This window comes from Zophobas morio, unplaced genomic scaffold, assembly GCF_036711695.1.
Source record: "Zophobas morio isolate AGI-343-1 ecotype UQ-CSIRO unplaced genomic scaffold, CSIRO_AGI_Zmor_V1 ptg000030l, whole genome shotgun sequence".
In the NCBI taxonomy this organism is placed as follows: domain Eukaryota; kingdom Metazoa; phylum Arthropoda; class Insecta; order Coleoptera; family Tenebrionidae; genus Zophobas; species Zophobas morio.
The window spans coordinates 18,502,151-18,624,046 of NW_026972135.1; the positions used below are offsets into that span (position 1 = coordinate 18,502,151).

Below are 121,896 nucleotides of genomic sequence, written 5' to 3' on the forward strand. Positions count from 1 at the left end.
TTGGTTCTTTCTATATAAATCGAAGCAAAACGCTTACTGTACATTGCGGATCATCGTAGGAAGTATTTAACAGACGAATTCAGTTATTGCATTCAAATTTTTAAATCATCGATATGCCGAGGTCTGCCTTCGAATAATAATATACTCAGACTTAAAACAATCCCACAAAAAAGACGGGTTATATGTTATGTGGGTTTGCGCTACCTAGTTTGCTTGTACGGATTTACGGAAACATCGAAGTATGGTCGAACACCCAACAAAATAAAGACACCATCGTGTGGAATCAAGTTTGGGCGCGACGCTTCATCAATGGGGAGCATGACCGCCAGGTAAGTACTCTAGTTTTTCAGATATTCCAGATATCTATGCCATCTGGAGATTGTTATAAAAAAAAATCCAATATAAATATCGATTTAAACATCCGTATACAGCCGCATAAACTCTAGGTGCGAGGATTATCTAGAGCCAATAACATGACATAAACTAAACAAAAACATCTTATTTTGGTTCACAAGATGTACATCCGCTCCACCAGTTTTGTACGTGAGAGGTGGGAGTGCTGGAGGAGTGCTAGTTAGGGTATTAATATAAGCGGCTAGTTGTAATTTAACTGTAGTTTAGCTTTGTCTAGATGATGCCAACTTGGTTGGCGAAACGCTTCGACAAATGCTTTATGTGTTTTCGGTGTTGTAAGCACACTGTGTACTAGACTAACTGTTTAGTTGTGAAATTGTAGGTACATCGTGTAAGTGGTAAAAAAATTGATCTTCCCTACCAAAATTTCATCTTGAAATTTTGCTCATTAAATATCCTTCAAATTATGCTAATTAATATGTTACTGTAATAGTGATAATTCTACATCTCTGTTTTAAGCTTGTGCATGCAGATTTTTGGAAAAATAAAATAGAATTTTACAATTTAACTTAGACACTACAAAACCAATTGCTCTGAAATTTTGCCCGTGTTTTAAGATTATCGATAAGACAAAAAATTCTGAGCAGCATTTAAAAAAACTTCATAATGGTATCTCAAAATCTTATGAAGTAAATCTCTCTTAAAATTTATAGTATGAGATGCTTATTTATTAGTTCCTTAGCTTACGCTCGAGACAGAAGAAATTTAATTATTGTATCTAATTTTTGGTCAAATTAAGAACTAGCCACCCCATTTTTGCTTCCCGAGCGTAAGCAAAGGAAGTATTGTAATCGAGTGCGTCGGCCGAATCTCTCCTTTTATATTTTCTCGACCTTTCATGACCCCTAGAAGACGAAGAAGTAGGTCTCCCTTTTCCGTCTGTCTGCCGTCCCAGATTTTTATTAGATAGATACGTAATTTCCGAAAGTACCGGACCGATTATTGTGAAATTTTGTATTAATATTAGGAATATCATGTAGATGGTAAAACGCCGTTAGGAAAAATAACATAGTCCTATACATGTAATTTATGACTGCGAATTGAGTTTTTACCCGAAACGTCCAGATTTTTTGAAAAAAAATCAAAATTATGAAACAACATTTTGCAATTTAATTTGGAATCTGCAAAACCGAATGCTTTGAAATGTTGCAGATGATTTCCAGTTATAATAAGCATCATAAATTTTTATTCAAAATATATTTACTTGTCCCCTCCAAAAAATTGATGACGTCACCTCAAAATTTTGCCAAATAAATCCTATCTAAAATGTTCAAAATATACTTGTGGATTTATCATTCCATTCATATTTTTTGGATCTGCATATATAGGGTGACTCAAAAAAATTAATGAATGGGTGAATTGATTTAATTGATTTAATCAGGAACTGCAAAGCCGAATGCTTTGAAATCTTGGAGATGTTTTACAGTTATCATAGGCATGGTAAATTTGTAGTCAAAATATATTTCCTCATCCTCCTCTAAAAAATTGATGACGTCACCTCAAAATTTTACTGAATAAATCTTAAATGTGCAAAGTATGATGAGTCTATACTTGTGATTTATCACTACATTAATATTTTTTAGATCTACTTATACGGGGTGCCTCAAAAAAATTAATGACTGAGTTAATTTATTTTATTGATTAAATCAAGAATTGGAAAACCGAACTTTTAAATCTTGTAGACGTTTTGAAGTTATTGTAAGCATGACAACTTTTTAATCAGAATATATCTGTTTATCAATCCCAAAAAAATTGATAACGTCATCTCAAATTTTTACCGAATAAATCCTATCTAAAATTGCAAAATATTGTCAGTCTACATATTATACTTGTAATTTATTAGTCATCAGAATCTGACAACGGACTGTCAGTTAGAAGCGTAACATGCACACTTCAGAATGGAGTGGTTTTTAAATTTATTTTTATAAATCGCAAACATTAACATGCTGAAACATAAACTTACGTTCACTGATCACTGGAACACGCTAGCACGAATGCGGATGAATCCATTAGGCACTAATTTAATCAGGTACAGGTACCCATCCCAGAAAAACAATGACGGACGCCTCTGAGTGTGCACCCATTCGAAAATGCTGGATATGTTTCATTGAGCTTCAGGAGCGAGGGAAGTTCTGTAACTTCCCTCGCTCCTGAAGCTCAATGAAACAACTTTCGACCAATTTTTTTCAATTGGTTTTATGTCTCGATAAAAATATTCGACATGTGTTACTACGAGTAACTCACCTTTCTCACATTTTCTAGAGAACGAACCAAATAATACAGCAGAAAATACATTTGTATTACTCCGTAAAATTTAATTTTTTTTTCATGTTACCCACTATACTCGTAGCTGCTACATAATTAGGATCTTTATTGTTACTTGAAAAATTATTAACGTTTTTAAAACCGCTCCGAGCTTCTACTTAACTGTCTTTTCAAACTGTTTATCCAACATGCCTTTTCAAATGTAGAGCCTACAAAACGCCTGCTTTTATTTTTTACGTGTAAGGGCAAAAACTTTTGATTAAACGTATTTATTTAAAACAATTACATATTTTCATTTTTAAAAAGTGGACAAAGCCTTTCATCATTCCAAGTTTTCTTTTGATTTTTTTTTTTTATTTTACGAGACGCATTCGTGTTCCTGACACCCAAAACTCTGTCAGGGCTAAGTGAATATGTTAAAAAAAATTTGTAAATTCCTTTAAATATAAAATGAAAAAATATTTGTGTTAAAATCACTTTGTAAATGCCATCCTCTAAGGTTAAACGCTTAAAGCAAAATCTCGAAATGTCTGTTAATTTGTGTTACCGAACGCAATATACAATATGAGTAAGTTTTTTGAAGTCGCTCATCAATACTCATCATATGTTTGTCCATTTTTGTTTTTACGGATTTCAACGAATCCAAGGACGAAGGACACAGCAGTATGTCCTGTGCTAGGCACAGGCTGCTTCCTTTCCATTTTTTCGTAATCTTGAATCTTCCATATATATAGCACACTCAATGAAGTTTCTACAAATATATGCATGATTTACACAGCCACAAGATGCCGTCTTCATGAACATTTGCACGGATGTTACCTATTGATATATAAATAGTAATGCCAGTATATACATTTTGAGGTATAGTTAAGTAGAAGTATACAACTGAAACAAGTCTGCATTGTCGTAACCCACAGTATTCAGGAACTGATGACCAATCCAGAGTCCAAATGTGTTCCTACGGGTCTACTTAAATGCTCGCCATCAAGTAAGCTTCGAACATGTGATGATTCACTGCACTTATTCGAAATGATGTATGAATTATGCGCTTGTCCAAAACTCGTAAACTTGTAAATTTATCAATTCTACCTTGTCATCTAAGAGAACTTAACAAATTTTATTCCATTTGTTACAATTCTGCCCCAGTCTGTGCATTTTACGTCAGAATCGTTAACCTTTCACGGTTAAACAAAATTGACTAATTTCATACAACGGGTTTCAGTGTAGAACAAGATACTTCTGTTGTGACGACGTATTACCGCAATGGAATCTTTGAAGACGGAATTCAGTTCTTGTATGGTAAAATGAATTCTCAGCTAAGTTTCCTGATTTAAGACAACGATTTTTCTTTACAGAAGCGTATTGGAGATGTGCTAAGGCAAGAGCAGTACACAAGGGCAAATGATCTAGACGTTTTGCTGCGTCTAAGGAGATCATTGAAAACGTAAGAGAATAATGAAAGAGGAGAATCGAAGGTTGTCTATGCGGAGATTAGTTCTTTTCAAATGGACCTTTCAGCCAGCAATTGCCACAAAATTGTTAAAAGAAAGCTGACCTTGTATCACCACAAAATTACCACAGTCTAAGAGCTTCTTCCACCTGATTACGATTTGTTTACACAACACTGCAGTTGGTTTAAGAACATTTTAAACAATGATGCTTTACTGGACTTGACATTATTTATTGATGAAGCCTGGATCTACCTATGTGAATTCACAATAATTTCGAATATAAATTACCGAAAGTCCTCATTGTTTTGTGAAAACTCCTTTACATCATTTTAAAGTTAGAGTGTGGATCGTACTTTCTTCCAGGAGACCTTTAATCTCGTACGATATAGGAATAGTAATATACGTCATAAGTCCGTATAAAATTTTATTTCGTACTTGATCAAATTTTGAGTTTCAAAGACATTTAACTATTAGGTGTTACAAAACGTAAAAAGATCAAGTCATGTAATTTATAATTTCATACTAACGGTGCTAACAATTGTTTATTTATTGATATTTGAAAAAAAAATAGGTTGTGAACAATTTAAGATATTTATAGCCTGGAAACTGGCAGACAAAGTGACAACAGTGAATAAGGAGGTGATGATTGCCCATATACTAGATTTGGTAAGAATTTTTATTTATTTTAAAAACAAACGTTCACCGCATGAAATAACTTTCTGGTCTAAAAAAATGAGCAGCTCGTCATTGATTTATGTGCTTTGAAGAGACACGGCTCTTAAAAAAACCTCGATAACTAGCGGAGAAATACATTGAAGAATCAATAGAATGCTAAACAAAAATTCCTCCCATGATATAAAATGGAGAAAATTTTGATGAAGTGTTGCAACAGCAGAAGACCAAGTTTCAGGCGAAATTTCAACTGTCTACTGCCGTTTTTCAAAATGGCATTATTCCTCCAGTTAACGTTACGGGAAATACTAACTGTAGAATTAACATTAACATTTAGAATGTATTTGTATTTTTCTAAATAAACAATAAATTAAGTTGGCTTTGCTATTCGTCTGGTAAAGTTTTTAGTACCGCAAAGTTCATTTCCCGGACTGAAAGCAGTATCATGAAACATCAGAAATTAATCAAGTATGAAATAAACAGATTTTAATGGATGAATTTATACGGAAACTACACGGTAACGAACTATTACTTACAACAAGATAAAGCTATAGCCCATAACTGCACGTGCAACGTTAAATTATCTACAACTTTTTGATGACGGATAGTCAGAGGAAATACCATTGCCAGCTTGTTGATCAGACCTTCTTCATTTCGATTTTTCTATATTCAACGCCACTGAGGTTGAGACTGCACAGTCAGCCAGCCAAATTTATCGCCTGACGTCGCGCCGTCGTATTTGATATTTGTCTGATTGGTTCCCCATCACTTCGGCTATGCCTAACTCTGGATATTACATCCATTCCTGTCGAACTAGAGTTTACCGAGAGGCGTAGCCTCGTGGTGAGCTAGTTCTCGAAACACAAAAATGATACTTTTGACAAAGTTTGTATACTATTTTACTCATAATTGTTTAATAAAACAAGCAACATTATAATCATAAAAAACATACCTGCATAGTATTATAGTTCATTTCAGTTAAATATTAACACTTAGTGGGCGCTGCACGATTGAGATTTTAATAAATTAGTTAACAAAAGTCACACCAAATTTCCATTTTCTCAGTTTCTGACAAATAAAATGTCCAATAAAAATGTTGGTTGCATAGTCTAGCTACCTTAATTTGACGTTTATAATTTAAATCGACATTGGCGCCCGCATAGGTTGGAAATGGTTTTATACCCTTTACGTGTCATGACAGTTTTCAGGATTTTCCAACCCATTGAAAAGTATGTATATCTGTGGAAGCGCCCAGTTTCCAACCTAGAAGCTGTATGTTACCCACTGATTGTGAATTACAGTATATTATGTCATTAGGAGTGCTGCATGATAATTTTGCTGTGTTATAAGATTAAAAAAAAAGAAATTGTGTACAGGATGTCCCAACGGTCGTATCGATTTTAAAAATTAAAAAAAATTTTAAATGTCTATATGTACACACAGATTTAAAGGCATTATGAAACAAGTGACGAAACTTTAAAAACACACACACAAAGAACTAACCAGTAAAACGCCTAAAATTGATGAAGATTTGCTGCAACGGCCGACGCGCCATTTCCACTTTGGCGTTTACCGATTTATTTCATCAAACATAGCTAAAAATCATCCCGATTAAACCAACTTTCAAACAAAAAAAAAGGCACTGGAATCGGTTCATCGGTTTTTGAGAGTTAGGGTGCTATAGACAGACACACAAACAGACAAACGCTTCGAAGTTAACACCCCTCTTTTTTTCGTCGGAAATTAAAAAAGAAAAAAAGTAATAGATGCAAGGATTTTTTCGATGAACAATTTGCAAGGGATTTCTATGAAAAAAAAGGTTATATTTAAAAATTTAAAGATGCACAATTTTTTAAGTATAGTGTATTGTATACATTGAACTAGGTTTGATTGTGCATGCAGAATGACTAAATCAGATTGTCGGTTTTCTCATGTTTTTCGGATCAGATCGCCTGTATTTTATAACGTTTTTTAACGTGGCTTTACATAGTGTTTTTTAATAAGAAACTATTTGGTTTTATCTTTTTTAAACTTTAAAAAAACGAGTACACGAAAAAATCGTGTGTTCCACGCGTAAGAAAAGTGGTTTTTCATGCTCGCTGCGCTCGTGAATTAACTTTTTGACTCGCTAGAAAACGACCACTTTTGTTTACTTGTAAAACAATCTACTATTGGTGGCATTTACCAGCGATTTAGATTGTTTCTTCTTTATTTTATTCTTTATAGTATGACCGTAAATGGATGGTATAAATCTTGTGAGGCTTTTGTTATCTGGAGATAAAAATTATAGTTTTTATTCGCAGCAGAGCAGTTAATAACTGTCATGGAAAATGCTAAGAAAAATAAATATAGTAAAAAATAGTAATCGTTTTCGGAATATAAATCTAACCATGTCTGAAAATATAACATATTGAAATTGTTTGTATCGTTTCTATTGTTCGTGGCTTTTATTTTTAGGATTTTTTCGAAGTCTGTTGTCATCGGAAAAATATATCATCGTAATTGATGGTCAAATATATAGGGAAGATTACGCATTTTTATCGCAAATTATTAAAAAGTGTTTGTTCAGTTTAACTTATTTTAGGCTACAAATTTACAAATATTACATTTAAAGGTTTCATACCAAAGTTGTATCGTCTCTGATACTACCCATACATTTTTACAGATTTAGATTCTTTGCAGAAAAAAGGAAAATCAGACGGTTTTTTATGAACAGTTTTTAAAGATTTTCATAAGGAAAAATGGTCATAGTTAAAAATTCACAGCTGCACAATTTTAAAACATGGAGATTTGGAATTTTGTGGAAACTTTTTGTGATCTTACCTTAACATATGTATAAAAAATTGAGCAACGGTTAAATTCATGTATACAAGGTGATTAAATCGACAAGTTGTTAATTTACCCAACACGTGTATTTTAATTTTTTTTAAGTTACTCCTAGTCCTAAGTATATCCGCTGATTTCCACAATAACTGCATATTGAAATAAACTTCAATACATTTCGGGTCGAAAGAAAGTAAGTATACTTAGAGATAACTTCGAAAACGTTATATATATCTACTTGAATAAGATGGGACAACTGGCAATTTTCCCCATTCGATAACTGTGTATAAATACGTTAAGTCGTCTTTATTTTTTATACGTTTATCAGTCAAGCCCAGATAAGTAGAAAGTATCTTGCAAAATATAAATATGACCATTTTTTTTACATAAAAATAAAAGTATGTTGAAAATGTTTGATCAAAAAACTATTGTGTTTGGTATAATTTTTCTCTTTTTGCAAAATTTCGAAGAACGAAGAATAAACATAAAATGATATTTTTATATAATACACTAGAAAGTTCAGAACACAACTCTAGAAGGAAAATCAAATTGTTATGTATTCATTGCAACACCGACACTTTTAGCAGCAGTTTTGAAAATTTCTAAAGACATAATTAAATCTTAATATCAGTAATAACGTCCTGAAAGACAAAGAGTCAGACCAATTTTATTAAAATAACTATATTGCATTTTGTACATGCATCACACAGCTGCATGGTTTAATCTTGATGGTTGTCGCTGCAAACGCATTGTTAACAAAGTGCATTAATATTCATCAAATCAGATTCGCCCACTATATTGACTCTAAAAAATTAGTTATACTTTTATTTGTTATTTTTGCTCAAAATTTATCCTTTGGCGTGAAAGCTGACTAGTAAATCAATATGGAATATACTGTATTGACTGGCATGCATTAATGAAAGTACCTAACTTCGAACAAAAGGTTTCAACACGATTTGTATTTCGTTTATTATTTTTTAAAACACTTAAAGAGCAATTATACTATTTTATATTTGAAAAAAAAAAAAATAGAATTGCCGATAATTACTATACAATTCTGTTTTTGTAAAAATCTGTCCATTTTTTGTTAATGTTCCGTAAATTGTCCCCCTTTAACCATGTTTTAAATTTAATCAACCAAGTACCAATACAAACTCTAACCAAACGACTTGATTCTGGTAGTTTATTTTTAGTCGATACTGGCCTTTTTCTCGTTGCACATTTGATTTCTGCGAGTTTTACGCGGCTTCGAACCATATCACGCTTGAAATAAGAAGGAATCTCGGCCTAAAGCTCGGTCGAATAAGTGCACAAGGACCACTAAAAAGCTAAGAAAACCCACTTAGAATCATTCAAAAATCAGATTTATTATTTATTCCAAAATGGTTTCGACGCAGATGGCTGTGAAAATTCTAAATAAAGTTGAAAAAAATGTATGCTTCTTGAGCGTAAGCAGACAGACAGACAGACCAACGGAGGGACGGATGGACAGACGGACAGATAGATAGACAAACGGACAGATGGACAGACAGACAGACGCACAAGCAGACAGGGAGTCAGACAGGCGGACACGGGAGACTAGTTTTTCATACTGCAGGGGTCTTGAAAATCGAGAAAACATAAAAGTGGTCATTCGTCCGATGGATTAGATTACTATGCTTCCTTGGCTTACGCCTGGGAAGTAATAAGTAGAGAGCGGATTTCTAGGTTTAATGCTTTTTGTGAAAAATGTAAGCACTTCAAAACTTTTTTATATCTGTAACTATGATATAATTTGGAGTCATTTGACACATTTTTTTTTATGCTTATTTGTTTTTTTTTCAATTTTATGCATATTAAAACTTATATGCTTATTTAATGCTTTTTTTGAGGAATATGAGTTTTAATGCATATTTTGTTCAAATGCCGGCCTTGTCGGGATGACAAATACTTGTTAGTTAGCCGCATCGTATCGTATGCATTTTACCTGGACTTGACCATTGAAGTACAGTTACTCAAGACCCTTTCTGTAAATAGGTTCTGGTCGTTTGGGTAATAAAATTTTATTACAGGATTGGAAAAATATTCCATAGATTTTATGATTGTAAATCCTTACTTCCGTTGATAATGAATTAAAGCTTTTAACCAGATGTTCTTTTTCGGCATTTTGCGGCAAGACCGTTGAAGATTTTCTAGAAAAAAGGATTATTGTATCCAAGTACCTACCTTAAAATTTTTCCAATGGAAACTTTTAAGTGAATGAACCGTTTATTTCACAACCATCAGTCTATCGCATCTGTCGTAGTACAGTGTTATACGTGGTTCTCCCTTGTTACATGTTGAGTTCTTTTTGGTAATATTACTAATATTTTAAAAGAATGCCGAAAGTAAAATCGACGCCGGATGAGTGGATAAGGGATTTTCCAGAATTAGAATTGGAAAACAACAAAATATTCTGCAGAGCTTGTGTGAAAACCGTAAGCCACTAATTTTTTTGTATCTATTTTCCTTTGTTAATCCTGTATATGTACGTTGTTTTAGATTCAAAGTGATAAAAAATATAACGTGACGCAACATGTCAGAACGACTCTTCATGTAGAAAGGAAGAAAATGTTTGAAGTTTCTAAAATTAAACAGCAGACCATACATGGAATCTGTTGCATCTACTTCCACAAAAGATGAGCAGTTTCAGTTTAATTTCGATTTATGTAAAATCCAGTCCAATATACCTTTAAAAAAATTGGAGAAAGGCCCTCTTCAAGAATTCCTTGAAAAACACTGCAATCGACATATTCCGGTTGAAAGTACTATCCGAAAAAATTATGTAGGCCCAGTGTTTCAGCAAGTTTACAACGAAATTAAACATCGCATTGGAGATAATTATGGTTCGCTGTCGATGAAACAACCGATAGTTGTGGAAGATACGTGGCAAGTGTAATTGTTGGAATCTTAAATGAAAATTTCCCTAGTCGAGGGTATGTAGTAAGTTTGAAAATGTTAGATACAACAAATGGCAATACGATTACCAAATTTGTAAATGACAGTCTTACGTCACTATTTTTGCCAAATGCCGTACCGGCGAATAAAAGTTTATTGATGATCTCGGATGCAGCTCATTATATGTTGAAAGCAGGGAATAATCTAAAAATATTGTACCCCAATTTAATTCTCTCTACTTGCATTGCCCACGGTTTAAACAGAGTGGCTGAAGGAATACGTTTGCAGTTTCCTATTGTTAATAAATTAAGTGGCAAATGGTAAAAAGATTTTTGTTAAAGCCCCACTAAGAGTGCAACATTTTAAGGAAAAATTTCCAGACATACCATTGCCCCCAGAGCCGATTATAACGAGGTGGGGAACATGGTTACAGGCCACATTTTATTATGACAAATATATCAAAGAATTTGAGGAAGTAGTTACGGAGTTTAGCGAAGATTCTTCTCAATCGATTAAAGATTGCATAAATATTTTGGAAAACAAAGATTTGCGACAAGATGTAGCTTTTCTAAGAAGCAATTATCAATTCGTATGTGAGGTAATAGAAAAGTTAGAAAAACCCAACATGTTGTTGGTAGATGCCATAAACTTAGTGAAAGAATTTAAACAACAAGCAAACGCAGTAAGGGGTGATATTGGTACTAGAGTATCTCAAAAACTTGACGAAGTGTTAAATAAAAATGCAGGTTTCGGTATTCTTTCCGACGTTACTCGTGTTTTACAAGGCCAGAAGGTGGGAAATTTGGAGTTAGATTCAACATTAGTTGCAAAATTCAAATTTGAGCCAACAACGAGTGTGGATGTTGAACGCACATTCTCCAATTTTAAACACATTTTAAATGATCGGCGAAAAAATTTTACAGTGGACAACTTGGAACATATTACAATCATAAATTGTTTAAAAGAAAACTGAACTACGTGTGTAAAATATAAAGTCTAGGATTATTGTAATAATATTTTATCCAAAGTTCTAAGAAGTGTTCTTTGATTTGTAATATGATTATGTTTTTAATGCTTTTTTTCTTAAAATAAAACTTTTTTAATGAAAGTGTTATGCTTATTTAATGATTTTTTGCTTAAAATAAAACTTTTTTATTGAAAATGTTGTGCTTATTTAAGCGCTTATTCTTAATTTTTTTGTGCTTATAAATCCGCTCTCTAGTAATAAGTATATGTATGTACAGTGCATCTTTTTTAAACGTGGCCATAGGGATTCCCATGTTAAATTTTAGACCCCATGTTAACTTTTGTTAGGGTGAGAACGCAGAGATGATTTTTGCGGAGAAAATAACCTTAGGGTTCTACTTTAATTTTCACTACCACATTTTGCAGTAATTTGCTAATTTGTGCTTTAAAAAATAAAAATTATTTTGATTAAAAAAGTTTGGTGCATCATAGGCGGTTTTGACTTATCATTTTAACTTGTCATTTTTGACAGCATAATTTTTATTTAATCATTAAATACCTTAATTGCACTTTTTAGAAAAGAAACAAAATGATGGAATTCAAACATAAATGAAGATAATAAAACATAATTTCACTGAAATTGCGTTTTTAATGACTAAGAACTAGGGATGTACCGACTAGTGGCCGACCGGTCGGATAAGCCGACTATTCGGCCGTTTTTCATCGTCGGCTGCAGTCGGCGACTAGTCGGCTAAACAGCCGATCGGTCGGCTTTTTTTATTAAAATTAAAGTAGTATATAAAACAATTAAATCCGGTTACAGAACCTCAATTAAATATTTAATTGCGATTTAATTTTTAACCCCGCGTTAAAGCACCATGTGACCGACTCTACGCCAATCAGACGTCGCTAATGGCCTTGTTAAATGCGCGATCAAATATAGTCTCAGTTAAAATATTGTATAAACTGGCCTTAAATAGTGTTATTCTTTATTTTTGTACTGAGTTACTAAAAAAATTAAATGTTAAAATTATCCAAACAAATTTAACACATTTTTCAGAAAACAAAGGAACTTTAGTTATTCCTTTTATTAAAATAGAACAAATTTTTAAGGTAGTCAGAGAAATAGAAAAAAAAACACACTGTTTGTCGCATTTATAAACTGGTTTTAGCAAAGCCGAACATTCGGCCGACTAGTCGGTTTTTACTGGCCGAACAATCGGCTAGTCGGTTAGTCGGCCAGACCCTACAGTCGGTACATCTCTACTAAGAACGAAAAAACCTGTGTTTGTAAATTTGCCACAAAATTTTCAAAATGTGCTCTTGCCGGGTATGGAACGATGTGGGAATGCTACAGCAAAATTTTGCGGAGTTATTCTGTTGTCGATAAGGCTTTAATGTATCCATCAGTGACCATTTCTACTTTTTCTTTAATTGTGTACTGCGGCATGTTGACGAATTTCGGTCACTAAAAACCAGTAATTGAACGAGTAATCAAAGTTTAGAAACGTCAGGTAAATGTCTGTTTTTACATGGCTGCCTACAATATTAGCGACAAAAATATCCAAATATTTAAAATTTTTAAAGAAATATCCTTTAATTTAAAAGATGATTTTTAATAAAATCAACAAAAGATAACCCAAGTTACATCCAGCAAAAATTTCAGCTCTGAATCTTCACTCAAACATAAGTTAACATGGGGTGTAAAATTTAACATGGGAATCCCTATGGCCACTTTTAAAAAAGATGCACTGTATACTAGTAATGCCGACAAATGGGAAATTTTACACAAAGATAATTCCAGATATTTAGGCACCCGTATGTTATAGTTACAATCGCTTTTCATAGCCCATCATAGTTTTTTTAACATGTATTTTTTTACTACCATTTGATATCTGTAACGTGTAAATATGAATATTTCAATATAAAAAAAGGTCGTAATAAATTAAATAAAGTTATTAATTAACCTTATTCATTGTGTTATTAAAATTCCATGTGATCAAAAAAAAATAAATTCAATATTAAAAAAATTATGTTAAGAGTACCTTGGCCCTGCTAATCAGTTTGACATTTACAATTTGTTGCTGTATTTCAATTATAAATATTTTCATACATTTTATTTGACAAAACACAATTAAAAAGTGCTACTTTATATTGTTAAAAGTGTTACGAATTGCTGAGGTGTTATCTCTCACATTACAGTCATTTCGCATTGCTTCTGTATAAAATTTGTCGATTGTGTGCAGGGCGTTTTTGAATATGTGAAAAAACAAAATATTCCAAGATGCTCAGGTCAGGGGATTGAAAAATCTACGGTGCGATTGTCAAAGAATTTTCGTAACAATTACATTGTTTCATGTGTCTTATGAGCCGTTGAATCATCTTGTTGGAAATAACCATCGGCCAGTTCATCGTCACGTGGTTTACAAAAGGTCCTAATAAATGATTTCTATGTCTTGCTACAATTACAGTTTCATTAAAAAATATTGAAGCAACAGTCCGCATCCTAGAAACACCAATTTTTGAGCATGCAGAGGTCCTACAGTGAATTCATGGAGATTTTCGCTTGACCAAATACGCATGGTTTGCTTGTTCACGTATCCAGTAAGGTGGAACAAAGCCTCATCCGTGAAGAAAAATTTGTCGAAAACATCACAATTATTCATGTGATTTTAAAACCATAGACAGCTGCTAACACTTGTCTGGTAATCCGGTGGTTTGAGCTTTTGGATACAACGCATTGTAAAGTATTGAAGGTCATTTTTAAGACTTCATGGACAAGTTCCATATAATAGCTCTGTTTATCATCAAAGCTTACGGACAGAGGTGTTTTGGTTAAACTGCATGCGTAGTTTCAAATTGTCAATGCCTTCAGCTGTTCTTTCCCTCATTATAAACCATCATATTTATTTACTAGCCTCACTATTTATTACTTAACTGTTGTAGTGTCTAATACATCATCTTTCTGTCGATTCCATTATAGGCTTGTTTGAAGCCTATAAAGCAGGCAGACACTAGCTTTGAATTGAGAACAAGTGGTCTATAATTCTTTCAGCAAAAAGATCCGATCTATGACCGATCTATTGGTTCTAAAGCCTGCTTAATACTCTTCCAAAGATTTTTCAGCACATTCAGTTTTTTTCTTATACGTGTTCTTAACACTTTATAGAACACATCTAGCATAGCAATTCCTCGATAATTCTCAGACAGCAATCTATCTCCATTTTTGTGAAAATTATTTTGGAGCAGCTTCCAGCATTTTTCCTTCTTCGCATACTTTCTCGATCAGCTCTGATATTAATCTGTCTGAAGTTCCTAATCGTTATTTAAATGAGAATAGAACAATTAGTTTAAGTTTTATTTTAATATTTATGTCAATTTGACGTTCATCATCGTTCGTGAAATTTAAAAATATCGTAGTAGTAAAGTAGGAATTGTTTTTAAAGCAAATCCACAAACTTCTAATTTTCGTTCTTTGCGGCTGTAAAACAAGAATATAATGTCATATAAGCATGGATGAGTAGGTGAGAAACATTATAGTGAAGATCACTGGTAAATGTATGGGAAAAAATTAGGAAAAAGGTAATATCATCAATTTTTCACTGTAACACTAAAGTAACGACACAAATAATGAATCACCCGAAGTTTCCACCAAACAACCTAGTTATTTGAAAATGCAAAAAAGAATCAAATGTTAAAAAACGAATTAACATGTTAAAAATGAACAACTGAAAATTGAGGGAATAGTTATATTTGGAAAAACTTAAAAAGAATTTAAACATACTGTCAGGCGATCAGATCCAGGCTTTGTTCGGATACAGCAATAGTTAATTATTTGAAATTGAAATTTGCAGGTAGAACTAACGGATATATTATCCATTCACGATCTTTATATAGTAAAGTAGGCTTTGATATTTTTTCTTTAAGTTGAATAAATTGATTTGATGGTTTAGTTTTTTGTCTGTCAGTAGTCTGATTGACATTTGCTTTGAGCTGGATTGCCACTTTTCTACTTCATTTATTAGATCAGAATTATTGAGACGCAATTTTTTAATCAAGCAAAATGTTTTAATTTTGTCAGCATAGATAATTTGTCATTGTGACAGATTCACAGATCATTGCGACATTATTTAAAAAGAAAATGCCTAAAATAGTTTTACTGCAATACAAAATTGCAATAAAAAGATGTTTTTTGCAGTTTCGAAAAGACAGGCCCCATCTTTCTTTCGTAGAAGTAACTATGAGGGTCTCGAACATATTTTTTGTAATGTAAAAATACGCTCTAAAATGTTTTTTATTTTTTTTTTCTCATAGGTGGGAACATCAACTGTGGCGAAAATTTTATCAACAGGGGACCAAAATTTAAAAACATCACTATTTGGCAAGCGAAAACCAACATTATATGTTTCGGAAAGACCTGCAACGACAAATTTGGCAACTTAATGAAAAAAACGAATATTTCACTGTAGATACTCTTTTGGCATATTCTAGGGAACAGTTAAAATTTAAAGGGAGGTGAACCACATTATACAAAATTCTTAAGTCAATGGGTTATAAACACAGGGAAGTAAATGGTCGCAAAATTCTATGTGAACAAAAACAATTCGTTGCAGCCAAAATTACTTTTTTGAGAACATATTTACAGTTTCTAAATTCTTGTGAAAATTTGACTTTCGTGTATTTGGATGAAACATGGATCTATCAAAATGGTTCGTCCATTCGTCGCTGGGTGCACGATACTGATCTAAAAAGCAATCCCACCAAAATTAAAAGTGAAGGATCAAGGTTTACTATTCCCCACGCCGGTTGTTCAACGGGGTTCTTGGATGGTAGTAACAATTTTTTAAATTCAAAAAATAACGATAGAGACTATCATAAAACGATGAACGGGAGAATTTTTCAAAAGTGGGTGGTTCATCAGCTCATTCCTGCTTTGGCAAAGTTGAACCAAAAATGTGTGGTGATTTTAGACAATGCACCGTATCATTCGGTTCAGTTGGATAAACCATCCATTTTCTCCAGTAAAAAATGTGAACTGCAGGAATGGCTGTTTAAACATAGTGTTGAATTTTACAAAAAAATTTCGAAGAAACGGTTGCGGGATTTAATTAAACCCTTCAGAAACAATAGAAAAAAAAGATATTTGTTAGACGAGATATTAAAAGTGAAAGTGGCCATGTAGTTCCTAGATTACCTTCGTAGCATTGCCAATATAATCCAATTGAAATGGCGTGGGTATTTTGTAAGAACTATTACAACAAGCTTATAAATTCTCAATCTTCATTAAAACATAGGGTGGAGAATTTGTGGCTTGAGACGCTTTCTAAATGTACTCCAAGCATGTGGCAACATTTTTGTAAACATTGTGAAAAACATTTTGGCAGATTGGGAAAAAAATATGGGAAATCTTTCGTACGAATCTATACCTCCTTTCATTATTTTGCTAGGTGAATCTGATTCAGAATCTGAATTTGAAAATGACGGTGATGATACAGATTTTCATAGCGAAATAATGGAAATGGAGTGAATTGTAGCTTGTCGGGGGGTGATATTTTTACACATCTTTCGTTCTAAATTTACGAAGGTATAGTAACGTTGTTATTAATAAGCGTTTGGAACTACTTAGTAAAAGCAAATAAAGAGCACTTACGTAAGCATTAGCAATAGTTATACAGATACATCATTCAATTTAACGCCGGAAAAATGTTTCAGAAGAGCTAAACCCATCGAAGCACTAGAGCGAGGTTGTTATCTTTTACCAACCCTTTTAATAACCTTAGAAAAGTGAAAAAAGAAGTTGGAAGATATGGAAATAGGCTGTTCACAAAGGTCGAAATTTCCATTTCTAAGAAGAGTGGGCGAGTAGAACGAACTGATGATTGAGAATTAAAGATGAGATGCTAAATGTGGCATGCGACAATAGTCGTATGTAGAACCCCCATTCATATAAAAACAATGTTTAAGTGAAATTTTAGTGTTTGTTCCTTACACATGAAATAAACACTTACAAAAAGCCGAATAACTTTTTTAAACAGCGTAAAGTTTTATGATTTCTAAGAAATGGATACCGTTACCTTGGTCATTGCTACTGAAAACTGAAAGTATCGGGAACAATGTTTATATTTCTGGCATATTTTTTAAACTTTAATTTAATAAAACATAACACAACGAAAAAAGTCCAGGGAATTTTTATTCTTCTGCATCTAATACCAACAAACTCACTAGATTTTCATGGCCAACCCTACTATATAAAGATCGTGAACGGATAATATCTTAAGGAAAATGAAACTACCGTTGTCAGGAAAACCGTAGGCTAAATTTTTAGTTACAAAATTTAGAGTGGAATTTTTTTGTGATAGTTTTTTTGAAAATAAAAAGTGAATCACGGTTTTGCCACGTGCTTGTTTGGAGGAAATAGGGATTAGAGTTGAAATAGATTACTGTGTAAGCACTGGAACATATATCGGCGGTATTACTTTATCTCAACAAGAAAGAATAGCAACCAAAGCATTATTAATTTTATTTGACTTTGACAATTTAAATTGACTTTATTAATTCCATGGTGACCTTCATAAGGACTTCATGATTCACTAGTGAAATCAAAGTGTTTTTAGTGAATTAAAAAATTTCAATTATTTCCTCTACAAAAATATTAAGATAGAATTAGTTTTTCTCTTTGTAGTGTGAAATATAAAAGTTACGATTATTCAAATTACTAAAATTTATATCAAATTGCCGATGAATGGACAAAATAATGTCGTGATGATTAGCAAAGTCAACTTTCAGTTGAAAATCGGTCACCCTTATTTATTTGTACACACTAATTATAAAAAAAAGTGACAAAAGGGACAATATGAATTAAACACTTCGAATAAAATGAAAACTAAACACACTGTACAAAATTAAAATGTAAAAGCAAATTTCGCGTCGAGAAGGAACGAGTTGCGCACTACAAAATCCCGACCAGAGAACTGACAAAAATTGACCAAAACTAAGCTTTTATTGCTTCGCCAAAAAGTGGAGTCTCCACCCTGCATCAGGGGGACTAACAAAGAAAAACCAATGGGATGCAACCCCTGTGTTGAAATGAAGTGCCTTTTCGTTCTCTCTCGAACCATACCAGCAAACTACAAAAATGAGCTACTAGCTCGCGACTTAATTAGGATAGCCAGCCATAGACCTCAAACCCATCAAACTTTCTGTTTCCTGCGACTTAGTTTCCCTTAGGTGGAATCGCAAACTTCATTCCACCTGTGATAGGCTAGATCTATGCCTGTCAGCCATCCGAATTTCCAACCTTTTCCTTTATCAAAACATATTCACAGATTTACAAAGCGAGGAAATCGCATCACTTCATTTTGATAACGGAATTTCTCGAACAAAACGCTTCTCCGCCGTTGATCATGGTCGTTCTAAAACTGTGGCGTTTCCTTGAAATTCGACAAAAAGAGCTAAGTACGCTTAAAACGCAATTTACTTTCTAACGACTCCCTCGGAATGGATGGACATGTGTTACCATAAAATTTAACCCAAGGGCTCGGTACTACATGGGGCGAGAATGGGACTAAAGGAGATATATGGATCTGTTTGTTGGGATTTTCTAGGAAGTAGACGATATTGAAGATAATGGATCTTTTGTTATGGTCCCCCAATACTTAAACTAATGTATTTCAAATTACACGATTACAAAAAAAATATGGAGCTGTGGGAACTGTGGGTATCGTTGGTGATTTGAGAAATAGCGATGGTTATGCTTTTCAGATTTTTATTAGATCCTTACTGTTTGAGAGCTCGAGGAAGAAGAAGGAAGGATGCTTGAATTTGTCGATAGGTAAGTTCGGTTTTGGAGAGGTGGAAGCAGGTGAAGAAAAATTAACCTCACGGCAGTCTCAAAATTGTTTGGAGAATATATTTTTTCTACTCATACTGAGAAAATGTTGAATTTTTACTGAATTGTGGATTGAGAAAATTGACCATTTTTCAATCTATTGAAGAATGAGCACTTTCTCCACAGCTTTTGTCCAATCAGAACGCGACATTTCCTTTTCTCCACAACTTGAGCACTTTTCTCCACAGCTTTTGTCCAATCAGAACGCGACACTTTCTTTTCTCCACAGTTCCCCACTATCACCTCTAATAAAAATTGAACTCGTCATGCGTTACCCTGGTTATGTTTTGTTTACACGTCATCATTAATGTTAATAAAAATAATTCTTGATTTTTTTTGTCTTTATTTTCTTGATTATATGAGCAGAAAAAGTATAGTGTTAAACTCGTGAGAAATTGGTCATTCCACTCGGATGAGTTCCTCCACTCGCCTTTGGCTCGTTCCAACTTTCTCACTCGTTGAACAATATACTATTGATAAATTAGATTTAGATATCCCACCCCGTCAGCAAGTCAGTTTAAATGTGACTTGAAACTGTTGTGTATTTCACAGAATCTGGATGTTCCGAACAACAGTAGCTGTGAAGTAAATGAAAGAACACCTTCAGATGGTTTTTAAAATTTGTTAGAAGTACGCAATAAAAAAGCAGAGAATGTTACCAAAGAGAAGGAAGCTTTGATTGTACCTATTGACGGGGATTTCAAAAGAAACGAACTTCCTTTAAGAGAAAAGAATATTCTTTTTACTTTGTTGTACTGGTTATGTAGCTAGAAGTTTGAAAACTCTAAAAATTTGTAAAAATTGTTTAATTGCTTAAGCTTCTCAAAAAAATATAATTAGTCCTTACTCAAAGTTTGTGACTTTAAAAGAATATAAAAATGGTTCACTACAGTACTTTTCTGAGAATATAATTCATGGATCACATGACCCCATTTCTTCCAATAGAATTTGTTCATGCCCTTAGTTACATGTCTATCACAGCGATAATAATAATTTTATTGCCTTATTGTGATCTGTTGCTACCTAAATTTAAAAACTGTCAAATTGACAAATTTTAGAATTTCATAAATTTTTTTGTCTTTTACGGCTTGCCAACGTTGGAGGCAAGCTCAAAACGACCAAATCAACTCTATTATCAAAAAATGCGTTCATTTATTATATTCTCATGTTGAATATAACTCGTGATATGATTAATAATCGAAGATATGGCTCGTGAAACCGAAGCAGCACATTCAACTCGTGCTTCGCACTCGTTGAATCTGCAGCTCGGTTTCACTCGAAATATTATCGATAATAATCATATCACTTGTTATATTATAATTGATAATATTTTTCAGATAACAATTTTAGTAGAACAAATCTTCATTAATCTGAAGCAACATTTGATTAATAGAAATTTTTGCGCTGGTCATGTTTCACAAATTATGAACAAAGCAGTTAGGACTGATGCAATTTTATCAAAGGATAAAATTTCCCCCGTGTTGTAGTGTAAAAATTAAGTTTGCCGAAATAATGGTTCTGTACCGCTTAAACATTACAATAAAAGATTAAAAAATCAAATAGGGAAAGAGCAAAAACTAAAAATTTAAATAAAATTATACTGTAAAATTGAAAACATCGCTACGACTCCAATTTTTATATCGGTGTAATGTACGAGAGTTTCGAAGCCGATCGGACTTTAGAGGAAGACAGTGATTTATTAAAAAAGAATGTGTAAGGGATGCCCTGAACTCTATGGACACTTTTTACAAAAATTAAAGGAACACCATCAGGACTTTGACTTGCTGAAGAATTCAAGGCTTTCATTTTATTTAAAATGCTGTCAAACGAAATACTAAACATATTGTCACGAAGTAAACCCGTGGTGCGCCCGGGTATGACGTCTATGGGTTTTCTATTACATTGCCGCGATGGCTCCAAAACAACCTCGAAACTGCGATCGCGAAATCTCGAGAAGTGGGCAGTTTAGTCAAACCCATTCCAGTCGATTAATAAACCAGGGCTGAAACGTCAGCAATCGACGCCGATGATGACTTTATTTTGGGAATGGATTTGATTAGCCGCCATGGATTGACAGTGGATCCGGTGAAGGAAGTCCTACGTCTTGGTAATGCACAGTTCATGCTGAATCAGCGTTGTATTAAAGCGAAGCCTGTCAACAAAATATGTTCACTCAGGATCGTATAGTTAAGGTGACAAAGCTGAATACTAACTACTCTATAACTGTTAGTCACAATTTTGTTATCTTCCTGAAAAACTGGTTTAATATAGTTTCGTCTTGATTACAAAGGAAAAAGTCAGTGGTTAATGATAAATTAAAAATGGATAAAAGTTGCAGTCATTTATGTTTGTAGGTATATTATCGAAGAAAAAGTGCTGCATAAAGCTTTAGTAATTTTTAAATAGTCAAAAACGTTATTAATTCGACTGTGAGATCCAGAGCGGCGGGATATTCGTCGTTTACGCATTTCATTACACTACACTTTGACTGTCATAATCTTGTTGAGTCTTTGTAATTCAGTTGAAAATTATTGTTTTAAGGCAAATGTAAAAACAAAAATGAGAAGATGTGCTCAATTAAGTTATTTTGAGTAACCTAACCACTGCATAAAAATTATATAAACTTAACACTTTCTATGCCTTTTTTAAGAAGCATACAAGAAATAAAGAAAACTCATACTTCAAAAGAAGTTGGAAGAGTTGTTATAACAATCAAACAACACAAAATACCGACGTGTTTCGCTAACAAGGTTAACATCAACACCTTATTAGCTAAGCGCGCCGGCATTTTGAGTAAATTCGGTGATTTCAGGGTGTTATTTCACTGCTATTACAAGCACACTAAAATTAGGTAAATTCTGGGAGTTTCTGTAGTTAATTTTACGAGCTGACGAAATGTGTTAAGTATTTTTTATTTTCGGATATTGCTTTATATATGTATCAATCATCATCTAAGGACAAAGTGTTAACTGATTTTTTTCATTTACTATTGAAGAGATTAGGCCCCATTGAATGTATTACATAATACCGTGTATACGCTTTATTTGTTCTAAATTACATATACGTGTGCTTCGTTTGTTTTAGTTTTATAGTAATAGAGTAAAACAGTTAAGTAATGTTTGTTGTTAATTAACGAAAAAAATCGCAATAGTTTACAAAACGTTACAAATTTCTTTTTATACGGTAATAGGTGAATTTGTATTTGTAACCTAACTATTTACGTTTAACATCACATAACTTCTTGCAAATTTTAGTAAAGACAAGAAATTATATTAAGTCAAACATCACCTGTTGTAATGAAAACAACATTTTTTGAGCTGTTTGTCCTGTTCTAAAAGAACTGCATTTGCAAAATACACAAAGTCTTCCAATGAAACCAAAAAGGTAATGATCTACTAATGAAATCAAAGCGTTTAGTGAATTAAAATAATTTCAATGAAGTATAAATTTTTGTTTCTTCTACAAAAATATTAACATAGAATTATGTAGTTTTTTGGCTTTGCAGTTTAAAATATAAAAGTTACAATTATTCAAATGACTAAAATTTATATCAAATTGCCGATAAATGGACAAAACAATGTCTTGATTAGTTTCTTGTTTTGACACGGAGTAGAGTTGCACTCGAACGTCTAAAATTATGACCTCTGTATTCTTCTGGATTTTAAAGACCTAAAAATTGTGCAAATTTTCTGGGAATTGTTGAAAAAGTGTTCACTCCAAAATTTGTATTCTTGTAATCGATGAAATCCTTTCAGTCCGTAATTTTTCTGTACTTCCGAAAAACGTTAATAGCAGGAACAGAGTTACTTCCATTGATGATGGTAAATGTTCTGGGTTCATGAGTCTTCCTGTCCGGAATTTGGACTACGAGTACGCTACCCCTGTCTTCAACATCATCGACTGACATGGCCACCAAATCACCAATTCTACATCCTCCAAAAACTCCCACGATAAAACTTACTGTTCGCAGTAAATATTCATCATCACAAGCATTATCTAAGAACCTCTCCATTTCTTCGGGTGTGAACACCTTGGTTTTTTTGCTCTGTGCCCTATAGACTGTTGTTTAAGGAAAGCTGACACTGGATGAAATCTATAACAGTGAGTAGTTTAAACCTCATAAATAATAATAGTCATTGCGATGTCACAAACCTGCTTATATCAATATTTTCCTTCACAGTTAACATTTTCTTCAGTTGGGAATAATCCGACCATAATAACGAAATTTAGCATTTTTAGACCGTTTCGAAATATAAGCCAAAATTATTCTTTCGTCTACTCATTTTACATGCTTTCGCTTCCTCCATTCACAAAAATTCGTATACTCTTTTCATATGAATGCTTGAATTTTGCTGGCACCACTTTATTGATAGCTTCCAAAGCTTCGTCCAGGACCTCGTTTTCGTCTTTATCTACCTAAATTGCAGACGTTTTTGTCTGGCAAAAACACACCGTAAGATCTTCAACAAAAGTTGGTTAAAACGATTTACTTCCACCGAGAATTTAGATATAAATATCAATTCCACTGAAATAAGTAATAGAAGATGTCATATTTTAAGCAAGTAGGCAATAAATTGCTACTTTCGAAAGATGATAAAATTAAATCAAGTTTGTTTTACGAATTAAACACAAAAATCATGGTCTCATAAATTAAAACGACATTTACTAAAACTGCAAACGAACTCATCGGAATTTAATCACTATAAAAACGATTATTATGAATTGCCCAATTAGTTTTCAAATCGATCTACTCGTTTGATAATGTTTTATTCATTTTTAAATCATCTCTATTGTAATAACCATCTCCATTAGTAATATTTGTTCGAACCCAAGGACCAAACTGACGTTCACACTCCCATTATCACATCAACATCATCATGTTAGCTTAAGATAAAACTAAGATAAAAATAATAATATACATATATTGCATATAATCTTTGGATGTATGGAAGAACGCTATAAATTTTATTACTATTGTTTTGTCTCTTTTCGTTATAGAGAATAAAAGTAATAAAAACCAAACCAGGGTTTATTGGAAAAACTTAACGCAAGATATGTTGACAATATCATTGGCATTAAAAAAAAAACTTCACTTGAAGTTAAAATAATAATGAAAATGAAGAATCCGAAGAACTCGAGCAAAACGAGGGAAATGTCGAAATATTTCACAAAGGATATACTGAAAATATTTTAATAACAATAGTAATCTTCATTCGTACAAGATAACCACAACTACAGGAATGATAATTTATATTGGACAATAAAATAAATAAAGGTAGCAAATTATGAACGTACTCGTATGAACTACATATATTATTTAAATATGTTTTACAACTTACCCTAGCTCACATTAGTGATACAGGAGATCTAAAATTATGACGTTAGTGTAGTCAGTATTGCAATAATAGTTATTTATGTATTAAGGGCATAATCAGGGAGATTGTGGCACGAGGGAATGTTTAAAGCCCGACGAAGGAGGGCTTTTAATTTCCCGAGTGCCACAATCGACAATTATGCACGTGGTACATACAACGTTTTATTCTATTTTAGTTTCTAACTACTTGTAACGAAATATTGAGTATTTTCGGCAAGACTGTGTGAATTGTGCCGATGCGAATTTTAATACATAGCTGGCTATTATTTTGATGTTGTTATGGATACCACGTTGATTATTTGATAATTCGTTTTTCAAAATGTAAATTAAAGAAGTGGAAAACCTTTATTCAAACGAAAGTTTAGAAGAATTTGAAGTCGGTCAGGTAATGATTTGATAAAATATTATTTTTCCAACTTAAGAAAAACGTTGAATATCGAAGCGTGTTTGAATAATTAATTGATTAGTGTAAATGAACAATCAATTGTTGCTTAGCAATTTTTGACAGATTTGTGCTAAAAAGGCCAATTTAAGCCCGCATTTGGGTGCTTATAAATAAGATTATGGTTCTAAAATAGAATAAAAGTAATGAAACAAACTAGAAGCTGCATTTATGGAGAGGCCCTTAAGTGTTTAACGTGAATTTCATAGAGATACCATATATTCCAAAAGAAGAACACTTTCAATACATCACAAATTTTTGACTCTACCATTATTGTAAATAAAATCTTAGATTTTAAATGCTTTACTTGCATGATTGATATGTTCCACAACATTAAATTTATTTTTTAAGGTAGTGAACTCTTAGATCGCTGTAAGTCAGCTCTTTGAATTATTGTTTTGATTGCATCATTTCGTTTCTTGAATATATCATAAAATTTGTTTGGTATACCCCTTACCGTTGTGGGAAAATTTTAATGTTAGGGGTGTTTTAAGTTTTGAAAATTAATAATGAAGTGTTTTGTCAACAAGCCAACACAGAAGCAATTGCTAATAAGTATAATTGATAATACTTTAAGTTATGAAACTTAGATAAATTATAATGCGATATGTTATTATTAGTTATTATTTTTGTATTTTCTTTTTAAAATTGCAAAAGATTTAAGTAAATTAATGTTGTTGAATTTTCCGGGCAAAAGCCTATGCAGTTCGGTTGGGATAACTTGGTGGTCTAACAGAAACTTACACATCTCATCATAAATTATAGACTCCTTCACTTTAACCACAATCGACGTTAGACTGACGCGCCTGTAATTTACAGCGTCAAATTTGTCACCCTTTTGGAGTTTCTTTATTTAATTAGGTGATAAATAATATACTCTATAATCATTCATCGTCTTTGACTGTGGATTGACTCTGCCAGTCATTTAAGTATTGAATTAAAAACTCTATTTCATTTCCAAGTAAATTTCTTTATCTAGAATATTCGTATTTGAAATTCTTTGAGATTGAACTACAGCCTATGTACAGGGTTATAATAAAGTAATGCACAAAATTGATAAAAAGCGCAATTTGCTTTTGAAAAAATGCAAAAACATGTCAAGCCTTTCATTTTACCCTTTATGTTTTGACATGTCTCAAAAAAATTTTACGTCAAATTTGTAAAAGTTATGACGTCATCAATGATTATTTTAAATGAGACGCTATAATTTTGATCGAATTATTTGATGAAGGTTATTTTTCTACATATAAAAATGTACCTTGATGTTGGGGTTGCATTAGAAAAAAAATTGGTCTAAAGAGTTTAGACAGTACTTCCCTCGCTGTCGGAAACGGAGTCATGCCTATTATGTTCTTTTTTCGCAGTGGATTTCGAAGAATTCGGTTTTGTAGTTCCTGAATAAATCAATAAAATAAATTTACGTATTCATTAATTTTTTTTAGTCACCCTGTATATGCAAATCCAAAAAATATGAATGGAGTGATAGATCACAAGTACAAACTCATCATATTATGTACATTTTAGATATGATTTATTCGGCAAATTTTCGAGCTGACGTCATCAAGTTTTTGGAGGGGATAAGCAAATATATTTTGACTAAACATTTATTATGCTCTTTATAACCTTAAAACGTCTGCAAGATGTCAGAGCATTCCGTTTTGTAGTTCCTGATTAAATCAATAAAATATATTTACGCATTCATTAATTTTTTTGAGTCACTCTGTATATGCAAATCCAAAAAATATGAATGGAGTGATAAATGACAAGTACAGGCTCATCATATTTTGTACATTTTAGATATGATTTATTCGGCAAACTTTCGAGCTGACGTCATCAAGTTTTTGGAGGGGATAAGCAAATATATTTTGACTAAACATTTATTATGCTCTTTATGACCTTAAAACATCTGCAAGATTTCAGAGCATTCGGTTTTGTAGTTCCTGATTAAATCAATAAAATATATTTACGCATTCATTAATTTTTTTGAGTCACCCTGTATATGCAAATCCAAAAAATATGAATGGAGTGATAAATTACAAGTACAGACTCATCATATTTTGTACATTTTAGATATGATTTATTCCACAAACTTTTGAGCTGACGTCATCAAGTTTTTGGAGGGGATAAGCAAATATTTTTTGACTAAAGATTTATGATGCTCTTTATAGCCTTAAAACATCTGCAACATTTCAAAGCATTCTGGTTAGCAGATTAAAAATTAAATTTCAAAATGTTGTTTTATAATTTTGATTTTTTTTCCAAAAATCTGGACGTTTCGGGTGAAAAGTCGATTCAGAGTTGTAAACTACATGTGTAGGACTATGTTATTTTATACAATTGAAAACCCATTTACTATGTACAATTTTGAAGTGACGTCATCGCTTTAGTGGTGGGGATGATTCGACAAATTTTGGTTAGCGTTTTACCATCTACATGATATTCTTAATATAAGTACAAAATTTCACAACAATCGGTCGAGTACTTTCGGAGATTATCTGTCTAATAAAAATCCGTGACAACAGACGGACAGACGGACAGACGGACCGACGGACGGACAGACGGACAGACGGACAGACAGACGGAAATGGGAGACCTATTTCTTCGTCTTCTAGGGGTCATGAAAGATCGAGAAAACGTAAAAGTAGAGAGTCGGCCGACGGACTCGATTACAATACTTCCTTTGCTTACGCTCGGGAAGTAAAAAATGGAGAACATTAATAACAAACAAAATAAACATGACATGAATATGAAACAAAATGAAATCGAAATAAGTAAAAATTAATACAAAAATCTGTCAAAGAGAATCGCTTTTGTCGGTTTCTTAATTTGGTTTAATAAAATAAAGAATACTTTTTGGCTGTATAGGTTGTGACTGCGAAGCCACGAAAAAGTGTGTGCTTTGTTCAACGAAGTATATTTTGAATGACTTGCAATCGCTAAAAGCACAGTTGCAAAATTTAATCAAACAGGAAACGTGAGAGATGTTCGAAAATGTTGAAGACCACAAATAAAGGATAACACCAATTTGAATCTCTTGTTATCATTGGAAGACAACCTCCATGTAACAACGACGGAAATGGCTTTACAAAAACATATTAGGCAGTCGTTTGTGGTAAAGTTTTTGAAGAAGGAGAAACTGCATGCATAGAAAATTCAGCTCATCCATGAACTATCAAAAAATTATCCTAACAGACCGTTGGAATTTTGTGAAAGCTTCGTGAGACATTGTGACGACAATCCCAATTTTTTAAATAGTGTCGTATTTTCTAATGAAGCAACATTTTACTTAAATGGTACCGTAAATCGACACAATTGTAGTTGCTAGATTTGAGAACAACCTCATTTACATTTCCTGATCCAGATAATCCACAAAATTTAGATCGCAGGATTTGGTTCCAACAGGATGAGGCACCAACACATTGTGGCGTAAATGTAAGGGTTTTTTGGATAATCAATTTGATGGTAGGTGGGTTGGAAGGCTGGGGCAATAGAAAGGCCACCTAGGTCTCCGGATCTGACATCCCCCGATTTTTTTTATGGGGACATTTAAGAAGTCGTGTTTACATGAACAGACCCGATAATTTAGCACGAATTCGTCATAAAATGACTCGTATAAGTCCCCAGAGTATAGAAAATTCCGTCAATCAGGTCTACCATCGTCTAGGTTTATGTCAGATAATGAATGGGGAACAGTTTGAACAATTTCTATAGCATACATTTTTACTTAATTATTTATAGTTATCGTTAATATCAAGTTTATTTTGTTTGTTATTAATTGTCTCAATTGTTTTGTTATGCAATCCCTACATCCAACTACATTTTCATATGAAGAAAAATAAGCTTTATCAAATAAAGCGATCAAAATTATAACTTCCTATTTAAAAAAAAAATCATTAATGTCGTCATAACTTTTACAAATGTGACGTAAAAAGTTTTTGACATGTCAAAAAAATGGAGAGTAAAATAAAAAACCTTGGCATGTTTTTGCATTTTTTTACTTCCCGAGCGTAAGCAAAGGAAGTATTGTAATCGAGTCCGTCGGCCGACTCTCTACTTTTACGTTTTCTCGATCTTTCATGACCCCTAGAATACGAAGAAATAGGTCTCCCATTTCCGTCTGTCTGTCCGTCCGTCTGTCCGTCTGTCTGCCGTCCCGGATTTTTATTAGACAGATAATCTCCGAAAGTACTGGACCGATTGTTGTGAAATTTTGTACTTATATTAGGAATATCATGTAGATGGTAAAACGCTAACCAAAATTTGTCTAATCATCCCCACCACTAATGCGATGACGTCACTTCAAAATTGTACATAGTAAATGGGTCTTAAATTGTATAAAATGACATAGTCCTACACATGTAGTTTACGACTCCGAATTAAGTTTTTACCCGAAACGTCCAGATTTTTGGAAAAAAAATCAAAATTATAAAAACATTTTGCAATTTAATTTTGAATCTGCTAACCCGAATGTTTTGAAATGTTGCAGATGTTTTAAGGCTATAAAGAGCATCATAAATCTTTAGTCAAAATATATTTGGTTATCCCCTCCAAAAACTTGATGACGTCAGCTCAAAAGTTTGCCGAATAAATCCTATCTGAAATGTACAAAATATGATGCGTCTGTGCTTGTGATATATCACTCCATTCATATTTTTTGGATTTGCATATACAGGGTGACTCAAAAAAATTAATGAATGCGCAAAATTTATTTTACTGATTTACTCAGGAACTACAAAACCGATTGCTTTGAAATCTTGAAGATGTTTTAAAATTATCATAAGCATGGTAAATTTTTGATCAAAATGTATTTGGTCGTCCCTCCTAAAAAATTTATGACGTCACCACAAAATTTTGCTGAATAAATCAATAAATGTACAAAATATGGTGAGTCTCTTCTTGTGATTTATCATTCCATTCAAATTTTTTCGATTTGCATATACAGGGTGACTGAAAAAAATTAATAAATGCGTCAATTTATTTGATTGATTTAATCAGGAATTACAGAACCGAATGCTTTGAAATCTTGAAGATGTTTTAAAGTTATCATAAGCATGGTAAATTTTTTGTCAAAATGTATTTGCTCTTCCCCCCTAAAAAATTGATGACGTCACTCCAAAATTTTGCTGAATAAATCCTATCTAAAATGTACAAAATATGATGAGTCTGTACTTGTGATTTATCATTCCAATAATATTTTTTGGATTTGCATATACAGGGTGACTCAAAAAAATTAATGAATGCATGAATTTATTTTATTGCTTTAATCAGGATTTACAGAACCGAATGCTTTGAAATCTTGGAGATATTTTAAAGTTATTATAAGCATGGTAAACTTTTGTTCAAAATGTATTTGTTCATCCCTCCTAAAAAAATTAATGACGTCACCCTTAAATTTTGCTGAATAAATCCTATCTAAAATCAAAAAATATGATGAGTTTGTACTTGTGATTTATCTATCATTCCATTCATATTTTTTAGATTTTCTTAAGAGGTGGCTCAAAAAAATTAATGAAGTCAATTTATTTTATTGATTAAATTAAAGGCAACACTTATTATTAGTATTACATTGGACCAACCCAATTTGGTAGACACTAAATTTTTTAAAGTAAAAACTCGGTTGAAACATAAGGGTAGCACGCTTATTTACATCGACTTTAACATTACAGACGTGCATTTGTTTTGTGCGCTGTCTAGGTTCCGCGAATGTGTAATAGACATGTTTATAATCAACCAGTTGTGAATTCCACCGTCAAAAATTAAAATAAAACCCAATGTTTTATATAATAAGCGGAAGTCGAAGCAATAAAACCGATGGTCGTTTTGTTTACAGTTTCTCTGTTTGACTCTCACGTATGCTGTTACGCTTGTCATCTTAAATTAAGAATGCTTATACATAAAGGATATGTGAGTAAATTGTTTCGTTATTTAATTGATTATAACAAATCAATATTCAAAACGACCCATTTCACTTTCCCGAAAATTTGGGAATACAATAATTTTATTCTTAGTATTACACTATATCTATCCCAACTGATATACGTGTCCTTGCAAAAATGTTGATGACGTCATCGCAATTTTTTTTTAAATTCCACACTACAAAAATGTAATGAGAAAAAAAAACACAATAGCCATGCAGTCGTCAAGTTTCCGACAGCGAGGGAAGTACTGTCTAAACTCTTTAGACCAATTTTTTTTTTAACAAATGCTGCGCTTTTTATGAATTTTGTGCCATACTTTATTATAACTCTGTATATAGTAAAATAATTAATATTTTGATAATCTCTTAATGTTTAATTAACTTCTAGTTCAGAAGATTTTGTTTTACTAAATACATTTTCATCATTGTTTTGGTTACATCTAAAGCAACAACTAAATAAAGGTTACAAAAATCTTTATCAATAAAAGGCGTGCTTTCGTCCAAATCTTTTTTATAATTACATGAAAGGAATTATGCATACAAATGTTGTAGATCCTCATTATTCACCTGATATTTGTTCGGTACTACTGATTCTAATATTTATTCTTCCCAAATTGATATTATCAAAAATCATCATTGTTTTAGTAAAGTTATCATGTTGTTCAGCTTTAGAAAAAAAATTATAAAAACTCTTAGTTATTTTATTTTGACTATTTACAACGTGTCAGTTTTCACAAGACCACATATTACTATGGTAACAGCGAAGTGCATTCCAACCACAAACAAAGTTAAATTTGCTAACTAATAATGAAGATATGTAATATTTTTTCAGTTTCTAGTGAAGGTTTTGCTATTGTTATCCACAAACTAGTATCAGATGTTTCATAATCATAGTTAGTTACCATCGACTTTCGCATGTAGTATATATTTCAGATTTCGAACATATGGACGTCGCCCGAAGAAACTGTCGAAGATCTTCGTGAGGAAGAACCCGACCACGACGAACTTGTCCATCCATCCAAAGCCTTAAGCCGAGGAAATGTCCCGATCAGATTCTGAACAAATCACTGAAGAACCTCTCTTACAAAGCCATCATCGCCTTGGTGAGTATTATCAATGCTGTGTTCAAATTTCGTTTCTTTCCAGGTAGATGGAGCCAGGCCAACATCATCTTCATTCCGAAACCCGGAAAAAATCAATCCTTTCCCCAAAATCATCGTCCCATCAGTCTTCCATCGTCAGTAGGGAAGATCACTGAAAGGGTCATACGGAAACGGCTTGCCGAAATTATGAACGTTCTACTTTCGACCAACTTCTTCGGATCGAAGAATTCTCAGCAAAGTCAATTGAATGGAATCAATTCGAAGGCGCAGTGTTTCTCAAAGTGGCCAAAGCTACCGACATTGTTTGGCATTTGGCATTTATAAGCTTCACCTTGCAGTACAACTCGTCGACTCATTTCAGACTCATAGGCCACCCTCTATCCGTAGAACATCAAATAAGCGCCGAAGTCCCTCAGAGATCAACACTCTCTGCCTTGCTGTATGCGATCTTCACCACAGATATTTCCAAACCCCCTCGAGCCAGTCTCGCGATCCACACAAACGATACCGCCATCTCTGTCCGCTCCATGTTGGCTCACAGTGTGACCACCTACTTACAGGAGGCCGTTGATGCTTTGGAGGAGTGGTGCAGACGCTGCTTCATCACAGTCAATCCCGATAAAAGTTCTGCGCTCTTCATCACGGAACGTCGTCAAGGCCCAGGAGTGCATGTTTCGATGTTCAGCCAGATCATCCCCTGGCGGGACAAAACAAAATATGTAGGTGTCTTCGTTCACAAAAAGCTGATCAAGAAGAAACCTCTTCCCTATGGAAAAATAATTCGCTCCACCATATCTTATACCTCAGTATCCTGGAGCTACGAGCCTTCCAAGACCGCGTCCTGGGTGAAAGAAACAAAGTTCTGGATTCCAATTCTTCAGAGTTTCAAACACTTTTAATTGGTAGTTATCCTTGGTCTAATCGAACCTTGAGTCGAACTCTCCTACGCCCAGGCTGGTAGTCATTCTTGAATGAATCGGGCCTAGGGTTATCTCTTGCACTTACAATAAATAGAATTTCGTTCTTCCGTCAATGCACCTTTGTGTTACCGAGGTTGACGTAAAGAGTACGACCGAGGGATCAACGCATCACGCCCCCCGAGCTTCGCTGGTGGACGACTCCAGTCCGTAAATCCGGAACCCCGACTCAGGTATACAAATTAATGTTTTATACAAAGACAGTGACTGTAACAGATATACACATTATCCATTTATGTACTTGAAATAAATAAATCGTACCAAACTCGTTACAAACTGTTTTTTCAAAGGTGAATTTTTTTTTGCCGAAACCGAGTTTCCGTTTAAAATTTTGAGTGTTGTACCGAACATACAGTAGTTTATCGTGATAATATTGGCGCATATGTATTCAATTCGTGTCACATTACTTACCTACATTACATTTAATGCACAATGTAACAGTAAACTTGGTTATAGATTGATCCTGTTGTTCGATAGGATAATTGTTGGATATCAAAGGTAATGAGAAATATTCAGATATGATTGAGTTAGGATAAACATCGCACGAACAAGTGATTGCCAATATCACGTTAAACACGTTTGAATTGAACCAATGCTCAGCCAAGTAATTCTGAAGTAGAATGTTCGGGCAAATAGCCATAGAAGTCCAGAAGGGCTACAATCCCCAATTGCAGAACTTGGGAAACGTGGAATAAGAAAAAAAAAAGTTCTAGTTAATTCCTACTCTCACTATACACAGGCGGTCTGGTTTTACGACCAAATGCCACCAGACTATATTACCTCAGAAAGTGAATTGTTCGAGATTGGAATCATATTCACTATATACATATCTAAATTTTGTTACAAAGTAAAAGCAATAAAAATTGAACTGATCATCACTTGCATTAAATTGGGCATAATTCCCACTTTCAAAAGTAGGGATTATCCCCACTCCAAAATAAAGACATTTACGACAAAACAATAAAATTCACGACCAATGCTTTGAACACATATCCTTAGGATTTCTTTAGGTGCTTCAATAATCTCTTATTATAATTTTATTTCAAGATTTTAGAAATTGCCAAAATTTGTTTATTCGTCCCCGACAACAATCTGATGACGACGCCATCTCAAACTTGCGCTACGTAAATTTTATTTAAATTTTGTGTTTGCTTTTGTTGTTGCTTTTTATTGAAACTGGTTACTTACAACCAACCAAATATTTTGTTAATCGAATACTTAATTTTACTAAAGTTAATTCATTAGCAAATTAAAGTTTAGTTTTAATATGTGATCTACATATTTTTCATGATTGTAGTATCACTTTCAACAGTTTTCTGGGTTTTAATTACACTAAACTGCAGTGGCGGCTCATGACCTTTTGAAATGGGGGGACACAATTTGATTGATGAGTTAAATATGAAGATATAAAACAGGTTGTTATTACCAATTAACAGACGAAATTGTGTGACGGAAATAAATACAAAAATACATTTCATAAAAGTAAAAAAGTATTTGTCCACTTACCTTCGTCTCGTATTAATTAACCTCATTACTGAGGAGACCCACAAAACAAAACAATTTATTAATTTTTTCACATCCGTATTTCCACAAAAATTTACCATGTTCTATTAAAATATCCATGACAGTCGTTTTGTCATGAACACTTTTTTTTATTAAAAAGTCTCAGGGTGGCTCTCCCTGAATTTTTCAGTAAAATTTTACCGTCGTGACACAGAGGACAATTGTTTATTAAATAATCAACCGAATTCATTATTTTTATCTAAAATCAAACAATTTCATTCGCGTAGAATGAAAATTAAAACCCGCAATTCAGTTACTGCTGGTGGGCTCTGTCGGAACAGGACCCACCAGCAGTCCAATACTGCGATTAGACGCACGGTTTCCGTGGCAACGGTGTAAACAAAACGTCTAAATCAGCCACGATTTGGTCTCCGTCTGCGCTTTTATCAGCACTTCATCAGCAATAACATATATATCCAAGGCGCAACATCTTTAGATGTAAGTGAGGGTAAGTTTTGATACGTTTTATACAAGTGGAGCGAGCTAAAATAATTAGTTTTGATAATTATGACACAAATTTCCGGATAATTTTTTAAATATTGAAAATTACTATTTTTGTGTCCAGTGTGTTTGTAGACGTTGTAATTTGGGGGGCACCTGCCCTTGTGCCCCCTGGCACTAGCCGCCCCTGCTAAACTGTAAATAATTTCGAAGGATCGTTTTAGTCTTCTCTCATTAGATTGCTGTTGTCCAGAAACCGAATTACTTATATGTTTATAGCATCGGATCTCACTGAGAATATCTGGCAGCCCGAGGTCACGATCAATATCTTCATTTCAACAATACTTTTAATAATAAATAAATAGTTTATTTCTAAACAAGTTGCAAACCCAATTATAGGAACGCTATTAAAACAACAGTAATGTATACAGGGTGCCGCATCCAACTTTGGACATAGGGAATTAACATGGGACATTGGTTTTTATTTTATAATATCTCTTCAGATCACTTTAAAGCTATTATAAAGTGATGCATTTGTGGAGGTCAAGGAGGGCTATAGGCCAGTATTTTTTTCAAATCGTTGCATAGCGCTCATTCTTTTGTCTAGAAACGTTTCGTCCCAGTTCGACGATCGCGTCTTTAAATTAGCCATGGAAAATCGAAATGTCGAAGTGAATTTTCGATGTTCACTTAGCAATCATTAAATAACTCAAACTGAGTTATTTTATCCAGTGTGTTGATTATTGTAGGACAAATTAAACGGAATTAATGCACAAATTGATCCATTCATTGGTCATTGTGCGCGACCCCGTTAAACGAGCCATCTCCGAATACACCCAGGCCGTATCCAAAAAGCCCGAGATGAATCGGCAGCATTGTGACACGTCCTGGGAGCCCGTCAAGCTAGAGATGTACTCGCACTGCCTTACTCAATAATCACTGAATGACTCAAATTGAATTATTTATATGACAATTATTGTAGGGTATCAGTTTAAACGGAATAAATGCACAAACTATACAAAACATTTTATGAGGTCATTTTAGAGAGTTTTCATTACTAAAAATGCGATTGAGGTTCTACTGCGATACCATCAAAACAGCTGGCGCTTTTGTAAGTAAGCTGATCTTCAAAACTCCTACTCGTGTTTATCAGTATTTGAGGTGAAATCTGAAGACAATATTATTGGATTGCTTGTTTCAGCGCGTCTCTGTTTGTATAGCTGGTATTGTTCGAATACAGACGGTCGTGAAGAAATCTCCAAAAAAAATTCATACAACAAAGCATTCATCGCTGTTAAGTGATGGACGATTCAGTTTACATCAATCGAGTAGACGATTAACATTGTATTGAAGACAATGACAGTCCTAAAGGGACTTAAATTGGACCCCTGTAGGATACCAGAAGTGGGAAAGATGGGTTTAGGCGAAAACTACGATTTGTAACAACTTGATTCCTGTTCATCAGATATGAATAATGAATAATGTGATCAAGGGATCTGAAAAACCAAATTGCTGCAACTTGTCGAGTCAGTTTTATCAAATGCTTTACAAAAATCCGTATAAATTGTATCCACTTGAACACGAGTATCAATAGATTCAGGAACATTTGCACAATCCAATAATAAAAAGTTAGAAGTGCCATCAGGGCCGGCTGTAAAAGAATTTCTAGATGATTTTAAAGCTATCGTTATCTGAAAAGGTACGAGTACCACATGTAACAAAAAGCTAGGAAGCTAAGTTCAACTTTCATTTGTGGGCAGCTGCTGAGATCAGGGTTAAACCTTTTGAAATAATGTAGCATTGACGATCATATCAGGAGAAGATCGTTCCATAGTATTTTAACGCAACATACCCGGAATTCTGGTACCATTTTTTTTTGCTTTGAATAAAGGACCGAAACTTTTTTGGATCATGTGTAATCTTTGTCTCAATCTCAGCATTATTATTAAAATTAGGTAGGTAGATGAGATTTGACCAAATTGTAGAAATAGTTCGATTTGTATTTTTTATATACCTAACCCATGAATCTTATTTTTAGTTTTTAAAGCTGTTATTATTATTTTATTAAACCATGGTGGGTATTTATAACGACAGACACAATTATATTTCTTTTTTGGTACCGTTAAATCAAATATTTGAAATAACTCATTGTAAAACAACGAACAAATTTGATCAACATTAGAGAAAGAATCGAGAATGTTCCAATCACAGGACGTTAGTTTTTCGACTTCAAAAGCTTTTTTGAAGTTGTATTGTTCAATGATATTAGAGGTTGGATTGTTAAGGTTAACTTTTATTAAAAGGGGTGGACGGTGAGCATCAATTTTATTGACAAGAGAAAAGTCAGCGGGTTCAACAAGGGAATTAAGATTAGAAAAGACTAAATGCAGGATTTTTGGTGAGCATTTTGTACAGAATTGAGTTGAGAAAGATTATTCAATGCTTGAAAATTGGTAAGGAAGATATTTTGATGATCGGAGTTATTAACATTAGCGCTAAATTCAGCAACATGAAATTCACCCAAAAATTAGGATCTTACCACTTTTCATGAATCGTTGATATTGATTATATCGAGAAATATATAACTCAAAGTCATGCATAGATGAAGGTGAGGTTACATTAATATTCGGAACAATATTATTAACGTTGGAAAGATTCAGACCAATAGAATGAATTGTCACGAACACCAATCAAAACTCTTCCACCACGGGAAATATCCAAAATTTGAACGTCTCTGTACTGCCTATAAACTACAAAGTCATTGGGAAAAAGTTCACTATCCATTATATCACGGTCTAGCCAAATTTCAGTAATTGCTACAACTTCAATATTCGTATTTAAAAAGATATAGAAATCCTTAACTTTAGTACACAATTTTCAGACATTTTGATAAAAGCAACAAAGAGGAGATTTATTGTTTTGTGTTCGTTAATTTAGAATACTTTACGAGCAAACGACCATCTTTGAATATTTTAACTTTGCCGATATTAATGTTGTCTTTCAGAGGGTTTACATTTTTGATTAGGTAGATCAGATTTAGTTTTGGAAACAGCCTGCTTGTCGTTTTTGGGTTTAATAATAATTGTCGATTTTGAATTTTTAGTAACCAAGCTAGCATAAGTAATTTTACCCGATCTATCTTCTAAGTCCACATGAGTAGAATGATCCGCAGTAGTCCCAGGCAAGACATTTAGTTATCTCAGCACGTAAATAACTATTTTCTTTGACTAAATTTTACATATTGCCTTTAAATTCGGAAATTATATCAACACGAAGTTTTAACTGTTGTTGTACAATGCTGCAAATATTTTTTAGAGCATCCGTTAACAGGTTAACAGAATAAACCGCAGAAGCTTCATCAGCTTCCGGAAGAATGGAGCAGAAGCTGCATTTCCAGGACGACAGCCTGGCCCGAGTAGCCAGTTTGAATTGGTCACCTTCTTTACTAACATTAGCACACTCTAAATGAAAATAAGATCTACATGCCTTACAAGACAAGTAATTATGAGTACGTCCAATTGTATTATTGCATTTAGAGCACTTGATCACCATCTTTTAAAATAACAGTGCTATTCAGTGACACTGAACCCTTATCGGGTCAGATAACGTTCAAGAATAAAAACCCAACAACCATAACACGTTATCAGGGGAAGCGAAAATCTAAAAATTAGAACAATTCACGAACAATTCCAAGAAATGCTCCAAAAAACACTCTTACACACGTTGCTGCGCTTTTAGGAATGCATTTTCGACAATACCCCAGAGCTATATACCTACCATACAGGCAAACTAGTTCCAGCATCTGGTTGTTCCATGGAGGTAGAATGAAAGGAGGGAAGATAATTTGAAAACGTGACTGGTACCACGCTTTCGAATAGGCTCATCAATGGCTCTTCCAACTTCTTCGAGACACCGACTGTTTCAGTGCCGTGCTGGAAAGCGTTTTCCCGGTACTCATCAAACTCAACAACTTTTTTTAATAGAGTTTCGTCAGAAACGTTTTAATTCGCAAGTTAAAAATTGTTAAAATTTTATCCCAATTAAAGTTACCCGCCCATGGATCCTCAGTCACCCATGGACACTAATAATTATTATAATTAATAATTTATGGTTAAAAAAAGTTACAAGTATACGTATTTTCCTAATCTTGTCATCATGACAAACATTTAGAGAGAAATTGAAAATGCTGCTCCCTAATGGCGTACGGAATTTCATCGGCCCAAATGTGGGTGTTGATTACACCCCTTCCCTCGTGTATCCGGCCTCATCAGTAAATGGTATAAGAGACACAAAATTTCCTTGTTTGTTTATTTTTCTATTAACCAACTCACAAAAGTTTTGCGTACGTGGTAAGCCTGTTGGTTTCAATAACTGAACTTTCTGGTCCTGAAAAGGGTACAGTTGTTCTCTGAGTATCCTCCAAATGATTGTCAGTGTCAAAACGGTTGCTAACCCTAGTAAGTTTTTCTTTCTTTATTGTTGTAGTGATGTTATTATTAAGTTTCACGAGTTCTGTTACTGGTTAAAATTAATGTACTTATTTCTGAGACACCCTATATAATTGAATAATACAGAATACAAAAGCGGTATCAATAAAAACATTTTTCCACTAGTAGCATTACAATGGCTAATTGTCGATTTGTCTAGAGGTCTGTAATTTGGAAAATTGTGAACCTTGGTCAATAATGTAAACGTGAAGTTGGCCACCTAATGTGACAACTGTCCACAACTGTCAGAAAAACTGAGACATAACCTGAAAACGATCATTTTGGAAAATTTGCTTTTAAATTATGCCCTGGAATGATTTCCAAACCCTGAATTGATTATAAATTGAGGATAAATTGGTGAAACAACGTTGATGAAGTTGATGGGAGTGAAAATGAAGTTTACGGTACTGAAACTGAATCATGGTTCCGATTTGGTTTGACTTGATTTGCCGTAGATGAGCTTTGGACGATTTCGGCGATTTTTTTTTAATTGAAGATCGAGCCGTCGTTGTATCCTTCTGCTATGCTGGAGGATTTCCATTCCCCGTGTCGCTTTAACGATAAAAGGTCCATACCTTTTTCAGCCAAATTTGTCGCGGTCGCGTAAATACGACGGAATGAGGAGGGGTACATGATGGTTCACTTTACAACATTTTTCACACAAAAATTTATTAAAAACGGGAAATATGGAGGAAATTAAAACAAAAGTTCTGGACCATTTCTGGATTGTCAAAAAATAATAAAATTCCAAAGCTTACTAAAATGACGTGAGTACACGTTTTTATTGATGCACTTCAGAAAAAACATTTTGAAAATTCGCAAACCTCAAATGGGCTACTAGTGGAAAAAATAGTATATTAACCACGTTTGTGAAGCCAATTCTAGACCTCGCGCTTTAGAGCCCTCGACGCTGCGCGTCTCAGGTTCTAATTTGCGCTCGGTCTAGAATGTCTGTCTTCACAACCTTAGTTAATAATATACTATTTTACTCCATATGAGCTTATTTTAAACCAAATGGCACCGCCTCTCATCCCCTGCTAGTTAATAACCAACCGGTCCCGATGTGGTACGGCAGGAATCATAAATGGCTCTTGCGTAGAGCTGTTTTGCCGGTGTTTCTTTAACATCGGTCAGATGAGACATGCTCCCTTCTGTCATCCAACTTCCATGGGTTGTACACAAGCACTTTGTTGTTAATTGAGAATTCCGTCCCAATACCTGGTTTAGTTTTATGTATTTTATGCCATGTTCTAGCGTTTTCTCCTTAACCTGGATAGACGAAAACAAAGCGAAACTGATTTATTAATCCATACTGTTAGTCGAGAATTAACATTTGACAGAATGTTAAAAAAGCCGTAATTTTATTGTACCAGAAAGTAAGGTTATTGTAAACATACTTCACAATGTTTGCAAAAATCGTGGCCAACTGTATGACTTTTTCAATTGGATACCCGATATGTAGAATTTTGGGAAAACATTCAAAATTGTATAAGAAAATTTTACAACTTTTTGTTAGAAACTAGTAAATCATATGATCTGAAACTTCGTACGCGCTTTGAGGTTATCGTCAGCACATCAACCTGCTAGATTCCTAACCAGTTTGTCTATTCATCCCTTAGCAAAATTTTGAGGGGTCACACCTCAGTCACCATTCTCCTAAAAATGCACTGCGCTACGAATGCTTATATCCCAATAATGTAGGCAATACAACGTAATTATACCTTGCGAAAATTTGAAATTTTAACGAAAAAACTGAAAGCGGATTCGTACACTACAAGTATAGGAGGAGTACATTGTTGTATAAATATAAACATTAAAATCGTTTTAAAATACAATTCATTGAGATCGTTTAACCATCTACATGATATCCCTAACACGACTACAAAAACAATTGGTCCAGTAGTTTCGGAAATTACGTGTCTAATAAAAAATAATACAGAGCCAGACAGACAGTCTTAAACCGGGGATTACTTTTTTTGTACTGCAGGGGTCATGAAACGTCGAGAAAACATAAAAGTGGTCATTCGTCCGATGGACTCGATTACTATACTTCCTTAGCTTACTCTCGAGAAGTAAAAATTGTTTTGGTTTGCTTTAGCGGCGAGTGAATTTTTGTGTAAACTTTAGACTATTTTCTTTTCTATTCAGATAAAATAGGAACGATATCTGATGCTAAGTTTACTCAAATTAGAACTACAGTTTGACCCATAAACTATATCTAACCTTTCAAATGGAAATTTATGTAAAATTCGAGCACTCTTACTAGCAACAAAACTCTTCCAAACCTGAATTGGGTTCCCGTTACTTTTAGCATTAACATAGTTGCAACATGAATCAAGATTAAGTTCTACAAAATCCTAAAAATATTTAACCAAAAATATCTAAAAATTCTTTCCCCACAATTAAATAAACACTTCTCTTTTTAATTATTTATTTTTCGAATTGCGACCGCAAGCAAGATAAAATTAAACTTTGTCTTGCCTTGGTCCCTTGGTCTAATTGCAACGCCTAGAGAATTGATTCTGACAAGAAGCTTCAAAATGTTGGAGGTAGCTATGAGACTTGTTGCTGAGGCACTCCACACGGATCTTCGTACCAGCAACACTGGAAATCTTGGTGTATTAGTAGAGTTGGTAGAATTTATGTTTATTCTTCAAACAGCGTCAGTGGTCAACGAAATAAACGACTCCCTTACTCTAAATATTTACGTTTATTCTTGTTATCACAGTAAAAATATAGGTACACAAATTTACACAAACAAGGACAAGAACCATAATCACACGTTCATGTAAATGAGTTGATATGAGAAAGAATCTCGTAACTAAACCTCGGCGCTACAGGAAGAGGCAGGACCCGATTGGGACGCACCGGGCTCGAACGCGGTCCGTCCCGACCAGCTCCATACAAATCAGGTACATCCAAACGAAAAATAAAAGCCTTTAGGCCCCTAGATTGGTCATATGTACACAATTTACCAAACTTCACATTTGTTCTTCGGATTCATTTTAGTTCCCACGGCACACTTGAATACTTCACTGAACTCCTTGAGGTTGCTGAGGGCGCCGATGACGCGGAATTTGGCCGGCGAGTGAGAGTCTTTCTCGATCTGAAGGGCCGTTGCCTCTTTGGTTACGGAAGAGCACCACACTTGCGCGAAGGCGATGAAGAAGAGCTGTTTGTGGTTGTAGGGCAAGCCGGGAAGGTACGGCGGCTCAGGTTTGTCCATCATGAGGTTGAGATACGCGTGGTAGGCGGCCTTGAGACCACCGTTGTCGGCGATGTTCTCGCCAAGGGTCTGGTTACCGTTGATGGATTTGCCGTTGATCTTGTATTTGTCTGAAAAATGAAGGTATTTTAAGCGAATGAAATGCAAATGCACAAACATACAAAATCAGAATACTCACTGTACTGATTGACGACACACTTCGTCCTATTCTTAAACGCAGCAATCGTGTTATTCTCCCACCAGTGATTCAGATTTCCATCTTTATCAAACTCGCGCCCTTGGTCATCGAAACCGTGAGTGAGTTCGTGTCCCATGACTACGCCCATTCCTCCATAATTAAGGCTCGGCGGGAAAGTGGGGTCGTAGAATGGGCTTTGTAGTATGCCGGCGGGGAAGACCATCTGATTTTTGGTTGGAGTATAGTACGCGTTCACCGTCGAAGGCGCCATACCTGGAACACAATGCACACCTTTCGAACCTGTTCTGTTTCAACGGAAAAGAAGATACACTTACTCCAGGTTGTTTTGTTCACCGGCTCGTTAATCTTTTCTAGGTTCTTCTTCAAATTGTACAAGTTGATGTTTAGATTGTTGACGAAGTATGCGTCACTGCGCACTTCCAGTTGTTCGTAGCGCTCGTCTAGTTGTTTGATGTCACGGACGAATTCGGGATAACCTGGTACGTTTGGATATTTTAGTAACGTGTGCGAGTAGTTGTTTTTGTGTATAATACAACTAAAATGTAAGACATACTGCATCCCTAACATTTTTATTTGTAAATACGAGGGCTACTCTGTAATATTTGAGATACTTAAAACCAGTGGGTTTTAGGAAATTAATATTATGATACCTTAGTGTCACATAAGTACGCAAGTGTCAGGTCATCACTTATCACATCAACTTATTAGAAACTGTAGAGCAACTGAAAGTGGCAGAAACGCGGAGTTAAAAAGAGAACCCTATCGTTCCATGATTTACTGTGACTTTAACTCAGGCAGAATCTTCATAATGTTTAAAACTCGGATTTGGCTCCTAAGACCCGGAGTCTCACATACCACCATTTCTAGAGTGGTTCAAAGACATTAAGAAGACGTCGGGAGCAAGGTAGACATCGTAAAACTACAAGAATTTAACATCGTTTTCTACGAGGTACAGCCTTAAGAGAGATTTACTACCCCCAGGTATCTTCAAATGGAACTTGCACAGGCAGATAACGTGCAAGTAAGCCTGGAAACAATTGTAAGACGCCTAAATGAAGTTAATGTGTACCCCCGCCGACCAACGACTGGACCTCTGTTAAAGGCAGCCTATCGTAGAGCCCGTATGGAGTTTGCTAGGACACAAACATGTAGCTTGGAACCTCCATGACTGGGAACGCGTAATGTTTTCAAATGAGTCTTGCTGTTGTCTACATTCGTCAGATCGACGTGTTCGTCTGTTTAATCGACCAAATCAGCGATATGCTCAATGCAACATCCTCTAAAAAGCTCCTTTTGGAGGACTTCATATTCCAGCAAGATATTCATGAGGACTTCAAGTTATGCAATGGCCTGCACGAAGTCCAGATCTTAATCCCATGGAACACGTATGGGACGTGGTAGCGAGACGATTTGGAGCTCATGAACCGCCACCCGCTGCTCTTGAGGATGTTGGTAACCAGTTGGTGCAAATTTGGAATGCCTTTGATCAAGAGGATATTCGGCGTATAATTGTAAGTATCCCTGAGAGATACAAAGCTGTGATCAGATGTAGAGGGGGAAACACTCGTTTTTAAGTTTTTAATTTGCATTTATTCAATGTTGTGGTTTATGTTTTCATTGATATTTCAAGTTGTATTGTTTTTGGTGTTTTATTTAACCTTTTTTAAATTTTTCTAGTGGTGCGTTAATTTTGTGGAGCAATAACACTACTGTACACAAATGCAATGTTTTCAAAGCGAGAAAGTTATCATTTTTCTAGGAAATAATTTATTCAAGCGAAGCACATTCTTGTAATTTAGATGATGTTTCACGGACGATTTTAAGGAATATACGTACATATATTAGTGTCAGGAAATTCTTTGTTTTAAAATTATTGTCACCACAACGTGACTTTGGAATTTATTATCGTTGGGAAATAACAAGTTATGCAACAACTAAAAGTACATATCATTTTTGAAAATATAAAATGTGACTAGATTTCAGAATTTTTTAAACGCCATCCAAAACTTACTAACGAGAATAACAATTCACTTGAAGGAATTACGCTCCATTCGTCATTAAAGTTAGTAATGGAGCATAATTAAGTGTTTGTACAGATATTGTAGTTTATTAGAAATTCGTAATTTTCAGCTTTTTCTTCTGTTTCTTCTATTTTTTAGATCAGCCAAAATTTCAACGATTTATTTTATAACGAAATTTCACGTATATTTTATACTTTAATATGCGTATTTTTAAGTCAATCGTGTTTAAATCAACATAAAGCGATTTGCTAAACATAAGCCGACTGCGAGAGGGATTTACGGTATTAAAGATAGTCATAAAAAGATTTACGACAGTTCCAAAGGGTCGTATTCGCGTTATATGAATCGGTCTAAACCACGTTCTAGAAAATCGAGTTTCGTTTTTCCTCTTTCTCCATTTTTTTCCATACTTCACTAAATTTAACAAAATAATGAGGATCACCATTTACATGAATACATAATTTTTTGCGTTACCCTAAAGAAGAATATCAATTTTCATGAAAGTATATGTAACTTGGAGTCCAATATTTCGATTTTACAATTTTCGCTTTTTCGAGTTTGCACTTTTTCGATTTTTAAGTTTCTCAATTTTTAATTTTTCGATTTTTCAATTTTTCGTTTCCTTAATTTTTCAAGTTCTTAATTTTAATTTTTCATTTTCCCGAATTTGTTTATTTTCATTTTCTCGAGTTTATATCACAATTCCTTTGATTTTACAATATTTCGGTTTTTCGATTTTGCACTTTTTCGATTTTGAAATTTCCCAATTTTTCATTTTTCATTTTCCCGATTTTTTTATTTTCATTTTCTCGATTTCATATCACAATTCTTTCGATTTTTCAATTTTTCATTTTCCCGATTTTTTATTTTCATTTTCTCTATTTTATCGACAATTATTTTTTTTCATGTTTCTTTTGACTTCCTAATTTTTGGTTTATTCGATTCTTCAAATTTTCGATTTTTGCTTTTTCAATTCCTCAATTTTTTATCTTTCGCTTTTTCAATTTTTTGTGTCAGTATTTCAAGTTTTTGATTTCCAGTTTTTAGATTTTTCCAAGTTTTCATTTGGTATTTTTTCGTTTTTCAATTTTGATTTTTCAATTTTGCACTTTTACAATTTTTTAAACCAAAAAAGTGGAAAATCGAAAAACTGCAAATGGAAGAACTAAAGAAATGAAAATTCAGAACACTGAAAAAAATAAAAATTGATAAACTTAAAAATCGGAAAATTAATGAATCGAAAAACTGGAAAGAAGAAAAGGCAAATCAAATTGAAATATTGAAAAATGCGGAAATTATAAAAACGAAATATTCTGAAATCGTTAAATTGAAAAGTGGAGAATTTCAAAAATTATAATTATCAATACATAAAAGTTAAAATGAAAACTAGAAACATCGCAAATCAAAAATTGAAAAATGGAGGAATTGAAAAATCCAAAAGTTGAAAATTTTCACATTAAGAAAAAGGAGAGTTATATCCGGGCATTGAAAAATCGAAAAATGAAAAAGTAAATAAAACAAAAACCCGAAATTAAAATTTGCAAATCGAAAAACTGAAGAAATGAAAAATTGAAAAATCGAAAAATTAAAAACTGAAAACCCGTGAAATTTCAAATCGAAAAATCGCAAAATTTAAAAATTGAAACATTAAAAGTTGTAAAACTCAAAGAGAAATTGAAGAAACAAAAAAATATGAAAAACTGAAAAATTGCCAATCGAAAAATTGCCAATCGAAAAATTGAAAAAATGTGAAATTGAAGTAACAAAAAATTATAAAATCAGTCATTGAAAGATCAAAATATAGTAAATATAATGAAACTAAAAAACCGAAACGGAAAACTGCAAATTAAAGAAATGAAAAATGAAAAATTGGAAACTTGGGAAATTTCATTTAAATTGAAAAATCGTAAGGCGAAAAATTGAAGGAACGGGAAATTTAAAACATTAAAAAACAAGAAATTATAAAATTGGAACATTAAAAAATCAAGTAATTGAAAAAATAAAGAAAATAAAAAACTGAAACGAAAAATTGCAAATCGAAAACCTGGAAAATTAAAAATTGAAATAACTTCTATCAAAGTGCCGCTAGATTTTAATCTAGATTGTCATTTTATCTGATAATTTGAAGTTTTTGGATTAAGTAAACCAGGCAATTGTTTATTAATTTTAGTTACAATAAAAAATAAACGTAATTAGGTTTTTAATTGTGTATGTCCTGTCTACATTAAAACAAAACACTGAAGATGTTTCCAAATTTTCCGCCATCAAGCTTTCATACTAGACGAAAAAACAACTTTTTATAGGCTTTTTTATGACCGCAGGAGCTTAGATTGGATGGCGAGCCGTAGACGAGTTTTGTAAGGCAAAAGTGTAATAATGTAAGTACCTACTTCTTTTTTTTTCATCAAGGTATGTATTTTATTCTTGTTATTTTTAACATTGTTTTTGTTTAGTATGTCTAGCACAATTTTGATTTTTTTCCCAAAAAAGCTACACGCTAAAGTTTAAAATAAGGATGACTTAATAAATCACAAATATTGGAGTATATTATTTTGCACATTATAAATAGCATCAAATTTTTGCTGAGAATAATTAGATAGATGATATTTTTAAAGTACGTCTAAAATTTCAAAATAATTGGTTTTTGAGATCATCTGACTAATAAAATCGCCAACAGACGATAGGCAAATGGAAACCAGAAACCTGCTTTTTCATATTCTGGAAGCTATGAAACTTCGAAAAACGTGAAATCAGCCATTTGTCAAATGGAAATTTTTACTATATTTTCCTTGCACTTGTTCGGGAAGCAAGAAAGAGAAAAAATTTATGAAATATTATTTTAAATTCGTTGCTGTCGGGCAAAGCCATGATTAATTTTCGACATAAAATAGTGTATAAAAAGTAGGTATCTTTCGTGATTTCATACTACATATATAAAATCTTAACAACTGCGACATTAAACCCTTAGGATATAAAATAGAATAAAATGTAGACCGTGCTTGGCAATAAAACTTGATAGGTTGGTTTATGTGTCACTAGATCGCATAAGTACGAGTGTGCAGTAAAAGTTCCTTTCAACAGTTTTATTGTGCAACTCTTTAACAGGCGTTAAGAGTATGCTTAAGTATCCCTTGAAAGAGTTGAATTCTTCTTTAAATGGAAAATTTCGTTAAACCAGAATTGCAACAGTAATCTTTTTGACACCTACTAATACACTTATTGACTTATTCCATGGCGACCTGCCATGCTGAACAATAACTGCACCTTTATAGAACTTCCGATTTGTACCAACAATCAATAGTACTCTTGTTAATTGAATGAAAAAACCTTCCTACTCACCAATCATATCCGAAATGGCATCCGCTTTCACAATGGCTGCCTTCCGTGTATCTTCATCCATCCATCTAAGTTTAGCAAAGTTGGCCTTGAATGCGTTCCGCACATTATTTATCATATCTTCAGCTTGTGTTTTCGAATCAAGGTGGAAAACCTCACGCACAAAAATAGCACCAATGGCGAATCCTGAAAATCGGACTGAGCAAGTGCGTAGAATGTATTTGAAAATACCTAAGACGTTGTTGGTGTCTTGGACGCAATATCGCCATTGAGGTTCCTCTCCGCCTTCAGAACCCATGAGGACTTTGCGAAGACCTTTATAGGCGTCCCGGAAAGCTTTGGAGAGGCATCCGCTAAAGACACGGACTGTTTGCCAGACGAGGTAGTTGTTCAAGGTGCTAAAAATGAGACAGGTTTTTAAAAATAGCCTTTTAGAATATTAGAGTATTTACATGTTGCCCTCCACTGTGCTTTGATACTCTTGGATTAGGCTTGAAAGGTTGCCCAAATACTCAGCGGCATAAACAACGATTTTTTCTTTTGAGGTAACTTTACGACCGACAATCCTCATGGCATCTTCGAAGAAAGCCCTCCAATCTAGCTGAAAGTAGACAAGACGTGTCTGTGGTGAATTTTTTATTCACTGAGTAGGTTTTAGAGTGTTTTCAAAGATTTTTTACTTTCCTATAGTTTTCTCAGAATTTAGCAATTAAGTTTTCAAATGTACTTACAAACTTGGCCCTAGCTTTCAAATCGGCAATCGTCATCAAGTTGTACAGTGCCTCTTCGTCCCTCCTCATCTCACTCGGTGTCGTAATATTCGCTAACCTAGTTTCGAACTCTATCACAGCCTGCATTTGTTCCTTAGTCGAATTTGGCTCGCCCCCCAGTAGCACCCCCACTTTCGTCATATAATCCAGATACGCCTCCAGCACCTTTGCATGTTCACTCTCATTCAAATAGTACTCCCTCGTGGGTAACGTCAATCCACTCTGATCGATTTGCAGAATGTACTTCGAGGAGTTCTTGTCGTCCTCTCCCACCATGTACGCAAAAAGGGCTCCTATGTTATATTTGTTTTGTACCATCTGGACTGTGTTCTGGAACGACCAGTTGTTGGCGTTGAAATCACTGTCGGTGATACTCCAGCCACCCAGTTTCTTGAGGAGGTCCAGCATAGGTTTGGCCCCCAACTCCTCCACGGTGTCGTTGGCGTCCAAACAAGACTCATAGTATAACTTGGCCTTCTTCTCCGCCTTGGACTTGAGGTTCTCGAGAGGTTGTTCTAACACGTGCTTAATGACGAGCTGGTTCTGTTGTTCGAGCTTCATAAAGGTGCCCCAAGTGCTCTTGCCATCTGGGATCGGGTTGGTTTTGACCCAGCCATTGCACGAGAACGAGTAGAAGTCGTCGCACGGCTCGTAAGAGAGGTCCATGGCGTCCAGGATATTGCTGGCTATATGGACGCAGGATTTATTCAGGCAGGGGAGGGCATCCTCTGACTGTACGTGAATTATCTGGAAATGAGGTGGTTAGCATTTCAAGGGCTGCTGTGTCCTAAACTAAAGACTGTTTACTTTATAATGTGTAAAATAGTTTTGTTTGCGACCGCTCCTTGGACCTACTTTATACTTTCCATAGAATGCACTAGTTTTTCAGTTTATTCCTACTATGCAGATTTTAGTATGTTTGAAAAATTTGCAAAACTTTGATTTTGTACAAAATAACTAATACAAGGTGTTTCATCTCAGTTAACTGACTAAATATAAGGTGGCTAGTATTACTTAAATCACCTTCAATCGTAGGAAGTATTTCCAATTTTCCGGAAAGAAGACAAGAAAAAGCAGAATATTAATTTAATCATCTTTCACAACCAAAATTCGTAACAGAAAGACATTTTCCGGGTCTGAGCTAGAAGACAAACTTCTGGAGTCATTGTTAAAAGGTATTTATGGTATTCCCTATTCATGTGGTGCAGTACATATATGAATAGATAAACATGTAATTCTTTCAAAAGAAGAATATTCAAACAACAACGTTGCATTCGATCTAGAAACTCATCATCACCTGTAGCAAAATCTCAACAGGGGGCAGGATATCAAATCCTAATTCTTTCAAAAATTTCATATTACTTCACTAGGAAAGTCAAGAGACAGCATAAATTCACAAACATCCCAATAATTTTAACAGAGATAATGGTTTCCAGGTGCTCTCTGTTTGAAAAATTGTCATCCCACGTGTCTGGAACAGGATTTCACCTCATCTCCTTACCACTAATCGTTCTCGGCCTTGCCACTAAATAGAAATTCATCCTCGATATTATTTTCTTTTCCCTGAAACTTTTTGTTCTTTTGTCTAAATTTCTAAAAATGTCATTTGTGAAAGTGAGCGATACCATGAAACTCTTTCCACAATCGACCATCAAGGAAATAAGATGTGTTATGGAAGGATAAGAAGAACAAGAAGAAAAATATGGAGGTAAAAAAAATGGTGTCAAATCATAAGACAGCATGTTTAGTCCCTAAAATACAATCAAAATCCAGTTAAAAAAAACATATAGTATCACTCACAGTGTAAGAAAAAAAGTGAGTCACTAAACATGAAGTAAAAGAAGATTTGTTTACAATTTTTATTTAGTGTTGTGGTGACAGAATTTGAACTAAAATTTCGCGCTGAAAAAAATTAATGGCGGCGCGAAATTGCATTAGAATAATTTGAATTTGAAAAAAAACTCAATCAAGAAAATCGTTAAAGATAGGCAACCATGTGTACGTTTAGTTCTTTTTTTGGTAGTTCGTAGTTCTGTTAGGAAATTTTAGTTAGAGGGTTGGTAGTGAGACGTTGGCTTTGCTTGGTAGAGGGTCGCGACCCTTCACTTTTTGTGTTTGTTCTGAGTGTAACCACGTGGTGAGTTAGCTAGGTTAAGTTTAGTTGGTTTTGTAGTTAATAAAAAAGGAGAAATCCTTTATTTAACGACAATTAATCGTAACAACGACAACGCCACAGTTTTCCCAACACGCGTAGCTAATTCTTGCGATTTCTCCAAGTGAAAATTAGTGAATTTTCGACCGACGCTAACCCCTGGCGTAAATTTGTTTTATTGTTTGTAAATTCACAGTTCATGTTAGGATTTTAATCGTTAACTAGTTCTAACACAATTTAACAGTCAGGAATTTGTTTAGATCAAGTACTTGCTAGGAGATTTCATGAAATTCACTTAGTCAGGGCTCATCCTTTGTTTATCTAATTATGCTGGATGCTTATACTTGAGTGTTACATTATAATACTTCTCAATTCCTCACACTAGATTGCTAATAATCCGCTAACGCCAGTTAAATCAACCTAACGTTGCTCCGCTCTGGGAAAAGACCGTGAAGGCACGGTAGAATTCATAATATCGTGGACTGAGGTACGGGCGGATTAAAATTGTCTCCCCTTATTATCATCATATCATCATCACATCACCGAGAATCTTTCCTCACAACGACTGATACATTTTGTGTTGTTTAGTTATCATGCGTTTTGTTTGGGTTAGGCTGGGAACAATCCACGATATAAACTCTCAAAGCTAATGGTTTTAAGTAACCAGTCACTTGGATCAAGGCTTCATTTAACATAATGTAAATTCTTTGTTTGAATCATTGATAAAGTGTGGCATAATTTAACATCAGGTAAATTCTTTGTTTTGACAACGGCCATGTTGAAAGAGTATTTTCAAACCGAGCACATGTTTGAACTGTAAAATCTCGTTGAATAAATTAACAACGTTGTGAGTCATGTGGGACGTCGTGCATTTTATTCCTTTGATTTAGACCATTATTTGCACAGCGCCACAGGATTGATCACAATTCTGGGAGACATATTTTCGACGTATTTTTTTGAACTACGCATTCGTTCGACACCATTTTGTACCTCCAGATTGCTTGTTATGTTTTTTGTGTTTGTTTGGGGGAATGTATAATAATGGCCCGCAATGCAGCTGAATAACTTCACTTTTTCAATAACTCCAATGGACATAAAATGTGTGTCCTCATGTGATTTTGTTAGCTTTGCAATTTTTCACTATCTTATAATTTTAACGTCAGTAATTTTCTTTGTTGTATAACTTAAATTGAACGTTAATTTTCATACTCTGCTGTCTGCACATCACGCCAGACCTTTTTTTTTTGTTTTTATAAACCTTAGTTAGCTTTTTTGTTTCCGTCATATAAATTATCTGATGTCCAATCTTAATCTCAAATAGGAATTCTTTGCTGTTTAAAAATTTCACGAGAGCGTATGACAAATTTAAATGTTGTTATTGCTCTTTTTGAAACTTTAACACTTGTTTAATTGTAGTTTAATATCAGAGTCATAGAAATTGAACATTTAAATGGAATTGAGGTTAAATAACACCGAAACACGTGACAGAAGCGGAGGGTGCGGTTCCTAGTCGAGGCCCACAAAAGACGCAGATTTGAATAGAAGTCAGGAGATGACGTGACGCTGCTCGGACGGCATGTTCGTAATGGAGAGGTGCTGTGCGGCAATGCTTGAGATAGATAGAATCACCGTCGTGGGTAGGAGAACAGCCACGACCAGGAGCCCCAAACTCCGCTCGTGCTACAACGGCCCATATGGGTAATTTTACTGTGCTTTAGATTGAACTTGAGATAGTTCGATAATTTTATTAAAATTTTGTTCTCTTGTTGACACAATTCAAATTTGCCGCCACACGTCCGTAATAACTTGTGTATTTGCATCTAGTTACTTTACTTCAGATTTTTTTTTGTTTTTATCAAATTTGTGATATTCAAACAGTTGCATTGATTCAGAATGTTTAATTTGATTTCATTCAAAGTTTGGAGAGTTTTTTTTTTTTGTAGCTGAGCACTAAGGTCTTCAATCTGCGCAACTTAGTCGCAGTTTTTTTTTCCTTATTTTTTGTCAGTAGAGGAATAAATAATTTCCTCCATATATTTGGTGTTTTATTTAGCGGTACTTTTCCAACCTTGGGATCCACCACTTGCATCTGAACGCATTCCGCCACAAAAAAACAAACACAACGTAGGGTTCCATTTTGTTGGACGATCACAGCCAAGGCCAAATTTTTTCATTTTTCGCGGGCTTTCGAATTTTTTTCACATGTGAATTGATGTTTGGGTTATCAGTGTTAACAATAACAATAGCTGAAATTAATGTTACGGTTTATATATGTTCAGTAAATTAAAAATACCTACGCAGTGTTTAACACGACACAATTTCATGTAACCTGGGTCAAAATTCAATTTTGGACCTAAAGCGAAAATTTTGGGTTTGCTATGAAGATTCAAAGGAGCTTCTATCAACAAATTTTTAAATGTTGTTCGGCAAACAATGTAAATAAATACACTTAACCTGCCTATTAAAAACAAAACCAGGACCAAGGAGCTTTGAGTCAGGCTGGCTACGAAAATAAACGAACCTCTGTCGCAATGTTCAAACACAAAATTAAACTGAACTGCCAAAAACTAACAAATTTTGTTCGTGATTTCTCTTAGCTCGAATACCCCGCCCCACCTTCTGCTAAGATTAATTCCTTAATTTTCAAAATTGTTCCTAAAACTGCATTTCTTTTTAAGTGGCCGAAATCATCGTTACTTTGTAGTACAAGAAAATGTCATTTCAAGCTGGTTTTTCTCACGAAATAATAACTTTACTTAACTTCAACTTTACACGGATGGAGCCTGTTGACGAAAAGAATTAGACAAAGTAACGATTAGTGATATAAGCTGTAAATATGCCAGCGGTGCAAATTCTGTACTCATAAACCCATTCCGAGCAAACTTTTCCCGTTTCACATTCAGAAGAATTCAAGTTGTCGATTATTCTTCAAATATAGCCATATCGAAATTAAAAAAATAGGGTGAAAAGAAAAATTTCAGAAATACACTGACCATTGTTTTAGAGGAAGCTTGGCCACTATTTTGGCTGATCCTGAAGGAAATATGATTTATGTTAAATACCACGAAGGGTAGAAATCTAGAAATGTAGCAGGGACAACTCAAAGTAAAATATTAGCTACTTTGAAATGTAACTACTTGACGACTGAACAAAAAATATTAACGATTTAAAATATTTCTCAGGAGTTTTTGGTTTAGAATTGCAGATCCTACTATACAGTCTCTGAATTTATCACAAAGAATAAAAAAGCATAACATTTTTCCTTAAAGAACAGACGGATGTTCCAAATTTCGGTGACTCATCGTGCACATATTTTATACAGTACATATTTTTACTCGCAGACATCAGTCAATAAATTCGTTACAGTCAGCTATTAATTTTTACCCTATTAACATATTTATGTTAATTTAATTTTTTTTCGTTTGACACTTTCGTGGAGTGTGACAACTTTGATGAATTTTTATGTTAACGAACTTATTCTAAGCAAAACTTTTTTAAAAGTCTTATGGTACTTAATATATATGTATTTAATATGCATTTGTATTTATTAAATTGTATGCATATTTATTGCAACTAGACTATATATTTTCTTGTTATTGTTCTTAACATAACGTCAATGTTTTAAATCATATGTTGGGTGATTTGGATTTTTCATTTGTAAAATTTTTGACGATTATTTTTCTGACAAGTAGAATTTTTAATCTTTTGATGATACGTATATATTTTTTTAATTTAACTGTTTGTTTTTGTTTTAACTACATTTTGTCGGTCACTTACTCTGGACTCACGTATCCTGTGTTCCGCCGAATGTAGAATAATCGTAAGAACGACAATCACGAAAAAGAGGGTGGCTACAAGTACTAAAAGGGCCTTCTCCAGCATGGTCCTCTGCTTCCAGATGCTAGTACCAGCATGGTAGCGTATGTGGGTGGCACTGCTACTGATGCCTTCCGTTAACTGTACACTATTTACACTGTCGTCATCTGTGAAATCGGCGTGTGTATATCTGGTCATCTGGAAAAAGAAAAACGTTGTGCGTACTTACTTGATCGTGACGCAAACAGGGAAGCCACTCTGTGCATACTAATTAAAGATAATTAAACTGGACGGGCGGAAAAATCGACCTTCAGGGTTGCCACCCTTAATTACGATAATAATTTCGATGAGAACTGCGCATTCGGGAGAGAAATTTAGTTTGTTACGACCAAACGGATCTACAAAAAAATAGTGATGAGAGTCAAAATTGGTGTTTATGTAAAACGCAAAAAGAGGATTTTTACTTTTATGAATATAGTGCATTTAAAATTGATTTTTTACTGCAAAACTTTCATTATCGCCCATAATTTTAAGGATTTTGATTGTCCTAGATGCAGATGAAAAGAAGAAGCTCGTTGCGAGGAAAGATTTATTTCAAATTACGTCATTCAAACTCAGATTGTTTATTATTTTATTGACGAGGAGTACTGTTACTGTTACATTCAATTGATTACTAAAATTATTTATTACAAGTGTTACACGTACAGGTGCATAAACCGAGTTTTGCGTTTTAATTTCTCCGTAATATTGAATTAAGTAACCAGTATTTATATGAATAATTAATTGAAATGCGTTGTTACTTCACACACGTCAGAATACATAATTGTAACTATACAGCCGTAAATGGTGACATTTATGCATATTCAAATTATTATGGTATACATTATTCAGTAAATGGTTGGAACTGAAAAAAAAACTATAATTGTATTATGCACTCTTTATAATTACTTACAAGAATTTCGTGATCGGGTTTAATGTCATGGCAATTGGAAACATGGTTTACGAACTAGTTATTCTGAAATTGGATTAATATAATACATAAATTTACGATTCGATGTTCCTTTAGGTAAACACATCGTGTCGATAACAAAGGTCACTTCATTTATAGTAGTCCCAGAGTAACTTCGTTAAGTTCCTCTACAATAGGCCAATTTTGTCCACACCCATTTTGAAATTCTTGAGATGGTTTATGGCACTGCTATTTACATTTTCAGTAGAACTCCTAATGCTTGTGGTACTTGAGTTTGCAGGCCATAAAAACGAACTCACTCTAGGACTACTATACATACTTTTTGGGCAGGGACGTTAAAATTCATCTAATGTTTCAATAGTGGATTTGCACACGTGCAAAAGGTAGGTTTAATTTTTGAAAGGTACAATAATTATTACATGTACAAGTAAGGATACTTTTGCGTTCTAACTCTGTTCTTTTCATTTTTTACTGTTAACAGGAGTCAAACTATTTATTTCCATATCGGTTTTGCGAAAGCTACTGGAGTGGGAATGCATTTTTACCTTCCACTGTTTACGTTATCATGCAAAAATTTGCATAAATACATATCCAGAAATTATTTGATTTTTCATCATTTTTACGTAAATTACGTTAATCTTTTAATGTTATTGGAGCAGATCGATAAATATATGACTTTTTTTTTAAGAAATAATCTACAAAATATCTTCGCATATGCCTACTCCAGAAAATTAAAACTGTGGACAATTTGACATACGCTCAGGATATTACTATTGATAATTTATTCCATATGCAAATCTACAATGAATATTCATCAGATGGTCAGCACTAAAAACTGCCTACAATTACGCTCTTTGTAAAAACAACAATTTGAAAATAATTAATATTGGGGTGTACTGTATTAAGAAAGTAAAGCATCATCACGTTCGTAACACGAATATAATATATTTTCCCAAATTCTCAGGTATATAATTAAAAACAACAAATACAGATAATTTCTCTACTCTGCAAATATACACGAAAGATCAGTAACCAATAATATTAATATTTTACAAGAGCAAGTATGTTCTAAAAATTGTAGTCGCAGAGCTTCCAGACTAGAGGGCCTAGTAAAAAATTAATTCAAACGTTCGTAGTGGTATTAATCTAAGAACTAGTGATCGATTTATGGACACTAAGGTATTGTTACGATGATCGGTGAATAAAATCGGCGTGGATAAAATTCAACAATTTATTTCTTACTAACTCAAATTTACACGGCTAACTACACACCGATTATATACAAAATAATTCCGGCGCCCTGACTGGACCCCGTCTTGACTGAACTAACGTTCCTGAAGGTGGCTATTTTAAACCCATACTTCTTTTCTAGATGTTCCGTGGTCGAGGTTTTTCTAAAGTGCCCATCGCGACTTCCGCTTCCAGGCTTTTCTTTAGCGAACGCCGTCCGACCGCCGTCACCGATGATGAGTCATCGTCGCGCATGAAAATCACCGGAAAAAACAACTCCTAGGAGGTCAAAAACTAGCAGGTCCGGCATTGGACGATGAGTATTTGTTATGAAGGAAAACTACTCCTTTTGGTTTTACAATTTCAAAGTTAAATTGTAATTTTTTTCCAAAAAATTTGCTTGTCTAGGATAATACCTTAATTACCCTAATAATATCCCTTATTGAATTAACTATTTACTATACCTAACATCACGTTAAAAGATTTCGGTTTTGCAATTCCAAAATTAAATTGTAAAATGTTGTTATTGAATTATGATTTTTTTTTCAAAAATTTGGATGTCTAGGTAAAATTTGACATTAATCGATCCAGTAGTTTCGGAAATTATCTGTCTCATAAAAATTGACATAGACGGAAACGGGAGACCGGCTTTTTCGTAGGTACCTCTTTGGCTTACGCTCGGGAAGTAAAAACTGAATATGTTGACACTTTACTTTAGTGACACCTGTTGCACATATGTCTGTATTTAATCTAGTGCTTTATCGCTACAAATATTTACTGTTCCATATCACATCGCTCTAATAGCAAGAATCTGTTTTATTGGTTCTATAACACAGCGCATACCTTTGTTTATCTATCCCTAAAATATTAAATAACCCTATTACGATTTTTTGTGGGCCTTTCCACCATAAAAAACTGAAATACTTTGGCAACGTCGCATTTCATTTCAAAAATACCTTAAAATTTACTTGTAAAATTTAGGAAGATGAGTGCCAGTCAGAATAGTAGGTTAAAAAAAAATTTTATGTTGCGCCTCAAAAACAAAGCCTCTGTATATTGAAACTCTCAAAATAACTTACTTACATTATCAAATTGCATCCCATGCTGAAAATATCACTTAAAACCAAAAAAGTCAGAATACATCTACATATTGTAATCAAAAATACTAAATTTTAACAGATTTATGCTGTATTATATTGCAATTTCGGTAACCGCTTTTTCTAATTCTCGATAGGATTTTCTATGTATCCTTCCGCAATGTGCTAACAAGGAAGCCCTACACCTCCTATTATAATGACGAGTATATTACTCCTGATCAGCAAGTTTCAAAAAGTCGTGATAATTTTTGGAATATTTTGATTTTGGTTTTAATCTTTTACAACAAATTTTTAACTTGTTATTTTACTGTTTCAAGCAATTTTTTTATTATGTAATTCTAACCACAATGTTGGCTTTTCGAAAAAATTACTTAACGAATTAATAAAAGATATGCATAGTAATACTAATAGGTACTACTACACTATTGAATTACAATCAGAATAGTTTTCTTTTTTCAAAACAAAAAAAAAACAAAGTCTTAATGAAACAATTCTCTTTTATGTTTGTAGCTTTAATCCTAGTATTTTTGTTTAAACTTTTGATAAACTGAAATCTCAAACTAGGTCTTTAAAAGCAAAGATATTAGAAGTAAGCTAACTAATAAAAGTATGGACAATAGACTTGTAATTAGTTGTAATAGAGTTTTTGAATTAAATTTTCGTTTTTACACTCAAACTGAATTCGATGTTTATTTATGAATTTTAGTTCAACGTAAGTATAGTTAAAATATTAAAATATTCTAGACCGCAGTATTCAATGTTGATTAAAACAAATGAGTTACTGTAAAATATTCTTGACCACAGTATTCAATGTTGATTAAAACAAATGAGTTAGTGCATTATGGTTAAATATGTCTAGCTTTATATAAAGCGTTAAACTTTAAATACAATATGTGTATGTTTCAACATTTAACTAGTAAATTAAGTACCTATTTTATCAAAATCATCACCTAAGACGAATGCCTTCCATTTCAAATTGTCATCTTCAATGGCACACACACTAACATTTGAAAATGTCTTCTTCCATTTTGCACCAAACAGATTATTATTTTTCTGTTACTATTTTCATATATATTCTGGAACATTTTTTGATTTATGTTAATGCAATAGTTCATAATCTTTTCAATTCTGTGCACATTATTCTGTTATTAAAGGGTTGTAGCAGATAATTTCCTACTGCATTTGCAGCATGGGCTGTAGCTCTATCTTGTGGAAAGTAGCACCAGTTAAGTCATCATCGTGCAGTGGCTATAGAAATAATTTAAATCTAATGTAATAATGTAGGGAATTATGCAGAATTAAGGGTATCGTGGAAAAAACTGGACAAATGAAACGTCTGTGAGAAACCGCGACCGAGACGCATCAGGTCATGGCACTGTGCACTGTTCTTGCCTTAGCAGATCGTTATTGATACGCTTCTATAAAGAAGAGTGATCGCCTTCACACCCGGAAAACTTGGCTAAAAATTTATTCCTTCAGGCAGGATCTGATATCCATTTTCAGAGATGCTACTGGGATAATACACAATCGCATCGAAAATATCTTGTTCTACACTGAAATCCATTGTTTGAAATTTTTTTATTTTAAGCTTGTCATTCCGTTCTATAAATCAGAATTACATAAATAAATAAGCTTTGTTAAACCCGCATCATATCTAAATTACAACAACAATTTTGACTAGCATAAAGAATGAAGTAAACGAGGAAAAAGAAAAAATAGCTTAACTATTCTGTGCATAAAATCTTGTTGTACTGCTAACTCTTTAAATATGGATGTTGTGAAGCATCTCTGTGACACTAAGGATTTTAATAGACTCTTTATAATTATACATTCACAACTCGGGACATTCCCGCCACTGAAATGATGATAAAAATCCATAACTGGTCCTGCGGAGCTTGGAGCTGAAAACCGGGCTGCTTCGTACTATTTTTGAGGGACAGTTGATAGAAAACAAACTCAAAAACTGGAAACAGTCGCCATTACTTAATAGTTATGTATGTATTAAAGGCATAATTAGGGAGATTATGGCACGAGGGAATGTTTAAAGCCCGACGAAGGAGGGCTTTTAATTTCCCGAGGGCCACAATCGACAATTATGCCCTTGGTACATACAACGTTTTATTTTATTTTAGGTTCTAAAATATGTTTAAGGAAATTTTGAGTATTTCCGTCAAAATTGTATGAATTGTGTCGATGCGAGCTTTAATACATAGCTGGCTATTATTTTGATATTGTTGTGGATACCACGTTGTTTATGCAAACTGAAGAAGCGGAAAACTTTTATTCAAAAGAAATTTTAGAAGAATTTGAAGTCGGCCAGGGAATGATTTGATGAAATATTATTTTTCCAACTTTAATAAAAATGTTATCATATCCAAGCTTGTTTGAATAATTAATTAATGTAAATGAATAATCAATCAATTAGCAATTTTTGACTGATTTGGGCCATAAAGACCAATTTATGCCCGCATTTGGGTGCTTATAAACATGATTATGGTTCTAAAATATGTAGAATAAAAATATTATATGTAAAACTTAAGTATGTCTTTGTTCTACTTATTTCACGGGAATCTAAATGTAAAATATTACTAATTAAGTGGTAAGAGTAATCCTAGGGCTAAAACCCATTTTTCAAACAAAACGACGTTGGAAATTATCTTGAACTTTTTCAGTCATCCTAACATTACTGATATACAAGTACTGTGGTAATCATATCAAGCTAGCAAATTCCAGAATAGAGCGTACTAAAGAACAATATATTTTTAATATATTTGAACATCAAATTCATTTAATACCCGAGTACAACACCCAACCTTCTTAGTAATTTATTAACAATCAATTGTATATGAAAGACAAACCTAACTTTTCGGTCGAATAAGACGCCTAGGTCACGTATTTTCGAAACTTTTACGATATATTTTGGATTATCTATGTTATAAATATAACTCAACAAATGAATTCAATTTATCAAACGAAATTTTGTAAGATTTAGCAAAGTTAACACCCACATCACTAGAAAAACACGGCGGAAAAATGGCTGCCAAATTTCTTTGCAATAACATGCAATTATTTAAATTCTTAATTATTTTATACGCATTTTAGTCATCTACCAAAAGAAATAAGTCTGAAAATTATTAAAATAAATAAAAGAATTATAGTACACCACCACGAATCTTGTGGCGCACCCGAACCAACAACCGTGTGATTTTTTAATTTTCTGCAATAGTTACTCATGAGTCATGACGCTGACGCTGACGTTAGTGTTTGAAAATATGAAACGAAGAATCAATTCCAAGTAAAGTAAATGTGGTATTTATAATTTAAATTGTCATAAATAAAAGATTTTGTTATGATTTCTAAAACATTTGAAATATTGGTGGCATCAACTTTGAATAACCTAGCTTTATTGAAATGAGGCTGGATATTCAGGCAATCCAAAATACACCCTTCAAGTTGAAGTGATGCAACACGTTTCACTGCTGACATAAGCGTCATGGGCAGTTAAAGCAGAAATTTACAAAATCACCCAGTGCAACAGGATATTTTTAATTGTAAGATATAAGTTTGTCTAAAAGCTTGGGAATAACCGACTGAATGAATACACACTCCCCTATTGATTGTGACGAGTTCTCTGTTTCCAGATTTAAAAATAAGAACTAATAACTTTTTTCCAGATGTTCGAAACCAAGCCCCGAGAAATGGATAAATTGAACAAAAAAGTAGGTATGGGTTTAGAAAGATTGAATACACAAACAACCAAAAATCTTGTTAAAATTTCGAAAAGTCCCACACTGTTAGCAGACCTTAAACTAAGAATAGCGTTCAATATTTCACTTAACAAAAACAAACTCAAATTGAAGTATGTTGTGCAGTTCACTTTTATTTTAGAATAATCAACACTGGTTTGCGAATTTCTATAAAACTGTTTTAAAATAATCAGTAAATAAATTGGATGCTCAACTGATGTTTCATTGTTATATTTCATTATACATATTTGGAAGACCTTTCATATTATTTTTATCTTTCCAGAATTTCTAAAAAGAGCTAGATTTAGAACAGATTTCATCATCATTCATCAGACATCACATTGTTTGCAAATAAATCGCATCCCCGTGTCTGCAGTTACTTCCATTACCCTTAAAACCATTTTGCATTTTAAAATCTTCCTGGACGTTTTGAAGTCACTGCAAATTGTTAATCAAAATAAACCTGTTTATATCCCCCCCCCCCCCCCAATTGATGACGTTATCCCAAAATTTTGCCGAATAAATTCGACCTAAAATGTGCAAAGTATGAAGAGTTTATAAGATATGCAGAATATTTTGTCGATTATAGCTTACTACTTAATAGTTTTGATCCTCTGTTTTGAGGGGACAAACTTATTCAAATCAAACTAATTTCAACATGACATTCTTCCAATGTATAAACATAAACACTTTCATATTTTCTAGATATTTCATAACACCTAGACAAGGCCATAGCTAAGGGGAGGCTAGGGGATGCTGAGCCTCCCCTAGATCTACACAAGTTATAATTAACCAAATGTGAATTACAACTTCGAAAATCAAAATAAAATGTAGTGTTTCATTCAATAAGCCGAAGTCAGAGCAATAAAAAAATCTGAACCGTCGGCATTGTGATCCGGTTGTACCAATTCGTAGAAAACATTTAGTTTAGTTTCTGTTTTACTCTCACGTCTACAGATTGATAAGTGTTATCGCGAGTTTTCTTAAATTACAAATGCAATAAATGATTTTCAGTTCAGTCTTCAGTCGCACCTCTGTTATTATTACATCAGGCAGACGTGATTAAATTATTTCGTTATTTTATTGATTATAAATCACTATTCAATAATAACAATAATACAATAGGAGAATATTATTAGTTTTACAATGCATCTATCCAAACTGATAGATGCATGTCCTTGCAAAAATATGGATGACACCAACACAAAATTTTGTAATAGAAAACTTCACTTGTAACAAACGGTTAACACGTTTCTTTACCTTTACTCCAACATTAGATACATATTTTTATTTTAGCTTATAATGGTTGCCATAAAAAACAATAAAACTCGCAAAATCAACATAAAACTTCAAACAAGTTTAAACAATAATTTTATGTATATATTTTTTCGGCAACAAAAAAATTAAATATCACGTTGACCGGCAAAGAACACCTTAATTCAATTCGTTATAAATTTACTCCAAAATTGTACTCAGGCAACACCCAATTTCCTTTACTATTAACGTGGTCAAATGCAAAATATTGTCACGTACCGAATTTTACAGAATTATTCTGACTGAGCCTTATTACTAGAGAGCGGATTTCTAGGTTTAATGCTTTTTGTGAAAAATGTAAGCACTTCAAAACTTTTTTATATCTGTAACTATGATACTATTTGGAGTCATTTGACACATTTTTTTTTTAATGCTTATTTGCTTTTTTTTCAATTTTATGCATATTAAAACTTATATGCTTATTTAATGCTTTTTTCGACGAATATGAGTTTTAATGCATATTTTGTTCAAATGCCGGCCTTGTCGGGATGACAAATACTTGTTAGTTAGCCGTATCGTATCGTATGCATTTTACCTGGACTTGACCATTGAAGTACACTTACTCAAGACCCTTTCTGTGAATAGGTTCCGGTCGTTTGGGTAATAAAATTTTATTATAGGATTGGAAAAATACTCCATAGATTTTATGACTTTAAATCCTTACTTCCGTTGATAATGAATTAAAGCTTTTAACCAGATGTTCTTTTTCGGCATTTTGCGGCAAGACCGTTGAAGATTTTCTAGAAAAAAGGATTATTGTACCCAACTATCTACCTTAAAATTTTTCTAATGGAAACTTTTAAGTAAATGAACCGTTTATTTCACAACCATCAGTCTATCGCATCTGTCGTAGTACAGTGTTATACTTGGTTTTCCCTTGTTTCATGTTGAGTTCTTTTTGGTAATATTACTAATATTTTAAAAGAATGCCGAAAGTAAAATCGACGCCGGATGAGTGGATAAGGGATTTTCCAGAATTAAAATTAGAAAACAACAAAATATTCTGCAGAGCATGTGTGAAAACCGTAAGCCCACTAATTTTTTTTTATCTATTTTCCTTTGTTAATCCTGCATATGTACGTTGTTTTAGATTCAAAGTGATAAAAAATATAACGTGACGCAACATGTCAGAACGACTCTTCATGTAGAAAGGAAGAAAATGTTTGAAGTTTCTAAAATTAAACAGCAGACCATACATGAATCTGTTGCATCTACTTCCACAAAAGATGAGCAGTTTCAGTTTAATTTCGATTTATGTAAAATGATGATCCAGTCCAATATACCTTTAAAAAAATTGGAGAAAGGCCCTCTTCAAGAATTCCTTGAAAAACTCTGCAATCGACATATTCCGGTTGAAAGTACTCTCCGAAAAAATTATGTAGGCCCAGTGTTTCAGCAAGTTTACAACGAAGTTAAACATCGCATTGGAGATAATTATTTATGGTTCGCTGTCGATGAAACAACCGATAGTTGTGGAAGATACGTGGCAAGTTTAATTGTTGGAATTTTAAATGAAAATTTCCCTAGTCGAGGGTATGTTGTAAGTTTGAAAATGTTAGATAAAACAAATGGCAATACGATTACCAGATTTGTAAATGACAGTCTTACGTCACTATTTTTGCCAAATACCGTACCGGCAAATAAAATTTTATTGATGATCTCGGATGCAGCTCGTTATATGTTGAAAGCAGGGAATAATCAAAAAATATTGTACCCCAATTTAATTCACTCTACTTGCATTGCCCACGGTTTAAACAGAGTGGCTGAAGGAATACGTTTGGAGTTTCCTACTGTTTATAAATTAGTGGCAAATGGTAAAAAGATTTTTGTTAAAGCCCCACTAAGAGTGCAACATTTTAAGGAAAAAATTCCAAACATACCATTGCCCCCAGAGCCGATTATAACGAGGTATGGAACATGGTTACAGGCCACATTTTATATTGACAAATATATCAAAGAATTTGAGGAAGTAGTTACGGAGTTTAGCGAAGATTCTTCTCAATCGATTAAATATTGCATAAATATTTTGGAAAACAAATATTTGCGACAAGATCTAGCTTTTCTAAGAAGCAATTATCAATTCGTATGTGAGGTAATAGAAAAGTTAGAAAAACCCAACATGTTGTTGGTAGATGCCATAAACTTAGTAAAAGAATTTAAACAACAAGCAAACGCAGTAAGGGGTGATATTGGTACTAGAGTATTTCAAAAACTTGACGAAGTGTTAAATAAAAATGCAGGTTTCGGTGTTCTTTCCGACGTTGCTCGTGTTTTACAAGGCCAGAAGGTGGAAAATTTGGAGTTAGATTCAACATTAGTTGCAAAATTCAAATTTGCGCCAACAACGAGTGTGGATGTAGAACGCACATTCTCCAATTTTAAACACATTTTAAATGATCGGCGAAAAAATTTTACAGTGGACAACTTGGAACATATTACAATCATAAATTGTTTTAAAGAAAACTGAAATACGTGTGTAAAATATAAAGTCTAGGATTATTGTAATTATATTTTATCCAAAGTTCTAAGAAGTGTTCTTTGATTTGTAATATGATTATGTTTTTAATGCTTTTTTGCTTAAAATAAAACTTTTTTAATGAAAATGTTATGCTTATTTAATGCTTTTTTGCTTAAAATAAAACTTTTTTATTGAAAATGTTGTGCTTATTTAAGCGCTTATTCTTAATTTTTTTGTGCTTATAAATCCGCTCTCTACTTATTACTTAGTCAAATGTCGCAATGCCGGTACCGATTGTACGATTTACGGAAACAGTTTCAACTATGTGTCGTTGAGAAGGGTTAGCTTTATTACCCAATCGACCGACGATTGCACACGACGCTTCTTCATGACAGAGTAAAATTTTCGAAATAGTTTCCTTTACGGATTGATGACCAGATAGCTCACGCTGTTTGACTTCACCCACAGACTCAGGAATACGTAGAACAATTAAGCAATTTCCCCAACGGATGCATTCTGTAGCTTCCAGCACGGCTTCTTCAAACTTTAAGCTGGGTTGTTGAACCACAATGTGTCTTTTCACCTTTTCCGCCATCAGATCCTTGGTTTCTTTTCGTAGTTTTTGTTTTCTGATATCCGTTCATTGATGCACTTTTTTATGGAAGGTGGAGGTCAAGGAACTGATTGTGGCAATTCTGGATCCGGTGGTAGAACAGGAGTTGTGGGCGCATGGCACGTCTTTTTATCCGCGCAAATGATATACCGACGGTAAAATTGCCTGTTCACCATAAAGCATCCACTTAAATTCTTTTAAATATTTCAAAACTGCCACCACCGCTAGCTGGAAAAATGGGGGGAGTGTCGAAAATCTACTCGTAAATGATCTATATTTATCATGGCTGCGGTATGTAATAAATTAGGGAGATTTAGAAAATTTTTCATTTTTCATGAAAATGTGTGACGGTATTGCGTCTAAATGGTTTTATCAACAGCACAGTTTTCATTTATTATTAAATATCAACCTTTCTACAAAAAACTTTTCACTTAGCAAATGTATAGTAACAGCAAATACTAAATAAACTCCGTCCATATCCTTCTAAATTACAAAATACCTACGCACTACAGGGTATATGGAAACTTTCAATAAAATAGGCAATAACTTTATATATATATATATGATTAGGTTTCCCTACAGGCCGGTGGCCCATTTACAGGGGAACGGGGGACATGCACAACACCCAGAGCCAGGCGGGAATCGAACCCACGACCCAAGGTGTAGCGGGAAAGCAGGAAGCTACCTAACCCACCCGGGACCTCTTCAGTAGATTCGTTTATATTTGTTAAACCTGTTTAGATACTTTTGATTATTCTGTATTTTATGTAAAAAAAGCGAGTCTGCTTAGGACCACACGAACTTCGATGGGTCATTCGATACATTTAAATTCAATGTGGTTTAAAAACAGCAGTTAAGACTGATTTTTCTTTTGAGTAATCCACATCGACATCCCCACGCAAAATCATCAGTAACTGATGTAAGTCCCCATTGAACCGTGTAGACGTTGTTGTTGCATAAATGAGCAAATTTTCATGGGTGAATTCGATAACATTATTTAAACTTTGATTAGGTGAGTGCAGCGATTGCCTTCCCCTGGCTCGCTCGACTCTCAACCCGAGTTTACTCGAATGAGCGTTTCATCCCTTAGCCTGAGGGATCACACTCATTTTTCACAAAAATTGTCTGCGAGGTGCGCCTACGAAGCTTTGATTTTAAAAATATTGGTCTAAAAAAAGGTCTTGTTAATTTAACTCTGCAAGGCCCGTTCTATGACGTTAATGTCATAAACTCATGAGTTTCACGTCTGTTATGTAAAACTGAACAGACGTATGTATTTCACGAAAGCTGCGAAGCAATATTTTGACCATTTTTTTTATATAACTCGTATCACATGTAGATATTTTTGTAGTATTATAGCTGCCTCGTGCCCCGATAGGCCTAATACCAGAAATGTTATTTGTTTACGTCTTTTACGAAAATACCAAAAATATACTTTACTGTGAGAGTTGTACTAAATGACATTTTGAAATCCGTACTTAGCGTCGAAATTGTTCTGGTGGCAATCTTACTGTCGACCCCTTTTTCTCACTTGAAGTAAAATTTATAGAATCAATTTATTTCCCATTTGTTGAATGTCATATAAATATTTTTAGTTTCTTTTTTCCAAACTTCTTCAGAGCCAAACTAACCAAAATGGGTTTTCTGGTTAGAAACTAACCAATTATGTAACACACTGAAGTTAATTAATCCTGAAGAAGATTGAATTAAAAAAACGAAACGTAGACTTAAAAATTAACACATTTGTTCCCATCAATTTGGGTAAATTTATTATGTATATGCTACTAATTAAATTTAGATCATATTTAAATTTTAAATAAAAATTGTTACCTGTGCTTGGGATTTTAACCTAAAACCGCCTATTGGGTTTTTTTAATTTAAAGTATCACCTACTTTTGACGACTTTCTTCCCAATTTGTTTAATGACCACCACCTTGAAAGTTTATTTAAAATATATAATTTTATAATTAACTAATTTAACTTTCATTGCATAAAGATCACACTGAGAAAATTTAAATATTGCTGTATATCGGTTCATATAATATATCTATTCATATCTAACATGAAACTGTAGGTGGTTCCAGACCTCTGTTAAATGAATTTACAAAATTAGTCAAACGTTATTTCGACTTTCCCTCGACCCTAAAGTACAAAATACAGCTTCGAAAAATTATCAAATTTAACTTTGAGTATTTTTTTATGATGACTCCTATTAGGTAAAATTAATATATGTGTGGATTGTTAAAGCACATACAACGAATATGCATATGTTTCTAGTGAGTTTTTCCATATAAACATCTTTTGATGACGTCGTCAACATTTTAGCAAGGACACATATATCAATCACAGCAGATGAAGTGTAGTAAGTTAGTATAATATACTAACAGCACAACAGTACTGTATTCTCAAATTTTCAGGGGTAATTCTTGATTTAATGAATAAAATATATTGCCCCATTCATTAATTTTTTGAGACACCCTGTAAGTATAAATAATTCTAAAAGCTATGAGTGTTTTGATACCACAAGTATAAAGTCATAGTATGTTGCATATTTCAAGGAGGAATTATCAGACAAAACTTTAAGATGACTGAGAGAACAAATGAATAGATTTTGATTAACCATTTACCATTTACCATAATTACGACCTTAAAACGTTTGCTAGTTTTTAGAGCATTGGGTTTTGCAGTTTCAAAGTTAGATTGCAGAATGTTGTTATACAATATTCATTTTTTTTTTTTCAGAAATCTGGATGTCTAGTCTAGAACTCGAGAGTAAAAACTCAACACGGATTCGTACATCACAAGTACATGAATAATGAATATCTTATTTTATGATAATTTACAAAAGTCTATTGTTGTAAATTTTGGAGATGACATCTTCCCATTAATGGTGGGGATGATTAGTCAAACTTTAGTTTGCGTTTTAAAATCGGCACAGACAAAAGGACAGACGGACAGACGACAGGCAGACTTTTTCTTACTGGGTCATGAAACATCTAGAAATCATGAAAGTGGCAAGTCGCCCGATGGACCCGATTACTATACTTCCTAGGCCTACGCTCACGAAGTAAAAATGTGAATATATTGATAAACCACAAGTATAGGCTCTTGAGTCTATGCATTTTTAGATTTATTCGGTAAAAATTTGAGACAAAGTTATCAACTTTCTTTGGGAGGATATATAAACGAGTAAATTTTGATCAAACATTTACTATACTTGCAACAACAGTACAACGTTTGCAAGATTTCATAGCTTTAGGTTTTGCCCTTTCAAAGTTAAACTGCAAAATGTTGTTACAAGATTTTGATCTTTTTGCAAAAATTTGCATGTCTAGGGTTGAAAATCAAGATGGATTCATAAACATATAGGTATGTCATTTTATAAAATTTAACTAACATTTATTCGACAAAATTGTAAGATGACGTCGTCAATTTTTAGGAAGATCGTAAATGGAAAAATTTTGATTAACGATCTTCCATTCTTTTGATAATTTTAAAATATTTGCAAGATTTTCAAACTTAAATTTTTTACACAGATATGGATGCCTTTAGTAAAAACTCAATACGAATTCATAAACCACAAATAGGGTTAATATACATATAAACTTTGACAACAATTGATCCGGTAGCTTAGAAAATTACCTGTGTAATAAAAATTGACGCGGACAGACAGCAAACAGACAGACGAAAAGGACAAACTTATTCGTATTTTGAGAGTCATGAAACGTCGAGAAAACATAAAAGTAGTCAGTCGCCCGATGGACTCGATTACAATACTTCCTTGCCTTACGCAAGAGAAATAAAAATTACATAAAGTTATTTAGACAGAATTTCCATTGCCTCCGAAGCAAAGTCAAACAATTTTTTTAAATGTCCCTCATAAATAATTATAAAAAAATAAAAATTGGCCCAAAGTTATTTCGACAGAACTTCCCTCGCCCCTAAAGTACAATAAACCTCAAGCTTTTTCGAAATATTATAAAATTGGACTTTGCGAATTTTATTTTTTTTTTATGAGAATCCTTATAAGTTAAAAGAAAAATATGTATGTAGCGGTAAAGTAAAGGTAAAGAAGCGTGCTGTGTTCCAAATGAAAAAGATCTTGTGATGACGTCATCAACATTTTTCCAAAGACACGTATATCACTTTGGATAGGTGCAGTGTAATACGAATTATAACAATTTTGTATTCCCAAATTTTCGGGAAAACGGAGTTCCCGAATTTAATCAATAGAATAAATTGACTCATTCAGTAATTTTTTTTAATCACCCTGTATAAGAGATTTAAAAACTTTTAATACAATGATAAATCCCAAGTATGGATTCATCATATGTTGCACATTTTAGATTCGGCAAAATTAGTTTTTTGGGAGGTTAAAAGAATAAATTTTGCTTAACGATTTACCAAGATACGATCACCTTAAAATATTTACAACATTTCTGAGCAACTGGTTTTGCAGTTTCACAATTATATTGCAAAATATTGTTCAATTTTAAATTTTTTCAAAAATTCTGGATGTACAGGGTGAACATTCGACATGAATTCACACACCACAAGTACGGAGGATCTTATTTTATAAAATTAAAACAACTTTTTATTATAAATTTGCGAGATGACGTCATCAAATTGTTGGTGGGGATGATTAGCCAAATTTTGGTTAGCATTTAACCATCTACATGATATTTCTAACATACATACAAAATTTGACAACAAACGGTCCAGCAGTTTCGGAGATTACGTGTCTAATAAAAATGGATACAGATAGATAGACAGACAGACAGACGGAAACGAGAGACCCCTTTTTTCGTACTACAGAGGTCATGACACGTCGAGAAAATATGAAAGTGGCAATTCAGCCGATGGACTCGATTACTATACTTCCTTAGCTTACGCTGGGGAAGTAAAAATGTATTACTAAAGCCCAAAATGTTAGCGATGACGTCATTAATTGCCTCGAAGGGAGGAACATATAGATATGTTTAAATCGTTGTTCTGTAAATTCTGTAATCATTAAATCAATGTTAATATCTTGTCAAAATTAACAAAAAAAAAAAAAACGTTTCGTATAATGTAAGACAATAAATTTTAAAATTTTGTGTTATGGTTTCTAAGTGAATCTGTAAAATTTGGCTAATCATTCCATTTTTTCGTTAGAATGATCAGACAAATTTTGGTTGGTAAGTATTTTACAATCACACAGAAGGAAATTAAAGACCTACTTTTTCATATTCTAGAAGGGGTTGAAATTTTGGCAAAACATGAAAACAGCGAGTTAATTTTTGTTAAATTGCAACGTAATGAAGTTATTAATTAGCATGACACTGTTTCATCGCCCCTCGAATAACTAAATGCGTAATTTGTGCGATTTCTTTCAGTATTGTGAATTAAATGTTTGGAGAAAACTACATGCGTTTGGAGAAATTAAAAGCAGATTCGTAAACAGCATAGAAAGTAAATTAGAAACGTATGTTTTCATTTATAAATAATTTCAAAAATGTTGGCCTTTGCAGAGCAGTATTATTAACAGATTTCAGTATAAAAAATTCCAATTTTTCAGCAACTTTTTTATTCCCCAAGCTCATATAATTAATTGTATATCATTTTAATAAGTTTCGTTCCGACTTCATAATTCTGCTAACAAGTCAAACTTTTTTTCTACTCCAGACTCTTCAAAGCGTACTTTCCTTCATATAATAAGCTTTAATGACCATTACAGGAACCGCTGGACTTTGTTTAAACGTTGTTTTAACTTGTTATTTTAGTGTAACAAAATTATATAAGATTACGAGCACCTAGACCTAGAAGGAGATGTCTGTGTAATCTAAAAGATACTGTCATAATCGTCACATCGTCTTATTTAATCTTGACACTATCAAAAGTGTTTTCACTAAAACTAATTAAATGGGAAGGTCTTTTGATAACTTCACATAACTAGAAGTTTCAGAGATTTGTTCCCTAAAGTAAAGTGCAATAAAAAACAAGCATGCAAAGTTCAGCAAATATTTTAAGCTAGATGTAGTAACCACTTTTGCTTAGTTAAATATCGCAACTACATTATAAAAAGCATCAATGGCACGAATGATTTTTCCAAAACAATTTTTAACATTAAAAAAGAAATTTAATCATTAAACTAAGCAACTGTAGAAAATAATAACAAATTTAATAATAATTATTATTATTATTAATCAGGAAGCCAGATCTCGCAAGCTTTATTTCTAGCATTTCAGCCACCACTCTTAGGGCTATATTTTGAATTTTCAGAATTATTTATGACTTGTTTATTATATTGAAGCCAAATACACAAATTAATAAATCGCACCGTTTCTTTCATTTGTGCTGAAACCGGCGCTGACACCTCATTAAATTTCTCGGGAGCTGTATTCGTTCAGCTATACTCGTTCAGTTTCAAGGATTTTTAAAGATAATTCCATTTATTAATAAAAATAATAATTATTTCCGTTAAAATTAGTAACCCGAATTCATTTTGAACGCAGAGATAAATATTTGTTTTCAATTTATCCGTTCAATTTTGCTGTGAACGCCATCGACTGCGTTAAATTTGGTGAACATTGCGGCCTCTGTTGTTCTATTTCTGTGGATTCCTCCATCTCGTAGACAACTGTTAACGTCTGTTATCGGAATTGTCAGAGAATTAAACGATCTCTTTCCGCGTGTTTCTTTATCGAGATGGCATCTAAAGGGTACGAAATGACGGTACATGTATGTTGGAACATTGGGTGTGAGGGAAAGATCATTGTGGATTTCGAACTAAAGATTTCCGAGGCCGTGAATTCCAGGTTCCAGGTCCGTTTCCTGTGTGCCAATAACACAAAACAACCGACCCTCGTTTCTCCCTTTCTCGTGTGGTTTTACAACTTGTATCAACGAAGAGAGATAGAATGAGACTAAATTTAAGGTTTACACAAATAAAATTGCTAAGTAGAGTTTTTAAGGTGACAATTAAAGCGTAGCGTAATTTTGAAATGAATAGAATGAAAATGTTTCTGTACTTCTTGGTTAAGAATGAATTTTTCAGAAACTCGAGTTAAAAGTGTTGCTGATATGAAGCGGACAATATAATTAACAATCCCCACTTAAACTCTATACTAACTAGTATGTCAAAAATTGATTGGTCCACAAGTTTATGAGTACTGGTAACTGCAACACAATGTCATTAACATCGTCAGAAAGCAACATGATGGGATGTAATTACGGAATCAATGAATAAGTATAAGCACTCCTTTATGATTATGTGATTGAAGCCTATTATTTCATAACAGATTTACAGACATTTCAACTTACCAAATTATAGGGTATCTATATTAATTATAATTAGTATCACCATAAGTTAAATATTGATATTGTGTACCCATTTACTTCCATAAACTGATGTTCATAAATTTAAAAATCATTTCACGTAAGTGTTTTTTTATCGGCATTGTACCGCATTTCACAAAAGGCACTAAAAGCTTAAATTAGACCAATAGACCAGAATTGTAAATTTATTATCGTGTTTTTAATTAATGAAAAAAAGATAATTTCCGAAAAGCGGATGTTTTCACGTTGTTTTTGTTTTCTACTTTTTTAATTATACTCTTCGAGATATATCTGCAGATAAGAGCCGTTGTTATTACGGTAATAATTATGAAAACTAATTCTAAACGAAAAACAAAAGTCCCACATTGTTTATTAAAGCCTAGTTATCACATATTTAATAATATAGCAAGATTTCCAAATGTGAGAAAATTTTGCAATTCACATTTTAACTCTGGTATTCGTCGATTTTCAGGAAGGTTTAATTTTCATGACAAACTTAGGCCCCAACATTCCAGGGCAAAATAAACATATCTTAAAAGATCAGTCGAACATTTATTTTGTTTTGATCGAAGTGAATTGCGGGCCCTCTTCATTTCTCTAAAAATAAACAATCAAAACGGTGCTTTTAAGATTCTACGCATAAAAATAAGACTTCAAGAAAACGCCGACGTCGGTATACTTATTTACATTAGAACATTGTCGATTGATTTTTCATCTGTTTGAGTTTCTTCTAGAGCTTCCAACTAATGAAATGTAATCAAACTCTCTGTTTCTATTTGGAAAACGCAATAAAATTTATCAGTGTGGTAAAGGCAATATTTATCTGTTGCGTTAGATAAGAACATTACCGACTGTGGCTGTTAAATTATGTGCACGAAATAATAATAAACCATTTATCATCAGACGGCTAATCCTTGATGAAGAGCAGAGATAAAAATTGGAGGCAATTATGTAATGAAAGCCGAGTTATCGACTCGCCGGATTAATAACCGTGGATGAGAAATAAATAACAATGGTCTACAGTTATTTAGACAAAACCTCCCTTGCCCCTAAACAAACTGAAGGTCTGAAACAATTCTACAAAACAACGTCTCAAAGTACACTTTTCAATAAACATTTAAGTAACTTTTGTGATGACGTAATTAACCCTGTTCTTGTTATTCTATAATTAAATCAGTCTTTAATAAATATGTTGTTAAGATTTCATAGAAATGAAATTATCATCATTTGAGATGGAAAAACCAAGACAGATCTAATTACGACTGTCCAAACTTTAACGAGGGAATATTCCGCCATAAGACACTTATTTATTTAAACTCGACACTCAACAGCGAACACGAACTCATCTTTTCAAGTTGCGGAAAAGAAGTTTCGAATAACACTAAGGCGGCATTTTATCGTTAATCAAGTTTTTGAATCGTAAAATTCTCTTCTTGTTGATGTAGTACATAAAGGGCGTTCAGTGATTGAGTATATACTTAATTTATAATTTCCCATAGTTCGGCCTCTGTGCAATTGCGTTTTTTAACAATCGCAATGAAATTGGGGAATCAAGAGCCATATTTCTGTCGAAGTTGTTCAAAGCTGTCTCGCTGCTTTCATTTCGGTAACTAGATTTAATTTAATTATTTAAATTCTCGATTATTTATGACTATAATCGCTCCATTTTTCATATTCAGAAAAAAAAACTATGAAATCGAATAAAAAAATATATACAGTGCCAATTAAAAAATTCAGCTGACCGTCATCTGTCGTTCCTCAAAAAAAAGTCAGCTGGCCTCCTATTATAGTGTTTTCACAACGATTTTATTTGGTTTATCGTTTATTTAAATCAGGTAAAAAAATAAGCAACACCCGGTATATACATGGTGGCCAAAAATCGTGCACTAATTGTATGACACGTTGTTATAGACTGTTTATTAAACAGAGAAAAAATAATTTCAACAATCCTTGGGCCTAGATAATGAAAACACAGCTTTTCAAAGTTTAAATTTATTTCACTACTTATTCGTATTATGGGTACATCTAATCGATGGGACTTTCATTATTCAAAATAATTTATTTTGAAGGTACCTTGCCTTTATCCATCGTTTTCGTAACTTTATATCACAAACAAAAACTTTTTTGATCTACATATTTAACTAATTTGATATTTTGTTTTTGAAAGTGAATGCCAAACTGACCAAAGGGTTTTTTTACTTTTCTCCAACTTACACTTGTAAAATTAATCATTTACCGCTAAATTAGTCGCCATTTTTTGAGCACCCTGTGTGTGCGTGTAAAAATCTAAGCTATTATAATTTTTAAATTTTCATATTTGATATATTTCATTTTCAAATTGAACACTCTGTATTTATTTGTTGCATCGTACTGTTTTCGATCCCTTTCTTTAGATACACCCATATGTTGGTGTTCGTTAAAAAAAATCTTTTAATTGTAATGTATTAGACAATGCTTATCATCAATGAAAGAAAATAATATTACATATTTTTTTATAAACAGACTGTATGCAGACTCAATTTTATATTTATATTTTGTTTACGTATCTATAAAATAACGCTGTACAAGTGACAAAAATCACTTTATTACGATTTTTTGTGAACCTTATAGGTGTCAACAAATTGTTATAGAAGTCGAATAATTTGGCAAATAATGTCTGCAGAGAGAAATATAACATAGTGCTCTATTTAAAAAAAACTAAGTTGTTATGTGCCTTCTCAAAAGAAGATATTGTCTAGAGCTGAAAATATGTTACTTTATAGAGCTCAAAAAAAGTAGTACAACTGTTGTCACTGATTATTTTTTACCTCTAATATTCTTCGTACCTTATTTTTAAGATGTGTTTTTTCACAGGTAATATTGTTGATCATTTTTTGTAAAAAAAAATGTTTGTGTGTGCTAAAAACGAGTAACAGCTTCCGAGATTCAGTCTTTTTGTTGTCACTTTGTACCGTTGTTCAAATTGTTAGTACAAATAACTTTAAAAAGAGAAAAAATAGATAGAATTTTTGCGGTTTCATGATAATATAGTTCAACATTTTTTTGCCTCACTGGTTTTTTATTTAACTTACGTATTTTATGTTAATGATCTCGATCTAGGCGTTTATTTAAATTTTTCATGAAACTTTGTAACCTATTAAAACATTGCTTCAATAGTACACTTCGAATAGTGTAATTTTACACGTTTAGCAAGTAAACAGTTGACTAATATGGTGTTAATTTGGGTTTCTTGTTGGAATTTTTTTAATTTTATTAGTTCTCGAAATTTTATTTTAAAAAACTAAATTTAGTTTGTTTTTGACATTTTATTGTTTTATGACTTCTGTTTTCTTAATTTTTGGATGTTACATAATTTGATCCAGTTTGAAACTGTTTTTCTGTATACTATTTAAAAATTGAAAAGTTGCCAGGGTTACGTGCTTTCGTCCTTCCATTTAATGATTTTCACAAAAGTGGCTATAATGTGACCAATAGTGGCCACTTCGTCTAGGAAATTTTCACCGTTCCATACGATTTAGAAAATTTAATTTTACTACCTAATAACAGTAAAAATGTTTTTCAAGCTTCTATTACAATAACAGGTCTATTACTTCGAGCTAGAAGACAGTAATAAAAATATTTCCTCGACATATGGACGCGTTTGGTAATAAAAATCCTCCATTCGCGCACCAATAATTCCGCCTTTTAACCACACCGTGTTTTACCCGTGTTACTGTTCCCCGCCACAGATAAAAGCATCCGTTTATTTTCCTCGTATACTTAAGTGTGCAGTCAAAATAAATAATCTGTAATGTTTGAACATTCAAGCGTTAATTTTAGAGCATCCTGTACGTTAGATTTTTTCTCCAACAATCATTTGACCCCTTGTCAACGCGGTTGTATTCAATCAAATATTTATGAATTGCAATTATGTGTTTGCTATTTAGTCGAGGCCAACTGCGAATAAATAAATTGAATGACCACACCGGAAACCTCCGTCTCTATTATTACGCATCCGATAAAAAAAAGATCAAACAGAAAAACAATCGACGTCTCATTAAATCCCCCACCACTCGTGACGCACATAAAAAACACAAAATCAATCAAAAAAACAAAAAACTTACGGTCGCACTATCACTCCTGAATCAAACAAAACACTTCATCCAATTGTAGCAAATGAAAAAGTAAATAACACAGCGTCGCAGTCGCCTTAGACAACATTAACAAAACACTGCCGAGAAAATGTGATAAACGCGCGGGTTTAAATTTAACACATGTGTTGTGACGTCAAAAATGGCGCCCGGCTAGAGGTTATGTCGAAAAGTGACGTTTTCTTGTCGCAGCCGCCCTAGTTCCGCGTTTAAGCGAATAGATAACGCGATAAGATAAGATGCGCTTTTCCCGAGATTCGAATTTCGCGCTATCGCGGACAAAAGTACGTGATTTTTAAATTAATGGTTTTGTACACACGGAATGGTAATACAGTGAAACTTCCACATAACGAACTGGCATTTTACGAAAATTTATGGTAATTTTGTTTCTGTTTTTCACAGATTAGCTATAACACTTTAAGTAATATGCTAAAACCCATATGCACTAAGTAAATGACGCAGAATATCTAAATTTTTTGCATATAATTGAATTAAATTTTACTGAATAATTGTTCTGGAATACCCAATAGTTTTTTATTTGCAAATCCATAAAAATGGTGATCGTGATGTGTATTGATTATACTTGTTATTAGTTATTACTGCACTAACTTTGACTATTTTATTGGATAAGTTATTGTATGCTATATAATTTTAATTTTTTTTTATCTGTTTTATGCTACTTATACAAAGAGATAAAATTAAATCACATATTTTTTTTAATGGGGGAAATATCAAAAAGTAGTTTTATTAAGCAAATTAGAAGGTTTATTTTTCGCTGTACAAAGTCTATACACATTTAAATAATTAGAATAAATAATTTCCGTGACATTTGACCAGTTCCATAGTTTTCCCGTACCTTGTATATGTCTAAATAAAGTAAAAACATTTACTAAAAATTTTTCATATGACCCAGCGAGTTACCAAGGTTTGTAAAATTTTATTTTATAATCCTGAATTTTTAGAATATACGTAACGATAAAAATAAGGATGGATTATGAAATCACAGATATAAGATCATATCATTGTTCACATTTCAAGTGAGATTTACTCATCAACATTTTGACTGACATAAAAAATAACATAGCAAAATATTTTTTTATAGGTTCAAGGTCGAGATCAAGGTTATACTACTTCTCCCCACTGTTATTTAGATTTGCGTTTTGGGCTTCTAGTTTTGGATGTAATCCACGAATAAAAGCGTACATAATAAATAACTAATAAATAAGTCAGTGAGTGGACCCTGAATTCATAACAATAGCAAATCTTAACCAAACGTATATCCAGGATAATCGTTGAAAAAATAAACATTTTTAGGACATTTACACATCTAAAATGCTACTTATTCAATAATATTTTGGTATGACGTCATTAATTTTTAGAAGAGAATGACTAGACTAATGTTAGCGTTTTCCCGTCCACACATTAATCTTGAAAAAACAAGTACATAATTGGTAATTTCCAAGGTTATTTGTCAAATAAAATAAAAAACAAGTACACGACCAGTACACACACACCCGGAAATGGCAAACTTGTGTTTTCGTAAACTCCGAAAAATGATTTTTCAGTTAATATTAGAATCGATTATTGAAAACACTCTTTATTTTAAATGAAATGAAATATTTTTTTCTGCGCACTGTAGCTTCTGATAGTAATATCGGAGTACAAGTAATTTATAAATTGTGTCAATGACACTTTGTTATTTGGAACAATTGCATCAGTCATAACATCATACAAAAACATGAATAATTTCCTTATTAGACAAAAAATTGTAATGTTGTTTGTGTTCTTTGTTGTTGGTGAAATTTCCATTTTTAGGTACAATTTTTGAGGTACATGTACCTGCCTGGAAATTTTTTCACTTGACTCGAAATAACGAAAGAAGAATTGTTCGTAATATCTGTGTCACGCCATGATACATATATTGAATTAGTTGCTATGGACAAGTTGGATTTAAGTTACTATGGATTTTATGTTCTTGCATTTGTTTGTTAATAGAGAAACAAACAATATTAACAACACCACTCTCATCATGTTTTTGCATATTTACACAGTTAACATGTTTAAAAAAGCATTGCCACCTCAAAGTTAACAATTACAATGAGGTAGGGAAAAAAAATTTACAGAATAAAAAAATTGGTCGAAAGTTATTTCGACAGGACTTCCCTCGTCCCCGAAGTGCACTGCCACAAATCCCGCTTCTTTGAAAAATTAAAAAAATTGATTTTGCGAATTTATATATTCGTGATAACCTCTATACATTAAAATAAATATAGATAAGTAACACCAGTAACCGCGTAAGAAGGTAAATGACATCATATAAATTAATTTTGATAACCTATTTTTTTTTGTTTGTCTACCATATATCACTTATTTTTTAATGACACACGACATATTTTTTAGAGATCTTGTAGAGCCTAGACGGTACATAGAGTGAACCAGGAGACCTAATTTTTTTGTACTGTACGGCCATTCACTGCAAGAGGTATAAAATTAGCAAAAAAATAAGACAAATAAAGGGAGAATTAAATTTAATTTAACGAAATAACAGAAATTGAGCGATAATTTGAGAGACGTCTGTAAGAGTTAACGGCATTGTTTTTATGTGAAAACGTTTATTAACTGCCAAACTTATAATCAAATGATGAAAAACACTGTTTACAACAGCCTCCTTTATTGTTTTAATTAAGAAAATATCGTACTTCGTCTGTTTGTTATTTTGTTAAATTAAATTTAATTCTGCGTTTATTTGTACATCATGTGTCAATAGTGAATGGTTTTTTAATAAAATAACTATCACTAGTTAAATTAATAATAATTTTTAAAGTGGTTTTGCGAAATTTTTCAGGATGGCCGGTTTTTTGCCGATCAGTGTATATTACTTGCGGAGATTATTTGTCTAATAAAAATCCGTTACGGCAGACAGACAGACAGACAGACGAACAGACAAACAGACGGAAAATGGAGACCTATTTCTTCATACTCTAGGGGTCATGAAAGGTCGAGAAAACGTAAAAGTAGAGAGTCGACCGACGGACTCGATTGCAATACTTCCTTCGCTTACACTCGGTAAGTAATATTTTATTTGCATTATTCGCAGTAAGTGGAAAAGTAAATTTAAGGATTACTAGCATATTTTCTTACCATCCAGAAAAAATTTTAGCTTGCAGAACACTCATGAAAAAAAGCATGATTCTTGTGAAAAAACCTTAGAACAATTTGCCAATTCCTGTAAATTTTAGACAACAAAAGTAACCAAATTTTCCTTTATTTAAAATTTAAATTGTGTTTTCTTGTTGGGACCATCAATAGAATTTAGCACTTAGCATTAATTTTCCAGCAGTAATAATATAAAAAAAAATAATTTCTAAGTTTTGTATACTTAAATATTCAATACAATTACCAAGTTCTGAATGTTTAATTAATTAGTTTCATGATAATATTTAAAGCTGGCAACAGTGATCGGGTTTCCAACACATTTCATAACCTTAAAAATGTGACCACCTAAATCGACATAAAGAATGACAATCCTTCACTTTTGATTACCACCCAAGTTCCTACATTTACATCGCTTGCTATGGTCTAAAGACTCGTCAATGATTTTTCCAAGCCTTCTGATACCTTTGCCATCTACTTTTATCCTGTATTATGATAACACTACAGTGAGGTAAAACTCAAAAATACTAAAAAATTATTTTTTTTTGCCAAAAATTCAAAATCAGTAAAAATTTTAATTTGTTCCTCATTTTGTCAGTAATACCCAAAAAGTTCTTTTGAATCACTGATCTATTGCCTGCACATAAGTGTAAAATCACAACTAACATTTGGAGCGGTAGTTTATTTTATGAGGATGAAACCTTTGACGAGCCGTTAGTCGAGTTCCTAGTCATTTGAGAGTCCCAGAAACTTTGTTTAATTGAAAGATTATTTATATTGTCCGTTTAGATTTTAACATTTAGATAAAATTGATTAATAGATTTGCATCAATGTACTAATGAAGTTGTATTTGATCATGTTATTTTTCAACTTTTGTATTTCGTTTTTTAAGTATGTACACATATAATTGCTATAAAAAATGCCCTCATTTTACTCCCTTTGGGTTCAATTTATACAATACCTCTAAAAATACCTTTCCTTATACAGTTCATCAACTTTTTAATGAAGCTTCCGCTAATTTTGTTATTCGTGACATAACACTAATTAAGACGTTACTGTGCTTTAGACTTTAAAACACCCAAAAAACTTATTTATTCAGCGTCTTCATTATTTATTTTAATCAATTTAAAGCACAATTGACCTTTTCTTTATTCATAAGATCAAATTTATCAGCTTAGGTCCGGATTTCAAGTCGACTTCACGTCGTTCCAAACTGAATACAATAACCAGATTTTATTGGAATTTGAGGTATCTTTAATAATAAGAAAATATGTAATTTTTGTGCATTACTTAGCGCCTCTGTAGAATGTTTATTTGTTGTTAATTTAAATTACAGAACATTCAATCAATCAAAAGATAAAATAAAAAAATTGTTCAAAGAACATATCCAGGCTTTTCGAAAAACTATAAAATTTGATTCTGAAATTTTTTTTAGTAGTCCTCTAAATTAAAATAAAGATATGTATGTAATGTTAAAGTAATTATAAAGAAGTGCGCTACGCGTATGTTTCAAATCTAGTTTTTGTTTACAAAATTTTGTGATGACGCCATTAACATTTTTACAATGACACCTATATCAGTAGAGACAAGTGCAGGGAAATACCAATAATAAGAGTATTGTACTCCCACATTTTCGAGAAAATGGAGTGAGCTGTTCTTGAATTAATCAATAAAATAAATTGACTCATTCATTTTTTTTTTAGTCACACTGTATAAGCAATTCTAAAAAATATGAATGCAATGATAAATTACAGGTATAGGTAGACTCATATATTTTGCACATTTTCGATAGAATTTATTCAGCAAAATTTATGACGTCATCGATTTTTTGAGGAGATAAATAGATATATTTTGATTAAAAATTTACCATGCTTACGATAACCTTAAAACGTCTGCAATATTTCAGAGCATTTGGTCTTGCAGTTTCAAAATTAAATTGCAAAATGTTATACAATGTCGATTTTTTACAAAAATATGGTGTCTAGGCTCAAAACTCAACACGGATTCATAAACTACACGTGTAGGACCGGTGGTTGGAAGTAATTCAATGACAAGTAATTCTTACTGTAATTCAATTCCTTTCCAAGTAATCAGTAATTGTAATGCATTACTTTTCAAAAAATGTAATGAGTAATTGTAACGAATTTTTTTTTTTAAGTCACTTTTTTTTAGTCACTTTTTGCAATTACTTTTAACCCAAATAGTCAAAAATATTGTTTTGGTTCTCTACGAATCATTGACCTGACGTGTTGGGATTATTATACCTGGTTCGTCTCCACAAAGAGAAGATTATGAGATTATCTGGTTTTCGCTATTTATCAATTTTAAATTTTCAAAAAGGTACATTAATAGAAATTGTATTAAAAAATCCATTGCGCTTTACAGAAATAAAATATCTTAATAAATAATTGAGTAAACAGGGGCAGAATATTTAAAAATTGTGGTCAAACAAACTTTAGCCATTTTTCTGGTTCACTCAAATCTATAACAGGTAACCGATAGAGCGCGTCCTTTTAAACCCCTCATAATCCGCCAATAAAATTTGATGAGAGTGTCCACCCTCTCAGGTTTTGTAAATTTAATCTGTAAGTCACAACGCTAAGTATGAGGCAATTAAATAAGTTTACATTATCTTGTAGCCCCCTTCTAAGTATTTAGGAAGATCCTTTTTATTAAAGAGTAAAAGTTTTGCGTTGGCAGGTAATTATCGGTGGACTAATATTTACAATACATTTACACGCAGCCAATAAAATATTTTGAAATTTCCCACCAATGCAAATTTTTGTTTAAAAGTTGTTGCAGTTGGCATCGAACTTTTACTTGTAGCTAGAGTGGAATGAAATTAAGCGCAAAAGAATCGGCTCTTCAATTTTTTGTAAAATATGTAACATGTTGCCGCACAACAATTCCATCTAGGGCCACAGTGGAACTGGTAATTGTAATGAATTCCTAAAAAAAAAGTACTCCTAATTTGTAATTGTTGTGAATTACTATTTTTACTAAATAATAAGTAATTGTAATGCATTACTTTTTAAAAGAAATTATTTCAATCAGTGTGTAGGACTATTAATATTGCTACTTTTTCCTATAGTAGTTACGTTAATAAAAAAAAAACATTTTGTATTGAAAATGGAATAAATATTAAACCAGAAGCACAAGCTCAACTAATCCATAGACACTACCCCGCTAAAAATTTCGTCGAGTAGAAAAACTAATAACAATATATGGAAGTTTCACTGTACATTAGCGACAACATACGAAATAACATAAATAAGGTTGCTATAAAACCCATCGAGTGTTTAGCTCAGAAACACAAAATCTATTCCAGTCACATTTATCACTCGTCAACCAAACAAAACATTAACCAATCGATCCCATCATTATATCTGATCAAAAAGTAAACAATACAGCGTCGCGGCGGGTTTAAATTTAACACATGGTACCTATGACGTCAAAAATGGCGCCGGCCGAGAGGTTATGTCAAAAATGACACTTTCTCATCACAGCCCCCCTTGATTATCTAAAAACGACCAAGTATCGCGGCAAAGCAATATTGCCTCTGTCGCCCGCTTCGAATTTCGCGCGCTCGCGGCCTGCTCGATCAGGGCGAAAATTATCTTAATATATTGTGTACACACAGAATGTAAATAATACATACCTTGACACTCATCCTTTTTTCCGCGATGTCTTGCCGTGGAAAAACACAGACGAGGTGACGTTTTGGCACTGCGATGTCTCTTTGTTTGGGTCGTGTCGACGCCCTGCGTTCAAAATTTGCGACGCCAGACGTCCTCAGAGCTGATTATTGATTGGTCGGTTTATACACGGTGAGGCTTTGCGGAAAATGACTTTGGTTGTTGAGAGTGACAGCGCGCGACGATTATCGATTGGGAGGCTGATAGCGCGCAATTGTTTTTTTTTTTTAATGTTGCAAGTGGGAAAAATTGGTGGCTGGTTTTTGGTTGATACTGTTTTCGAAGTGATAATAATCATTGTGTCTGTTTCTTTAATGGCAGGTTTCAAGTAAGGTGGTAGCACTGGTAGACGGGTTGGACACTTTTTCAAAAGTATCAGATGTAAGGAAACAGATTTAAATTTCATTGGTGGGGGGAAATATAAAAAAAAAAACTATTATTGTGGTGGCCAGTATATGGAAAGCAAAAAAATTGGTCTAAAAAGTTTAGATACTTTTCTTAAATAATTCACTAACTTTTTCATGAAGATTAAATGATTTTGAATATCTCGAATATAACGCTGATCAAAACGTTGCTACGTTTTACAGTGTGAGATGCCCAAGAAACTGGTTGAAGCAAATGGTTTTTGACATATTCGGCCGATTCCAATCTTTTGGTCTACGCTGTATGCTTCGATTTATTCATACGATCTCATGAAAGCTCTTTGTTAAATAATTTCTGAGATAGACTATTGTAAAATTGTATTTTGCAATATCCTATAGATGCGTAAAGATAAAAATAAGGATGAATTATTATAAACCCCAGATAAAGTAAGATGTCATTCTGTACATTTCAAGTAAGATTTACTTTACAAAATTTTCAGATTAATTTTTTTAAAACAATAAATAAATAAAAAATGTTTGATAATTTCAAATTTTACAAGATAAGATAGTTACTTAAGTAAATCGTATTTTTTGTGCTGAATGTTTACTTTCCGAACGTAAACAAAGCAAGTATTGTAACCGGGTCCGTCGGCTGATTCTCTACTTGTACGTTTTCTCGACATTTCATGACCCCTAGAGTACGAAAAAATAGGTCTCCCGTTTCTGTCTATCTGTTTGTGCGTCTGTCTGCCGTCTGTCCGGGTGTTCATTAGACAGATAACCTCGGAAACTATTGGAACAATTGTCAAATTTTGTATAAATCCTATTTAAATTTTATAAAATATCATACTTCTTACACCTGTTGTTTATCAATCCGCTTTTATTTTTTTTAATTTAACTTAGAAACTGCAAAACCGACTACTTTGAAATACCTGTTGTAAACATTTTAAGGTTATCGTAAGCATGGTAAATTCTTAATTACTTTTTTCTTTGTTTATCCCCTCTAAAAACTTGATGACGTTATCCCAAAATTATGCTGGATAAATCCTGTCTAAAATTTGCAGTTATACAGGGTGTCTCAAATGAGGCAATTGCATTGGCAACAAGATCGTAATTATATGTAGAATTAGGACGTACTTCTAGTCGATTGCATATTAATCTGGGACAACTACTGGGAGCAATTTTTGGATACTTTAAGCGGTGTAAAACTGACTTTTGATAGAGCAAAACTAATCTCCCTTCTTGTTCCTATGCTTTTTTAAACGGGAAAACTAATTCTTATCAAACTATAACGTACAACTGATTGTGTGGTTGGTTACAGTTTGAGCTTTTGGGGTTCCTAATAATTGGGTAGCCATAGCAATAACCACAGAAAAAAGGGTCGAAAATTATTTCGACAGAACTTCCCTCGCTCCTGAAGTATAATAAAACACTTCCAGCTTTTTCGAAAAATTATAAAATTTGATTATACGAATTTTATTTTTTTTTATGAGAATCCTTATAAGTTATAATAAAGATATGTATGTAACGTTAAAGTAAGTATAAATAAACGTGCTGCGCGTACGTTTCAAATGAGTTTTCCTTAAGAAAATTTTGTGATGACGTCATCAACATTTTTTGTAAAGACACATATATCACTTTGGATATGTGCAGTGTAATACTAATGATAATAGTATTTTATTGCCAGATTTTTGGGAAAACGAATTAAGCCGTTACTGATTTAACCAATAAAATAAATTGACTCATTTATTAATTTCTACGAGTCAGGCTGTATAAGCAATTAAAAAACTTTTAATGCAGTGTTAAATTACAAGTATTGAGTCATCGTATTTTGCACATAAAGAAGCGCCTAGAAGCGGAAATCTCGGTAGCGGGCTCCAGAACAACCTCGAAGCCGTGATCGCGAGCTCTCTGGAAGAATACGCTTAACTGTTTAAATACGGACCACTGTCAGAAGCAGGGAGTAAGTTAATGAAAGAATTAACCAATTAACTTAAATCCATTCCAATCGATAAATGTGTACAAGACAAATTGATTCTGAATTATTCTGTACGTAATCGCTGTACAGTCAGCCGTGTAGTTTTGTCTTACTAGGAAATAAATTGTTGAGTTTTACCCACGCCGATTTTAATTACCGATCATCGTAACAATACTTAGAATTCGTCAAAGCATTGCTCACATACAAAAATTTCGCAAGAGAATGGAAAATTCTGATATTTTTCGTTCATAATTTTCGTCTCAAAAGAACTAACTCTTTATCAGTTTAACAAAAAAACACTATCGACTCAAATGATAACTGGTGTTTTACTTCCCGAGCGTAAGCGAAGTAATCGAGTCCATCGGACGAATGGCCACTTTTATATTTTCTCGACCCCTACAGTACGAAAAAAAGTAGCTTCCCGTTTCCGTCTGATACGTATTCCCCGAAACTGTATTTTTGTATGTATATTAAAACTATCATGTAGAATTGTAGATGGTCAAACGCTAACCAAAATCTTGCTAATCGTCCCCACCAACAATTTGATGACGTCATTTCAAAGATTTCCATGTTTATATGATTTAAATGTTATACAAACATATACCCCTATACGTGTAGTGTTCGAATCCGGATCGGGTTTTTTCCCTAATTATCCAAATTTAAATTTTCGCAAAAACATTTGCACAATATAATAAGAGTCTGCCATTAGCGTATGATGTCCAGATCGTGTTTCAGTAAGTAAGAGCTCGGAACCCGGTCGGCGGCCCCGCGTTCGATGCCAAACTTGGTCTTTCGTTTTTTTTTTTTATAAAATTAAGAACGAATCACCCCATTTTCTCGAAAAGATGAGAATACACCCGTCTTTATTTAATAAAAATTATGATAATAATAATAATAATATTCAGAACATTCTGTTCGACTGTGGCTTGATTAATAGTTTTAGTCCCCCGTTTTGAAGCAACAAACTCATTCAAATCAAACAAATTTCCACGTGACATTCTTCCGATGTATAAACAAGCAATTTCAAGTGCTTGTTTATGCATCGGATAAAAGCTTGTTATTGCTGCTGAGAGTCCATTTATTTTTTTCTCGTTGATTATCTGCTTTAAATATACAGGGTTAGTCACGAGAAAATTACTCCTGAAAATTATTTTTACCCAACCGAAAATACTAATATCCTATACTACTTGATATTAACAGAATTTAAAATGAAATGGTTAATCCACGATTAGTTTGACTTTGGTAGTGTCATTTTGCCAACTGTGGACAAGGAGGTTACGTGAGTGTCCATGGTCGTACCGTAGCCACTCGGACATAATCCCCGCTGGCGCCGCTAATAAAGTTGTCAGGACTTGCTTCGAGCTCCTCTTGATCTTTTGCAATGGTACGGATTAGTCACGAAAGAATTATTTCTAAAAATTACTTTTGCAACATTGGGTTCTGAATTGTTCAAATTTTCCACATTCATTTGGGTTTGTAAAAGTGAAATTTTGCTAACAAAATTAGAATAATTTCTAATTAACTTACATAACAGGTGAATTATTGTTCGCATCGAAGACATTTCCATCATGTTCTTGTATTAATACTTCTGATACCTTCTTAAATGTGGCTAACTCTTCAACATCAAAAGATACTGATCCAACATTTTTACCGCAAGAAACACCCACAACACTTCAAACGTTGAAAAATTGCAAAATGTTGCGTTGTTTGTTTATATTTTTCATGCTAACAAATTTATTGCATTGAAAGGAACTTGATACTCTGTTATTCAATAAAAGTTATAATGAAGTTTTTTACCTAATTTTATAAAATCTTGTGTGTAATTTGACAGGAAAAGTGTTTTTCCACATTCACGACATGTTTTTGATCTCGGCTTCGTCTCGATCAAAAATCTCATGTCTAGAATGTGGAAAAAAGTAACTTTTCCTATCTTATTGCACAAATAGTTATTACGACATTTTATTCAAAGGGTACAACGTAAACTTAAAAAAGTAATTAAATAATTTAATTACTATAACAACTGTTGAAAATGTTGGGCATGTTGGGGTGATGCTACGGCGTTTTTGTAAATGGATGTTCGAAGAGACCCAGAGACTGCAGACTTGCATTTCGAAGAGGCTCTAGGTGAAGCAGAGGTGGCGAACTAACACATGTACAATGTACATTAGTGGGGAAAAATATTGACAGAGCACTTACCATTCAGTATAGCGTAGATTGATAGAGGTACGTCGATCCAATGAGGCTGTAAAGCGGAGTAAACGATGAAAAAAAAATGTTAAAAATTAACTAACGTCAAAGTGACACATAAATCAAAGTAATCGTGGATTAAGCATTTCATTCTGTTAGTATCAAGTAGTACAAGGTATTAGTATTTTGGGTTCCGTAAAAATAATTCTCAGAAGTAATTCTCTCGTGACTAACCCTGTATATATTTATTATTTCTCAAAGAAGCGAGGGGAGTTCTAGGAAGTTCTGTCGAAATAAACTTGAACGATTTTTTTTTTAATTAATAAAATCGTGTTTTTTTTTTTTGAAAGCGTACACTTATTTTGACTCAAAGATTATTTTGAAATCGGACACTTAATTTGAGACGGAGGGAGTATTATTTAAACAATGTTTATTTTTTGTCATTAGAAGAATTTTTATGTACCGCGTGATCAGAAATGTCTGTTGGCAGTAGTTTTTAAACAAAAATGTAAACTTTTCTTGCGTTTATGTTGGCATAACAGAAGTAATTTTGTGTCAGATACCTATGTCAATCGTGACATGCGATAATGTTTTGGATACATTTTGCAAATTAAAAATGACAACAATCTGTCAATCTGTTGACAGCAGACAAGTGAAAATTATAGAAAACATCATGATACCAATTTCAACTAAAGACCCAGGATTGTCAACAAACATCAGTCATATCTAGAGAGCGGATTTATAAGCACAAAAAAATTAAGAATAAGCGCTTAAATAAGCACAACATTTTCAATAAAAAAGTTTTATTTTAAGCAAGAAAGCATTAAAAACATAATCATATTACAAATCAAAGAACACTTCTTAGAACTTGGGATAAAATATTATTACAATAATCCTAGACTTTATATTTTACACACGTATTTCAGTTTTCTTTAAAACAATTTATGATTGTAATATGTTCCAAGTTGTCCACTGTAAAATTTTTTCGACGATCATTTAAAATGTGTTTAAAATTGGAGAATGTGCGTTCAACATCCACACTCGTTGTTGGCGCAAATTTGAATTTTGCAACTAATGTTGAATCTAACTCCAAATTTTCCACCTTCTGGCCTTGTAAAACACGAGCAACGTCGGAAAGAACACCAAAACCTGCATTCTTATTTAACACTTCGTCAAGTTTTTGAGATAATCTAGTACCAATATCACCCCTTACTGCGTTTGCTTGTTGTTTAAATTCTTTCACTAAGTTTATGGCATCTACCAACAACATGTTGGGTTTTTCTAACTTTTCTATTACCTCACATAGATCTTGTCGCAAATCTTTATTTTCCAAAATATTTATGCAATCTTTAATCGATTGAGAAGAATCTTCGCTAAACTCCGTAACTACTTCCTCAAATTCTTTGATATATTTGTCATAATAAAATGTGGCCTGTAACCATGTTCCCCACCTCGTTATAATCGGCTCTGGGGGCAATGGTATGTTTGGAAATTTTTCCTTCAAATGTTGCATTCTTAGTAAGGCTTTAACAAAAATCTTTTAACCATTTATTAACAGTAGGAAACTGCAAACGTATTCCTTTAGCCACTCTGTTTAAACCGTGGGCAATGTAAGTAGAGTGAATTAAATTGGGGTAAAATATTTTTAGATTATTTCCTGCTTTCAACATATAACGGGCTGCATCCGAGATCATGAATAAAATTTTATTCGCCGGTAGGGCATTTGGCAAAAATAGTGACGTAAGACTGTCATTTACAAATCTGGTAATCGTATTGCTATTTGTTTTATCTAACATTTTCAAACTTACTACATACCCTCGACTAGGGAAATTTTCATTTAAGATTCCAACAATTAAACTTGCCACGTATCTTCCACAACTATCGGTTGTTTCATCGACAGCGAACCATAAATAATTATCTCCAATGCGATGTTTAATTTCGTTGTAAACTTGCTGAAACACTGGACCTACATAATTTTTTGGGAGAGTACTTTCAACCGGAATATGTCGATTGCAGTGTTTTTCAAGCAATTCTTGAAGAGGGTCTTTCTCCAATTTTTTTAAAGGTATATTGGACTGGATCATCATTTTACATAAATCGAAATTAAACTGAAACTGCTCATCTTTTGTGGAAGTAGATGCAACAGATTCATGTATGGTCTGCTGTTTAATTTTAGAAACTTCAAACATTTTCTTCCTTTCTACATGAAGAGTCGTTCTGACATGTTGCGTCACGTTATATTTTTTATCACTTTGAATCTAAAACAACGTACATATACAGGATTAACAAAGGAAAATAGATAAAAAAAATTAGTGGGCTTACGGTTTTCACACAAGCTCTGCAGAATATTTTGTTGTTTTCTAATTTTAATTCTGGAAAATCCCGTATTCACTCATCCGGCGTCGATTTTACTTTCGGCATTCTTTTAAAATATTAGTAATATTACCAAAAATAACTCAACATGTAACAAGGGAGAACCACGTATAACACTGTACTACGACAGATGCGATAAACTGATGGTTGTGAAATAAACGGTTCATTTACTTAAAAGTTTCCATTAGAAAATTTTTAAGGTAGGTAGTTGGGTACAATAATCCTTTTTTCTAGAAAATCTTAACGGTTTTGTCGCAAAATGCCGAAAAAGAACATTTGGTTAAAAGCTTTAATTCATTATCAACGGAAGTAAGGATTTAAAGTCATAAAATCTATGGAGTATTTTTCCAATCCTATAATAAAATTTTATACCCAAACGACCGGAACCTATTCACAGAAAGGGTCTTGAATAAGTGTACTTCAATGGTCAAGTCCAGGTAAAATGCATACGATACGATACGGCTAACCAACAAGTATTTGTCATCCCGACAAGACCGGCATTTGAACAAAATATGCATTAAAACTTTTATTCGTCGAAAAAAGCATTAAATAAGCATATAAGTTTTAATATGCATAAAATTGAAAAAAAAGCAAATAAGCATAAAAAAAATGTGTCAAATGACTCCAAATTGTATCATAGTTACAGATATAAAAAAGTTTTGAAGTGCTTAGATTTTTCACAAAAAGCATTAAACCTAGAAATCCGCTCTCGAGTCATATCTGATCAGACGGTAGTTAGATATTTATTTATTGAATTTCAGAAAGAAATTACAAAAAAGAAGTGCTAAAGCTGATCCGTACTTGCTTTCACTGTTAATGTTTTCTCACTGACACTGATAAATTAATGTTTGTCGTATTATTAATACGTGTATATGTATTTAATATACCATGTGTTTCTTTTATTTAATACAACCCCTGAAATTTTTTTATTTTTAAAGATAAACATATAGTTCTTTGAGCAAATTTGTGTCATTTCAAAAGATCACTTATGTGAGTAAATAACATGAGTGTCAATTTTTCAAACTACTATAGATTGTCATCAATAAATATAAATAATTTTTCGTCTATTTTATTGAGTATTGATTTTAGAATATTGGTTGCTTTTGATTTTTAGAAAAAATCTGACTGGTCCATTAAAATGGTACAAATTTGCTCAAAGAACTACAGATTTATCTTTAAGAATAAAAAATTACAGGAGTTTTAATAAAAGAAACACCCTGTATATCTGTGTATAATATGTGGTACCTACATAAATATATTATTACGATTTACGGGTATTTAAAGTCGGTGTGGGTGCAACTGAACAATTTATTCCTCAGTAATACAAATTATGCGACTACAGAACGATTATTATAATTCCGTCTTAACTTAGACTCTAATATTCTCTCGTTGACTGGACCAACACTGACTGCTCCCGACGGTGCTCCCTATTTAAACCCATACGTTCCTTTCTGGATGGTTCGTCGTCATCGCTTCAAGCTCGTTCTGGAGCCGTCCGCAAAACAGCTTCTAGCCGCTTCTTTAGTTGAACGCAGCCCGGTCACCGCCGCCACCGATGATGAGGCCCCTATCGTCGCCGTACATACTAGAAACCCCTCGAGAAAACCCATAGGCGTCGAACCGAGCGGTGCATGAGTTTATTTCGTAACAATGTGTATACATTGTCTAACCCATACTCAGATACTGTGCTCAGATGTACATTTAAAGTAAAAATAGGTAAAATACATACCTACCTATTAATTTATCAGTGAAACATCCGTGGCGTGACGCCTACAAATATGTTTTATAGATAAGTATAACTAAAACAAGTTATTTCAAAAATGTTTCACGTAAAGTGTTTCAAATTAAACTAAATTTAAGTAGGGAGGATTTTTGTATATTTGGTTGCCATATTGCCGCCAGCCATGTGTTCTTTGTGTGAAATGTTTCATATTTCGAGATGATGGTTTACAGCACATTTTAGAAACACAAAAATGTACTGAGACACGACGTTTAATGTAGAAAATTGATTCTTAACACAATACTGTTGTTCCGCAAAACGTCCAGCTAGAGTCATTAATATAAATGCATTTTCTTGGTTATAAATAAAATTTTTAACTATTCTTGACCCTGAAATGACTTTAAAAAACAGATGTTACAACTATAAGGTGCAGTTTAAAAATAGGAAACTTACGAAAAATAGAATCTACAATTAATGCGATGTTTTTCTCGTTAATTTGCTGTTTATTAACAAATAAAAGAAGTCAGACCCTAATGAGCAGGTGTATTGTCGGCTACCCATTTTGCGGCCCACATTAACGAGAGCAGGACTGTAATAAACGATAAAATTTTGAGGTACAAATGAGAGCGATAGAGTATACGTAGACAATTACTTCGCTGGTCCATATTCCCTTGGTCTCCTTTGCGAGGCCGCCATATATTTCATGTTTAAAAAATAAAATGCTAAAAAGCACATTTGAGAGAATAAAAAGATTCTCCGGTTTTACAAAATCTTATTATTAATTCGTAGTGTTTCTGTCGTTCATATTATCTACGTTTTGATGGGAATAAAGTTTTCTTTTAAATGCAAATGTTTTAATCGCTTAACGTCCTAGTTAAGTAACAGTGTGTAACGATAGTAAAGTTTGTCCAGAATTATAAGAATTTTATGGACTCCCAACGTTAATTCGTTTTACAGCCCAGGCGTCAATTCTATTGTCAGGGGAAAGCCGATGTTTTCTGCACCTGAGTGCGCCCCGTTCTTCAGCTGTACAATAAAATTGACAACAGGGCTGTAAAACGAATTAACTTTGGGAGTCCATAAAATTCTTATAATTCTAGACAAACTTTAAGAATATGTTATTATGGCAATAGCGCCATTGACATTTCGGTATTTTGCTATCACTTATTGAAAAAAAAAAAACTACTAGGCAAAAGACTAAACGCCAGGGGACGCATTTGTAAACATCGGTTAATAATTTGTAAAAAAAAAAAAATAAAAATAACTAGTGAAAAAATAAAAATAGCGATACTTTCTATAAGATTTTTTTAACAAAAAAAGTACGGTAAATTGCTCATTATACAAAAAAATACTTAGATTACTAATATAGTGACGGACAACTTACGAGATACAAAGTAGGCGCAAAAGTGTAACTTTCTTGACCGTTTCAGATAAATTGTACAAAAATTGCCCACCGCTTAAAAACCTAGTAACGAAAATTCCTGTCAGTTCGTCAAAATGTCAACATCTCCGGTAACGTTCTCGCCTTAGAAAATCCAATGACAGCCCCCTTTCTAGGCCCCCCTCTTACGCCTATGCCATTTCGAAAGCCCCTTCCTCCCCTTACAACCATATTTCTGCTACCATCACGAAGTATGCTGCAAAGAGGGCTGCTGCAGCCGTTACGAATACAAATATTTTCAGTCATGGCATTTCTGGTACAAAATTTACGTAGTGTACTGAAATCTCAGGTAAATACGACTAACTTTTCACAATTTTCGTTGTACAGGCTAGGAATTCTCGTTTTTCTGTTGTTGTATCGCTACATTTGTTGGTACTGCAAGAGAAAAGAAAGGAACAATGCCAGACAGAACGAAGATGATGGGAATTCGCATGTAGTGAACCTAATGGTGTCGTATAATAATCGTAGCGGTAAGTAACGTCACGTCCGGCAGTTAAACCGTACTAGTCGTGGCGAATTTTTATTGGTTGCGATTTTTAGAGTGTACGCCCAAAGACGACGATGAGAGTTCTGACCCCCCTCCACTGTACAATGTTGCTATTCATTTACCCAAACCGTCGAATACTGATGAGGTCCCAACGTACGAACAAGCACTCGCACACCAATGAACTACAGTTTAGTTTTTTGTTTTTATTTTTTTACACCATAACCAACAATTTCGTGTAAATTTGTGTTTTTAAAACCTAAAATGATGTCTCCTTTTATTAAGTGTTTATAGGATGTTTTTGCTCTTGATGTGTTCCTGTTGATAAACACTGGTACTCTACCGAAATTTGCATTTTTGAATTTCAGTTTGGTTCCTTCTGGTAACTTCTCGTTTTCGCCATCAGGACTGCCAACCTCACCTATGAATTTATTGACTTTGGCTTCGTTGATGTCGTTTTCGACCTCTGCTTGAAAACCGTCGATTTTTTTGGATATTTCATCTAGATCTAGGTTTGTACTTGTGTCGTTTAAACCATCAGATATTACTCTGGAATTTATATCAAAAAGTTCATTTCTATTTTCTATATCTTCGTTATTTGAAATTATGCGTTCTTCGTTGACGTGACTAAATCTTACGTTCTTTCTTTTTTTTGTTGAGGACTGCTTTGAAGACTCTGCCTTTGGCAAACTTGGAGTTGAGGTGATGTTCAAAACTAGATCTAAACAAGGTTCTTCCTGAGTTTTGTCTTCACTTTCTTCCCTTTTGCTAATTTGACTATCGTCGCTGCATGCTGTAAAACTGGGGTTATCAACTGCCACGTCTTTCTTCTTTTTCTTCTTTCTCTTAACTTCAAAAGTGCTGTCATTGTAGCTATTTTGACTAGCGTCCATTATGTCAAAATTTGGGTTTTCTACGCCTGAACTCTCGCTACCTTTGTTCTTTTTTCTTTTGACTTCATATTCATTGTTTTGACAGCTGTTTTGGCTACTTTCTAAAACGTTAAAATCGGGATTTTCTATTCCAGAGTTGTCATTTTTCTTCTTTCTTTTTTTAACTTCATACCCATGACTGTTATTTTGACATTCTTCCACTTCATTAAAATTTGTATTTTCAGAGTTCAAGTTTTTCTTCTTTTTTTTTCTTTTAACTTCATAATCATTGTTGTGACTGTTAACTGGACTTTCTTCCATGTAATCAAAATTCGGATTTTCTATTCCAGAATTTTCGTTTTTCTTTTGACTTCTTTTAACTTCATAATCACTATTGTGACTGTTGGTTTCAACATTTTCCAGATTGTCAAAGTTTGGATTGTCTATTCCAGGAGAAACAGCACTTTTTTTCTTTTTATTGACTTTTACTTCAGTATGAATAGAACCATTCTGACTACTATGTTCATTTTCTGTTTCTACCAAATTAGTCTTGGTTTTCCTCTTTTTCTTTCTCTTTACTTCAAACGTGTCATTTGTTTGAATATCCATATTCTTATCGTCGTTTTCCTCAAAAGATGGATTATCCATTGGTGCTGATCGTTTCTTCTTCTTCTTTTTTTGACATTCTTCTGAATCATTTTTCCCTATTTCTTGTTCAGCAATCTCAAACATATTTTCCGTTATTCCTTCTGCTTGACCAGTTTTTTTCTTTTTCTTTTTCTCTTGTTTTGTATTAGAATTGTCACATGTATTTTCAGAAGTGACTATTTCAAGTTTTATCTTATTCTTCTTGATATGCACTTCACATTCTTCACTCTCTTCAACAATTGTATTCAAAACATGTTTTTGTACCTCAATGTTACTGTGCATCGGATCAAAAGCGGGATTCATCAATCCCTTCTCTTCCTCTCCCACTTCCATCCTCATTTTCTTTGGAGTCCCATTTACCACGTCATCTCCTGCTCTCTTTTTCTCAAACCCAAAACCAACTCGATCTTCATCTTCAGATTCCTCCATTTTTGTCAATACCCCATTGTTGCCAACCACATAACTATTAGTTTTTCCAAAATTTGGCAATTTTTTCTTAAAATAATCAACCATAGAACCACTATTACGTGCAAACCCGGAATCAGTTTGATTCTCTTTTGTTTCATTGCTGTCTTCACAAGTCGACACCATGGGAGAGTCTTTCAGACTTCTTTTGCCAAAAATGTTGGCTAAATCTTTTTCGCTCCAACGGCTTACATCTTTTCCTCGAGTGAATTTTTTATAATGCACCCGTACTCTCGAATTTTGGGATTTAGCCTCAAGGGAAGACCCTGTAACACTGTTTTCTGGTGGTTTCTCACCAGAGAGGGACTGTAGCAAAGCAGAGAAGTTTGTATCGTGTTCAGTCCATTGGTCGTTTCTGTCTTTATAGCCCATACCTGCAAGCAATGGGTAGAAAATCGTAAAGTAAGTGATTGTGATGTACCTTTACTGTCGTTTTTGTACGGGATTTTGACGTGCTCGCAGATACCATTTTCCCTAGGTCCTAAGCCCTTGCCTTTCGACCACCCCATTTTTTCTAACATTTTCTGGCCGAATTTACTGGAGTCTAAAAAAATGGCAATGTATTTGAGTAACAATAACTTCATTAATTTTTATTGAACGTTTGAGACATAACCTCACTTATTCACACATTAATTTTATTTAACAAAAAAATGAGTGAAAAGGAGTAGTTAAACAATTTTAAATTTCTTATATTATTAAAAATAATCAATTACCTTCACTCCACGCTTTTCCTCGTGGATTTAATGACCACTTTTGCTTAGTTTTACGTTCCGCAAGCATAGACATTTTGATGGCTTGCGGATCACACCATAGAATGAAATATACGCACGATAATATAAAACTTTTATTATATAAAAATATAAATTATACTATAATAAATAAAATTGGAGAGTAATTTTTTAAATACACGTGCATACTATCGTCTGACACTACTCAGATGTATTTGACTAATGACAGTATGACACTAATGACAGTTGTGCAGGAAATGCTGGAATAGTTCTGAGGGTTGTCGTTAGATGGCAAGACCTACTGAAAAAAATACGCATTAAAATTCGTCGAAAGCATAGATAACGCACTTACTTTTATCTATAATCTACACTATTTAAACTGAAATACTTGTCGACAGACTCCATTAATCCTTTTGTAGCCTTTTTTACAAGGCACTGTAATAATTGCAGCTCCGTTAATAATGTTGGGTTTAGACTGATTTTGGGGTATTTTTGTTTTTCCACTAGAAAATTCTACCACTAGCAGCAAAGAAATTAACACAAACATAAAAAACATTCGTTTGCGATTCATTTTAATTCACTATCTTTGCTTATCTCACAGATGACCTCTGCAAGTTCGTTGTTTATTTAATTAAATAAGTGTTACCAACATAAATAATTGGTGATTTTTGCAACAAAAAGCGCAATTTATTTCGTATGGGTTGGAGGCAGTGTTGTCAATTTACCGTAATTTATATTTTTCAAAAAAATCTAGTATTGTTAGTCAATAAATAGCCGGAAAATAGCCAGATAAATTTATTAAAGTTATTTTTGAAAATAGCCGGCTATTTAACAACATTGCAAAAAATATTGTATTTTGGATATATTTAAATTATATAATCAAAGCGGAAGATCAATTCCGCCAATATTTTTATTAATTTACTAATTGGTAAATCACAGTCAATTACGACCTGGTAGCTATCCTACACAAAAATTGATTTTTTTTTATTTTTAGATCACACTAAAATTAAAGCAGGTATGCATACTTAAACTACAGGTAAGTAAGCATGCTGCATGTTTCAACAGATGTGTGGATAAATGGATAAGTTTTGATTAATACCCTAGTTTACAAGGTTTTATATCCAAAGACAAAAATAGTTGAATCGAAAGGATTTGGGTTCGGGAAATTCAAACCTGAGACCAGAAAAAATCTATCGCGTCAGGTTTTTGAGATATTTATAGTTATAAGCATATCCCGTGTTTCTTTTATTTGATACAACCCCTATAACTTGTTTATTTTTAAAGATAAACATATAGTTCTTTGAGCAAGTTTGTATCGTTTTAAAAGATCACTTTGTGAATAAATGACATGAGCGTCAATTTTTCAAGCTGGTAGATTGTCATCAGTAAATATGAATTTTTCGTCTATTTTATTGAATATTTGTTAAGTATTGATTTTAAAATATTGGTTGCTTTTGATTTTTTACAAAAAATCAGTCTTTCCATTTATGAAAAAGTATACCTAGTGTAGGTTCCGTAAAAAAATAAGGTTGACGTCATTTCCGGTTCTACCGGAAGTAATAATAAAAAAGTGAGGTTGTCATCACATCGATCTTTCAAAATGATACAAATTTACATACAATTAATTAAACAGACAAAATGTTTATTTAGACAAAAATCAGCAATACAGTATTTAATTATTTCTTTAAATGTTGCAGCTTTTGAAAATACATTTTCGCTTCATATGCCATGGAAGCAGAATGACAGGAGGGAGTACGCTTCATTGAACCAGTGTGAAAGAAATGTCAGCAAAATAGCTTCACGCAAGAGCTCTTTATGACCCTTTCCGTACTATATCGCTAACGGACGATCAGAGGCGGTGCCGTTTGGCTTAAAATGAGTATATAAGTAGTAAAAACGTCTTATAATTTACGTAATTATGGTATAAAACAGAAATATATATTACAACATAAAAGCTCTAATAAACTTGACTGTTACCGCTTTTATATTCTATCTTATTAATTTATTTTTGTGTTTTATGTGCAGTTCTAGCTAATCTGTGAAGGTTTTTTTTTTGGTATTTTCGAGCCCACAGGGTCCAGAAAATGTTAGAAATTAAAAAAAAAACTCCAAGTGTTACATTTCTGAAGTTTTTGGACGACTGTCATGAATCTGCGACCACCTGAACGTGTAAAATATGTCCAATCGTCTCCTTTTCATAATTGTCAAAACAAGTCAAAATATAGTAACGATAACTCATAAACTTCGACAAAAATATGACTTACAGCAAAAAAATTTTGAATGGTGAGATTTAAATTTTCATTTTTGCACTGGATCAGTAAATTTTGTAACTGAGATCACCGACTTAATTTTAAAGTAGCTGACAAAATCTGCAGTAAATCATATGGAGAAATTTTCTGGTTGCCTGAAGAAAATTTTACACCACTAATAACTCTCACGTTGCATCCACAATCGTTAAACTCCACAAGATTAAACCACAAACAATCATTTAACATTCTGACAGTACACTGGTCTATTTCTCGGACTTTTTCTTTAGAGTTTTGTATGATATTCTGGTAATAGTCAATAATTAACATAGCTTCAAAAAAAAAGCTTCCGTTTCTTCCTCATTTTTTGTGGTTGGTCAATAATAATATGGTCTAAAGTGAAATAGTTAATGCACACAGCAGACGATGATCGTGGAGTCCACTGTTGACTTGGAAAGAACTGAAGTCAAACTTCTCTGGACAAGGCCTCTTTAGAAAAACCAAAAGTTCTTTTTCAGCGTTGTTCCGTAATTTAATTTACAACCACGCGTTTAATAATGTCGGGACATGATGAATCGAAAACCATGAAGTTAGTTAATTTTTTGTATTTACTCTTCATTCCTTAATAATTAGAGTTTTCGTAGTACCTTTGATACTAATTTCAAAAACTTGTTACACGAAATATGCAGCAAAATAGAAATTTGAAATACATCGTGTGTTGTATCAATTATGTTGAATGTACTAGTGCTTAGTAGGACTACGTACAATCGCACGCAAATGTTTTGAGCCTATGGGCGGATCATTTTTGCCGGTCGTCACCGAGGAAGGCGGTCCAAATATTTCAAGGGCAGAATTTGTAGGTAGGCTCAAACTACAACGAAATTTGGTGAAGACGTACACCAAATTCTTACTCTGAATTAGTTTTAATTTTATAAATACCCTATCTAAAATGTTGTGATTTACCATTCCAATTATATTTTTTGGATTTGTTTATACAGGGTGACTCAAAAAAAAAATGACTGAGTCAATTTATTTTATTGAAGAAATCAAGAATTGCAAAACTGAATACTTTGAAATCTTGTCAATTAGTTGGAAACTGAACCCATTTTTTTTTGCAATATCTGTGATGTGCTATTAGTTTCCGTAACTTATAAAATTAGAAAAAAAAAAACCCGTTCTGCTCTAATAAAATCGAGAAAATCCTTAAAATCGCACTAATATTAGGTCTGACAGTGCCGACCATAGTTATAAAATTCGCATTAAAATAAGTCACGGATATTCTTTGAAGTGTAAACAAAAAAACATTTTTAACGGAATGTTAATGAATGTTATATTAAATGTATTGTTATGCGTTTTCTACACCTTTTCCAACTGTAATTCATACACTACCAAGTGTAATTTAGAATAGTCAAGTTTAATTCAGAAAGCGTCAATTGTAATTCCTATTAGTTACTTAATTGCGACTGTTGCTAAAGCCGAAAAATCATTCGCAATGACAGGAGTATATCCCTGCAATCCCGACAAATTTAATGATGAAGATTTTGAACCATCAATAGTCACAGACAATGTATAAATTAATGAAAATGAGAACACAAACGAGGAAGACCGAGATGACCAATCAATATAACAGCAGAAAACTTACAGAAATTTTTGACGAGTTAAATACACCATCAACGAGTGGACAAATATTGGTTGAAACTCCTGCGACTATTTTACCGGAACAAATTTTGTACCAGTACCAAAAGCCAAAAGAGAGAATAAGGTGAAAAGAAGAAAAAGCAAAAAATCAGAGGTCGTAACTAGCTCTCCTTTAAACAAACACTGGAAAATAAAAAAAAACGCACCTTCAAAGAAAAAAGGATTCTGTTAAAGTGAAAAAGAAGAAGAAGCAAAACAAAGTTGTTAAAAATGCGGGCATTTGGCCTGGATGTAGTAAATTTTATGACGATCCAACTACGGATATTGACCTAATAGAATGTTGGAAATGTTCAAAGTGGCATGACATTTGTACTGCCTATCCCGATTTTGGAAAATTCAAATGTGATTGATGTTCTAATTTTCATTAATAGGAAACAGTTGCTCAAAGAATTACTCTTATTTTGTATTGTTTTTTGTTGTTTTTTGAAGTTTGGTTTTATAATAAAAGTTTTTAAATAAAACAAATTACTTTTACTCGCTTTGTAATTCGTTATCATTTCATTTGATTGGCTGCGTACTCTTGAACTGGTTGATGCGTACTCTTGTACTATTAGTAGTGTAAGAGTACCCAAACGCCGGTCTAGGACAATTCGGCGCGGCCGACTTGGCGCGGCCAACTTGGCGCGGCCGACTTGGCGCGAGACATTTTGGCGCAAAGCCAACTTGGCGCAGGGACACTTTGGCGCAAGCTATCTTGGCGCGGACCATCTTGGCGCGAATGAACTCGCACCAAGAAAAATAGATATAATTATACAAAAATTGTACCCGTTGTTAGCATAACCTAATTTTTATAGTCTCCAACGCGTGGTGGGGTAATGTCGACTTTTTAATGGACACACGGGCGCTTCGCGCCCTGCACCCCATTATAAACATACTCCTAAACGTGGAACTCCTTGCTCCGTGGATCATTTAGTTATTGGAATTTGTGCGAATGAAACTGTGTATTTGGTTGCCTACACTTAGCATAAATAACAGAGTGCAAACCACGGTACAAAAAATAAATATTTTTTATATTATATACCGACGTACTCGCGCCAAGATGGCTCGCGCCAAGATGGCTTGCGCCAAAGTGTCCCTGCGCCAAGTTGGCCTTGCGCCAAAATGGCTCGCGCCAAGTCGGCCGCGCCAAGTTGGCCGCGCCAAGTCGGCCGCGCCAAATAGTCCCATTCCGCCCAAACGCAGTGTTTAGAAATTTAATTTTTTGCAACTAAAATCGTGCCTATAATTGCACTTAACAATATTTTGCTGTTAGAAATTAGGTCTGATTGCCTGAAGATAATGTTATTTTTAATTTTTATACAAAAGCAGCTTTGCTGTGATGACTTAAATACTAAGTGAGTACTCTTGCCCATCCTTCCCCTACTACTGCTACTTCTACCGCAACATCCATTTTTACGTATAAGTAAGTAGTATGTTTTCTGTATTATATTTGGAACTGAAAAATTTACAAATAACTTAAGTATAATATTCCCCACAGAGCTGACGAGCTTTGCTAACATATTCTTTTTTTAATACAAACAATTTTATTACCGGTAAAACGACCAACCTGCAAGAAGCCTATTCTTCAAAGTCTTCTCAACAACCTAAAGGACAATTATGTGCATCAGTTGTCGAGGATTTAAGTTCTTGTACTAGAAATTATCTTTTATTTTGTCGAATTAATAAAGCCGCTAACGAAATGTCCAACAGAAATTATTATTATTTCGTAGAACAATACCACCAAATGAGATTTTTAAATGTTTCATTGTTAAAACGGCCACGAGGTCGTTTATTTTGAATGGACATTAGAGTTCGTCATGTTTGACATGACACGTTATAAAGTATTGAGCGTTGTTTCAATCTGATGCAGGCTGTGTTCAAATCGTCAAAATGTGACAATCAATTATTAATTGTCAGTGTTTAGTTGTTAGTTTTTACACGTTGTGGAATCTTAAGCTACACTCTCTCATTTTCACTACATGCTACCAATATTTCTACTACTGAAAGTCAAACTTTTTAAATAAAATTCAATACTTGGTATTCCTGTTTATATTAAAAATATGCTTGTAAACATAATGTACTAAATTTAAAATTTTCATCAGGGTTGTAATAACTCTTATAGCAACGATTGCGTCACTATGGTGATGTCACAACATTTAATCAACAAAAACGTTGACGTATTGTAAAATCAGAAATTTGAAAAAACACTGACTTCTGGTTCCTCACTGTGAGTATGGTATTATTATTCTTTTGCTGTTATCTTTGTCTATATACTATACTATATATTGTACTATAGATATCTATCTTATTCTGATTGTATGCCTGAAAATTTGTTTTCAAACACGGTCCATAACATGGCGGTAGTTAGGTATATTATTTGTTATTACTCCTATGTCAATAGACATGATGAAGGGAAGAGTATAGAATTAAATAAAAATGATCAATTTGGATAATTTAAAAGATCAATGGTTTGTTTTTAGTTTTCTACTATATTACACTTTGGTAAATATTGTTTATTGATCTTTTTAGCTAATTATCATATTTCCGTAGGTACCATTTGATTTTAATACAGATAAAAATTTAAGAAAGAAATATATTAATAAATTTACTTACATATTGTTCATAATAGTAACAAATACTAAATGTTGTTCACATATTTTGATCATAACGTCATCTACTTATCAAATTTTATATAACAATGCTAAGTAAATGCAGATTTTGAAATTCAAAAATCGTACAGATATTTTAAATATTAGTTACTGACAGCATTTACATTGACTTTGCTTGAAATGAACTGTTATAACACTTTCCCAAACCATTTTTTTTCCGATTCCACATCTCTTAATTTTACTAATTTTTCAAATCGTACTGATATCAGCGTTAAAGTTTTAATACAGATCTCGATATGTCATTTTGACTAATTCCACATTTCTTTCTTAGCTTGTTTCCATGGATGCCACTCAGCTTCTCCTCAACGAGCAACTCGTCACCATCACCGGTGACGCACTTACCATTAAACGCCTCAACCAAGACGACCAATATTTGGCGGACTATGTGAACCGGGCGGCAAAAGCCGGCCAGTTCCACTTCCTGTTCATCAAGGACCCAACTCTTCGTCGAATCGTTGTTAAAAGAGTTCCTTCCACCTTTATTCCCGTTTGGTGCAAGAAAGGTAAACGTTCTGATTCTGAAAGTGACACCGCTGCGTGTCTTCTGCTCCTCAAATTACGCAACACTGAGAAATACTTGCAGCGGTTCCAAGATGGCGGCTCTGAGAATAAGGTGTGGGAGGAGCTTGCGAGCGAGATGCGATTGGCTGGTTATGACGTAGATGCACAGAAATGTGCGCAGAAGTTCGCTCAGTTGACTCAGAGTTATCGGAAGAGGAGCGATTGTCAGGGTATGGTTCTGTCTCCCGAAATGCGGGTTGAATTGAGGAAGGTTTTGGGGGAGAAAAAAGGAGAGAGCGAGGAGGAGGATGAAGAATGGTTACCTAAGTCGAAGAAGAGGAAGAAGAATGGGGAGGAGGATGACGCGGAGTTTTTGAAAAGGTTTTTAAAGAGAAGTGGAGAGTTGAAAGAGGAGAGGTTTAAAGAGGTGTGTACGTTGATGAAGAGGAGGAATGAATTGTTAGAGGAAAGGTTGAAGCAGAATCGGGAGGTTGTGGAGGTGTTGGCAAAACTGTTGAATAAGTGATTTCATGTCTTATTATTTATTTCATAATAAATAGGTTTTTTTTACAAAAGGGCTAAACTTTTATTGAAAAGAGCAAACTGTAAAATAAGTTTTCTCTCCGTGTACTGAAAATCTGCATTTCAGAACAATTCAGAACAGTAGGTACATATTGAAAGATCTCTGGAAGCACTGTTGTTTTCACAGATTTGAAGTACTAAATTTATCAACACATAGTACGTACTTTCTATTCTCTCTTTTGGAGATTTTTCTTTAACTCAAAATTTGCTTCTGACAACAAATAATTCAAAATGGAAGACCTCTCTGGAAGCACTCGTTTTTATAAGTTCGAATTAATTTATCAATCCATATGGTATGTACTCTCTTTGAGCGTACATGTCAGCGTTTTTGTGGTCTGGTGGATGCCCATGCAGTAACTCAGCCATGAAACTGATATAGGTAATAGCCAGACGAAGAGTTTCGATTCGTGAAAGTCGCTTTTCGTACGCAAAAGTTGGCACCTATGATTTGGACAACTTTTACTTTCATTATTTGTTTGTTTTATACTTACTTTTCTTCTCAGTTTGTCGAAAGCTTCGTTCAAATTAAACATTCGTCTTCTTTCGCGTATGTTGGCTGCTCTCCTTTGAGCCAAAGTCGCAACTCTTCTGCGAGGCTTTTTTTGAGATTGACCACCACTTTGAGGGCCGTTGCGACCCAGTCGGTTGCTTACGAGACCACCACATTGTTGTCGCGGCCATACTGAAAGTTTTGTGGATTTTAGTTTTCAAAATTCTGTAGGGTTAGGCATCTAGGAGGATCAATAAATGTCAAAAATGTGTGTTTTTAGAATTTTTCAAAACTCACATTTGACAATTGATTTGTACACTATCCAAAATTTTTTTGAAACCTTTTTTTTGAATAATAACAGTTCCTTAAAAATCTTGTTGCTTATGGCCTATAAAGTGGATAAACGCAAAAATTATTATATCTTTGCGTTAAAAATATCTACAGAAATGAAATTACACTTTTGAAATTTCGAAATAATATTGCCACCTTATTCCAGTTGTCAGGAATTTTTTTGTGTAATGCAGGGGTTCGCAAAAAAATCATAAGGGTTATCTTTAGCATCTGTTGCAATACTTTTGGTGGAGAAAAAGCAAGGGAGATGTTTTGTTGGTATCAATTTAATTGAATATTAGTATATGTAGAGTGTTATTAATTTTTTTAACATTACAATTTTCAAATATTTATACTTGAGATTGTCTGTTCAAAAATCGCTAACAGACGACAAAAGAACGACATGCCGAAATGGAGACCTACTTGTTCATACTTCAGTAGTGTTAATGAATTATGGAGAAAACATAAAATTATGTGTTCACTAGATGGACTCTAGCTCTACTCAGTGGGGAAAACACACTGTATGAATTGCTTGTTACAAATTAAAATTAAATGAGGTTTAAAGATATATCTTACCTAGTTCTGAATTAAATGCTGTTAGAATATCCGGATAACCACTGAGAGCCGGATTTTGACTCCCTAGGCAATGATGTGGATCCCATAGACCGCCATAACCCCCTATTTCGTTCGGATAATTGGGAAATTCGGCACCCTACCAAAAATTACAATGTATCAAAACAATTTATCGTTTTCAAAATAAGATATACCTAATATACAATGATGAATTCTAGTATCCAACATTTAAAAAAATTGTGTAAATCTGTAAAATATTTAATGTTTTTTTTCAGTTTCATTTTTAGTATCAGGTGACCATAGGTTTTCTTTAATTTAAATTTGGCTCTTATGGAGTTAATAACACATTCTCGAAATACAATATCTTCGGTATTAATTTTTGAAGATCCCTTTAAAATCATTCTTTTGCATTTTTAGCAAAGTAAGTAAAAATAGTGTTGTGGTGACCAAATTTAAATTAAAATTTTGCGTTGAAAGAAAACAGCGGCGCGAAATCGCATTTGAATAATTTGAATTTGAAAAAAAAAAAATAAGCAAGAAAATCGTTAAACATAGGCAACATGTGCAGTGCAAGTTTAGTTCTTTTCTAATAATTGGTAGCTCTTCTTGGGAATTTCTGGGGAGTATCTAGTGAGAGGGTTGGTAGAAGTTGACTTGCTTGATAGAGGGTAAGATGTGTCACTCTGTTCTGTGGCGTCACTGTTGTTTTGTTTATTATGAGTGAAGGCACGCGGTAAGGAAGCTAGATTAAGTTTAGTTGGTTTGGTAGTTAATAAAAAGGGGAAACCTTGTTTAACGAAAATTAATTGAATCGATGCCACAGTTTTCCACAACAAGCGTAGCTAATTCTTGCGGTTTTTCCAAACGGAAATGTGCGAATTTTTTATCGACGCTAATACGTGGTGTAAATTTGTTTTATTTTTTGTAAATATTGTAAATTCATATTAGGTTTTTTTTTAATCATTACTAGTTCTAACACAATTTAACAGTCAAGAGATTGTTCAGATAAAGCACTTGCTAGGAGATTTGATGACATTCACTTGGTCAGGACTCATCCTTTGATTATGAAGTTATAAATAAGGTTTCTGTTATAATGTAATACTTAAGTATAATTTTACATCATGTAAATTCTTTGATTGAATCGTTAATAAAGTGTGGCATAATTTAACATCATGTATATTCTTTGTTTGAATCAATGATAAAGTGTGGCAAATATTAACCTCATGTAATTTTGTTAGCTTTGCTATTTTTCACCTCATGCAATTTTTTCTTTATCTCGAAATTTTAGCCTCAGTAATTTTCTTTGCTGTATAATTTAAATTGAACGTAAATTTTCACGCTGTGCACTTCCTAACCTCACGTAATATTTTTGTCTGCACAAGTTTTACTTCACACCAGACTTTTTTTTGTTTCTATAAATCTTTGCTAGTTATTTCTACCACGTAAATATTTTGTTGATTAATGCTTCTATTATATAAATTGTCTGATGCCCAGTCTTAATCTTTCTTTCGCTGTTTAAAAATTTCACGAGGGTGTATGGCGAGTTCAAATGTTGTTTAACAAGTTTAACACTCGTTCACTTCTAGTTTAATATCAGAGTCATTGAAAGTGATCATTTAAATGGAATTGAGGTAAATAACACAGAAACACGTGGCAGAAGCGGAGGACGCGGTTCCTAGTCGAGCTGGTGGGATTTATCGCGCCATCTGCACAAAAGACGCGGATCTAGAATAGAAGTCAGAGGAGCGGTCGGGATGACGTGACGCTCGCGGCTTGGCTCAACAGCCAGAATTTCTAACCACGAGTTTGCGACAGTAACGGCCTGTGTCCGCGCACCACGTTTCTTCGTGTTAGAGGGGTGCTGGGCGGCATGTGCTTGCCCATAGAATAGAATTACCGTCGTGGGTAGCAGAACAGCCACAACCAGGAGCCCCAAACTTTTTTGAATTTTTTTTTATTTTCGCGGGATTTTCAATTTTTTTTTCATATGTCAATTCAAGGCGGGATGTTTGGGTTATCACAGTGTTTTAGACAGTATTAAAATTTTAATAATGCTAAATAAAAAAAATCTGTATCAATAAAGGACTTATCAGCTTTTTATAATTCGTTATGAAAAACCTTCATAATTTACATAAAGACCATAAATTTATGTGGCCTGTTAGTTCAGGTTTTGATGACCAATTCCAAAGCTGCAGTAAATAGCATGGTATTTAAAAGATTACCTTGTCCAACATCTACATTTATGATAAATAACAAAAACTACTTTAGGGAATATTAAATATTAGTATGTTTGTACTATTTTTCGAAGTCACATGCTTACCACTTGAGCACAGCATGACGGAATGATTCAAAACTCATAACTTATCTATCTGTAGGGCGTAAATTCTATAAAAAATAGTAGCACAAGCATATAAAAATTTGTATGCGTTTTGATGTGAACGGCGTTTTATAAATATGTACTTAATATTCTGCATCTGAAATATCCTAGTCTATCGTATGTATAGCCCTATAAGGCTAATAAGATTTTACTTCCTACCAGAATCTAAAAAAAAAAATAAAAAAATAAAAAATTTAGTGACGTATGTAAATCGGATGAAAAAATGATTTTGCTATAAATAATATTTTTGAAATTTTGAGAATTTATGGAAATTCTGCCGTTTATTATGAAAATTTAATGAAACTAGAAGTGTTAAAGAACGTCCAAAAAATTGCTACAAATTATTATCATTATTATTTTGCATCTTCTCACAGACGGTTGTCCAATTATCAGAAGACAAAATGTGTTGGAAACGCAGGCTTATATGAGAAATTCGTAAATTAAATATGAACTTTTAATTTTTTTAAATCACTTATTTTGCAGAAAAATATGTCGATTTCGTCGAACTCTTGTGATGTATGCCGTGGCGGGTAGGTTCCGTCTAGTTTATACATCGCAAATTTTAAAAATTTTCTTTGAATTTTTTCAAATAAATCGATATATTTCTGTTGATAAGGAGACCATACTCGTATAACGCTTACGTATTCAAATTTAGATCTGACGAATGTGACGTACATAGTCTTTATGATAGCAAGTTGTTGAAATTCGCGTACGGTTCTCATTAAGAAGCCAAGGGCTTTATAAGAAAAATTAATTATGTTATTGTAGTGAGTAGTAAAGTTTAGCCCAGAATCAAACGTAACCCTTAAGTTTTTGATAAGTTCAGGTCTATTCAGCTGGAAGCCGTTCATAATGTAACCGTGGATTATAACATGCACTCTGTTTGTAAATGTAAAAACGTGGCATTTGTCTTTATTCACCTCAAAACCACTATTAGAACACCAGTCAAAAACCTTTAGAACATTTTTCTGAAGTTGGAGGATGTCTTCCGAAGATTTGATACGCAGAAATAATTTTTAAATCATCCGCATATAACAAACATGGAACAGACAAGTCATCAACAATATCATTGATAGATAGATTGAAAAGCAACGGCCTCAAGACCGAGCTCTGAGGAACTCCAGACGTAACATAAATATTGTTTGAGAAATAGCCATTATAGACAACACATTGTGTTCTATCCGACAAATACGAATGTAAAAACTTAGCAAGATTTTGGGACAGACCAAAATTATGAAGTTTCGCTGTTAGTAAAAGGTGATCTGCCCATCTATACTAAATGCGTCTATTTTTTCGGAATCCATATATCTACTACCTTGACAACTTAAAGCACTAGGAATTCTATTGTCTCTGTTTTTACAATTAATGAAGGACCAAAATCTTTTTGGTTCAGCAATAATCTTCAGTTCTGCCTCTGAAATTAAATTAGCGTAATCTTTTTTTTATGGTTAACCTAATCTGGTTCCTTAGACAGCGAAATTCATTAAGAGCTTGCGGATTACCTGTTGCTTTATACTTCTTGAAGTAAGACCATTTAGTCTTAATAAGTTTGCGCAGCTTATTACTGAACCAAGGCGGAAACAAATGCGACGATTTCCTATATCTACAAAGAGGCCCGCAATCATTAAACAGGAACTGCAAAATGTTATAAAAATGAGAACACGCTTCATCAACATCATTAAAATTTTCTAAGGTGGACCTGTCAACTTTCTCCACAGTATTATACAATAAAGGTATATTAGCTTTGCGGAAATTCCAAAATACATAACTACTAACTGTTGATGTGGGTTTTACAACTGTTCCTTTCAAGTTTTGAAGTTTTTACAGAATAAGTTATAAGTAGAGCTGGGTGGTGCAGATCTTCTGTAAGAGTTGGGTCTTCAGACTTTGAAACTATCAAGATCAAGAAAAATGTTATGATGATTTGGAATTTCATTAAGTTGTGTAAATTGCATTATATTTAAAAACCTACTAAGTAAATTAATCTTGTTATCTGATAACTTAGAATGGGCCAGCCAAAGACGCACGCGGATCAGAGCTCCGCTACAACTTTGTAAAAAGTGTAGAAAACCCGCAGTTTCACCTACGAAAACTATAAAGTGTATAAAGTGTGGAAGTGTATTCCATATAAGTTGTGCAAAACAGAATAAATCGACGAAATTTATAGATGAAAACTTTTTAATTTGTTGTGAAGGCGATGTCAAGGTAGGTCAAGACACTGACACAGAGTTCTGGGAGGCAATCAATGAACAATCACCTAACAATATGACAGATATACGTTTTTTCAATTACATTGTTAAACAAAAGGACACAGTTATCAATGAGCTACATGACAAGATTAAACTTCTGAATGAACAAATTACCTTGATGAACAACCTTCAGCAATGTAAAAACGACAACAAGAGCTCACTAAACTATCAGAGTGACGAGGCAAAAAAAACCGCCAAAACAAGGAAAGATAATGACCGATGTTAATGTAAACAGGAATGAGCTAAATAAGGAAAACCCCAACCCGGAAACACAGGTAAAACCTACCGAGCAACGAGAAAATATAACAAAGGAAACTGTTCAAACTCAGTGGAAAACCATTACCACAAACAAAAAACGCCCTGACAACAAACCAATCGTTGGAAGCTCTGCCAGCTGTAACATAATAAAATCTGCACCCAAAAAAGCTTATCTACACGTCTATAGATTGCATCCAGACACGACGGGAGATCATCTCGAGCAATTTCTGCAACAAAAGCTATCTGATTTTCAATGCGAAAAACTGAAATCAAAACATCCAGAAGAATATTCTTCCTTTAAGGTCACCATCAACTACGATGAACTAAACAAAGCAATGGACCCCGAATTGTGGCCAACGGGCACCTGCATCAATAGATTTTTTCACAAAGTGACGAAGCCGACACCCCAAACGTAGCAAACCACCAACAAGCACTGAATGTACTAATCTTAAATATCTAGTCAATGAGACACAAAATGAATGAACTTGATGTTATATTAAACGAAGACAATTATTTAATAGCTGGAATAAGCGAACATTGGCTATCTCCTGAGGAAACTGAAGACCTGAGATTGAGTAACTTCATCACAAAGTCATACTTCTCCAGGGAAAGTTCAAAACACGGAGGCAAGCTCTGAAATCTCCTGCACTTCAATAGAAGAGCTGAAGGAAACCTCTGCAGAAAGACACTGCGAAGTATCAGGGGTACTGATAAGTAACTTATCTCTATATTTTATAAATATTTATAGGCCACCATCTGGAAACTTTGAAAAGTTTATAGATGTGGCTCAACCGTATTTTTAATTTAATCGATATACTTAATAACAACATGATAATATGTGGTGACTTTAATGTGAAATTTGATTGTGACGACCCATTAAAAGATCGTTTATGTGATTTCTTCATGGGATATGGTCTGACTTTTACTGTAGATTTTCCAAATAGGAACAATTCCTGCTTGGATAATGTATTTATATATACTGACAACATCTCCTTTGAAGTAACTCCTGTTAACACATCTATCTCAGACCACTCAGGCATTAAACTAAAACTATATATTCCAGCATCCAATAAAAAAGTGTTGTAATAGTTATTTATGTATTAAGGGCGTAATCAGGGAGATTGTGGCACGAGGGAATGTTTAAAGCCCGACGAAGGAGGGCTTTTAATTTCCCGAGTGCCACAATCGACAATTATACACGTGGTACATACAAAGTTTTATTCTATTTTAGTTTCTAAACTATTTTTAACGAAATATTGAGTATTTTCGGCAAGACTGTGTGAATTGTGCCGGTGCGAACTTTAATACATAGCTAGCTATTATTTTGATGTTGTTATGGATACCACGTTGATTATTTGATAATTCGTTTTTCAAAATGCAAATTAAAGAAGCGGAAAACGTTCATTCAAAACAAAGTTTAGAAGAATTTGAAGTCGGTCAGGTAATGATTTGAAAGAATATTATTTTTCCAACTTAAAAAAAGTGTTGAATATCAAAGCTTGTTTGAATAATTAATTGATTAGTGTAAATGAACAGTCAATTGTTGCTTAGCAATTTTTGACAGATTTGTGCTAAAAAGGCCAATTTATGCCCGCATTTGGGTGCTTATAAATAAGATTATGGTTCTAATAGTTATTTATGTATTAAGGGCATAATCAGGGAGATTGTGGCACGAGGGAATGTTTAAAGCCCGACGAAGGAGGGCTTTTAATTTCCCGAGTGCCACAATCGACAATTATGCACGTGGTACATACAACGTTTTATTCTATTTTAGTTTCTAACTACTTGTAACGAAATATTGAGTATTTTCGGCAAGACTGTGTGAATTGTGCCGATGCGAATTTTAATACATAGCTGGCTATTATTTTGATGTTGTTATGGATACCACGTTGATTATTTGATAATTCGTTTTTCAAAATGTAAATTAAAGAAGTGGAAAACCTTTATTCAAACGAAAGTTTAGAAGAATTTGAAGTCGGTCAGGTAATGATTTGATAAAATATTATTTTTCCAACTTAAGAAAAACGTTGAATATCGAAGCGTGTTTGAATAATTAATTGATTAGTGTAAATGAACAATCAATTGTTGCTTAGCAATTTTTGACAGATTTGTGCTAAAAAGGCCAATTTAAGCCCGCATTTGGGTGCTTATAAATAAGATTATGGTTCTCAAATAGAATAAAATAGATTAAAAATACATAGGTCACTAACTGCGAAAGGTAAATTTAATTTATTTCACTTTGTTTCTAACATTAGCTGGAATTTCATTGATCGGTCCGATTGGGACGTAGAGACAAAATTTTTACATTTTATTGATATTATCAAGCTCCAGGTCAGTCTTGCTTTCCCGGAAAAAGTCGTTAAAATGTCCACAATTAATGGTGATCAGATTAAATAGTATGACCAAGAACTAAAATATACACTAGTTGTAATGACATTTATGGTCTAAATATTAGAATATTTAAAGGTGTCATAGACTTAATAACTTCACCCTTAACAAAATTAATAAACCTATGTATAAAAGAATCGATCTTTCCTGAGTGCCTAAAAATTGCAAAGGTTATTCCAGTCCATAAAAAAGGCGACAAGAACGATCCATCTAATTATAGACCAATTGCAATTCTCCCTATATTTTCCAAAATTTACGAAAAAATTCTGTATAGTCAATTAAGTAACCACTTGGAAGCAAACAGTTTTTTTCCACATCTCAGTTTGGTTTTAGGAAAAATAAATCGACCACTGACGCAGTACATAACTTAGTTCAGGTTATAACGTCGTATTTCGAAGAAGGAGCGGCGAGAGTCACATCATTCCTAGATCTGTCTAAGGCGTTTGACTGCGTCTGTCCCAAACTTTTGCTACGCAAACTAAATTGCTATAATATGCACTTATCTAATCGTCTGCTAATAAAATCTTATCTGGAAAACAGAATGCAAGTTGTGAAATTTAAAGACGACACTTCGCAACATCTTCCGATCGATAATTGGACCTCTCCTTTTTCTAATATTTATCAACGACTTACCGTCATCTTTAACGTCCAACTGCATCTTATACGCAGACGACACAACTTTAATAAATAGATTAGCCGATGGGAAGTGAAGTAAAGGAACAGGCGCAGTCGGAAGCCTTCAATTGGTTTGAAGAAAACAAACTCCAGGTGAATGTAAAAAAAACTGTAAATCTATTGTTTAGCCTACGACAATGCGAAACACCATCAAACTTTCATGAATCCGTGAAATTCTTAGGCCTCGATATAGACTCCAAACTAAGTTGGAATACTCACGGTAATACACTTGCCAGAAAGATATGCAAGAACATATTTCTGTTAAGAAATCTTAAAGATCATATTCCAGTTGCGTCAATACGCACTGCTTACTTTGCATTATGTCAGTCACACATGACCTATGGTCTATTAATCTGGGGCCACGCTACTGTTCGGAACCGAATTTTTGGCCTTCAACGTAGAGCACTTTATTACACTAAAAATACTCACATTACCCTCTTTATATATTTATGTGTGTTTAGTTTATGTTTTGTGTCATAAAAATGATTTTTTAGTACATAATGAGGTACATGCTTATAACACACGTCATAATGACAACTTATGTATGAGGAAATTGAGATTGAAAAAATCTGAAAATGCATCAGAATATTATGGAATAATATTTTAAATAAACTACCTAATTATTTTAAAAGTTTAGATATCAATCAAAGAGATCCATGTTTTCAAGAATAGGTTAAAGGCTCTATTATTATCTAAAGCCTACTACACATTTGACGAATTTCTATCTGATGCCCTGTAATCTCTTAATATGACGTGTACAAAAATTGTAATATTTCTATGTACGAATAAATTTATTTTATTATTTTATTTTATTTTATTATTTACATGTGGCTTGTAATTATGGATATTAAAATCGCCTACAATTAACACCTTAGAATTATTTTCCTGTAAGTGATTGCTTATAACGTCAAAAAACAATTGATAATCTTTTAAGGCAGCTTTTGGTGGAATATAAACAGCAAGCAAATCAAATTTTATGCTATTGTGAATTATTTTTAGCAGAATCGAGGATGGTAAAAGTACATTTGTAAATTTGGATAGATCCATTTCTTCATAGAAATATTACGATCAAGGGCTACTGCAACACCTCCACCTTTAGTTAAATGCATATCTTTAAACTTACGATCAGACCTAACGATGTCATATTTATTTGGAAAAATCTCAGCATTATGAATTGAATCATCAAGCCAAGTTTCAGTCAGAATTATGATATCAAAATTACGTGCTGCAGATTCATTGTATAATGCATCAAGTTAAGAGTTAACACCTCTATCATTTTGGTAGTAGATGAGAACGTCATTTGAACTTAAAATAGAGGACGTTTCGGATAGTTGCTATGACGAAAAGATATTATTTCTTAATTGTTGCAGAGCAATTACTTAAGTAAGTAAGGCAACGTGTATCCCAAGCAGCATGCCCATTATCTAGTATTGTATCAGATTTTTTTGCAGCTTTAACACAGTTGATTTTAAATTTACTGCTGAACAGTCTTTAACTTCGTGTTCTTCAGAACATCTGGGACAGCAAACCTTTACAGTACAGACACGAGAGGAATGACCAAAACTGTTACATTTATAGCAGCGATTTATCTCCAAGGCGTCATATACATTACAGAAATCGTATTATACGAAAAAACCACGGGCAGCCATTAAACGATCATATGTAGGTTTGTCAATTTGAAAAATAGGTTTCTTCTTCGTCGGCCAAATTTTGACAACGTTGCATACTGAGTTAGGATTAAATATATCACTATTTACTTTAACAACATGTTCGAAAAGATCTTCTAACTCCTCTGAAGAGTATCTGTGATTGAGACCAACTAATTTTACCCTGGGATGAATGCCCTTAACTTTTTTGATAACGTAAGAATCTGAGAGTTTTTCTTGCGCGATTTTCTTAAAACGAGAATTGTCCTCAATCGAAGAGCAGCCAACCAAAATACCTCCATGTTTCACAGACTTAACTTTAGAAATGTGAAGATCAGAGTCAATAGGATTGACGGTGGAAGCTATATCAGATTTTGTTTTCTGAAAATCTTGATTAGTGTTTTTTGGCTCGATAATGACGGCAGGTTTGCTCTTATTTTTAACCATGTCCGAAAATTTAACAGGAGTTTTGGATGCACTGGATTCAGCTATACTACGTTTTTCAACATCTTTAAAAAGATCGACTTTTAAATTATTGAAAACGTCCTACATACTACCTACAAGTTAGTAGAATTCATCTTGAAGAAAAATATTTAAGCGCTCTGAATCTACACAGAAACATTTTCTGACACAGTCAGGGCACTTCCAGGATAATTTAGCGGCTAAATCGAAATATTTCTGCAAATCTTCAGGTAAGTCAACGCATTGATAATGAAAATGTTTATCGCAAATACCTGAACAAGACAGTGAGAAAGAGGATTGCTGTATATGTCCATGACAAACACCGCAAGCGAAAAGGATTTTTAAAGATGTAAAAAAAAAAGAAAACTTATGACACACAGTCTCACATGAGAGAAGTGAAAAAATCCGAAATATGTTGCTTAAATTAACTAAAAAATGCATAAAATAAAAAAAAACAATTCTTATCAAAATTATAAAAAACTAAAAAATGACTCACCCCTTCTACACTAATCAAAAGAGAAATGCACAAAACCAGTTAATTTGTAGACGACAAATCAAAACCTTCTTCATTGTCTAAATCTACTATACCACACTGATGAAAATGCCCTTAATGTCCTCTTAGACGCAATAGAAAATCCCTGAAAGCGCTGAATCACAATGTTAGTAGAAAATCAATTCAAACAATAATGAAAAAGGAAAAGTTTCACCCTTACAAAATCCATTTGATACAAGAACTGAACGAAGATGATTTTGATCGTAGAGTTGAATTTACCGAAATTATTATGAACAGAACACAACAAGACGGAAATTTTATCAACAGGATTTTGTTTTCTGACGAATCTACGTTTTGTTTAAATGGTCATGTGAACAGACACAACTGAGGTACTGGTCTGACACAAATCCATACTGGATGGAGGAAATCCACACACAGCGTCCAGAAAACTGAATGTTTGGTGCGGTATTATTGGTTACCATGTAATTGGTCCTTTTTTTTATTAATGGGAATTTAAATTCTGAGAGATACTTAAGGCTGTTGCGGGAACGTAGAGCGCCTAGACTTAGAGAATTGTTTCCCAATTACCAAAATCCGGAGTTGCTAACAGAAACTATTTGGTTTCAACAAGACGATGCCCCACACCATTTTGGACTTCAAGTGCGACAGTACTTAAACGAAACTTTTCCTGGCAGATGGATAGGCCGAAGGGCATTCGTCTAGAAATTCTCATTAACTTACTACAAAATTTTATCCAGCGTCTTTTTTACTACCAGGAAGTAAATTGAGAGCATTTTGAGCATCTTTTGTAGAAAACAGAAGTTTAATTTTGGTTTTGATTGTTATTGATTAATTTATTTATTGTTTAATATTAAAATTAATACTCCTAATTATTAATTTACTTAATTATTTTTTAATAATTTATTTTGCCACTTCAATTAGATAGAAAGTATGATTGTGCTTTATCAATGAATTCAGAAGAAAAATCTCTATTCAAAAATGCAATTAATTATATGGTAGTGCCATTTAGAAAAAAATAAGTTGACCTTGCATCCCGAAAACAAATGAAGCAAACATTTTTTTTTCATTTCATGTAATTTGTAAAATTGGTCCTCAAAATATTTAACCATTTCCATACATTCTAGCGACCCTGTATGTAGAAGAAGCATTAGTTGAAATCACTTAAATATTTAACCATTTCCATACATTCTAGCGACCCTGTATGTAGAAGAAGCATTAGTTGAAATCACTTAAATATTGCCTTGCATACATTTATCCTTAATATGTATATGGTAGCGACATGTAGTCTGGTTTACTAGAACTGGAGGTGGTGCGACAATTTTTGTGGGAAGCTTTAGTTGAAAGAAGTCCAATTTTGAATAATTTCGTACTATTGGCTCGCTGCCTTTGTATCAAACGCATACTTTTATGCGTTTTGACATGTAGGCAGTTTGATAAATATTTAATATTCGATATCCGAAATTTCCTAATTAAACCGTACGTATTGTCATCTTGTCAATAAGTTTTTTTTGTGTTCTAACAAATTGTAAGTAAAAATGAAAATTCAATGACCACTCTATTATTTTTATTTTTTTGGTTTTTTACTTACATTATTGCCTTCCCACGGTCCATGGTCACTAGAAAACGACATTTTCATCTCACTGAATCACTTGAACAATTTCACAAAGTCGATCACTCAGCCTTTCGACTAGTCTCCAAAAATTCCGGAACGTTATTGCTATTGTTGAATCCGGGCGGTTCGGGGGTGGCGACGACCGATTGGTGGTAGTTTAATTGGTGCGTCGACCAATAAGGGCGTTGCAATATGTTGCACAAAGGGGATGCGATTCTAGTCGTAATGGGGAGGGAATGTTAAGGTGGTGGCTAACGTTGGGGAGTATTGACGTTTGAGGGAATTCAATTTTTGTATTTGGTGCGATTTGTGAAAAATTGATATTTGAAGGAATTAATTTCGGTGAATACAAAGGTTTATTTTACTAATTTCGTGTAACTTCTTTAAATATGTCTGTTTAAGTAATTGTTAGACGACATTGTTGTAAACAAGATAAGTGGGCGAAACCATGTCTAACTATGAGGAAGCATTTAAATTAAGTCGTCTTTTGAAAACTCTTAAATATATTATGTCAAAAGTATTTTTCGATTTTGTTTGCTAATTTTACAAAATATGCAATACTAAGTATTAGACACAATCCGAGAATCAAAGTGTGCATTATAATGACACTCATATAAATCTTTCGAATTGTCTTTTTAGTGCCAACTTTCTATTCTTTGTTGGCAATTATTTTTAGTGGTCAAAATGCACAAAAAAAAAAAACTAAAACTGGGCGAGTTTCGGTTCAACGATTCATGTTATAAATAAATCTATTTTTCTGTAGTTAATATCGTGATAGTGCTGATGTTATCATATTTTTAAATTGCAGTCATATTTAACTGTCTATTTTTAAATATACAATAACAGTTCATTAACCATGAATATTTTAGATAATTATAGCAATCTTAAAATATGGATGGTACATAATTTCTTCAAATTTTAAATATTGTAATTTGTCATAGATTTTGTTAATATTAGAGGTATTTTTTTATTTTCAGTATTTTACGTTTCTTTTTCAGAAAATCTTTTTATGCATAAAAAGCAGAAGAGAAATTCAGAAAGAAGCAAACATTTGATATTTTGTCATTGTGATTGTATTTTTTTTTTTTAGAAACTACTAATATTTTCTATTGAAGATCGAAATTTGCTTCTTTTTTGCTGCAAATACGTCGTTTTGTTAGGCATTAAACATTATTATTATTGTCGTCCTCGAAATTGCAGCTTTTTTTCTCTTTATTTGATTCGATATTATGCGGTTAAGCCCTTTATTTTTGCTAATGTTTACGCTCCTTAGACATTTTTTTCTCTTCTCTTCTATTTTGTTTTTAAAGTTTATATTTATTAAGATCGGGCTTCGATGTTTTCTGCTGTTCTTATTTCAATAATTTTTTAGCCATTAAAAATAATTATTATCATTGTTAATGTCTTTGAAAAATTATTTTACAGCATATATGTTTTTTTATGTAGATGCTTTTGTTATTTTCTCATTTTATTCGATTAGACATTAGATGGTTGATCTCTTTATTTCTACTAATTCCTACCCTCACAAATTTACTTGTCTTCTGGTTTCTTCTATTTCAGTGCCATTTAGAATTTTACTTCTCTTTTTTAACGTTTGCCTTTTTTAATGACAAGTTTTGGAAAAACTTAGGGATTAAAATCATTTAAGATTTTCTTGTTGGTTAACAAACAAGTGATGTAGTGTTCTTTTTTGATAAACTTGGTCACACAGTAGGTTCAAAAGTCTTAAAAATTTTGTGTACAAAATATGTTCGCCCTTTTAAGTCAGTTTCTTTATCCGGTCAGTTGGGAACATCGTAATTGTTATTACTTATTACTATAGAGAATATAAATTGCGTGTAACCATAAGACTACAAAAATTGGTCCAAAGTTATTTAAACAGGACTTCCCTCGCACCTAAAGTCGAACATTCAAACAAATTAATGTCGTAAAAATGGAATTTGAACCACGTGAGCGGAGCTCAAGTTCATCAAAGCGGACTCACAAACCACAATTACATCAGTATGTTATTTCACAAAATGTAAACAGAAGTTATTATAAAATTAGTAAAAAAGCACGTCTCTTATTTAATCTACGGTTTGTGATGTAGTTTTATGAACAAAACAAAAAGAAAGAAAATGAAGTTTATCAAAGGTGATCAAAAAATAACTTAATTAATTACAGTGTATAATGGTAACGGCATGGTTAAATCCTTATTTATGACTGCCCCATCACCGGCAGTAGTAATCTATTGTTAAGGAAGTTAACTTTTACACAATGGGGTACTACCATAAAACTGAATTAGAACTATATCTGTTTATCAACCCCGAAAAATTGAGTAGGTCATCTCAAAATTTTGCCGATTAAATTCTATCTAAAATGTGCAAAATATGTTCAATCTATACTTGTATTTTATCATGCGTATTTTTTAGATTTGTTTATACAGGGTGACTCAAAAAAAATTATAA

General features: G+C 33.3%; 5 protein-coding genes across 12 annotated transcripts; 2 read left to right on the top strand and 3 right to left on the bottom strand.

Moving 5' to 3' along the window:
- Positions 1–42,390: 42,390 nt before the first annotated feature.
- On the bottom strand, positions 42,391–85,094 carry LOC135138927 (endothelin-converting enzyme homolog). Of its 4 annotated transcripts, none has more exons than XM_064068963.1 (10): positions 84,906–85,094; positions 55,449–55,617; positions 55,181–55,386; positions 49,213–49,998; positions 48,934–49,082; positions 48,713–48,879; positions 48,485–48,667; positions 43,439–43,600; positions 43,104–43,376; positions 42,391–43,035 (listed from the first exon to the last, which is right to left on the bottom strand). In XM_064068963.1, the coding sequence occupies exons 2-10, from the start codon at positions 55,483–55,485 to the stop codon at positions 42,671–42,673; spliced, it is 2,328 nt and encodes a 775-aa protein (XP_063925033.1). In that variant the 5' UTR covers positions 55,486–55,617; positions 84,906–85,094; the 3' UTR covers positions 42,391–42,670. The 4 variants fall into 4 exon arrangements, with proteins under 4 accessions (XP_063925033.1, XP_063925032.1, XP_063925031.1 ...); XM_064068962.1 differs by lacking the exon at positions 84,906–85,094 and adding an exon at positions 78,068–78,237; XM_064068961.1 differs by lacking the exon at positions 55,449–55,617 and having other exon boundaries at positions 55,181–55,417.
- On the top strand, positions 78,171–105,845 carry LOC135138928 (uncharacterized). 2 transcript variants are annotated; one of them, XM_064068965.1, is made up of 2 exons: positions 78,171–78,471; positions 105,064–105,845. In XM_064068965.1, the coding sequence occupies exons 1-2, from the start codon at positions 78,469–78,471 to the stop codon at positions 105,817–105,819; spliced, it is 759 nt and encodes a 252-aa protein (XP_063925035.1). In that variant the 5' UTR covers positions 78,171–78,468; the 3' UTR covers positions 105,820–105,845. The 2 variants fall into 2 exon arrangements, with proteins under 2 accessions (XP_063925035.1, XP_063925036.1); XM_064068966.1 differs by lacking the exon at positions 78,171–78,471 and adding an exon at positions 104,266–104,350.
- LOC135138930 (uncharacterized) lies at positions 94,889–95,767 on the top strand. 4 transcript variants are annotated; one of them, XM_064068972.1, is made up of 4 exons: positions 94,889–95,074; positions 95,120–95,259; positions 95,331–95,473; positions 95,544–95,767. In XM_064068972.1, exons 1-4 carry the CDS (start codon positions 95,060–95,062, stop codon positions 95,669–95,671), a joined length of 426 nt encoding a protein of 141 aa, XP_063925042.1. In that variant the 5' UTR covers positions 94,889–95,059; the 3' UTR covers positions 95,672–95,767. The 4 variants fall into 4 exon arrangements, with proteins under 4 accessions (XP_063925042.1, XP_063925041.1, XP_063925040.1 ...); XM_064068971.1 differs by having other exon boundaries at positions 94,890–95,074; positions 95,120–95,277; XM_064068970.1 differs by having other exon boundaries at positions 94,890–95,074; positions 95,120–95,473.
- LOC135138926 (putative uncharacterized protein DDB_G0282133) lies at positions 95,679–98,495 on the bottom strand. Its single transcript, XM_064068960.1, has 3 exons — positions 98,186–98,495; positions 97,894–98,016; positions 95,679–97,846 (listed from the first exon to the last, which is right to left on the bottom strand). Exons 1-3 carry the CDS (start codon positions 98,256–98,258, stop codon positions 95,694–95,696), a joined length of 2,349 nt encoding a protein of 782 aa, XP_063925030.1. The 5' UTR covers positions 98,259–98,495; the 3' UTR covers positions 95,679–95,693.
- A 67-nt stretch (positions 105,846–105,912) lies between the features above and the next one.
- Positions 105,913–119,492, bottom strand: LOC135138929 (protein Fer3-like). Its single transcript, XM_064068967.1, has 4 exons — positions 119,426–119,492; positions 107,272–107,407; positions 106,367–106,557; positions 105,913–106,316 (listed from the first exon to the last, which is right to left on the bottom strand). The coding sequence occupies exons 1-4, from the start codon at positions 119,471–119,473 to the stop codon at positions 106,149–106,151; spliced, it is 543 nt and encodes a 180-aa protein (XP_063925037.1). The 5' UTR covers positions 119,474–119,492; the 3' UTR covers positions 105,913–106,148.
- Positions 119,493–121,896: the final 2,404 nt, after the last annotated feature.

Coding starts and splice junctions, on each gene's coding strand:
- LOC135138929 (XM_064068967.1), bottom strand. CDS start 119,473: ATGAAAATGTCGTTTTCTAGTGACCATGGACCGTGGGAAGGCAATAAT. Junction 107,408..119,425: donor GACCGTGGGAAGGCAATAAT/GTAAGTAAAAAA, acceptor AATTTTTGGTAG/GGTGCCGAATTTCCCAATTA. Junction 106,558..107,271: donor AGCATTTAATTCAGAACTAG/GTAAGATATATC, acceptor CAAAACTTTCAG/TATGGCCGCGACAACAATGT.
- LOC135138926 (XM_064068960.1), bottom strand. CDS start 98,258: ATGTCTATGCTTGCGGAACGTAAAACTAAGCAAAAGTGGTCATTAAAT. Junction 98,017..98,185: donor AGGAAAAGCGTGGAGTGAAG/GTAATTGATTAT, acceptor CCATTTTTTTAG/ACTCCAGTAAATTCGGCCAG. Junction 97,847..97,893: donor GTACAAAAACGACAGTAAAG/GTACATCACAAT, acceptor CATTGCTTGCAG/GTATGGGCTATAAAGACAGA.
- LOC135138927 (XM_064068961.1), bottom strand. Junction 49,999..55,180: donor ACAGGATACGTGAGTCCAGA/GTAAGTGACCGA, acceptor CCTCATTTCCAG/ATAATTCACGTACAGTCAGA. Junction 48,880..48,933: donor AGCACAGTGGAGGGCAACAT/GTAAATACTCTA, acceptor TCTCATTTTTAG/CACCTTGAACAACTACCTCG.
- LOC135138930 (XM_064068969.1), top strand. CDS start 95,101: ATGACAGCCCCCTTTCTAGGCCCCCCTCTTACGCCTATGCCATTTCGA. Junction 95,474..95,543: donor GTCGTATAATAATCGTAGCG/GTAAGTAACGTC, acceptor TGCGATTTTTAG/AGTGTACGCCCAAAGACGAC.